General features: G+C 34.5%; 15 protein-coding genes, 2 long non-coding RNA genes and 3 pseudogenes across 21 annotated transcripts; 8 read left to right on the forward strand and 12 right to left on the reverse strand.

Moving 5' to 3' along the window:
* Window positions 1-9,343: 9,343 nt before the first annotated feature.
* On the reverse strand, window positions 9,344-14,703 carry LOC108196575 (uncharacterized). The gene is made up of 18 exons (XM_064081545.1): window positions 14,414-14,703; window positions 14,270-14,323; window positions 14,147-14,191; window positions 13,962-14,066; window positions 13,737-13,877; window positions 12,875-12,985; window positions 12,677-12,787; window positions 12,475-12,597; window positions 12,254-12,343; window positions 12,077-12,181; window positions 11,937-11,993; window positions 11,565-11,726; window positions 11,334-11,450; window positions 10,500-11,255; window positions 10,331-10,427; window positions 10,127-10,248; window positions 9,965-10,046; window positions 9,344-9,858 (listed from the first exon to the last, which is right to left on the reverse strand). The coding sequence occupies exons 1-18, from the start codon at window positions 14,424-14,426 to the stop codon at window positions 9,816-9,818; spliced, it is 2,334 nt and encodes a 777-aa protein (XP_063937615.1). The 5' UTR covers window positions 14,427-14,703; the 3' UTR covers window positions 9,344-9,815.
* Window positions 14,704-14,842: 139 nt separating this feature from the next.
* On the forward strand, window positions 14,843-26,743 carry LOC108204707 (glutathione reductase, cytosolic). Its single transcript, XM_017374271.2, has 17 exons — window positions 14,843-15,088; window positions 15,748-15,889; window positions 16,883-16,950; window positions 17,564-17,633; window positions 18,681-18,752; window positions 19,579-19,782; window positions 20,102-20,175; window positions 20,264-20,347; window positions 20,932-21,019; window positions 22,211-22,292; window positions 23,284-23,357; window positions 24,316-24,423; window positions 24,582-24,646; window positions 25,508-25,621; window positions 25,856-25,955; window positions 26,103-26,156; window positions 26,359-26,743. Exons 2-17 carry the CDS (start codon window positions 15,752-15,754, stop codon window positions 26,449-26,451), a joined length of 1,488 nt encoding a protein of 495 aa, XP_017229760.1. The 5' UTR covers window positions 14,843-15,088; window positions 15,748-15,751; the 3' UTR covers window positions 26,452-26,743.
* A 1,722-nt stretch (window positions 26,744-28,465) lies between these two features.
* LOC108218905 (pre-rRNA-processing protein ESF2) lies at window positions 28,466-29,206 on the reverse strand. Its single transcript, XM_017392070.2, has 3 exons — window positions 28,968-29,206; window positions 28,786-28,849; window positions 28,466-28,654 (listed from the first exon to the last, which is right to left on the reverse strand). Exons 1-3 carry the CDS (start codon window positions 29,191-29,193, stop codon window positions 28,534-28,536), a joined length of 411 nt encoding a protein of 136 aa, XP_017247559.1. The 5' UTR covers window positions 29,194-29,206; the 3' UTR covers window positions 28,466-28,533.
* An 835-nt stretch (window positions 29,207-30,041) lies between these two features.
* LOC108205094 (pentatricopeptide repeat-containing protein At4g19191, mitochondrial) lies at window positions 30,042-32,285 on the forward strand. The gene has a single exon (XM_017374885.2). It carries the CDS (start codon window positions 30,357-30,359, stop codon window positions 32,283-32,285), a length of 1,929 nt encoding a protein of 642 aa, XP_017230374.1. The 5' UTR covers window positions 30,042-30,356.
* A 259-nt stretch (window positions 32,286-32,544) lies between these two features.
* LOC108205093 (U-box domain-containing protein 35) lies at window positions 32,545-37,542 on the forward strand. 4 transcript variants are annotated; one of them, XM_017374881.2, is made up of 8 exons: window positions 32,976-33,171; window positions 33,780-33,898; window positions 34,581-34,702; window positions 35,016-35,287; window positions 35,383-35,440; window positions 35,660-35,966; window positions 36,056-36,157; window positions 36,268-37,542. In XM_017374881.2, exons 1-8 carry the CDS (start codon window positions 32,979-32,981, stop codon window positions 37,330-37,332), a joined length of 2,238 nt encoding a protein of 745 aa, XP_017230370.1. In that variant the 5' UTR covers window positions 32,976-32,978; the 3' UTR covers window positions 37,333-37,542. The 4 variants fall into 4 exon arrangements, with proteins under 4 accessions (XP_017230373.1, XP_017230370.1, XP_017230371.1 ...); XM_017374882.2 differs by having other exon boundaries at window positions 35,666-35,966; XM_017374884.2 differs by lacking the exons at window positions 32,976-33,171; window positions 34,581-34,702 and adding an exon at window positions 32,545-32,659.
* Window positions 35,610-36,403, reverse strand: LOC135152554 (uncharacterized). The gene is made up of 2 exons (XR_010291758.1): window positions 36,264-36,403; window positions 35,610-36,126 (listed from the first exon to the last, which is right to left on the reverse strand). It is a non-coding gene; the product is annotated as an uncharacterized LOC135152554 (long non-coding RNA).
* Window positions 37,543-43,131: 5,589 nt separating the features above from the next.
* On the forward strand, window positions 43,132-45,889 carry LOC108214904 (cytochrome P450 71A9). The gene is made up of 3 exons (XM_064092810.1): window positions 43,132-43,466; window positions 44,125-44,719; window positions 45,116-45,889. Exons 1-3 carry the CDS (start codon window positions 43,147-43,149, stop codon window positions 45,740-45,742), a joined length of 1,542 nt encoding a protein of 513 aa, XP_063948880.1. The 5' UTR covers window positions 43,132-43,146; the 3' UTR covers window positions 45,743-45,889.
* A 672-nt stretch (window positions 45,890-46,561) lies between these two features.
* On the reverse strand, window positions 46,562-50,694 carry LOC108212039 (cellulose synthase A catalytic subunit 5 [UDP-forming]). Its single transcript, XM_017383773.2, has 11 exons — window positions 50,609-50,694; window positions 50,349-50,523; window positions 49,825-50,091; window positions 49,383-49,728; window positions 49,134-49,271; window positions 48,783-48,908; window positions 48,459-48,671; window positions 48,120-48,378; window positions 47,748-47,944; window positions 47,317-47,667; window positions 46,562-47,134 (listed from the first exon to the last, which is right to left on the reverse strand). The coding sequence occupies exons 1-11, from the start codon at window positions 50,658-50,660 to the stop codon at window positions 46,562-46,564; spliced, it is 2,697 nt and encodes an 898-aa protein (XP_017239262.2). The 5' UTR covers window positions 50,661-50,694.
* Window positions 50,695-55,367: 4,673 nt separating this feature from the next.
* On the forward strand, window positions 55,368-55,993 carry LOC108199155 (egg cell-secreted protein 1.1). The gene has a single exon (XM_017366893.2). The coding sequence runs from the start codon at window positions 55,448-55,450 to the stop codon at window positions 55,835-55,837; it is 390 nt and encodes a 129-aa protein (XP_017222382.1). The 5' UTR covers window positions 55,368-55,447; the 3' UTR covers window positions 55,838-55,993.
* A 434-nt stretch (window positions 55,994-56,427) lies between these two features.
* Window positions 56,428-58,466, reverse strand: LOC108218912 (cellulose synthase A catalytic subunit 5 [UDP-forming]-like; annotated as a pseudogene).
* Window positions 58,467-60,590: 2,124 nt separating this feature from the next.
* On the forward strand, window positions 60,591-61,022 carry LOC108218921 (egg cell-secreted protein 1.2). Its single transcript, XM_017392092.1, has one exon. It carries the CDS (start codon window positions 60,591-60,593, stop codon window positions 61,020-61,022), a length of 432 nt encoding a protein of 143 aa, XP_017247581.1.
* Window positions 61,023-69,328: 8,306 nt separating this feature from the next.
* On the forward strand, window positions 69,329-74,154 carry LOC108198193 (linoleate 13S-lipoxygenase 2-1, chloroplastic). Its single transcript, XM_017365985.2, has 9 exons — window positions 69,329-69,730; window positions 70,070-70,332; window positions 70,921-71,179; window positions 71,319-71,639; window positions 71,729-71,814; window positions 71,974-72,084; window positions 72,190-72,491; window positions 72,880-73,146; window positions 73,249-74,154. Exons 1-9 carry the CDS (start codon window positions 69,361-69,363, stop codon window positions 74,006-74,008), a joined length of 2,739 nt encoding a protein of 912 aa, XP_017221474.1. The 5' UTR covers window positions 69,329-69,360; the 3' UTR covers window positions 74,009-74,154.
* A 2,237-nt stretch (window positions 74,155-76,391) lies between these two features.
* On the reverse strand, window positions 76,392-78,777 carry LOC108209564 (uncharacterized). Of its 2 annotated transcripts, none has more exons than XR_010291763.1 (4): window positions 78,339-78,777; window positions 77,595-77,714; window positions 76,933-77,009; window positions 76,392-76,796 (listed from the first exon to the last, which is right to left on the reverse strand). It is a non-coding gene; the product is annotated as an uncharacterized LOC108209564 (long non-coding RNA). The 2 variants fall into 2 exon arrangements; XR_010291762.1 differs by having other exon boundaries at window positions 77,595-77,721; window positions 78,339-78,742.
* Window positions 78,778-85,738: 6,961 nt separating this feature from the next.
* On the forward strand, window positions 85,739-92,359 carry LOC108218928 (linoleate 13S-lipoxygenase 2-1, chloroplastic-like; annotated as a pseudogene).
* A 1,171-nt stretch (window positions 92,360-93,530) lies between these two features.
* Window positions 93,531-94,407, reverse strand: LOC108218933 (fasciclin-like arabinogalactan protein 21). The gene has a single exon (XM_017392118.1). It carries the CDS (start codon window positions 94,401-94,403, stop codon window positions 93,531-93,533), a length of 873 nt encoding a protein of 290 aa, XP_017247607.1. The 5' UTR covers window positions 94,404-94,407.
* A 4,324-nt stretch (window positions 94,408-98,731) lies between these two features.
* Window positions 98,732-99,694, reverse strand: LOC108218942 (citrate-binding protein-like; annotated as a pseudogene).
* Window positions 99,695-102,988: 3,294 nt separating this feature from the next.
* Window positions 102,989-103,978, reverse strand: LOC108218949 (citrate-binding protein). The gene is made up of 2 exons (XM_017392142.2): window positions 103,686-103,978; window positions 102,989-103,471 (listed from the first exon to the last, which is right to left on the reverse strand). Exons 1-2 carry the CDS (start codon window positions 103,944-103,946, stop codon window positions 103,088-103,090), a joined length of 645 nt encoding a protein of 214 aa, XP_017247631.1. The 5' UTR covers window positions 103,947-103,978; the 3' UTR covers window positions 102,989-103,087.
* A 2,018-nt stretch (window positions 103,979-105,996) lies between these two features.
* On the reverse strand, window positions 105,997-107,414 carry LOC108218959 (citrate-binding protein). The gene is made up of 2 exons (XM_017392156.2): window positions 106,928-107,414; window positions 105,997-106,701 (listed from the first exon to the last, which is right to left on the reverse strand). Exons 1-2 carry the CDS (start codon window positions 107,186-107,188, stop codon window positions 106,315-106,317), a joined length of 648 nt encoding a protein of 215 aa, XP_017247645.1. The 5' UTR covers window positions 107,189-107,414; the 3' UTR covers window positions 105,997-106,314.
* Window positions 107,415-108,229: 815 nt separating this feature from the next.
* Window positions 108,230-109,105, reverse strand: LOC108218966 (citrate-binding protein). Its single transcript, XM_017392167.2, has 2 exons — window positions 108,789-109,105; window positions 108,230-108,692 (listed from the first exon to the last, which is right to left on the reverse strand). The coding sequence occupies exons 1-2, from the start codon at window positions 109,047-109,049 to the stop codon at window positions 108,306-108,308; spliced, it is 648 nt and encodes a 215-aa protein (XP_017247656.1). The 5' UTR covers window positions 109,050-109,105; the 3' UTR covers window positions 108,230-108,305.
* Window positions 109,106-111,614: 2,509 nt separating this feature from the next.
* LOC108214468 (monooxygenase 2) lies at window positions 111,615-113,633 on the reverse strand. Its single transcript, XM_017386481.2, has 5 exons — window positions 113,299-113,633; window positions 113,143-113,205; window positions 112,783-112,963; window positions 112,403-112,634; window positions 111,615-112,330 (listed from the first exon to the last, which is right to left on the reverse strand). The coding sequence occupies exons 1-5, from the start codon at window positions 113,517-113,519 to the stop codon at window positions 111,765-111,767; spliced, it is 1,263 nt and encodes a 420-aa protein (XP_017241970.1). The 5' UTR covers window positions 113,520-113,633; the 3' UTR covers window positions 111,615-111,764.
* Between the last annotated feature and the right edge of the window lie 30,022 nt (window positions 113,634-143,655).

The following is a 143,655-nucleotide window of genomic DNA, read 5'->3' on the forward strand; positions in this document are numbered from 1 at the left end:
CATTTTTCAAACCTCGAACAATCATTGAGGAGAATTCGGCCATTAATGAAGTCACTCCATCTAGTGCACACCTGGAAAGGACAGGCAGAGAGAACAGTGCTGGAATAAGGACAATCACTAAAAATATGAGAGTGAGACTCAGCCGCATTCACGCACAAAACACAAACAGGATCAGTACTCATGCCAAATCTAAGCATCCGGTCTTTAGTCAAAAGTCTTTGTTGGAGAATAAGCCACGCTGTAACCGCAAACTTGGGGACGGAGAAAGCATTCCAGATTAAATCCAGCCAGGGAGGAGGAGATTTATGCGCAGCAATGTCATTATAAATGACAGAGATAGAAACCTTCGGATGTCGAAAGTCATTCCAAAGAATTTTATCAGGACCATTAGCAGATATGGAAGCACACCTTTCTCGTAGCTCTCTAGCACGACGCTCTCGGAGCCCTCTAGCAGAAGAGTGGCTAGTAGTGCCAATATTCCACTGGCCATTCTCTTGAATAACATTCACCAGGTCATGTGTTGAAGATGCAAGCGCAGATAGAAGTCCTCTATCTAACTGCTCAATCAAAGGCTTCTTGTTGCACCACGGATCATGCCAAAGCGAGAAACTCGAGTGCCTCCCGACCTTATAAGTAATTTTTTGGAGAGCAAGCGAGCGGAGAGAAAGTAATTTCTTCCATCCCCAAGAACATTTGTTAGGAAGAGAAGCAGTCCAGAAGTGCTTATGCTTGAGTTCGTAGGAGTATATCCACTTGACCCAAATTGAATCAACCTTAGTTATGACACGCCAAAGCTGGTAGATAACCGCAGCATCATTCCATTTCTGTAGATTTTTGAAACCCAGCCCTCCTTCAGATTTAGCAAAACAGCATTTATTCCAAGCAATTTTATGCAAGCAATGGCAAGAATTAGACCCTTTCCACAAGAACTTAGCGAGCATCTTTTGAATTTTCTTTAGAACAGCCGGAGGCAGAAAGATATACATAGCCCAGTAGCCTTGAATACCGAATAAAACCGAGCGAATCAGTTGCATTCGCCCAGCCTGACTAATGAATTTACAGGTCCAGAGGTTGATACGCTTCGTAATTTTTGAGATAAGCAAGTTGCAGTGCCTGGCTTTCAAAGCACCAGAGATGAGAGGTAATCCCAGAAAGCTCATAGGAAGAGATCCCTCCGAAAATTGGGTAAGGTGCAGAGCATACAGTTTAGTGAAGCTGTCCACATTTCCAAAATAGCAAGTGCACTTAGATGGGTTGGCCTTCATACCAGATAATTCAGAAAAGAGATGGACACCATCAAACAGCAACTTAATAGACTCACATTCTCCTTTACAGAAGAGGAGGAGATCATCGGCAAACACAAGATGCGAGAGGTTAATATCTTTGGTTCGCCAGTGATGCTGGAAGTCACCACAAGCTATAGCAGAAGATATACAAGAGTTGAGAACTTCCATGGCAAGAACAAATAAATAAGGAGACAAAGGACAACCTTGCCTCAAGCCAGAACCCGCACGAAAATAACCTTCAAGAGAGCCATTAATTTTAACCGAGTGCATAGATTGACAAATGCACATACGGATCCAGAAGATGAAATCCTGAGGAAAATTCATTGCTCTGAGAGTATTTAAAATAAAGTCCCAATTGACAGAGTCGAAAGCTTTCATAAGATCGAGCTTACAAGCAAACTTCGGAGGTCCAACTTTAAGATGATAATCTTTGCACAGAGATTGAGCAAGCAGTACATTGTCTCCAATCGACCTGCCAGGAACAAAGGCTCCTTGATTGTGGGATGTGAGAACAGCCATCACAGATTTCATACGAAAGGCAAGCATCTTGGCAATACATTTGTAAATCGTGTTACAACAGGAGATGGGCCGAAAATGATGCAAAGAAGAGGCATTATCCTGCTTTGCAACCAAGGAAATAGCAGAAGAATTAATAGACTTCGGCAATATACCAGTTCTGAAGAAATATAGCACAACATTAGTAACGTCCGGCCCAACAACCGGCCAAGCTTTGATGTAGAATTCTGGGGTAAATCCACTGGGTCCAGGACTCTTGTTTTTGCCCAAAGACTTCATGGCATTCAACACATCCGCCTCATTAAATTGCAAAACTAAACCCTGGCTGAGATCCTCAGAAAGCCTGTTAAGTTGCAGATTAGAAGGGAAGGCCTGGACAGGATGCTTCGACCCAATGAGGTCCTTGAAGTAACGAATAGCAACATTGGCAATACCACGGTGAGAAGTGTGTTCAGTACCTTCATTATCAACCAGTTTAACAATCTTGTTGGAGTTCCAGCGACCACGGCAAGAGTGAAAAAAGAACTTATTGTTCCCATCCCCATTTTTAATCCAATTGATTCTTGATTTCTGCTTCAACAATCTTTCTTCAGCACTAAGAGCTTTAGTAAGAGAGTCGCTGAGAATACTCTCACGGAGACATTGGGAGCGGGAAGGAGAGGCTGGTAGACTCTTTTGAAAAGCCAGCAACTCATCTCTAGCAGCAGCAACTTTAGAATGAAGGTCACCATTAGTCAGATTAAGCTGCTTTAAAGCATTCTTCGAAGCTTTGAGTTTAATAAGGAGGGACTGCCACGGGTCAGAAGGGCAAGGCTGGTCCCAGGCCTCAGAAACCACATCAAAGAACCTGTCATGATCAATAAGATGGTTGAATATTTGAAAGGGCTTGGACAACTTATCATGCTTCACACCGAAAGACACAGCAACTGGATTATGGTCCGACAAGCCTCGAGGAAGAACTTCAGCATAAGAGTCGTTAAAAGTGCAGAGCCAAGTGCTGTTAACAAGAGCACGGTCCAGCTTCCTCATTAAAGGAGAATCAACATTTTTATCCCACCAAGTGAAGGTCGGTCCAAAGCAATTCAAGTCAGTAAGGCCAGTAACGGATATGCAGTCACTAAACTCAAGCAAAGCATTAGTGCTACGTGGAAGACCTTTATTAGATTCATATGGGCGCAAAAAAGTATTAAAATCACCGATAACACACCAAGGTGTATTCACAATAACAGGGTCAGAACTGAGAGCCATTAAATCATTCCAAAGATCTCTTCTGCCTTCCACCGAATTAAAAGCATATATTATAGTAAGAATAAAAGCAACAGAGCCATCAAAATTTTGTACTTTACAAGTAATATGCTGGGCAGAAGAGCATAGAGTTTGAATACTCCAAACCAAAGAGTTCCAACCAAGCCATATCCTTCCGTTATAGTGGGACTCATAGTTAAAAACCCAATTGAATTTAGGCGCTACTGCTTTAGACAAAAAATCAGCGTTTTCCTTTTTGACATGAGTTTCAAGGAGGGCTACTAGCGAAATATTATTCACGCTGAGAAAATCTTTAACAAAAGATACCTTATTATGTAGCCCTCTAACATTGTAGGAACAAAAATCAATCTGCATAATCAAGAGCGAGCAGATGGCGGGGAGCCCTTCCCCTGAGACTTCTTCAATTTCTTAAGTTGGTGCTTCGAGAGAGGGTTTTTCGCCTTCTGCTCAACTTCATCCACAGTTTTAAGGCCTTTGAAAGTTGGGAGGGGGCTGGGGGATTCCTCATCGCTATAAGCAAACGAGCGACCTTTCCTTTTAACCTCAGTCCAGGGCTCAGAATCAGCAACAGGGGGACCACAAGGAGCAGGAGGAATGGGACTCAGCGGAGGAGGGGGAGGTGGGTCTTTCAAAACCGGGGGATCAGAAGGTTTCGAAACCTCAGGTTTATCTTTGACCACCCACATGCGTTTAGTGACGGGACAAGCACCAGTAATGTGACCCAAGGACTTGCATCTATTGCAAAAAAGAAGTTTTGACGGATAAGAGACATTGACCTCGACCTGAATTTTTTCCTCAGTCAAGGGATCGAGAGTCACAGCTGTAATGGAGGAAGGAAGAGGCTTCCCAGCATCGTAGAGAACACAAACTTTGGCAAAAGGGAGAGTTTCAAACTTTGAAGTTAGTTTGTCCGCAAACAAAGGCTTGCCAACAACACTAGCTAATCGACTAATACCCTCCATAGTCCAGTAGCAATCTGGGACATTAGAGAGCTTGACCCAAATGGGCAGGCTCTGCTGAGTATTAGGCTCAACAGATTTACCCTAAGGAGTAACCACCATAGGCTTACGATCAAAGTACCATGTTCCATGAGCTAGCACAGAGTGCATAGCAGCAGCCGAGTTGAATTTGAAGATAAATTTCCTTCCCTCTTTTTGCATAACATTCACCAACCCTTTGGAACCCCAGAGTTTTACAGCCATGGCATTCACCGAGCTTAGGGGCATCGTGCCTTTTGTAAAATGGCCAACAAGGCACCATTTAAACTTCTCGAGACCCTTTCTCAATTCATCGTCAGGAGGGCAAACCACAGATGCACCATCAGGAAGAGGACAATAGTTAAGAGTAACCTCTGTTGCTTGAGCAACTTGCGACCAAGATTTAGGCTGTGAAGCCTCATTCTTATTGTCCTTGTCCTCAAAGCACTCATCAACTTTCTGCTTCATTTTATCCACCATGGGGTTCTGTTTAGGCATTTTGTCAGTTATCTGTGGGCCATCAGCTAAATCAGATCCCTTGGGCATTTTGTCAACCACAGAGTCAGCAGAATTAGAAGCAAACTTCTTGCTGAGATTGGGAAGACCATTAGCATCTCGAGACACGAAGCAAGAGCCAAATCCATCTTTGTTCATGCCATCAAAGATCATTTCTTCAGAAAATCCTTTAGATCTGAGAAAAGTGAGAGCGCTCATCAGCTTGCCTCGCATCTTAATGAGCTCCTCGCGCTCATGCTTCGTAGTTCTCAAAATCGCTTGCACAGTAGCACTGGTGGAGCTAAATCCACGCCCATTTGCAGCTCTAGGAGATAAATCACCATCACTAGACTGGTAGTCCTCAACAAGCACCTTTTCAGCAAGAGGGATACCCCCCGAGCAGCTAATAAACCCAGCATCCCCCTCCAGAGGAGCACCTTCCAGGTGTTCACTTTCATCATTTCTCCCAGATCCAGAGAAGATTTCTTGAAAAACATCCGTGCGAATGGCAAAGGGAGCTGAAGGGGGAACAAAATCCACCAACCTCTGTCCATCATGGTCCACCGGAACACCCTCACTATCGACGTTTTTCTCTGAATAATGGTTTTTAATAATATGAAACAGTACTACACTCACTACTTTATTCCACTATCACCATTCTATAATAATATAAACACTATTACACCTGCTACTTTTCTCCTATATCTCAAATCTATTATTAAATATAAATAGGTCCCGCCATTTTACCTACTTGTTTTGCCAGAAAAGAAAAATACTTTCATTAATCATAATAAAATACAGTCAGGACAAATCCTTAACTGTCCATACAACCAGGTTGGAAAATAAAAAAAAAACATACTAAAAATAATTATTATTTAATACATGGAATTTATAAATTTTTAAAGCTAAAAATGAACTCAAAAATATTACAAGCGATCCAAATTGCACCAGTATCCCGAACAGTCGCAACATCATAGTTGTCCTTATCACATAAGAGCCAATATTAGATCGGTGTTCAGAAGCCCTAATCGCATGAGATGAGATCGGGGAAGCAACATCCCACCTATTTACATGCCCAGATACCAACTATAGACATGCCTAAAATATAAAGTCCTACGAATGAACAATCTTTGGTTGTGAAAGGTGAGTTCTTTCAATAATTACTACCGGCTCAGATTTGACATGGGTTTTCCAGATTTCCAAAAACATCAATAGAATCATTTTCAACATATCCAGTATCCAACATAGAACAAATCCCAACATAACTAGACAAAAACATAACAAAACACTCTAAAAAGAGGGGAAAAAAAACCACTCCAAAAGGAGAGACACACGAACACCCAAGAAATTGGGTTTTATTGAAAGAAAATCAAAAAGAAAACAAAGGGGTCAGGGCTTTCCACCACTTTTCATTTAATTGTACTCATTTTTTACATTTTTTCTTGATCTAATGTCCACAATGTATATAATTGGGTGGGATGAGGAGTGTACCATACTAGGTTAGCATCTCCAACTAGGGCTGAGCATTCGGTCGGTTCGGTTCAAAACCGAACCGAACCGAAAAAACCGAAAACCGAATTAAGATTTTTTTCGAAACCGAACCGAACCGAATTATCATTCTAAACCGAACCGAACCAACCGAATTATTTCGGTTCGGTTTCGGTTTCGGTTTAAAAAAACCGAAATTTCTAAAAACCCTATATTGTTTGCAAATTACAATTTGTAATAAAAATCTGGATCAACCAAACTTCAATTGATTCATGCACCACTAAAATAGCAAATTAAAGTCTGAACCTGGAGACTAGAGTTAGAGTTTGAGTTGCTGATGAACAGACTGGTGTTATCGATTAGAGATTTCAGATTCAACGAGGGAGGGGATGACTGATGAATTTGAATATAAACTGAAGGTTTTGGAGAGTGGAGTCTAGCTCGTTTGCTTGCTGGTGGATGCTAGTCCGAATAGATTAGTGATTCAGAGAGGCCAGAGGTGAGCGGCGCTTGCATTAGATCTAGGGTTATCTTTTAAGTAATGTATATATAATATATTTATTTTATATTTAATAAAAACTTCGGTTATTTCGGTTCAAACCGAAATATTAGATGAAAAACCGAACCAAACCGAAATTCTTTTCGGTTCAAACCGAAAAACCGAATTAACCGAAATTTTTAAAAATATGAAACCGAACCGAACCGAAATTATACATTTCGGTTCGGTTTTACGGTTTCGGTTCGGTTTTGCTCACCCCTATCTCCAACATAAAGAGCCCTTAATTAGCTAAAAACTCAGTTCGCATATCAAAGATAAAAAAAGATAGCTGATCTTTTCACAAAAAAAAAACACATTTCGACTATACTCACTCTTATCTATAATGTCGATCAATCTCCTGTGAATGGTTATATCTGTCACGCCTTTACTATGCTTATAAGAAATCTGTACGAAGATTACACATCATTTATTGTAATATTAAACCGATATGTTTTATTTATAACAATTCATATATTAATAACATACTATTTTAAGATTATATCCGACCACTATCATCGAAGCACAAAGTCTCACAGGTTCAGCAAAATTCTCATAACATCTCACATTAGATTATGATTATAGCCCACCTCAATATAAATGCTCTTGTATTATTAATATTATTAATTCTGGCTCGATTAAACTCGATTTCGAATATATTTAATCAAGTATTTATATTTTATTATGATAAATTTAAATCCGACTATAGTTATAATTCGAGCACGATGTAATATTATAATCTATTATAATTTGAAGATAACCTCTATGTTGGCCCTAATTTTCTCTTGCACCAGCTGTTTAAATTAATCAATCTCTCTAGTTTTACAAATTTTTTCGAAACTTAAAAGTAGAGTTTTCTTATAACATTATTATAATCAAGAGTCAAATTAATACATCATTGTACAAAGTATAATATTTAAATTTTGCAACGAAATAACACACTTGATATATATTTTTGAAATGTGTTGCTAAAATATATTAAAATTATATTTTGTACTTTCGAACAATTATTCTTGAATATAAACATCTTACATTCGGGAAAAAGATACTTGAACAAGAAAAATATCAGGATGAATCAATCTTCTCTCGTATGACATGCATATTTATTAAAAAATGATTAAGCTGTATAGCAATAAAAATTATTAATAATAGTTACTCGTATTCATAATATATATATATATATATTTAAATAAGATGCATAATTTATTTTTTTAAATATATACATACATGCTTATATTATTAAAGGATTCAAATTAATAAAATTGATCGATAATTGTGCTCAAAGTATGCTATATATGAATTCAAAAAAAAAAAAAGTATTACACAAATGATTTTTACGTAAGTGATGACGTTCCATTATTTTGCTTTTGAAGAAACTAAAGTCATGAACTAATTTATAATTGCCTGATTGTATCCTTTTATAGCTGACTTTGTTTTACTCAGAACCCAGTATGCCCTTCGTGTGCCTCTGCCCTATTGGGTCTCGAGAAGAACTGTATCACGGTGGATCACAGAAATCTTTGTTTCGTTGAGGTTTTCAAAAATATATATTACTAACAATTAAAAAAATAAGATTTATAGAATAAAATTAAATTTATATTGTAAATATTAGTTTAAAACTAATATTAACATAAAAATTGAAAAATTAGACTATAATTTATGATTAAAAAATATTAAAAAAATATTTTTATTCAATTTTAAATCTTAACAGATTGTTTGAGTTCATAATATGCATGAAAATTTATATTATAATAAAATATTATGTTTATAAAATATAGAATTTATATTATAATAAAACATCATGTTTACAACATATATAATAGCGCCATGCGAAATTTAATTCATTACTTCTATTCTCTCCTGCTTTTTTTTTTTTCATCTTATTTTTGTTTCACAGATATCTGTATTCTATATTCGACAAAGTTATCAATTATGTGTAATATAATGCTTCTTATCTCTTGGAATAATATAATGATCTGTTAAACAATCAAAATATATTCATGAACAAAATATTTGTATGATAAAATATTATATTACACTTATAATTAAAGAAATGAATTTATATATACACTAATTATAATAGATCATAATATATTTTTGTTGGTTGCTTGAGTTCATACTCTTGTTTTAAAATTTCTTCCCCTCACTTCTCCTTTATTCTGGGGTTGATTGTATAACATGGAAGAAACCGTGATTGTATATATAGCATGGAAGAAACCGTTTCAATGGTATTCACCTGCGTCATTCTCCTTGACTAGGGAATTATGCCCGCGCTTCGCGAGCTCCCTTTAAAATAATTAACAATTCATAAAATTGCTGTATTATGGATTTATTTTGTAAAACTGGAAGCATATGGGAATTTATACTAATACTGAAAATAATTACATCAACAAATGACGACCACGATAAAACATCAGTAGAGTCCATGGGTAAGACGGAGTATAAGGCAATATATTTGCCTGATACTAAATTGCTTTTTGACAAAAATATTCTCTTACGTGAACACAGCAGAGCAATACATATCAAATAGCCTCTCTGATAATTTTCTTGACAAACACAAAGACGTGGCTCCAGTTCTTAACAGAAAATACTTGGCTTTAGCACAATCAGTTTAGTTTTCAATGTAGCATGGTGGAAAAAAATTTGGTTCTATTTTCTTGGTTCTGTCTAGTAATTGTGTTTTTTGTAATTTGACAGTACATACACATTCTGGGTAAGGACAGACAAAGGTGAATGGACATTTGGGACATATCAATGGATCTTGATTGAACTAAAGTAATACTCTATTCAATGATGTATATTCATTCTCAACCACGTTTACTAAGTCATATGTTTGTTCTCTTGTACAATAAGACTATACACCACTTTTAGATATACATATGTACATGATTATACCCCAGAAACATGAATAAAATCTAAGTGAAATTCAACTCACATTGTCAAAATCATCTTGCTTTATAAAAAATCCTTCAGACTATACATCTCAAATAAAAAATGCAATCATGCTCTTTGAAAATTATAAAGCAGACATAGTCTAATGAAATAATAAAGCAAATGAGGTCATCTGATAAAAAGAAACTTATGAAATCAAAGCCTAACTGGATGAATAGAATTCATTTTTAACAGAAAGAAAATCCTAGGATGAAACCCAAAACAATAATCTGAATCAAGGAATGATGCGGCACAAATCTGCCTCACAGCAACCCAGTTCTTATTAGCTCCCATGTCGTACTTAGCATCTAGTTCTTCAGATCAAATGATAGGCCAAAACTCCATGAACCCATCATTGATCAACCTACATATAGAATATAATATGGGAAAAATAACACAAATTTGATCCATCACATTAAATAATAGATTTGTTTCATAATATAAAAAGACAAAACTTGGTATAATTTTACCATTGTCTGAACGTTGTCACTTCCGGGCATTCAAGGTTCACATAAATCTTGGTGGACGAAAGATTAGTTATCTTAATAGTCCCTGTAGAAGATATAGATGATTTAGCACAAAAGGTAAAGACTTTAAAGCTTAATTTTTTGCAACGTAGCAACTTCTCTTACCTCTAAACTCAGAAATTCTTGTGCTTGCCATTATGACAATCTTGGGATTTGCAAATTGATCGTCATACAACGATAACGCGTCAGGGTTGAAGGGTCCCGATATATGCACTTTGTGTCTAACACTGATTTCATATTTATAAAGATGTTACAGTAAGAAGTTATAAGTTATGCACTTATACAGTAGTAAATAGGCCAAAATTATACCTTCCATCATATATTGTGAATTTTATAATTTCTACTGGACCATGGTTTGTCTGGAATTCCTGGATTGGTTCAAGATCTTCCACGATTCCCATTACATCTATTACAACATAGTACATAGATTAATGATACAGAATGGAAATGATTAAAAGATTTATGGTAGCATACCGACCTATGGAGAATTCATTTAGCCAATTTGGATTTCCTTCAACAACATGTTCCTGCAAGTCTTCCAGTGGAATAATTTCAAACCTGTGCATTTGAATTGTAAATTCCTCTTCCGGAATAACATTGATTAGGGCTGACATAAGTACCAGTTTGAAGTCTTCTTGTTCATTACTTTTGAATCTCCTCTGGGCAGTGCGAAAATAACTAACCAGCTTATTATTTTCGTCAAGCATCCGTGTGAGACTGTCAACTATGTCTAGATCAACATCATCGACCTTTGCTCCAACAGCACCAATCCTGTTAGATTGCTCATTATCAGTGTCATAAATGTATAGCTGACAAAACTTTGGTTTTTCCCCTTCATCAGGAATGAGGCTTCCAATAAAATGAAGATTCTGTCCTCTGATCTTGAAACAGAACGGCGCTCCACCTCTATTTATGTTATGGTCTATTTTCCCACCACTTGAACACATTGCAAACATACAATTATACACCCGGATGTTCTTACGAAAATGAGTTGATTTGGGACCTCCATAGAGTAAAGAAGCTAGAGGCTCTGGAGCATGCTTCTCAGGGGGGAGAACAACTTGGCCACTCTTACAACACAAAGAGAAAGTTGGAGCTGCATTTCGACTTTTTTTGTTGTTACGTTCAACATCCCACATTATCGCACCGCAGTCACTACACAAAGCATTTGGAGGACCAATGCTGGAATAACCTTTCCACATGTCTGATGTTGGCTCATCGGACGCGGGGTCACCTGCACAAAATAAGTGTTTTTGTGACATAATAGGTCTCATTTTATGCATCTATATAATATGAAAAGGAAACATAATACCATCATCAAACTCGTTGAGATGCTCTGTATCGTCTATTGCTTTCTCCAAATCTTCAGATAAATTCTTCACCCCAGACGTTGACGTGCCAAAACTTGGACGGAAAGGCCTACGTGCCTCTGCAATATGATAGTTAAACAGCATAAATGGTCTAGTATGGCAATGTTAAAATTCGAGGAAGGTAAGATTGCAACAGGATGGATGCACATCAGTACTGATGTTTTCAATTATACCTGAGTCGGGAAGCCGTGTCAGAACAGAAGAAGATGTAAAATTAGTCTCAGCACTACCAGACATGTTGTGAGGTGTGTTGCTGATAATATTATGCAGAGGAGAGCCATTCATCCTCAGCATTGATCCCTGGAAGGTTATAGTGCTACTTGGAGATCTACATTCTGAATTTAATATTACAATTAAAATCATTCTCCATTCTCCATATACTAAAACTGAAAGTATAATTAACTACTAACCGGTATTGTAATATTAAAAAATGAAAGTATAATAGGAATAAAATAACCGGTATTTTAATATAATGAAAGTATATTAAAAAATGAAAGTATAATAAAATAAATATAATAAAAATGAAAGTATAATTAACTACTAACCGGTATTGTTTAGAGAAATGTGTGTGCCACGCATAGAATATGAAGATATATCAGAAGCTGCACATTACAGGGGAAAAATAAATATGATAGGAAAAAGGTAATGCTTAAGTTATAAAAAATACTCACAATGTAAAGAATACCATTTTTCAAAGGAGTCTTGTCATTGTTTAAATTACCATCTTCATGACCAAACCTCTGTCGATACATTTTATCTACTCCTGGACCTCTACATCTACGTTTTGGAGCTGATAATGACATAACCTATTAGAATTTTGGAAATACTAAATATTGGAAAAATAGCCTGCCAAAAAATATACCAGCTGGTGGCTCTTTGTTAGGGCTGTTCAAAGTTTCTCGAGAATTTATCAAATTGTTGACACCAGGACCACGACCTCGTTGCCTTGGAGCTGCAATTTCGTACTCATAATTGTCGATTATAAAATACAATGCACATAGGCTGCTAAATGTGTATCATATTAGGCATCCTAATATATATTATATTTATGATAATCCAGGATGTTTTGATAGGGAGTGATACCTCGATTTATTAACGTGTGCTGGCCTGATATATTCTGAGAATCATTGGCAAGTTTTTTTTTAAAAATATTTTCTATTCCGGGGCCTCTTCCTCTGCGTCTGGGAACTGCGGGTGAACTAATAACTGTGTGCAAGGGCTGAAGTCTCATTTATCTGCGCAGAGAAAATAACATTAAAGTAAAACTATATATTTCATAGCTCACCCTCTGAATTAGCAACTCCATCCGCAAATGAAGGATTGTTCTCCTTGTCACTGCTTGTCCTCACGTTGAATGCTTTGTCCTGAACATGAGGATGAACAACGCGGCTACCACCTGAAACCATGGAATGTTAGTGCATAATACCATGATGGTATAAGAAATTAGTAAAAACGAAAATGAGTTTTTTCAATTTTTCCCTACACGGCTGGTTGTTAGTTTCTTTACTGATATATCCATGCACATAAGCTTGTTCCTGCTGTCCACGTGCGTTGATGTTAATATTTCCGAGTGGCTGCCTTTGTGAGTCAGAACCTGGAAAAACCCAAGAATAATAATAATAAAAACCCAAGAATAATAATAATAAAAATAATAATAATAATAATAATAATAATAATAATAATAATAATAATAATAATAATAATAATAATAATAATAATAAAGACCTTTTTATTTGCACTACTCTTTGGCACTACTCTTTTTAGTTAGTTGTACTCTCTCTTATATAAGTAGGGACCTTAATCTGTAGAGTTGTTAGTTATTTGCAAAAATTGATTCTTGTAACTGTGACTTTCTCCATCAAATAATTAGCTTTACATATTTGATTGATCCATATTTTCAGATTTGAGAAGGCTGTAAAAGAGGATATAACGCACTACCTTGTTACATCTGCTCTAAAACTTTCAGCTTATGGAAAGGTTGGTTTTTCATATGTTATATTTCACCTCCAGCTCTCTGTTATAGTGGAGTAACTGTAAATTTTCGCTGCTGTTGAATATATTCTTATTGTTGTCATCCAGCTGTGGTGGCGCAGCACAGTTAGAGGGGATACAATTCCAAGTTGGTTATTGTTTTTGTTTTGTGCAGCTAATGCTTCTAACACATTTTGAAACATAAAAATGCCTAAGTTCTTAAGATTAAAATGCAAGTATATATGCTTACTATTTGTTATATTGTATATGCAAAATATGTATAAGAAATCAAAAAATTAACACGAAGAACTTAGGAGTTAAATCAGCCTGGATGAAGGTATTTTTCGATATTAATAATAGTCATACACGGTTACCTCCTGTTGTAAAGTTTTGAGTGATACACGGCTGCCTGTGAGTTCCCTCCTGGACACATTCATGCATAGATACTTGTCGTTGAACACCACGTGAGTTGCTGTCAATATTTCCGAGTGGTTGCCTAAGAGTGAACTCAGAATCTGCGGATGACATAAGAGAGGCACATGATCATACACCCTCACACCTTTCATTAGTTAACTTGAAAGGTGAGAGTATGCCATTACCTGAATTAGACTCCGTCCTTGTCTTGTCCTTCGAAGAAGCCATTGAAAGCATCCTTTTTTGCAAGAAATCATGAAGAGCTGTCCCACCGCCACGTCGTTTGGCACCTAACGTAAATTAGCATGTTTTAATCAACAAAATTCTAAATGTCTAAATGCCAAACATCAGGTGTGCAACTGGTGCGTACCAGACTCATTTTCATCATCACTTGTTCTAATGAAGCGTTTGCGTCCTGTTGCATCACCATGGTTAAATACCTTCTTGAATAATATCTTAAACTCGTGTCCTGGCTGACGAAACAAAAACATACCTGTAGACTCATCTCCAGAATCGCGTGCACTGTGTTCTTCGCTATTGACATTACCTACAAATATACACAGATGGAATCATGCTACGCAGCCCTGGTAGATATATAGTAGAAGACAATGATGATCATCATCGTTGACAATCTTACCTGGCCTCTCCATGGAATATTGGCCTTGCAGTTTATAACATCATAGATGATCTAGCGAAGCCTTACTTGTGTGGTGAGTGATCTGATTTGTCCCGGCGGTTTTTACTGATTTTGAAAAGAAAGCAGAGAGGGAATATAAGTAACAGAAAGCGTGTATGTAGGCAGAGTGGAATTTTTGACTTCAGAAACAGGGCTATTCAAAAACAGGGATATCGGGTCGGAGGTGGTTACTTTGTAACGGGTAAAAAAAATGGGTAAAAATAGGAGGCTTTGGCAGCGTGCATTAAGAATAATATAGATTGAAAAGAAATACAAAATAAAGTTAAAAACAGTAATTTATTTTCAAGAAATAAATTATTTCTAAACAATATTCAATCGGACAAAATATTTTTGTAAACGAGGCAAATGTTTTTTTCCGAAGAAGGAGCCTTAAATTAGTAAGTGGGCTTGCTCATAAATCATAAATCAATCATTTTCGAAATTCATTTAATTTTGGACAGACCTGTTTATATATATTGACAAAAGCTGCTCAGTGGCCAAAGCAAGCAAGTAATCAATTCGTGGCTTCTCTCTCGCCTACGTACGATTGCTCTACTTTTCAAAACCCTAGACACCTATACATACAGATTCGGATAGATACTTGCACAAATTCACTTTTTGATCTGTGGTTGCTAGGTAATCTATTCATCTTTCTCTCTGTGATTGTTGCATTTTGTTGTTTTATGCTTGTGAGTTGAATTGTTGTTCATACTTATTGGATTGGAATAACTGATTTTGTGTGTTGATGTGTGTATGTGTGATTAGTTTGTTTACATATGTGCTGTTGATTAGAGGAATTGTCGGTTTGTGAAATTGTGTGTGTGTGTGAGAGAGAGAGTATGCGTGTATGTGCGAGAGAGAGGGAGAGAGTGTATTTGTGTGTGTGAGAGAGAGGTCTATGTGGGAAGGAGGGGGAGAGAGAGGTGTGTTTGAGAGAGGTACGGAGAGATTGAAAAAAGAGAGTGTATGTGTGTGCGAGAGGGAGAGAGATGTGTGTGAGAGATGGAGGGAGGGAGGGAGAGAGAGAACAAGAGAGAGTGTATGTGTGTGTGCGAGAGAGGGAGAGAGAGACGAGTTCGTGTGAGAGAGAGAGAGAGGGAGGGAGGGAGAGATGTGTGTCTGTGTGTGTGTGAGAGAGAGAGGAATTTCAAGCTGCGATAGTAAATCTCTGTGTGTGTTGGGGTGGGGGTGGGGGGGAATATTAAGCTGCGATAGTAAATTTATGTGTGTCTGTTGAGTTGGTGATTACAGTTGTTGGATGTTTCATGATGTTTGAAATGTATGATTATGTGTAGAATAATGGCGAGGAAGATGTTGATTGATGGAGAGGCGAATAAAGCAACTAATGACGAGCGATATGATTTTGATTTGTTTGTTATTGGTGCCGGAAGTGGAGGTGTCAGAGCTTCCAGGTTTTCTACTCAGTTCGGAGCAAAGGTAATCAATCAAAATGTTTTCAAATATTACTTGTACAATATTTTGAGTTGCACGTGTTCACGTGTTGTGTGTAGAATATGTGTAATCGGAATGAGTTGGTAATAATTGTCTCTATTCTGTTATTGATAACTATATTGAGGATATGTATGTAAACTAGTTGCAGCATAATTTGACTATAATGTATAAGTAGATATTTCCTATAGAGCAGCCTTTACCAGTAGGACAATAACCAGGGGGCGTGTGGTTTAATATTAATGTCCGTTAGTTGGATTTGGGACCACAATCTTACCAACCTGGTTGATTGAAATGGGAATCTTAATCCTATTCAGTAGGTAATTCATTTCTACATACCCCTTGGGATTTTATATAATTCACTTTAACCTTATTGCAATACCCTTCACTCCCAATCCCGGCTCGTATCAACCATTAAAAATTCCCCCTAAATCTTAATATAAAGTGTTAGACATATGGGATTGAACAGGGAAAAAAGGTCTGAATGTAAGAGATAAGAAGGTTGAACAATTGCTTTAATTTTCAATTTGTTTGGATCTGGATTTTAATAATGTTTTACTTGTCTGGTGGCAATAAATGAACTATGGGTTCACATTATTTAGTAGTTTACAATTGTATATAAATGGAAAATTTTGAACATTTTGAAAGAGGAAATTGTTTTATGCTAAAGCACTATTACTGAGATACTATTCATGAAAGCCATGAAGTGTGTAGATTTAAGTTGCAGTAAGCTAAATTGATATAAGATAGATTGTCATTTTCAATATGCAACAACAACGGTTACCATTTTCACAGATGTAACTTGTAAGAAACTTTTGATTTAGAGTTCTTAAAGTTTTTGTCTGCGTATACATTGATTAACTATTTCGACTTCCAGATCTCTTATCTGGCAGTTGGTTTATTGATTTTTTTCTCTAATATAATATTACATATTATACACAAAATATCTTTTCTTCTTACAGTAGTTTTTACTTTATTTAGAAGGTTGGTATGTGTGAGCTTCCATTTCATCCAGTTAGTTCTGAAGTCCTTGGAGGCGTTGGCGGAACGTAAGTTTATTTGCCTAAATAGTCAGGTTCTGTTTACTCGTTTCATTCATCTTATATCCTTACACTTTTACATAATTTCATGCTTAATAAATCAACCTCCAATATTATTCATCAATGTTTTATTCTCTGTACATTAAATTTAAAATTTAAGCTCTTATACTGACCAAGGCTAGGTATTAATTAATTCTTTCCATCAAGTTATATCTTAAAAAGATTATAATCCTCTCACTCTAATCCCATGTAAACAAACATGAGACTAGAAAATTTAAAGGATTATAATCTAATTTTAAAACTAATGACTTAAAACAAGCAAGTGATAGGATAATTTAAAGGATTATAATACTTAGGGGATAATAGGGAAGAGATCCATGGATTCTAATACCCAGATTATAATCCCTTGAAACAAACAGGGCCTAAAAGTATTACACCTTTATGTACAAGACCTAATAGAACCAAAAGATATACTTTTTAGGCTGCTTCTAGTCTTCAGCATCTTTGTTATAAAGAGTACTTTTTTTAAGCTACTAGTTATCCCTAAATATTGTATGTAGTACTTGGGCTTTGTTGCAACTTCGTCATTATGTTGTGTGACCTTGTTTCTTATGTGGTGCAGGTGTGTCCTTCGTGGTTGTGTCCCAAAAAAGATTTGTGTTTATGGAGCATCCTTTGGACCAGAACTCGAGGTGAGGTTCATGATTTCTGTAATGCTCGTATATAGTTTAATAAAGTTGCAATTACTTATTATGTACATGGTATTTCCTTGACATGTTTCATTAGCACTTATGTATTGTTATATGCAACATGTGGTTTTGTACACCTTGTGCCTGGGTTTTGATGCTATATGAGCCAAGATATTTCCATAAAACAGAGATTCTGATTAGAAATAGATTTAACCGTGGGTATTTTGAGAGACAGAAAAGCAGTTATAGAGAGTTTTTTTTTTTTTTTAATAGAGATGAAGTATAAGTATTCTTGGCCTTTAGCTGACGGCAGATTCTTCTAGTTATCGCAACCACCATTATCCTAGCTATCCTGATTCCTAGTACTAGACATGTCAAGCTTATATGCTTCTGGTAAGATCAGTTGTAAGTGGAAGCCTCCTGGCAGCACACAGTGACGACTTCGCAGCTTCATTGTTTACTAGTTGCCTGCCACCTTTCTGTTAAATAACATAAATAACAGAACTATTGGGACAAATAAATTATTTGTAGTGCTAAAAAATTGCTCCACACTCCACTGTTTGTGCACAGCATTATACATGTTAGTATGTTAACCTTTCACACTATATTGAGATTCTGAGAAGATATCTGTCTGGCCTTAGTATGAACACATAGTGGTCTATATGTTTGCTTGTTGCTTGTTGCATTCACAGAACTACAAATGTCAAGCAAATAAATGGTGTAGAAGATTATAATTTAAGTTGGGAGAAGACTTACAATAATATTAGTTGCATATATTCATCTACATATAGTTGTGTTCTCTTCTCTATATTACTAAATTTGGGGCTAAATGTCCATTATTTCGCTGTGGTGCTTTTTATTTGATTTTTTGGTGTATGCTCTATTAATGAAGAACTTTGCGTACAATAATATTGTATGTATAATTTCACTTCTATTGGCCTGTAACTTCAAACAATGCTTATTTACTTTTCTACTTGTTGCTTTTTATAGGTTATCTTCTTAATGTGTTTTGTTTAACGTAAAATGTTATTATCATTCATTGTGTTGCAGGATGCAAGGAGTTTTGGGTGGGAACTAAATGAAAATGTTGATTTTAACTGGAAAAAATTATTGCAGAAAAAGGTTAGTCTTGACGGTTGTACAGTTTTTTGCACTTAACCCCCCACCTAAAAAGTTTAGCTGAAAGGCCACCGCTTGTGTAATACAGAGACATTATTGAAAAAAAAGTATAATGTTCCCCTTCACAATTACCAGTTGTCCAAGTGGAGCTTTAACAATCCATTTTTCACCATAAAATTTTAACGTACTGCAGAAGTGGTGACATGTGCTTTGGTATGAACTGAGAAACCTAGACTTTGTTTAGCATGCTTGAAGGCTTGAATTCTGGCAATTGTTAGATTGGTTCTACATGTTAATAAATATTGGTCTGACGATTGTGTCAACCTCTTTTTCTGGTTTATACTTTTGAAAAAAATCGTGTTATGTAGTGATATATAAAGAAATTATTGCATTTACATTTGAAAGCTTATTAGTAAATTTATGAACATAATCAACACCTTATTATCGGTAAAGGGTCAATGTCTTTTAGTGAATTGTTGACAGATTTTGGTCTGCTAGCTCCAATTCTTGATATTAACATGTTTCTGTTATCAAGATGCCAATAAAAATTTGCACTTTGGCCACCCTGAAATGGCATTATTAATTTCTTTTTATATCTTATCAAAAAATGAATTGGAGGCAGTTTTTTCCTTGATATTGCTGCAAATAAAGATGCTTTTTATTTAAATCTCATTACGTGTTGCTGATGGTGAAGACATTCTGGTTATCATTCATCTTTGGATGAGTCAAATATTTACAGTGATCTTCACTTTCCTGTATCTGCAATTTGATATCAAAATTGGTGAGGGACTAGCATTTCTTGTTATCTCATGATACTTTTAAACTGCAGACGGAGGAAATTGTCAGGTTAAATGGAATCTACAAGCGCATGCTTGCCAATGCGGGAGTTAAACTGTTTGAAGGTGAAGGAAAGGTGGTTGGTCCGAATGAGGTAGAGGTAACACAACTAGACGGCACTAAACTTAGTTACTCGACGAAGCACATTCTGATTGCAACTGGTAGTAGAGCTCAGCGTCCACCAATTCCTGGGCAGGTATTTATGTTTCTAAAGTTATATGTATACGAATGGATATTGTAATTTTATCGAGAGTATACTTGTTGAACACACATGATACACCTAAGTCTTTAGTTCAGATTTTAGTCTGAACTCTGATCTTTGGGTGTCTATGATTTGAGGTGAAGACAATTTCTTAGCTGGATTTGATTTGCAATATAGTCATATTAGGGTATCTGTATTGTATCTATACCTTGCTCGATGTATTGTCAATTTCTTCATCTTTTTATCTCTTTCTATGAATGTACAATAATTTTCCACTCCTTATTGTAATTTTCACTATTGGATTGCAATTTAGGAGCTGGGCATAACTTCTGATGAGGCTTTGAGCTTGGAAGAGTTACCTAAGAGCGTTGTTATACTTGGTGGAGGGTAAGCTTTTCTCGTCATATCTTATCTCTGCTAATTATTTAAATCATGCTACAAAACCTTAAGACTGATGCCTTTTGTTGCTTTTTAGGTATATTGCTGTTGAGTTTGCTTCAATATGGCGTGGGATGGGAGCCACTGTAAATTTGTGCTTTAGAAAAGAACTTCCCCTAAGGTTGATTACAAATGATGTCTTATGACGTTTTCCTCATTTTGCATTTTAGTTTGTTGCAAATTTCCATACACAAGTTAATCTATTCTCTCTGTGGCTTAGGAACTTGTAAATTCTCGTTTGCCGTCACATGAACCGGGCCTTATTGGTACAAAAACAATGTAAACTGCTAACATTTAGATTGGTGTTAGAATAAACCTTTTGCTTGTAGCCTCTATGGACGAGGTTGACTTTCTGTTCATGCTACCCTCATTGTATATAGAATAGTAGCTATTATGAGCTCTAGGCAGGTTAATGATTTGTTATCAGCCAGCATATACAATAACGTGGTGATAGATATACTTTTCTTAATGTTTACGCATCAGCCACTATTTAATCTGACTGGCGCGTTAAGCACCTAGGAGGCTGTTCTGATAATATCTGAGCCTTGCTTTATCTGGTGTGTTACATGCTTTGAATATGCATAATTTCTTGTCTGATACTTGAGGGTCTCTAATCAGTTTTACCTTGAGAAGAAGATGCTCTTAATTTTGTGTTAAACTGCAGTTCTATTTCGAATGTTTTTTTAATATGTTGTAGTTTTGCAGAGGGTTCGATGATGAAATGAGAGCTGTAGTTGCAAGAAATCTGGAAGGAAGAGGAATTCATGTACATGCACAGACAACATTGTCGGAGGTACTCCATATTTGTTATAATTATATGGTTTTCAAGTTTGTCGCCTATTTTCTTTGGAGTTTGAATCCCTATCTTCTGCTTGTCTTTTCTTTTGTCTTTATGTTCTGCTGGCTATCTTTCCCGCAACCAGAATCCTACGCAGTTTTACCCACTGCTATTGTCAATGTTGTATTTATTCTGTACAGTGTTCTATTTGTATTTTTTAAATTAGAGACATTCTCTATGGTACCACTGTACAATTGGCCTGTCCAAATGGTACCATCACATTTTTTGTTTCCATCTGTGATAACTTTTGTACATGTGGTTTTCTACATATGATATACTTCTGTTAAGTAGCAAATTAAGTAAAATGTCACAGAATTAATTGCCGATTGTAAAACTTATTCTTATATTTGAAATCTTCGCGAAAAGATAGATGTAATAGACCTTTAAATCATGTAAAATGGAGTAGAAGTGAATGAGATACTAATGTCAAAGTTTGATATGAACTTGAATATATCTTACTCATTTTTAGGCTGTTTTTACATGATTTAAAGGTCTTCTTCATGTATTTTTTCGTAAGAATTTCAAATATAAAATTTATTTTGCAGTCCGAAATCAATTATATTACCTTTTTCTTAACATAAGGGGTATTATACATCGAATACCAAATGTACAATGTTACCACATACAAAAGTTGAATGTGTGATGGTACTACTGGGAAAAGCCAATAATACAGTGGTACCATAGAGAATATCTCCTTAAATTATGATTGCTACTTTTTTTATGGGATTATGAACAAATCCTGTACAAAGTTATAATTGAATGCATTGCTAAAATGTGGAAATTGATTTACTAATTATGAATTGATTTCTATATATAAACTGAAGTTTTTTTTGTTAAATATTCTTAAAGCTAAAGTTTGCCATAAGCATAACCATCCTCGCCACATCAATTTCAACTAGAAAAAAGGAGGAAAATATCTTTGGTACATGAGTTTTAACTTAATATAATAATGTTCATAGCATTCTAGCATTAACATAGGAGTATAATTTCTGTTTTAGCACTAAAAACTAATTTTGGTGCCAAAATATAAATAACTACAGCCATTTGAGTATTAGCATCAGACTTGCCCTTATATATAACCGGGCACAAGTAATTTTTAATAAAATGCTTTGTTATAGTTTACCATGTTTATCAACTTTATTGCAGCTAGTTAAGACGGACAACGGCATAAAAGTTCGCACGGACCATGGTGAAGAAATAATGGCAGATGCTGTACTCTTTGCTACCGGTAATGCCATTATATTCGTACATGACGCGAGTGTGCATGTGTTTGGTTTAAATTCAAATATTTATTGAAGCTGGTATCAGGGCCGGCTCAACCAAATTTGGGGCCCTAAGCAAAACTTAAAAATGAGGCTCTTCCATATTTATATATAATTTTTTTTTGATATAATATAAATTTATTAATACAAGACCCTTATCTTAATATTGGATGTTGAACGATGAAGATGGGAAAGATACCAAAAAAAAATTATAATAGTTCAGTAGCGAGTCGTTGAGGAAGAGTTATAAATAGATGTACACACAACAGTGAAAACTGAAAAGACAAACTCAAACACTAATTTCATCATAATTATTCATGATATATATATATATATATATATATATATATTTGTTTTTGAACAAATATTCATATAAATATGATAAATATTATTAATGGAAACATAATAAAAATAATTTATATTTCAAGAATTTTTCAAAAAAAATGATACTTTACTTAATTATTCTCATTTTTAAATAATAAATCAAATTTTTTATATTAATTAAATATATTAAAAAAATTAAAATTATTTGGTAAAAGTTTGTTTTCAACAAATTTTTGATGAAACAAATATTAATATTTATGTATGCAGATATATATAAAAGGGTTTTAAAAATTTGGGGGCCCTTTTTTTGTTTGGGGGCCCTAAGCCCCTGCTTAGTTTGCCTTATTGTAGAGCCGGCCCTGGCTGGTATTATATCCATTAGATTACAGTGCATATGTGTTCTTCTCTTCACTAATTCTGCCCTTGCTGAACTTTATTTTTGAGTCATCTATAGAATTTTTACTCTGAAGTCAAAGTTATATATATTTTTGATTAGCTGATTGTTATGTACAATATTAGCATGGGATATGCAAAAAGCACCAGATTTGTCCCATCTTACTCTCATGAGTCATGGCTCATTTATCTGGCTATCACCAGATTGGTACTTACATAGTCCTCTTCTATCTATTGCAGGTCGGGCCCCCAACACAAAGAGGCTGAATTTGGATGCTGTTGGTGTTGAGATTGATGAAGTGGGAGCCATAAAGGTTACTAAATATCTCTTTTTCATATAAACTTGGTACTTGCTTAATGGTAATTAATGTTTGAAATACTTTGAGGATTCTCTGACAGCCTTAGGCCAAAGGCTCCTTTCGCTCTCCCCCATGACCAAGATCGTGCATGCAAAGCCTCATTCCTCCCCAAGTACTTAAATTGATTTAGTGAAAAATAAACCATATGCCCTAAACAATGTTTGAGATAACTTTGAAGTTTGAATTATTAAAAGACGTCATTGAAATTCTACACATTACTAGATTTATACAACTTCAATTTGTTTTTGGTAGATACATTCCAATTCACATAGATACAGGAATACTTTATTTCTGTTGCCACCTCTATTTGCACGAAGCTATCAGATTTTGAATTCAGATATCTCGACTTTTGCTATGTCTTTAAGATTTTCACGGCTTTGGATCTTGTGTTATTTTATATTCTCAAGTGCAGTGTGAATGAATTATTTGAACACAATTGAAACTATTTGTAATTAGTAATTTTTGTTTTAACTTTAAACATGTTTTCTGAAAATCATTCTATACGTAATCCATCTACTACGAATACATGTTGACAGTGATAATTTAATTTTTGCAAAATTTAGGATGTAGTGTAATTATATATTCTATCATAACTAGTGGTTTGCATATGGTTTGATTTGTTGTCAATTGTATCAGATAAACTCTGTTTGAGTTTAATTATGAATTGTCTTGAGAAAGTCCTTTGGTCATATATATTGGACATAATTTTTTTTACATACCTTCAATTTCACCTTCTTGCCTTTATGCAAGTCCATGTTATTATGCTGTTGTTTGGAGGTTAAATGTATATAGTATTATATTTAATAGCGACAGTTCTGACTTCTGATTCAAGAGTGTCAAAGCAGCCTACTTGCATAATTGCGTCATTATATGATATGATAGTTTTAACATAGATTTCCCTTTGTTTTCTTAGGTAGATGAATATTCTCGGACCACAATCCCTAGCATATGGGCCATTGGTGATGTTACAAATCGGATGAATCTCACTCCAGTGGCTTTAATGGAAGGAAGCCTATTTGCAGTAAGTGGTTAAGACCTTCATTATCAACTCGTATTAGGTTAATCTTATCTAAACATTTAATTTTAGAGGAGACTATCTATTTAGGATTTATGGTGTGATATTGATTTTGAAAGTTAACTGAAGATGTCTCGCAATCCTCCCTGTTGCAATTTATGCAGAAAACTGTTTTTGGTGGGGAACCTAGCAAACCTGACTACAACAACATACCTTATGCTGTGTTCTGGTACTGTCCTTTCTTTTAAAATTTTTGCATTATCATTTACAATTTACTATGGTAAAAGTGGATGCTTTTCCCTGCTCTCCCACATTGAGAAAGCATTTTGATTACGAAACCTCACAGGACCTAGATTCTCGTAAATATTTTCGAGTTTTTTAAGGGAAAACTCCTGCAGAACTCTGCTAACAGTACTGATCCCATTCTTGCTATGTTATATTGTTTTATATTTACAACATTATTGACGTCAAGATTTTCCAATTTCAAATAATTCTAGTACAAGTTATACCCACCCAAATGTTGTTAATTTTACTTCTGTAACTTAAGTAGTCAGAATCAGTGGTATATCTGTTAACCCCAAGCCTTCTACATGTATTTTCTAAATATTGTCCCATTATTTACCAAAAAGTATGAATGTTGATTAATGAATCAATAAGATACTGATAGGTTGATAGTCATGTTTTGCTTATCTGAATGATTAATGACTGTAAAGGTGAATTTTTTTAATATATTCATACTGTAGTTTTCACATGTTTATATATATTCCCCCAGTCATTTAAGGGTGAATATATATTCTACTCATAATGCAGTGTTTAGTTATGTTCTAATATTATGCATCTCATAAAGCTTCTCATCTGCTGGTTACAAGCCAGCATCTTCTACCTGCCCACTAAGTTCTTTTTACGTGAATTGACATAGATAATGTCGGTATAAAGTTATTGTATTTTATAATCGAAAAAGTTTTATCGAGTAATGGCATCTGAAAGTAGTGGACATTCACTATTCGTTATATCTGGTCGGTGTGGAATTTTTTGTTTCTATATTAAATCGATTTCTTTTTCCTCTTCCTTTTTTTTTTGGGGAAAACAGCATTCCACCTCTTTCAGTTGTTGGACTCAGCGAAGAGCAGGCTGTAGAGCAAGCAAAGGGTGATATACATGTTTACACTTCATCATTTAATCCAATGAAGAATACAATTTCTGGGTATGTTAGTATCTGTTACAAATTTTTGTCAAGAGTACTATTATTGATGTATGTCAAGCAGTAGCAGCTCGATGATGTATTAAAACTAATAACTCATGACTAGGTGGTACTTTCTTTGTCATGTTATAAAATTAAGTGGTCCTTCATTGCAATTTACATAAATAATTTACCTCTATAATATCTATAAAAATTCTGTGTTTAAATGAACTAGTTTAATTTGTATTATGTCCACAGGCGGCAGGAGAAGACAGTTATGAAGCTTGTTGTTGATGGTGCCACAGATAAAGTTCTTGGAGCATCCATGTGCGGCCCAGACGCGCCTGAAATTATTCAGGTATATTCGTTGTACTATATATGGGCTTGGAAAATTCAACACTAGCTCATTTTAGTCTCAACACACTTGATCTGATTATGGAGCAAGGTGTTTCGTGTTTTCGTATTGTGTTGATATGTGACATTTAATGTTTCTGCTTTTATACAGGGCATTGCAGTGGCACTCAAGTGTGGAGCAACCAAGGCACAATTTGACAGCACGGTAAATTAAATTAAGATTCAAATATTGGAAATCACAAAACCTGCATGAGTCCACATTGTTAGATTATATGGACAACTTCAATGATAGAGTGAACTACATGCTTAGCTATATGTAACATCTGTCGGGGTATAATTTGACTTGCTGTGCTCATTCTAATGCTTATTGCATCTCCTCAATTAACTATTGCAACTCTTTTTTCCAGGTGGGAATACATCCTTCAGCTGCTGAAGAATTTGTTACCATGCGGTCAGTGACAAGAACAATTTCTTGTGGTAAACCAAGAACAAACCTTTGAAATGGGAAACTCGTCAATGATACTATGTCCAAGCCACGACAAACACGTGATCATGCAAGATTTTGATACATGTGATACTGAAGACTTTTGTTTTATTTATCAATACTCAGTACGATATATTGTAATTAATATTGTCACTGTTTATAAAATTCATTGTCCAAATTCCAAATCCTCTAGGAAGATGAAGACGGAAATGTTTTCATGCGGTTGTGGATTACCCTGCACTAAAAATAAATGAAACATTGTATACTTGAGTTTGTAATGGAATACATTTTGTTTCGAGTTTGGTAAATGAAGTTTGCTGGCCCTTCTTTTTGCTGAATATGTGTTGACAACTTCGTTTATAGGAATCTAAATTATAATATAAAGCTGAAATATGCTCCGATCTTTTGATGTCTGTTTTAGCTTGTATGGGAAGATTTTTACTGATCATACTAAATCTGTTTAGTTTAGGGGTAAGATATTATGTTAGGTAAAATCCTTATTCAGAATGTTACTCGAAGAAAGACAATTATATTTGTGATTATTTCCTATGGACGATTTTAACCAGATAAAAGGAAGACAAATATATTTGCGATTTTAACTAAATAAAGGAATGCAAGTATATTTGCGATTATTTCTTAGGGATGATTTCAATTGGATAATATATGTATGCGGGATTCTAGATCGGTTAATATTTGGTGGTCAATTTGATCAAATTTAATTATTAGTGTTGAATCAGGAATTTGGTAATCAACAATGATGAGGTTCATGGCCGGAATCAAGATCTACGACGGTGGTTTTAGCTTCCGGAATGCGGTGGTTGTGCGTATTAGGGGGTGGCTGAGATTAGGGTTTTGAGTTGGTATCATGTGCTCGCAACTCATCATCCCCCAATATGCCTATGTACCCCTATATTTATAGAGGATCAAGCCGTACGTAATTCTATTCAACCAAGACTCCTAGTTTGATCAGGACTAGGACTCTTGGGGATAAGACCAACCCTGAGGTGCCGACTTATCTCTTAGACTTCTAACGTCTTTAGAATCCTACTCTAGTTAGAATTAAGCCTTGAGGCTAACTACCTCAGACTCCTAGTCCAAGTACATCATGGATACGGCATTATCTCCACTACGAAAGGTAACACTAACCGCTACTTTTCGTAGCATGGAGGAGACGTCTGGTAGAGCCGTGACCAATTTCTTGAGATGTAGGGACGCGCCCTTTCCCCTTCGTGAAGGTTCTCACTAAGAGGTAAGACAAGTAAGGAGCCAAGTTACACGATCGTCTCAATCCCCCAATGAGGGCTAACTCACCAGAATACAGGATTCAGACATATGATCGGCCTTCATGTTACCCCTGAGGGCCTTCAAGAATCATGATCACCTGAAGCCCCCACACGAGGGTAACTCGGCAGATAGCAAAATTGAGGATCGTAGGTCATGCCCGGATGTAGCCCGGGAACTATCAGATGAGCCTGACACTAGTCTTCATGTCCCTCGGAAGGGTCGTCATATCCCCTGGAGGGGTAGGTCTTCATATCCGCCGGAGGGGTGGTCTTCGTCTCCCTCAGAAAGGTAAGTCTTCGTATCCCTCGGAAGGGTCGTCACTGAGACTCACTCATCCTCTCACTCAATATATTTACATGTGGGCGCGACCCCTGAGGGCGCGCCCTTGCCTTCGCCGTCTTGTCCCATCGACCACTCCAGCAACACATCACACAGGTCCTTCTTTAACATATTATGTTGTACTAAACAAATCTTTATTCCTTTGAATAAAGATTTGTTTAGTACAACATGATATACATCGGAGGAGTACAAATTACAGAAAAGCCATTAATACCAAATATATGAAATGTCATGAACATAGTACTATAGTAGTTAGATTAATATTATTGTAGTACTATATCCACACACACACACATACTTGCAGCCACAATCCACAGGGAAAAATCACAGTGGATATGAAGCATAATTAACACAACCAATCACGTAACAGAAAAAAAAAACTGATAAATATTATATCCAGTAAATAATCGATTTTTGCAGTCCCTCATGTCACAAGGTGTTGAATCCTTATGATAGCCTTGTAGCATCTGAATATCTATAATTCTACGCAAGATACCCAACTAAAGAAAAAGAAACTCGTGTTTTTACCCATTTGTTCACCATTCAACGTCTCGGCCACATCCTTGGCGACCCTTTTGTCTGTAAATTCAACCCACCTGCATTTACCCGTATTTCACATTACTAATATGCTAGTATACAGAATATAGCAAGTAGACAACACAACTAGTACTTGTAACCTAAATTATGCAAAAATTATAGTAAAATAGTTCCCCTAAGTGACACATACCCTTCTGAGAACTTTTGTCCTCGAAACCCACCAGCCTTTTCACCATTCAATCGAGCATCAGGATCTGCCACACGTATCAGTCAAGAATACCACAATAAAAAAAAAATCAGCCCTCAACATAAATTACAAAACTAGCAAAATCCCCTGAAAAATAAAAACTATTCGAAACACAGAAAGATTACTTTCGGGGGTGACATAAATTCTTTGTATCTCCCCATACTGAAAAAGAAGCTGCCTGAGCTTAACATGATCCATTTTAGGAGGAATGTGACTCAAATAACACACTCCACGCTTCTCAGCTTTCTCGACTTCTTGTAAAAATTGTTTCTTTTCATTATTTTTGCTTTTTTCAGAGCTCAATTTAGTTTTATCTTTTATTTGTTCGTGTTGTTGCTCTTCTTCAGACATTCTTGAAAAACGAAGAGCTGCACAAACAGAAAATATAAATAAGTATATATAATAAAGATCACAAGAACTTATATATGCGATAATTAAAGAATGGTATGCTTAAAATACCTTAAAAGAAGATTTGGGCGAGTAAGTGATGCTGCAGAGCAGCGTGGGGCTATAAAAACAAATTGAAAATTGATAAACCCTAATTATTTAGGAGTTTAAATCAGATAATATCCAACCCTGACCTGCTAACTGGGTCATTGATTCTAGTACTTTCGGTGTTACAGATTTTCTTAATGTCAAATTTAAAGAAAATGCCCCATATATCAAAATTTCCTTAAATCTACTTCTACTTCTATATATTAAATTGCAACTAAGGGCAAAATGAGCCAAAAAAATTGGCGGTGAAACAAACAAGATTAACCAATTAACAAATAAATTTATTCTAAAAGGATGATGGATTTCTGAGTACAGAAGTTCTCAGAAGGGTATGTGTCACTTAAAGGAAACAAACAGTGACGACAAACAATCAAACAAAACAAAAAAAAAATACTACCTCCATCCCAAATTAGATAACCCCGTTGACTTTGGGCACGTAACTTTAGATACATTGACCGTCTACTTCTGAAATTTATTTTTTTATTTTTTCTTTTATAAATAAAAATTTCATATTTAAATATTTATTTGCAAAAATAAAATTTTAAAAATAAGTTATGTAGCTATGCGGTCAATGAACCTTAAACTGTGTGCCCAAAGTCAACGGACGGTCAATGAACCTTAAACTGTGTGCCCAAAGTTAACAGAGTCATCTAATTTGGGATGGAGGGAGTAACTAACATTCACATACAACGAAATTTATCACGTTTAATTGAAAGAAGTATGAAAGTTATACACACAAGCAGAGGCAGTGATTGCAAATTCAACAGCTATTTACAGCAGTGATTGCAAATTCAACAGCTATTTACAGCAAAGCTTTTAATCAGATCATATATACATACATATACAAACGCGGAGAAGCGAGAGATGAAGATTCAAGATTTCAAGGGTTTCGCCTTTGAGAGACAAAGAGATTTTTGTTTTGCTCCTAGCTAGAAATTTACTTCTTTTCCTTATAATTTAGGTCTTGGTTTTTGTCTTTTTTAAAGTAGGAACTATTTTTTAATCTCTAATTTACGTACATGGCGCGTATTTCAAATTACTCAACTGTCACTCTATGGAACACCAAAATAAAACAAGCTCTAAAACAGAACCAACTTCACAAACCCCTCATTTTATTCTCACAAATGAAGCAACTTGGCATTCAACCCGATAATCTAACCTTCCCATTCGTAGCCAAAGCATGTGGGGAGCTCAGGAATCTAAATAACTCAGAAATCATTCATACCCATGTTGTCAAATCACCATATCGTTCAGACAAATATGTGCAAACATCTTTACTAGATATGTATGTGAAATGTTGTAGTATCGATTGTGCTTACAAGCTGTTTGATGAAATGTCTGAGAGAGATGTTGCTTCTTGGAATGTCATGCTTTCGGGGTTTTGTCAAATGGGGTTTTGGAGTAGAGTTGTGGGTTTGTTTAGTGAGATGAGATTGGGGGGTGTTGAGGCGGATTCGATTACGATTATTGGGTTGGTGCAGTTGGGGTGTTTGGTGAGGGATGTGAGGTTTGTGAGTAGTGTGCATTGTTTGGGGATGGTAGTGGGGGTTGAGGTGGATGTTAAGATTGGTAATACTTTGATTGCTTCGTATGCAAAGTGTGGTGATTGGGATTCTGCGGAGAAGGTTTTTGATGGAATTGGATTTGATTGTTTGACTGTTGTGTCGTGGAATTCTTTGATTGCGGGGTGTGCTTATGTTGGGAAATCAGTTGAGTCGATTGGATTGTATAGGATGATGCTTAGTCATGGATATCGGCCTGATGGTGGTACTATCCTTAATCTGCTTACGTTGTGTGATCAAGATGGAGCACTAAATTGTGGCAAGAGTATACATTCACACGGGATCAAAGTGGGTTGTAATAAAGACATGTCTGTGCTTAATACTCTAATATCTATGTATTCAAAGACCGGAGATGTTCGTTCTGCTAGAAATATATTTGATGCAATTAAAGAAAAAACACGTGTTTCGTGGAATGCAATAATTGGTTGTTATGCGGAGAGAGGTGACTTAGATGAGGCCATGGCATTGTTTCGGTCTATGGAAGCGTCTGGTCATAAGCCTGACTTGGTTACTGCTCTTTATATAATCTCTGGTAGTGGAAAAATAGGAGCACTTGAAACTGGAAGATGGATTCACAGTTATGTTGTTTTAAATAAGTTTCATAGTAATCTGGTGGTGTCTAATGCATTGATAGGCATGTATGCAAAATGTGGTTGCATGACCCTCGCTAGAGAAATCTTTAACACCATGCACGAGAAAAGCATCGTGTCATGGACAACCATTATTAGTGGGTATGCTTTGCATGGAGAATTAAAAGAAGCACTGGATCATTTTGAACTGATGTTGGAGCTTGGACTAACACCAAATCATGTGACGTTCCTTTCTGTCCTTCAAGCTTGCAATCATGCAGGTAACCTTAACAAAGGCTGGGAGTATTTTTACTTAATGGCTATTGTATATAATTTGAGCCCGGAGATAGAACATTATTCTTGCATGGCTGATCTTCTGGGCCGTAGAGGTAAGCTAAAAGAAGCAGTAGAGTTTGTTCAGAATATGCGTATTAGACCTGATGCGGGAATATGGGGAGCCTTGCTCAGTGCTTGCAAGATCCACCGTAACATAGAGATTGGTCTATATGCGGCTGAACGTCTTCTTGCAATTGAACCCCAAGTTGGAGCACCGTATGTCGAAATGGCTAACATTTATGCTTCAGTAGGAAGGTGGGATGGAGTGTCGAAAATGAGAACAATGATGAAAAACAATCAAGTGACGAAATATCCTGGTCAAAGTGTTGTTCAAGTGAATGGTAAGACTCATACGTTTACGGTGGAAGGAAGATGTCATACTGCAGATGTGCTTATATATGAAACATTAGATGGTTTGAATTTACAGTTGCAAGAGAAATTTGACTCTGCATTCATTGAAGAGATGGTCTTTTTACCGTAAGCGAGTAATGTTTCATGAGTGGTTTAAAGTGCAGAATAGAAGTATCTAGCTAGCTTGCTTCCTAAGCCCGTTCAGTCAAACATTCATGCTCTTCAGATGATACCAGGTCTCCATGTCAGATCTTGCAAGTGGAAGTAACCTTACTGAGTTGATTGATAAGTCTCCTAAGACTGTACATGATTGATCAACAAAAGATATCAACTATAAAAAGAAAGTGATGCTTGGTCCCAATTTTTAGATACTAGCATCTATTAATGCATTTGGGAGATGATTTTGGCAGGAGAGGTTGGTATAAAATGCTATATTCTTGGATTCCACAGATGGAGGATGTGGTGGATGGAATATCACTGGTGACTAACTTCTGAAGAAAGCAGGTCAAAAGTAGTAAGCTGATTCTGATTATAGAAGCAACACATCTATATATAGAAAATAACTGTAGTGTCTGTGTTTGTGTGTGATAACAACGTTATAAATGTAATAACCATGTTATAGGGAGAAAGAAAGTATGAAAAAATATGGCCATTGAACAAATATGGAAAAACATCAGCCAACCCATACAAATGCAAAACTATATATATCATTACATACCTAAGCAATACATGCAGATGCCTAGAATCAACTACGTTTTTTTCTCTATTTTTCCCTCGAGTATTATTGAAATTCAGGGGAAATTATTACAAAATAAGAAGAGGGATGTGGCGGTCAGGGGGAGGTCATGTTGGAGGAGACAAAAAGGGATTGGTGGCGGTGGCGATAGACAAAGATAAAGGGAGTCAGTTTGCTCTTAGATGGGCTGTTGATAACCTTCTCTCCCGTGGCCAAACTGTCGTCCTCATCCACGTTTTGCACAAACAACCAAATCCTATCAATGATTCACCTGCTTCATGTAAATATGCATATAGCATCATTACCTTCTTTATATATATATGCTTCTTTTTTTTTTCTGCTAAATTCTTTGTATATATATGTTTGATTGAGTGTGGATATCATGTGTGTATATGATTAGATATTTATTAATTTTGTAAGGGATTTTGTGTGTGTGTGGGAATTATATAAAAATAAAACTATTTCTTCTATAGCGTTTTCTGTTAACCAGACACATGCATAGAATAATTTACTTTTTATTCTTTGTTATTCTAATCTCTTTCTGCACATCCTGCCTGAGTTTTAATGTCCTGAGCATAAGTTAATCTTTAATTTTTCTCTCAGGTTTTTTCTAAATTTTTTAAAATTGAAGCCTTGTAATTGATATTGTTGCACCATATTTCTTAACAAAAAGGTGGTAAATGTGAATTATCTTAGAATCTCGCCAATTTGCCAACGTTTATTATATACTCCTTGATAAATTGTGAGACACTATAACCCAGTGCACAATGTATAGTTTTGTTGTTTCATCTGACTGGATTGGACAATTGAAGTAATGTAGTATGAAATGCTGAAATTACATGCAGTTTTAGCTCTAATAGTACTGTATTGGTTACTTTGGGAATGCAGGGATAAACAATTCTATCGTTGCTGATATTAATGGTGATGCATCTGCAAACAAGCAGCAACTTGAGAAGCAAACTAAAGATTTATTCCTTACCTTCCATTGCTTTTGTACACGCAAAGATGTAGGTTTTTTTTTACTCGTTTCTTGTTTGATTCATAATGTCTATACCTGAACTTAAAATTCATACGTTCTGTCATATGTATGGTTATATTAATAATATTAGAGCAAGTCCATTAGTGTGCTATATCTTATTCTATAATCTAATTATAGAACAAAAACTGAAATTCACCACTTCAATGGTGTGCCAAGCTTTGTGCTAAAATAGCACAATGCTATAATTTGTTCTATATATAGAACAAAATAAAGAGGTACTTGAAAGTGTGGGGTACTTAGAAGTTAGTTAAGTTGTATTAAAAAATGTGTATTCGGAAGTTAGTTATATTTGGAACAAGATTTAGAACAATGTTTTGGAGACATGGTGCTATTTTAGCACCAAAAACCACTTTCTGGTGCTAAATTATAACAATAACATATCCATTTCTTAGATTTGTGTGTTCGCACTTCTTGTGCGTCTTATTAATGATTGTGCTTAAAGTGGAGTGTACCATAGATGAGTAACTATATACCTGCACATAAGTGACCCTGCCGATAAACAATTTGTTGGATTGTGCTCTCTGTTTGGTTGGGTACCACTGTTTTCTACTAATTAGCCAAGGGGTGTAATTTATCCTTTTGAAGTGTGTATAAAAAGATATTGTAAGAATTGTATTGCAATAAAACTAACTTGTGCATAAATGCAACAGATTCAATGCATTGATGTGATACTCGAAGATACAGATATAGCAAAATCATTAACAGAATATGTTAATTATACTGCAATAGAGAACTTAGTTCTTGGAGCCCCATCTCGCCATGGCTTTATCAGGTATTCACAGTCCTCTTAATCTCCCATGTAATGGGAAATCGACAGTGGTATATCTGTAACTTTAAAGGTAACTGAATTCAAACAGCTAAGATATTAGGGGCGAATGCATCCTTTTTTCTCTCGAATGATTAAGTTTGTCTAAGTAGAGATATTGGGACTATCAACATCAATGGATATTGTGCATCATTCTCGGTACTACAATAAGAGAGAGGAAAAATAAAAATGCCATCAAATAAAGTGGTAGACTATCCTCATAGATTTTCTTTATTTTGATTAGTGTGTCGACTGAGTTCTCCATTAATGTTTTCTCCAGGAGATTTAAAGTTTCTGATATTCCTGCCAATGTCTCTAAAGGTTCGCCTGATTTTTGCACCGTCTATGTGATCCACAAAGGAAAGATCTCATCTGTGAGAAATGCTTCTCGTTCAGCTCCATTCAATTCCCCTCTTTTAGCTCAAATTCAAGGACAAACTAATAATAATAGCTTCCAATCGGCTGCACGGTCTGGTCATAGCTTCCAATCTGCTGCACGATCTGGGCAGAGCTTCCAATCTCATGCACGGGGCAGAAGCTTGAGTATGAAAGGTTTGTTTCTGACGGTTCGAAGAGATGAATGTGCATCCACCTGTTATTTCTCCCGTTTATATTTCAACTAAGATGTTGCCTAATATCTGTTGCAGGAGCAGAAATGATACGACAGATGCCTCGTAACTTGCAAGATGACCAGGAACCAACCAAGTAAGTCATAATTAAATACAAATTATCAGACGCATACACTTGTAGTGTGAGATAAATCCTGTAGATCCTAATATTGTGAAACATATAGCAAGTTATAAAAAGTTTGTAGCAGACCAATTATCACATCTTTGGTTAGTAATGTAATGGAAATATTGTATGTAGTTGCCCATTTATGGATTTAATATTTATTCCAGATGAATTTGATTCTGTCAATAACAGTAACAGGTCGTCTGCATACAGTAGGGGAAGAGATTTGAGTTCGAGGATTGGAGAGGTTTGTGACAATGATACTGATATATCATTTGTAAGCTCCGGCAGACCTAGTACTGATCGAATGCCAGCCTATGATAGCATGGATTCAGGAAGAACTCCACGCATGTCCACCAGCTCAGACCAAAGTGGTCGTTCGTCATTTCGATATGGCGGCAGGGATTCTGACATTAGTTCCCTTAATGATTTATCTTCCCAATCCTCATTTGAAAGTGAAAGAACATCAATATCATCATCCTATAGCACCAACACCACGGTAAATGAAGCAATAGACTTGGCACCAACTCAAAGCATCAATGTATTGATAAATTGTTCTGGCTTATTGGTGCGTGCATAAAATTGCAGGACGATGCTGAAGCTGAAATGAGGAGGCTAAAGCTTGAGCTACAGAAAACGATGGAAATGTATAGCACGGCCTGCAAAGAAGCATTGACAGCAAAGCAAAAGGTTAACAGTCATATTCTAGAGATATATTTTAGTACAAATATGCTTTATTATCTGTAATGGATAAATTTTGTATTAGCATATATATATATTGATGATATCTATGTACCCAGGCAGTGGAGCTGCAGCGTTGGCGGATGGAGGAGGAGGCTCGAATTGCTGAGGAATCAGCGATGGACTCTCCGGATAGTGAGAAAACTAAGTCCATGGAAGCCGTGGAGAGTTCGGAAGAAGCTCAAAAAAGCAAAATGCATTCTCAAAAAGAACTGGAGAAAAAGGAAGGGGAACCACAATACGAATTCCGTTACAGGAGATACACCATTGATGAAATTGAAGCGGCAACAGAGCATTTTTCCAGATCTCGGAAGATAGGGGAAGGTGGTTATGGCCCCGTATTTAAGTGCCGTCTTGATCACACACCAGTTGCAGTTAAGGTTCTGCGTCCTGATGCAACTGAGGGTCGATCACAATTTCAACGAGAGGTAGAAGTTTTAAGCTGCATGAGACATCCTAATATGGTACTACTGATGGGCGCCTGCCCCGAGTATGGATGCCTGGTTTATGAGTACATGGCTAATGGTAGCTTAGATGATCGCCTTGCTCTGCAGGGAAACACACCACCATTATCCTGGCGACATCGTTTTAGAATTGCAGCAGAGATAGCCACTGGGCTTCTTTTCCTCCACCAGACCAAGCCCGAGCCTCTGGTGCATCGTGATCTCAAACCTGCCAACATTCTTCTTGACCAGAACTATGTAAGCAAGATTAGTGACGTTGGACTGGCGAGGCTGGTTCCTGCATCTGTTGCAAATGAAGTTACACAGTACCGAATGACATCAACAGCCGGGACTTTCTGCTACATTGATCCAGAATATCAACAGACTGGGATGCTTGGGGTTAAGTCTGATGTCTATTCCTTTGGGATTGTGCTTTTACAAATATTAACAGCCAAACCGGCAATGGGATTGACAAGTCATGCTGGACGGGCTATTGACAATGGGACTTTTGAGGATATGCTGGATCGTTCTATTCCTGACTGGCCCGTGGAAGAAGCATTATGCATAGCCAAATTAGCACTCCGATGTACAGAGCTCAGACGGAAAGACCGCCCAGATCTCGGAAAGGAAGTTCTGCCAGAACTTGACAGATTGAGAGACCTTGCGGATGAAAACATGTAGTATACATAACTAGAAAAACGTTTTGCACCTCATATATGCTCCCTGCTTCCCTCTACTTTAGTTAGCTCATGTGCTCTTTGAGAGCAACTAACAAAGATGAATACATGTAAGTATGCTTTTTGTAGTGCTTTTCTTTCCTTACAATTACTGCAACTTTATTTGCTGCGATTTTTAAGGTAAATATAGGAAATTCAATTCATTAGTCTGTTATTTTATGATTTTTTCGTATATACATAGACAGCCCGGACTTTATTGATTTTAACTAGCTCAATAACTTAACATTCTAACACTTTCTTACAAAATATCATCTGTCAACTCCGAACTGGCTTGGTTGACATGTAGAGATGAAGAATTGATCGATACTTTCTCCGTTTCTTAATGACCAGCCTCCTCAAACCCCCCAAAACCTGATGATTTCTAGAGCTTCGACCATCATCACCAACGTGGCTCTGAGCAACAACCGCATTACTGTAATTCTTCCTCTCGTCAGCATTTCCGGTATCAGAACAAGTCACTGTGTTGTCATTTTCTTCGTCTCCGCTCAGTTGCATCAGCTGCTCAGCTGCAGCAGCCATGTCCATATCTTTCAGCTCTTCCTTCGCTACCAATGCCATCTTGTTTCCTCCTTTGCTTCTGCTCTCCGAGATTTTTTTATACATGCTGTTTGCTTCGTCTCTGGCGTTACTTTGTTTACGTGTTGGAGCCTTTGCAAGAGAAGTTACGAGGAAGATGTCAGGAAATTGTTCATAAGCTTGTGTATAATAGAGCTTGCTTACTTTATTGCACCCGGTCTTATTTTATTTTATTTTTTATGACAAACTTTTTAAAGCTATTAAATTATTGACGCTTTTACACCCAATGCGCGTATCGGGGTGTCTACGCGAAAGAACAAGTGTGTAACGTACTAATAAAAAAGAAACACATATGTCTAACAAAATAATAACTAGCATGATAACTCGTTTACCGTTTTAAAATGATATATTAGTCATATGTTTGTTATTAGTAAAACTAGAATGCTTTTAACACATAATAATTAATATGATGTGATGTAGAGATGGCAATTTGTACCGAACCGATGGATACCCGATCCGTACCGATCTGATTGGGTTTTACCGAACCCGAATATTTCGGGTTTCGGTTCGGGTTCGGGTTTAATTTTTAAACCCGAACTATTTTCGGGTCGGGTTCGGGTTTATGGCATACCGTTTCGAACCCGACCCGAAAACCCGAAAACCGTTTAAACCGAACCCGAATCCGACCCGAAACCCGTGTATGTGTGTGTGTATATATATCTGATTAGCTCGCTTCATTACACTCTTTAGTTTCCAGACCTATATTACAATACAAAGCCTAGATCAGAGGCAGCAACGTGACTTTGTTCTTCAATCATCTACGAAGTAAACTACATTGTTGCTGGTTCTGCAGATAGGTGATGTTACTGCCTTGCAAAATATTGGGCCATATGATTTTATAGTGATTATATATCATGATTTGCTTTGAAATATTCAAAATTTGTAATATTTTTATTTTAAACTAATGAATCTTGAATTTTTATTTTTTTAAATAATTATATTTTCGGGTTTCGGGTTAACCCTAACCCGAACCTGAATAAAACCCGATGGGTTCGGGTTCGGGTTTACATAGTTCGGGTTTTTCGGGTTCGGGTTTATAATATAAAATCGGGTTCGGGTTTGGTTTTTACAAAACCCGTTTCGACCGACCCGTTTGCCATCCCTATGATGCTAAAATTCACTTTCAAAGTTCCTAAACAATCACCATAATACAACGCAAAAATATTGCGTCACAATGTCCTATTTTATTTATAAAAGAAGAGACTATGGAATATAGAACTTGCAAATATAAGAGAAGGGTTATATATTCCTATACATCTTTATCATTATAAATAATGTTAAGTTGTCAACACTCCAAGAAAACACGGAAATTCCAACCAAATTTACCAACAAAATCTTTTCGGGTTGCAGTTTCCCAACGGAATGGTGACTAATTTCCCATTGATAATTTTGTTGGCACTTCATTTTAGCAACGGGAATTTGAATTTACCAACGGAAAATTTCGTTGGAGATATCAGTTTAGTTTTCTTGTAGTGCAAAAGTTTCAAAAACGCTTCTGTTTTTCTCTATATCAGTGGAATTATAACCACCCTGGTTTATTATCATTGGTACTAAGTATATTAATGGATAAAATGGTTTAGCGTGCATCAGAATGTATAGAAATGTATTGATATTGATTAACAAATTAATTTGTTATAATCAAAAAAATATTTAAATAATGAAAAGAGGAATAACACATGAATAAATTCAACTGAAAAATAGTTGTCGAATTATAATTTTTCAAAGTATAACATATTTAATAATATATTAATACCTTATTCTTTTATTAATCGTATGAAAATACATTAACTATATTTTAATTTTAAATATTGTAAGAAAATGCGAATAGCAGTTTAAGAGATAAATCAGTTTTTCAGTTATTGAATTTTGAATGCAACATCGTGCAAAAAATTTTCGAGAGTGCTTAGAAAGTATTTTCATGTTTAATTCGAAAGAGATAATAAGTTAATAATTAAAATTAAAAATAGAAAAGTTACGGTTATATACATGTAAAATATAAAATAAATTAAATGAATCAGGATAAAAAAATTATTGTTTAAAAATATTTTAAATTCTAATTAATTTTTACATTACATACATAATTATATTTAAAAATACTAAATTCTGAATATAAAAGAATAAATTAAAATAGATGAAACACAAATAATTACTAAATTATGAATTTTAAATCAAAAAAGAATTATATGTTCGCCCTTGGCTGGGGCGAGCAGATTAATGGATCAAATCAATATGTTCGCCCCTGCCAGATATTTTAATATTAAATATTTTAATAAAAGATGATAATCCGTTTAAGAGATAAAGTTTTTAGTATTTGTGTTTTAAAATTGCAACACAGTACAATAAAATCTAATCTTCAGGGAGTCTTTTTATGTTTAATAAAAAAAATATAAAATAATCAATAATTACAATTTAAAAATAACCATGTGCAGGAATAGTGCCTGAATGATCATTCAAACAGGCATTCTGTGTATATAGTAAACAGAAAAAAAACAAATAATAAGCATTCCCCGTATGTGTATATTGTATTGATTGAGCACATTCACGCGTTTTTCATATGCGTATGCCACCACCCGGCTCCCACAATTATGACAATCATCAAGGTTGCACAGTGATATTATCTTTCTGGCAATCTCTAGCAAGTAACAACATGGCCAAATATGTACACATGTGCAAACTGGATCATATTGACGATCACGTGCCAAATGACCTGTCTTCTCATAGTTCTAGCATGTCTTATCATTGGTCATTTGTATATGTCCTTGCTTAAAACAATTACTTCCTCCGTCCCATTGAATTGTATACCGTTTGTTTTTTGGGACGTCCCATCAATTGTATACTGTATACATACCAAAAACAGTAAGTTTTTATAATATAAAAACTTAACTACACCACTACTTTCTTCCACTGCACCCACTTTATACATTAAATATTAGTAGGTCCCACCACTTTAGTCACACTACACTCATTTTATACATTAAATATTGACGGGTCCCACCACTTCACCCACTTTTCTTACATTTCTTTACTAAATTACACTTTTTCTTAATCTCCGCGCCACTCCTCATATGTATACTAATCAATGGGACGGAGGGAGTATTGCATAGCCTCAGCTAAGATCACTGTTACAGGAATACGCAAGGTATATATGCGTATTCTTTATAATTTTTAAAATAAGTACATACGCATACATGAGATGCGTATTTGAGTGGGTAAAATGGACATCTTTTCTGGATATGGTCATTTTGGCATATGACCACTGAAAAAGAGTTATTCTTGACATTTTCTCACCATTATGCGCATATATACATATAAAATCGATTAAATGAAACAAAAACTAAAATAATATTAATATAATTAGTACTCACTGACGACACGAAATAAACTTTTCGTATAAGATATACTAATTAATCAATTAACATGAAATTTGAAACCACAACTGTATAAAACAGAATCAAGTTTAATGATCATAATAACAACCGGTTCCAGAATATGTAAGCGATTTTTTTTTTCCTGACTAAATAGATTTTGACCTGATTTTTTCTGTGAGACGATAGGAATTTAAGACCGGTGGGTACTTGAAACGAGCCAGAACTAATATCTTGATGACTTAAAAAATATTTATTTATTGATTATCGTTTAGCGGGGTTCAAATAAAAAATGACTTAATTGCACTTTACATACTTCAACTATTTTTGTTTTGCACGAAAATATCTAAATTATTATTCATGCCAGTGTGATGACTAATATATTTTTTTTAGCTGGAGAAGGAGCTCCACCTAACTTCCGTTACAACATGTTTAACACGATGATTAGATTTTAGGTTATATTACAGATTGGAATAAAATCGTAAATCAACTACCCTGAGATATCACCCCATAGTTTCCCCAACATTTTCTCTTCACCTGCTCTCATAGTTTCCCAATTTCCCACTGACACCTAGTTGTTTGATTGTGGAAACCTTACTTGCTGAAAGCGAAGAGTTGGTTCAAACTTGAAGGAAAATTGAAGGAAGATCACGATTTTTACAAATCACGCGAAGGGCCTTCTTATATATGTTTGAATGAGTTTAAAATGCATGTTAATTATAACTAAAATCTTAATGTGTTGTTAATATAGTGTAAACGTTGGGGATTTTCTTGTTAATGACGTTAAAGTTAACATGGTGCTTGTATATATATCGTTGAAGTGCTTTTTTAGGTTGAAAAATTCTGGGACTGTAGTTGTTGGTTATTAAATTTTCATGATTTTTATACTTGATTTATTGCTAGTGACAGATTAATTTGTTTTGAATTCGAAAACTGAGTTTGGTTTGAGTTTGGAAAGACGGAGATCTGTGTATATAATATAGATATGTAGTTGTTAGAAAATAAAGTGTATCGATCTAGTCTCGTCCTGTCAAAGAGCCGTTAAGTATTTAACGGAAGTTGGACGGAGCCTCTTCATTGGTCGATAAAAAATAAACTAGTCATCACACTGGCATGAATAATAGTTTAATCATTTCTGTGCAAAATGAACATAATTAAGGTATGTAAAGTATAATTAAATCTAAAAAATAATATCGATTTTAGCAGAAAATATATGAATAAAAATAAGAAAAAGCTTATTATTTTCTTGATTGAATCGTGACTTTGGCGTGGATCACCCCATGCATTCCATATTTTTATGGATTGATATTTTGAGTAGACAACAAGAAATTACACAAGAAAGCTACTATTCTCCCTTTAACTTCAGAAAAGGACTATTCTATGCTGTGTAAAAATGTTATGATAAAATATACTTTGTATTTATGAGTTATGACACCTTCAACGAAAACCTTTTAATAGAATATTTCTTTTTGTTTCAAATAATTAATATTTGATTTCGACACATAATTTTAAGTATTTCGGAATCATAATTAGAATTATTAATTTTTAGGTTTTTTTTTCCAAAACTGAAATATTAGTTTAATATATTTATTCAGAAAATGAAAATTTTTAAGTTGAATTATGTGCCAAAAAATTAGGCAGTATCTAACAACCTTTCTTTAAGCTAGTGGATGTGGTTTGGATGTAAAAAGTGGATTGTTGCTGTAGTGGCGCTGTTGACATAAAACTAGTGAAATGTGTAATCCACAGTATGGATCACAGCCAGACAGGGCTTATATATGTGATGCACAAACTCAGACTCAAACTCATCAATAAAAATGGAACTACTACTTGTCCTTGTTGCAATCACTCTTCCTCTGTTTTTGCTCCTACTTAAAAATTACAATGCCAGCAAGTCGAATCGGCACGCACCAGGTCCCCATGGCCTCCCGTTGATCGGAAACATGCACCAGTTCGACAGCTTAAACACTCACCTCTACTTGCACCAGCTCTCCAAAGAGTATGGTCCTCTCATTTCTTTGAAGTTAGGCTCAGTTAAAATCCTAGTGGTTGCCTCTGTGAGCGCCGCGAAAGAGGTCTTCAAATTCCATGATCTTTGTTTTTCGAATAGGCCCTCCTCAGTTGCCATCCAGAAGCTGTCTTACACAGGGCCGGCTCTACAATAAGGCAAACTAAGCAGGGGCTTAGGGCCCCCAAACAAAAAAAGGGCCCCCAAATTTTTAAAACCCTTTTATATATATCTGCATACATAAATATTAATATTTGTTTCATCAAAAATTTGTTGAAAACAAACTTTTACCAAATAATTTTAATTTTTTTAATATATTTAATTAATATAAAAAATTTGATTTATTATTTAAAAATGAGAATAATTAAGTAAAGTATCATTTTTTTTGAAAAATTCTTGAAATATAAATTATTTTTATTATGTTTCCATTAATAATATTTATCATATTTATATGAATATTTGTTCAAAAACAAATATATATATATATATATATATATATATATATATATATATATATATCATGAATAATTATGATGAAATTAGTGTTTGAGTTTGTCTTTTCAGTTTTCACTGTTGTGTGTACATCTATTTATAACTCTTCCTCAACGACTCGCTACTGAACTATTATAATTTTTTTTTGGTATCTTTCCCATCTTCATCGTTCAACATCCAATATTAAGATAAGGGTCTTGTATTAATAAATTTATATTATATCAAAAAAAAATTATATATAAATATGGAAGAGCCTCATTTTTAAGTTTTGCTTAGGGCCCCAAATTTGGTTGAGCCGGCCCTGGTCTTACAACAAGCTAGGCTTTAGTTTCGCGCCATATGATGAGTACTGGAGGAGCATGAGGAAATTCTCTGCTCTGCATCTCTTTAGTGCTAAGAGGTTGAGGTCATTTCAACCTATTCGCGATGAAGAAATTGCACGAATGGTCAGAACGATAGGTGATGCAGCTGCAGCTGATTCCGGGGTAGTAGATTTGAGCAAAACTTTTATGACTTTGACAAGCTCGATTATATTTAGAATCACTTTTGGGAAAAGATATGATGATCAAGAAGATTGTCCAGAGGATGGGAATAATATGAGGAGTCAATTTCATTGGCTACTTGCTGAAACTCAGGCCAACGTTGTAAGTTTCTTTCTTACAGATTATTTTCCTCTAATGGGTCGATTTCTTGATAGAGTAAGCGGTGCATGGGCTCGGTTGGAAGAGAGTTTTAGCCAAACAGATGCTTTTTATCAACAACTCATCGATGAACATCTTCATGCATCCACTGTATCTACTACTGGAGACTGCAGCATCCTTGACATCTTGCTTGAGATGAAAAAGGATTCCCCTGTTTACACGTTTGATCACGTCAAAGCAATATTAATGGTAATCGAAATTTGTAGTTTCTGTATCAGTATTGATGATAATTATAAACTTCTGCTACTTAACAAAAAACAGAAGAAGAGATATGCGCATGTTTGTTTCACAGAAGCAGCTTCTGCTTCTGGCTTCTCCTTTTCTTGACCCGTTTGTGTAAATAAGTGGAAGCACTTTTAAGAAGTTGAGAATGTTAGTTTCTCTCTCAGAGCTTCTACTTCTTTTCCAAACACTTTATTAACCTATTTATTTCTCACTACTAATCCACTTCTTTAAAGCAAAAAATCACTTTTTTTAAGCTTGCCCTTCAGTTCATGTGGTTAGTATTCGGAAAGATAAGATTGATGAAATCTGGTTTAAGCGAATTTGTGCTAATTGCTATAGTTTTCTCTCCTCTATGTACAGAATATTATAGTTGCCGCAACAGATACAACTGCAGCAGCTATAACTTGGGCCATGACTTTGTTAATCAAGAATCCCGCATCCATGAAAAAAGTGCAACAAGAGGTTAGAGATCTAGCCCGACAGAAAGGATTTGTCGATGAAGACGACATCCAAAAACTTGTTTATCTCAAAGCAGTCGTGAAGGAGGCGATGCGATTGCACCCCCCTGCTCCAATTCTGCATCGAGAAACCACTGAAAAATGTGTGGTAAGTGGCTATGACATCGAAGCTAAAACATGTGTTTACGTGAACACGTATGCTATCGGAAGGGATCCTGAATGTTGGGACAATCCAGACGAGTTCTTGCCCGAAAGATTTATTGAAAGCAGTATTGATTTTAGAGGGCATGATTTTGAGCTGATACCATTCGGAGCAGGGCGGAGAATATGTCCAGGAATATCAATGGGAGCTGCTACCACAGAGCTGGTTCTTGCTAATCTTCTCTACTCTTTTGACTGGGAACTGCCTGCGGGTAAAAATAGGGAAGATATTGACATGGCCACGAAGCCTGGCTTAACCGTGCACAAGAAGAACCATCTCTGTCTTGTACCTAAAATTAGTGATCAAGTATCACGCATGCTTATCTAAAGCTGTGATGCATTGTCATGGGTTGGGCCATGCAATGATGCTAGTTCCACTCATGTAATATATGGCATACAGGACTTGATTGTATCCAGAAATAATTTGCGATAACTTCCTTAAATAATTACTTAAATAAAAATAATTTCAGCAATGTTTAACAAATATGAAATCCAGAATTTATTGGGAAAAAGCAATATGGCAACCAGAATAGACGTATTGAGGTTTAAGTCTTTACTTGGATGCTTTGCTTACCCAAATTTTTAATATTTCTTCTATGTTATTTTTCGTTTGCTGGCCTTTTTTGTATTCTGTGATTTTTTTTTTGTTTAACTACATTTTGGGTTGAGCCGGTTGTATAGCTAAAGTGGTTAATAGTTTTGATTATCCTGAAAATTTCTTAGAACATATACTCCTTTATAAGGTATCGGATATTCTAATATCTTAACATGTTACGAGATAATATTATATTTGAATATCCCACGAAATGCTTGCTAATCTTCTCTACTCTTTTAACTGGGAATTGCCTCCTGGTATAAATAGCCAAGACTTGGACATGGACACATTGCCCGGCTTAACAGTGCACAAGAAGAATCATCTTTGTCTTGTCCCTATAATTATTGATTAACTATTGCGATCTTAAATCAATGTGTTATGCATCACCAAGTAACACTAGTGTATTCATCTTTGTTTATTTGGATTTTTATATCATCAGTATGTTTTGAGTTGCATCCTCCAATTTTCACACAAAATGGATCAACTTGCAAGCTGGAAGTCTGTAACAGAAACCATAACAAACATTTCATACATTATAGCATTTCATAAAAATCAGTCACAATCCAGTCCACACACTTCAAGCACTGGACCATCTTTAGCAGCAAATGGATTGACTCGAGCCCACATAAGGGTCAATATAGAAGCTAGCAGAATCGACCAGACCATCACTATTGTAGGCATTCTATCTTGTTTACCAAGCAATCCTTTGAGGAAGGGGTAGAGATGAGCAATGACCCAAAAGGCGAAGAATAATCTAGCAAACAAGGGACCCCAAGAAGCATAGCCATTATTTATGGCATCTGATATTCCTATGACAACTCCGATTGTGTTCAAGACCAACAGGGTTGTGGGAGGGATTAATAAAGATGTCCATTTGAATACGTAATGTTCTCCATTAGCTCCACCTCTGGATGTCAAGGTCAAGTTGGTATTGACACCAGCTAATACTCTTAGGAGACACTGAAAAAGAGCAAAGAGGTGTGATGACACGCCTCCGATCACCCAGAATTGTTCATTCCTCCACCAATCATCTAGCCCAACACCACCCCATCGCATCTCAAGGACACTTGTCGTTGCAATGGAGATGAAGAGCGCCAAGAAAACAATGTTGGCGTAGTTGCTGATCTGTAATGTTTATGTAACATTCACGTATTAAAAATTATAATTAGCCAGTGAATGAATATTACAGAGTGTACAAGAGTCTAAAGGCCACCCTTTTTGTGTCAATGTACTTCTCTTATTTAGTAAAATTAGACTGGCGAGGTAAATGGGAATAAATAATGCAAATTGTTGGTAAATTATAGTACCTCTGGGATGATAAATTTTCCGGTTAGAAGGCATATTGCTGGCAAAGTACAATACACTGTCAAGGGTATTGATGTCCAAGGATACACAACTGAGTTAATATATGAAAGACGTTGCAAGCACTTCAACCGGCCTCCATACCCATACCAGATTGGACATTGTCTGCTCAGAAAGATTTCAACAGACCCCATAGCCTGCTGAAGAACCTGATTGAGGCGATCAGACAAATTAATTGGTGCAGAACCTTTGATAGCAGGCCGTTTAAGCATACAGTATACAGACCGCCAACCATGATAGTGCATCCTGAATCCTGTCAAAATGTCCTTGGTTGTAGAGCCATATATCCAGCCAACCTGGTAAGCATAAGATTAGAATATACAGAATAACATATTATCAAAAAGCTGATCAAAATTTTTATTTCTAACTCAACTACCTCTTTCCCCCAATCTGTCTTGTCTTCATAACCACCGCTGACTACATAAAGGGCTTTTCTCAATGATAACGGAGAACTGAAGTTGTGCAGAATTCCACCATCTTCCAGTTGAGTAGACTCAACAAACGTGGAAGATTGCCCAAACTTCTTCTCAAGTTCTTCTTGGGAAGTAGAGGTTAATTCCTCAGTTAGAAGTCCTGCCACAGAGTCACATAAAATTTCTTTTCAGATCACAATACTCAGATTTCATTGATAGCCTTGTAGCGAAACTCTTACCCCCTCCCCCTTGACCACAGGTCATTTACCTAATACAACGAAAAATACGTTCTACACCAAAACAAATGACAAGTATGCCTTGACAGGGATGCTTACCCTCATTTTCTTCTTCTTCTTCTCTTTCTTCTATAGTTTCCAGGGAATGTATCTGCTTTTTAGCCTCAGTGTGCATCGGCCTCTTGTTCTTCCTGGACCTAAAACACAGAAAACGCCATTCTGGAAAACAGTTGCATGTCATTGTTGAAGTCTTCTTCTCAACAGGAGCATCACACCCATAAAGTGCCTGTCTTCTGAAGACACACCCTGTTCCTACGTATATCGGCCCTTGTAAACCATCTAAACCTTTCATAATAACCTGTAGGTAGCTAGGAACTTGGGTTATTTATCACGAGATAAAAAGAAAACAAATCAAAACAAAGAGAAGAATGCACATACTTCAAAAAATACAACATTCCTATTTGAATATCTATCCTGGCAATCAATGCCATTGTATCTTTGAGGAAACTGTACATAGCAAATTTTCTTTCCTGCAGCTGGTTCCATCATGAAACACATGGCTTCTTTAAGTGCCTTGCTGTTATTAATATAGTGATCACAGTCTACATCCAAAATATACGGAGCATTCGAGAGAATTGCTGAAACACGCACCTGCCAGATGAAACTAATATCACATAGTGAATCTAATTTTTTAAAGCAAGTTGAGAAGAAACTCATTGCAAAAAACAGAATAGATTAAACAAGAAATGAACTTGCTATTACCAGTGAATTCATGGCTCCTGCCTTTTGGTGGTGATCGTATCCTGGTCTCTTCTCACGGGATACATAAACCAATTTAGGCAGCTTGTTTCCCTCAATATCATTAATACCATTGTCGCCAACCATAACCTAGAAAAAGGCCACTAATCAGATATCAATATGTGATTTCATCACATATTCCTATGGTGCATGTAAAGAGCATACATGAAGTGTATGGCTCCATATTTAGAAAGTTTTTATCAGATTGAATACTAAATCTTCAGTATTTATACTTTTCCAACAATATAGAAACTCCTAAGGCAGTGCTATGTAACTTAAAAGACAAAGTTTTGTTATAATATAACAAATTATCACCTGGATCATTGCAGGATGGTCATGGATATTGTTTCCAGGCCATGGACTTCCATCCTGCATTGTCCAACCCTCCTCGGGAGCCTTCTCTGCTGTGGAAACCAAACCATTTATTCGCACTTTAAATTCTTCATACTCCCTCTGCACCCAAATATGTTTAAATAGTATGTCATAAATGTGACAAATGACATGAAAGAACATGCTGAACCTTGTAAGTACATAAGTAGTAATAACAATGAAGATAAGGCGAACCTTCATGGCACGCCTTTCCCTTGAAAAATCAGGATGGATTCTGTTCTTCAGATAATCATTTTTCTGAGAAAAGTACCACTCTGGAGCTCGCGGCTCAATATTATACTTTTTGCAAAAAGGGACCCACTTAGTTGCAAACTGAGAAGTCTCAGAGAGTGCTTCAAAAGTAAGCATGGCTGCACCATCATCTGAGAGGTAGCATGCAACCTTATCAGCCGGATAGTCCACCGCAAGAATAGACAAAATGGTGTTTGCTGTTACCAGAGGTGGTTCTTTCAATGGGTCAACAGTGCTCACAAACACATCTATGCTAGGTAGCTGAGATGATTTCTTATCGTTTTCGTACCTGCAGAGTACATAAAACAATCAAGATTCTCACCTTGAACGCTCCGAATAAATAAATAGAAACTTATAAATGTTGATATATAGGACTCTCACATACCTAAGCGATAGACGTTCAAGGTATGTCTCTCGTTCAACTGGACACCATTTCGGGAACTGATCAAGTATCCAGGAAACAGAGAACCAGACTTCACACATCACTGCCGTCAGCCACAGAGCATAGGCATCAAGCACAGGATGTAGAAATCTATAATGAAAAAAGAGAGCCAAGATTATAATACGTAGCACAATCATTATTCTGTATGGGTTTATCTTGCTCGAAGCAATGGGTAATTCCCTTGAAAGTTGCTGTCTGCCTTCATCCACCCTAACACAGTAAACCAATGAGCTTGTACTTAGTATAATGTACTCTGTTCCAGCACAAGATAACATAACCTGATTTTAATTTTAAATATTTACAGAATTGCTTGATTTTCTTCCACATTTTCAATTACAGATAATAGTTGTTTCTTATAAAAAGGTCGTAAACAGACAGTGCACAAGACTCCTGCATCATCAGCTTCACCTAAATCTTCAGTTTCAGAGTTATATAAGGAAACATTATATATGTTAGCAGCAACTTACAGGGAAATGGAAGGATTATTTCGAACGTTGTCAATAATATCTTTTCCATTGTCATAACCTAACTGCTTGATCTGACTTTGTTTTTCTTTCCAGTCTTCCATCCTATTCTTCCGGGCCACGCTTCCATAGCCATAAATCCTAGTGTGTTTCTTGGGAGCCAATGGTCTAGGTTGCACTACAACATGGAAACAAGTGAAGTTATTGTTTAAGAGATGAATATTGGTAAGAGCACAGAGATAATAGCAGATGGAGTGACTCACAAGCTACTGATGAAGTAGCACAAGGCAGTCGAGGATCATGATCTTGAACCATAAAAGGCGACAGTATCACCTGAGTAGAGATTGTCTCTTCATCCTAAAATGACCAAACAGAAGGAAAAAGATTAATCAACAGCCCGTGCTGCAGATGATTTAGAGAATGGAATCACCTCTTGTTGGCAGGCTAAGCGAGGAATATGAGGTTTTTGATAGAGATCACGTCTGGAGTATTTTGGTGAAGTATGCTCGCCTTGATAAGCAGCGTAATTATCTTGGGGAATGAGGAATGAAGCATGATCCTCCAAGTCATCTAGTGCTTCCTCTTCTTCGTCGTCGCCCACCGCCCAGGGACAACCTATAAAGCATTTAATTGCCATGCATTTTTTTTTTTATAAGATTTTCGTGTCAGTGAATTGTACCAAAATACAATACCGAAAGAATCAGACGAGCTTCTTTCACACATGAAAAACTTTCATAGGAAATGTCAAAATGTCCCACAAAAAATTAGATATCCAAAAAAAACTCGAAAGAAAAGCAAAATCTGCGGAACTAATTAAGAAGAAACAAAACTTTCATTCAAAAAAGTCCGCCGACTAACAGCCATGCATATTGCAGCAACAATTTGCATGAAAAAAGGTGTTAGGCAAGAAGTCTTCTAAGTTCTTACCTTTGATCCGTCTGTATCTGGTTTTACACCGAGGACAGACTTGATTTCCCTCCCGTCTTTCATACTCATAGCACTCTCTACACACAGGAAAACCACAATCCTCACAAGCCACAAAAACCTCCATCTCTTGACTCATCTCAATCATATCCCCACAGATTTCACATACATCTTCATTCAACTCTTTCTCCATACTTACTGCATCATCAACATTGATATAAACGAGCTCCTTCCGACTATGAGACCCAGCGATTAACTTCTTTCCCATATCCATCACCACTTCTAATAAAGAAAATTATATATTCTTGTGTGTGCTGCAAGTAATAGAGCAGGGGTGTATATATATATATATATCAATCTGTTGAAGAAGCTTAGGAATTTAATCATCTACGTGGCATGTTGCCAGTGACACGAGTATTGAAATGATAACACGTAAAGAAAGGAGGGTGAAGCATGCAAATATATGTATTTACGTAATTTAAATTTTCTGGATAAAAATATGCTGCCAACAAAGATGATGATATAAAGGGCCACAATTTTCAAACAAAGTTGGTATAGCCGTAACAGTGATCAAGTTGAGATTGTATTTGCTAAACTAAGGTAAAGCCAAAAGGGAGTAGTAGCTCAAAAGCAGCCATTCATCATCTGTAAAACTATCACTGCGACCTTTACATTAAATGTAGAGATAGACATGAAACTCTCTGGCTAAAACTATGAACATCCTGAGGAAATTCGAGTAGGAGTCATCAGATGTGAGCGGATGTTATTTCACATTATTTTAATTTCACACTTTCCTTTTTCACTTGAAATATTGAATAAGATTATAGTTGTTGATCATTATTTTTAAAAATTAATAATTAAGTTGGTAGGTTATGGTTATATATATATAATTGGTTAGTCACACAAGTTTATAAACTTAATTCCATTTGTAAAATTTATATAAACATCTATATTTTTAAATTTATTTTGATAATTACGGTCGAAATTGTAAGTGAGGTTATAATATACCGGTTGACTTTTAGGTTGCAAATGACCGCGCTTTCTGAAATAATTTCTGCAATTTTGATATTTTGAAAAAATCTATCAATTTCATATAGAATATATGAATGTGTTTCACTTTAACAATTAATTTAAGCTTTAAACATCGTAAAACACGATTTCAATAACTTTTTAAAATTTTATTACAAAACAAGTGTATGTGTAACACTTGCCCACTGATCAATATCTTAAATAAACACACTGACTTACATAAACACAATGAAAAATAATATAGCCGGATGATACTTTGAATAATGTAGCTAACTCTATCACAAAGTATTAAAATTAATCTTGTAAATACCAAAATTTATTTATCAAATGCATGTCTACAAAATAATAGTCTGAAAAGAATATTAAACTATCAGATCTAAATTGAGGTTTAATTTTGGTCTTTGATTCAGAAATATTCGAAAGTCGAGGAACATATTATAATTTTTTAAAACTTTTTCATTAACGCAAGACCTTTGCATAGAAGAGACAAAATTACTATTGAGTTACCAAAGACGGAGAATGTTCTGATTTTGAGGTACACACCGTACCACCTACAATCGCAGGATATTCTGATGTCGAAGTACTTATTACATCAGACTAAATACGACAATTTTGTAACCCAATCATTTTATGACAGTGTCCACCTGATCTGAGTTGCTATTCCAAGACAATGGTGGTGTTTGGCTACGACTTTTAAGCCGACTTCTGGGCTTATAAGTTAGAAGCACTTATTTTGTACTGTTTGTGTAATAAGTCAAGAAGCACTTATAAAAAGTTAGGAATGCTAGCTTTTGTTTCAGGACTTCTGCTTATTTGCCAAACACTTTAATCATTTATAAGTCTTGTCTGACTTCTAACTTCTACTCCACTTATTTATTTTAAGCAAGAAGCATTTATTTTAAACTCAGCCAAACCGCCCCAATGTAAGTCATTCTGGTAATATTCGTGTTATCTGATGATAATTAACATCACAATGATAACATAAGTCTGTCACTGCTTGCTAGTCCACCAAATATTTAGAAGCTTTAAGCTGAATGTGACAAATTTTAACAATATTTTTATGAATATGTTTTAAGATTTTTTTATTAATTATTAATAATTATATGATTATGGCTAGACTTACAAGTTTTTTCAACTAAGATAGTATTAAAAATATTTTTGTTATTAGTTTTTACAAGTGACTATATATAACATTGAATTCATTACATTTCAAAATTTGAGGATCTCAAACTACTACTTAATTAGTTTAATGCTTGAGTATTCTCTCGATATTTTATAAACTTACATATAATTTAAAACATAAAAAGTTAACTAAAAGTTAAATGCACAATGGAACATTTGATTACTATCTATTTATTTTCATTTTCATATTTCATAATATTGATTCTATATATAAGTTTCAAGGCTCTTTTACTAATAAATGACTTTGATGATTCTAAAGTTACAAAATATTGAAACTTATTAAAATTCTATTTCCAAATTAATAAGTAGAGCCGGCCAAACGGGCGGTTTGGCTCGGCACGAACCGGCCCGAACCGTTACGTAACCCGTATTTTAACGTGTCGGGTACGAACCGGCACGAACCGGCACAAACCGTAATTACCTGCGTGCCGGTTACGGTTCTCGTTTGTTAGATTCGAAACCGCTTTACGTGAATATGAAGAAGATCGACATTTTAGTAACATTATTTATGATATGAAAGTGAAATGGATTGAATATTTTACAGATTTCCCATATATTTATGGTATTGCATGCCTACTTGATCCCGGTGTTAGACAAGAAGGTTTAGAAAACATGTTAGAACATTATTATAAGGTGTTAGGAGTTTCATATGATCATGTTTTATATGTTACTAATTGTCTCAATTTATTGCATCGTCTTATAGACATGTACCTTCCAAGTACTGAAACCGCTATACCACCAAAGACAAGTTCTTCAAATAGATTTAATAGTAAAATGTTAGGAATAATAACTAAAAAACAAAAGGTTAGAATTTCTACTACGTCTGCTCCTGTAGCTTCGGCTTCTACTACTATGCTTAGAGAATTTTTTTCTTATAACTATGAATTAGACGAAGATTTTGAAATATTAACATGGTGGAGAAGTCATGAGATACAATTTCCAGTTTTAGCTAAAATTGCAAGGGACGTATTAGTAGTCCCTGCCTCTACAATTGCATCGGAGTCGGCTTTTAGTGCAGGTAGAAGAGTTTTGGATGAGAAAAGATCAAGTCTCGCGCCAGATGCGGTAAAGATTTGCGTTTGTAAAAAAGATTGGGACCAAGCTGCTAAAAGACAACAAGGACTTCAAGAAGATGACTCGGACGGTGAAGAAGATCCTTGGATGTTGATGGATACTTCGTCGTCCGAAGGCGGCAATTCGGCAAATGAACAAGAATAAATAAAAAATTTCTTTCTTTATGTATTTTTTTAATTTAGTCTGTACAAGCGGTTTGTTCCGTTAAATTTTTTAGAGAGGAGTCCTCTCACATTATTTGTAATTTTTTTTTCTAATTTATAAAATTTACAAGAGGTACCGCCCTCTTTTTACAATTTATTTATTGTTTTATAATAAATAAATTGTACAAAGTTTATAATAAATTTATTATTCATTAAATTAAACTATTAAATTCCATTGCAAAAGTTTAGTAGATCCGTTGCACACTTAAATTTCACAAACCACTTGCACTAAAAAACAAAAAAAAAACACAATCATTAAGTCAAGTCACTATGTGTACTGCCTAGTGCCTAGTCACAAACCACTGTCTGCTTCTGTCTGCTTAAACCGTAACCCTGAACCGCCTGAACCGCGACCGCCTGGAACCGTGTAACCCGCCTAACCGCCAAACCCGTACAATCCGTATAAGCCGGTTCCGGTTTCCAATTTCTCCAGCCCGGCCCGGCACGGACCGGACCGCCAACCTAGACGGGCCGGTTACGGTTCCGCCAGTGACGGTTCGGAAACTGTCTGAACCGGCCCGAACCGCCCCGGCCCGCCCGAATGGCCGGCTCTAAATAAGTCTCAACTCTTCATTTACCTACTTAATTAAGTTCTTACACCTCCCATCAGTTATAAACTACCCTATATATGCCTGTAGCTGCAATAATCTCACACACATAACACTCCCCCTTTTTTTCTTTCTTTATACAATGGGCAGCTCTTACAAATTTCTTTTAAGCATCTTCCTTGCATCATGTTTTATATCCACCATTGCCATGGCTCGGCCAATTTCCTACACAAACTCCACATTAGTAGTCCGATTAAAACTCGATGATGAAGAGAGCTCAACTGCTTGTTGGGATTCCTTGTTTCAACTCCACTCCTGCACCAGTGAAGTCATTCTTTTCTTTCTCAATGGTGAAACCTACCTCGGCCAAAGCTGTTGTCGTGCCATCAGAATTATCGAACATGATTGCTGGCCTTCTATGCTTGGTTCACTCGGATTCACTTCCGAAGAAGGTGATATTCTACGTGGCTACTGTGATGCCTCCAATTCTACTGTCAGCCCTCCTCCACACAACACGAATGCCATGGAATGAGATCTAAAATTTTTGATAAAATGTTTTGAATATTACTGTTTTTGCATTTCACGAATTTTGAAAACTGCAAATGAATCGATAATGGAATGGATGTTTATATGCAATCCTGCTAATCAGGCCTAAAGGTTTGTTATTATGTGCAAATGTGGGGGTATGATTTCTTATGCCTTTGATTTTAGGTTTGATTTTGTGTACATTATGATATATACGTCTTAATGATTATATGTGTGCATATGTGCTAGAATGAATATATTGATGAATATGGTAGCCTCACAGTGAAATGAACTGAGAGTCGTTTATGAATTAGTGATAGGATCGTACATGGTTGGAGGTGGTAGAGATAAATGGTTGAAGGATGTATCAGTATTAATAAAGTTTACCTACTAAATTATAGTTAGCCGGTGACTGAATCTTACAGAGTGATAATGTTTTATGTAACATTTACATGGTGAAAAATTATAACTAGTCAGTGAATGAATCCTACAGAGTGTACAAGAGTCTAAACATGACATTTCAGTCCCGGAAAGACATCCTTTTTTTGCCACTGTACTTCTCTTATTTAGTAAAATCAGACTGGCGAGGTAAATGGGAATAAATAATGCAAATTGTTGGTAAATTATACCTCTGGGATGACAAATTTCCGGGTGACAAGGCTTACTACAGGCAAAGTACAGTACACTTTCAGGGGTTTCGATATTCCAAGGATACATAACTGAGTTAATTCATGAAAGACGTTGCAAACACTTCAACCACCCTCGATACCCATACCAGATTGGACATTGTTTGCTCAGAAAGATTTCAACAGAGCCCGAAGCCTGCTGAAGAACCTGACAGAGGCGACCAGACAAATTAGTTTGTGCAGAACCTTTGAATGCCAGGCCGTTTAGGCATACAGTACAGACCGCTAACCAAGACAGTGCATCCTTAATCCTGTCAAAATGTCCTCGCTTATAGAGCCATCATCCAGCCAACCTGGTAAGAACAAGATTAGAAAACTCAGAAATAACATATTATCAAAAGTTGATCAAAATTAATTTTTCTAACTCAAGTACCTCTTCCCCCAATCTGTCTTGTCTTCATAACCACTGCTGACTACATAAAGGGCTTCTTTCAAAATTAACGAAGAACTGGACTTGTGTGGATTTCCACCATCTTCCCCTTGAGTAGATTCTACAAATGTGGAATATTGCCAAACTTCTTCTCAGGTTCTTGGAAAGTAGATGTTAAATACTCAGTTAGAAGTCCTGCCACAGAGTCACGTAAAATTTCTGTTGAGATCACGATACTATGCCCATAATTATGGCAAGTTTCTCAGAGTTCATTGACAGCCTAGTAGCAAAAATCTTACCCCCTCCCCCATGACAAAGGTCATTTACCTAATACACAGAAATATACGTGCTACACCAGAACGAACGACAAGTCTGCTTCAACAGGGATGTTTACCCTCCTTAAGTCCTTTTCTTCTTCTTCTATAGTTTCGGAGGAATGTATCTGCTTTTTAGCATCTGTGTGCATTGGCTTCTTTTCTTCCTGGACCCACAACAGAGAAAGCACCATTGCGGCCAACAGTTGCCTGTCTTTGTAGGAGTCTTCTCAACAGGAGCATCACACCCATGAAGTGCCTGTCTTCTGAAGACACACCCTGTTCCTACGTATACCAGCCCTTGAAAACCATCTAAACCTTTCATAATAATCTGTCAGAGAGCTAAGAACTTGAGTTATTTATTATGAGATTTAAAAAAAACAAATCAAAACAAAAGAAGAATGCACATATATCAAAGAATACAACATTCCGACTTGAATATCTATCTTGGCAATCAATGCCGTTGTATCTTTGAGGAAACTGTACATAGCAAATTTCCTTCCCTGCAGTTGTGTCCATTATGAAACACATGGCTTCTTTAAGTGCCTTGCTGTTATCATATAGTGATCACAGTCTACATTGAAAACATACGGAGTATTTGAGAGAATCGCAGAAACGTGCACCTACAAGATGAACAAAATGGTACATCACATGGTAAATTAATTCTTACGGCACGTTGAGAAGAAATTCATAGCAAAAAAAGGTTAACCAAGAAATGAACTTGCCTTTTGGTGGTGAGGGTATCCTGGTCACTCCTCAGGAGATACATAAACCAATTTAGGCCATTTATCAGATATCTATATGTAATTTTATCTAACACATTCTGATGTTCCCGTGGTGTATGTAAAGAGCAAACATGAAACATGCTTGTGTATGGCTCAAGATTTAAAAAGTTATCTGAAAATTGCAAGTATTGATCATCACGAATATCGGATTGAACAGAAAATCTTCAGAATATAGATTAAGCGAACAACATACAAACTCAAAAGGCAGAGCTATGCAACTTAAAAAACCAAACCATTTTTATTCACAGATGTGAAAAACCTCAAATAGCATAGGATAGACGCAGAGGAAGCATCATAACTAGAAATAGCTTAATTAAATATGTTAGTATAAGTGTATAACCATGTATCATACGAACTGAAAGTACATGCTAAACCTTATATTACATTTAGTAATAACAATGAAGATGAGGCAAACCTTTATGTTCTTCATAAAGTTGTTCCCTTGAAAAACCAGGATGGATTGTGTTCTTCGTATAGTCATTCTTTTGAGAAAAATACCACCCTGGGCTCACGGCTCTGTATTATAGTATTTTTTTTAGAAGGGGACCCATTTAGTCATGACATGGATAATGGATTCTTCCATAAATTGGAGGCAAATTTTATAAAAAATAGAAAATAGTTTAGAAAAATTGATTTTGAGAAATTTTCAAAAGTACAAATGGGAAGAAATGTTAATTTCAAAAAATATTAATTATGAAGATTCTTTAAAAATTTTAAATATACAAAATAAAAAAAAGTTAATAAAAATGTTATCCTCGTCTGATCAGTATTTTTTATTTTGTATGTTTTATATTATATTTAGTAACAACTGTGACACAATTTTTTATATTATATTTAGCACATGTGTTACTAACTTCAACTCCAACAATACGCCTTATTCTCACTTTATATGTAATATTTTATTATTAAAATTTTCTTTCATCATTAAAATATAATACGAAGTACAGACGGAAAGAATGTGTTCGTAAGAATTTAATATAGAATATAAGATAGGACAAGAAAAGAGGCCTAAAAAATAATACTTGAAGGCATCATTAGGATATTGTTGGATCAAATTTTTTCATGAAATACCTTAAATTATAACTTGTTACATGATAAAATAAATCTCTTGGACTTGGTCTAGTTTTCTTTTATAAGTATTGATACTTAAATGATCAATTTATATAATTTATAGGTTCTTGTTTTTTTTACAACAATTGATTTTATTAACATAAAACGCTTAAGAAAACAAGTATCAAAACCTAGTCGAGATAAATTCTCGAACTGTCAACTACAACTTGATTATGAAATAAAAAACGGGCTAAACAAATACCCGTTTTGTTTTCAGATTACTTAGCGCATAAAATATTGAAATTTTTGATCTAAAAAGTATTACAATAACATCTTGAGCATCACAATTGACCTTCACAGAAGCACCGTTGGTAACTCAACATTCATAATTATCAATTACATCAACTAATATTGGAGTAAAAAATATCTCAAAAATATGACAAATTTTGTTGTGAAAAGCGAACTCTTGCGGTATACAACACCGTCTCAGAATCGACGCGGGTCTTATAAATCATCTAAGATATCATTTAAAATTTTTAAATTTTTACGGAGAAACAAACAATACCGATAAGAAGACACACAAAAGTTTTAAAACATAACATAACATTTCAAAAAATATGCATGAGTAACAACCTTGATAATAAGTTACTCACCAAAATAGATGAGATCTTGTTATTATTGAAAAACTGCAACACAAAAGAGAGGAAAGGAGATTGAGAATGGTTTAATAGAGGGATGAAGATCTACAAGATACAGTTATTTCGCAACACGAAGTATGTTATATGCCCGACGTACCGATTAAAAAGCCTAGGTTCTCAAATCTCATTTACCAGACTATAATTCAGAAAACAATTTAGAAATCATCCTATGAGGCTATGAGTATTATGTTAAAAATTGGATGCTTCCTTTGTTTCAAAGTATAAGCGACTTTTTCCTTGTCAAACTAATTAAATTTTGACTGAAATTTGTAAAACAAAAAATTAAAATAATATTATTAGAAATATACATAATATATTTTTTAATATATATTTTCATATTCTTAAAATTATATAACAATAATTTACAAAATTCAAAAAAAATAAAATTAATTATCAATAAAAAGGGTCATTGTAATCGGAATATCGTATAGGAGTTTCAAATCTTTCCCACGCATAAAGGGTTAGAAGTGAGATTACCTCTTTTCGAAGGTGATGTTTTTTTTTTTTTGATAATTTTTCGAAGGTGATGTTGATTATATAGAGTAGTGGTTTTCTCTATTGAAAAATATATACGCCTCGCAAATAGCAAAAAGAACCGGTATGTATTAGTATCATCTTTCTGTAACTGGCCTTTGTTAATGAAGACAAAAAGTCCTTACACAATAACTGAAACTAAAGTGTAAATGAAAATTAAAACAGATGTCTTTTGGTTTTCTCAAGCAATTAAACCATGCACCAATAGTATTCTAATCATCATATTATCGTCACTAATTAACTCTATAAATTCAGTCCCATGCTTCCTCACTTCTCAGTTTCCACTAATTCTTTTCTTTAACTCTCAAGGCCTCACTCTCATCATGACTTCTAAATTTGTGACAATCCTCTTGCTTGCAACATTTACTTGTTCGATAGCATACTCTGGTGCAACAAGGGAGTTGCCTAAGCCAGATGAACAACAATACTTCAATCTCGAATTGGTGGCAGCACAAGATGAGGCCAGTAATAGTACTAATGGAACACTAGCCAATTGCTGGAATGCGATCGCGGAGATAAAATCTTGTGGAAATGAAATTACTGCATACTTTAACAATGGTACTATTGATATCGGAGTGCCTTGTTGCCAAGCCATCAAAATGATCACTCTGCACTGCTGGCCTTCTATGTTGTCTGTCCTCGGAATTACGCCTGACCAGTGCAACATCCTTGTAGGATATTGTGATGCATCTGCAGCAGCTGCTCCGGCCCCGAGTTCCTCCATACCAGTTATCAACAAGATTATAATTCATTAGTTCGAAAACAATGTTATATCTACATTTGTGTTTTTAGCATGGTCTGAAGGAAAATTTAAATAAAGAAAATATAGTTTTTGATGTGTTGCAAGTTAATTTGTCACCTTCAGTATTATATCTACTTGTTTCAAGTTATGTTTTGATAGGGAATAATATGTGACATATCACTAGAATAAAAGCAGCTAATTTAGACCGTTAGAATCTGGTCGAGAAAATAGCTATTTCGAGTCCGACCGCGAAAAAACGATCGGATATAAGCTAGTCAAAATTAAGAAACCTGTCGAAGATAATTATTTTTGACCGCATTTTCATATTTTTGACAGGACAATTTCGACTAAAAACGGTCGCAAATAACCTAATGATTCCGACTTTGAAATTAGCTGTTTTTCTCGTCGTGTATTCGGAACTTGGGATTTGCAGATTTAGTTACAAGGTTTTTGCATCTAGAAAACATGATTAAAACATGGAATCCACCTTATTATGCTCTTTCGCCATTTTTAACAGAATAACATTCACTTTGTGACATCCATGAGGTGTCAGAGAAAAAGAAAAAGGAGAACACACAAGTTACAATTAACATGATTAGATGACCAATACCATAATAAAAATACCAAAAATTTATTTTGAAACAAACACAGCGATCAAAGCCTGAATTTCGCTATTCAAACTCTAGCCGACTGTGTTATATATTTAGTTGTCTGCAGACTGCAGTCTCGACATCGAATTATTCTCATTTTCTGTATCATGGCTCTGAAATATGTACTTCTTTTTCTTACATTCACTTGTTTCGCGGTGTACACAAGTGCTACTAACGAATATCCTCAACCGACAGGCGAATTAAACCAGACATCAAGAGCTAGCGCGGCGACAACGTATAACTGCTGGCACACAATTACTAACATAGGATCGTGTGCTGATGAAATTATTGGTTTTTTTGCAAAAGGTAGTGTCGATCATATTAGTAAGCCTTGTCGAAAAGAAATTAATTTGATTACTCGACAATGCTGGCCTGCCCTGTTCACTGCCCTCGGAATTACACCCGAGGAATGCAGCGTTATAGTAGGATTTTGCCAGCCATCCTCGGGTTCTTCTACCCCAGGACCTCCTGTCTGGTATCCAACCCCTCCAGCTACGATGAAGAACGCAACTCGAGCCGTGACAAAGGCGCCTTAACGTCCAGAAGATGCAGGGATTTGTGCTGCAACATTTGCAGAATTTAGTGTTTGAGTAGTGAAATTGTACGTTGCACTTTTTCTTGCTTTAGTGTAGCTGTTATCTTGCCAACCATGCTCTGGTAGTCTGCTTCATCTACCTCTTGGTCCTCCTGTCTCATATCCAATCTGTTCGGATAAGATGAACGGAAAAGGCGCTCAGAATTCCTGAAGTTGTGATGCAGAATTTATATTTAGGAAAATGTTATTTCCAGAGCAACTTTTTAAGTTTCCCAATTGATTTAGGAAAATGTTATTTCCCTATATTTATTTAGTGTTTGTTTGAACATTTCGTGTTGCAGTTTCTGTTGTTTCAGTAAAGCTGTATTTTTTTTTTTTTTTGTGGTCACAAGTAAAGCTGTTTTTTTTAATGTTTAGTAAGATAGGATATATTCTGCTTGAGTTCGGAGGGCATGTTTCATTTGTTTAATTTTACTGATTTAGGTGCCGAACACCGGCTTCAATAAATGTTTTAATTTTATTATTTATTTAAAATATAATGTCTTAATATTTAATTACTTTATCATCATGTTAATGTAATAAGGCCATGAGCTATGGTATGTTTCGGTAAGTCTCATGTGAATAAGGCCATGAGCTAAGGTATTGTAATAATATTGTATCACACACCTTTTTAATTATTGTGCACTAAGCCGGGGGTCTTCACGGAAACAGCCTCTCTACTTTAAAGGTAGGGGCAGGGCTGCGTACATTTTACCCTCCTCAGACCCTGCTCTAAGCGGGAATACTGAGTACGTATGGTATGGTATCATGTTAATGTATTTATTTAGACTCCCTCCGTCACATTTTAACTGCTTTTGATTTTTTTTACACGTATTTTAAAATACGATAATTTTTTTATAAAATTTTGTGTAGATGAAATTTTTTGAATTTTAAAATTAAAATAAATAATTTTGTTGCGAGATAATTCTATTTTTACAAAATCTTAGCTTATAAAAGTCTAACAGCATTTTCAAGTTTAACAGCTTCAATTTAATATCAATGATATTTTTTTTGACAATATCTCGTGTTTTGGTCCTTTTACTAGGTGTTGTAACATGGACAATAGTTGTGACCATAGTAGTGGCATGTAGCAGTGACAGTGGTTTCATTGTCATAGAGTTTGTGTAACATGGTAGTGTTACCACCAATTTCGTTGTCTTTATCGAAACAATAAATCTTGGCGTACATACTAATTCACTACTAACTCACTACCTAATTTTTAGGATAAACACGTGACCCACTTTCTCACTTGTTTCACTTTTTAGAATTAGTATGTACGCCAAGATTTATTGCTGTTAAAATATAAGAAGAACGTAATAAAAAATATGGGACAATTGTAACTCATCTTGTATTTGATCCTCAAGAGAAAGAAAGAGAGGACATTTTATCTTACATTTTCAATTAAAATTGCCTTAGTGATACAAGAGGGTTATGTACCCTCTATACTGGAGTTCAAACTATCACATATTATTCTGGAAAAAACAACCAAGATAGGTTAGGTTTTTTCGATTTATCAAGGAGCAAGTTCATTGGACCGTGTAAGCGACAATTAAGAAGCACGTGTCTTGCATGGTCCAAGCACAAATGACTAGAGAGACTAACATGATAGGTTAGAGAACGGATAACGATCTAGCAACTAAGTGGAGGTAGAGACCTCGAGAGATACACTCCTACGACCCAAGTCGGGATTGACCATGAACTTTCATGTCTTTTTCATCCTGTAGAAAGGTGAGGGAATCTGAGATAGAAGGAGTAGCCCTAAAGAGAGACCAAGAGAGACTTAGTGTATAAAACAAGTGATCCCTCAGTTATAGTCATCTTGAAGTAGAAAGATCAGGCCTAAAAGCCTTTATGGAGAATTTGTAGCGACCGCAGGGGTCACTATCTTGCTTGTAGTGACCATCCCTTATGGGAAGACCTGATCATCTTCATGGGCTAGTGGCCCAACTGTGGAGTGACCTAGCAGAATCATGAGCTCATAGTATGTCAGGTTTGAGAGTTAACAATTTTTACCAAATAAGTTGAATGAGATCATCTTGGGGGTTCATTCTCAAACATGGGTATGTCAAGGTCGATGTCAATTTTGGGCATAACACCTACCTCAGAGTAATTTCATGGATAGTGCAAAATTCTGAAGATTTAGTTGCAAAACTAAGTTTAGAGGCCTCATGTTATGAACATATATTTGTTTTGTGAGAGGTGAGCACATGTGATTTTCACTTCCATTCTAGACGCACCCCAGCTATCTACCCGTCGGATACCAGCTATAGACCTGCTGAAAGTGTTGTTGGTGCGAGATTTTAGATCTCCCAGTACACTGTAAAATTCATTTTCAACATATCGCATAAAGTGAGACACATCGCACAAAGTAAGACAGTCAAACACACAAACAATAATTCACACCGAAGGAAACGAAAAAACTCAAATGGGTTTTTCGAGTTTTGCGAAACAAAACTCCATTTTATTGAAGAAAAAACAAACAAAATGAGATGTTTAATGATAAAATAAAAAACAAGAAAGTGGTGTTGTGTGGATGAAGAAAGGATGGCTAAGAATTGAGATTGACATAAGAGAGAGAATTGAGATGGAAAGAAAAGGTATAGCGATAAAAATTATCATACTACTAAAAAAGACCTCCATAAATTGGTCAAGATTTTATAATGTAACGATTATATACTTAACAAAATTACATCGCCAACAAAATTAATTGCTTTAATTTTTAAATCTCAAAATATTCAATTTACGAAACAACTTTATAAAATTTCTATGATGTTTCATAATTCAAATAAATAAAGATTCTATATATATTATAAGATAAAATTCATATTAATACAAAATTTAATGCAAACTCCTTTCCTTTGTAATATTTCGATAACAATAAATCTTGGCGTACATACTAATTCACTACTAACTCACTACCTAATTTTTAGGATAAACACGTGACCCACTTTCTCACTTGTTTCACATCCATTCTCACTTTTTCACATTCAGTTATCATTTTTCATCTATTTTAATAACTTCTTATTTTTAGTGTCAGCCAAATTTTCACTTTCAACTTTATCTTAAAAAATTCTCCTATAAATTTTTGACTTTACATCATATTTATCGACGGTAATATAATTATATTTTAATAAAAATATATAATTTATGTAAAATTATATTTTGCCTTTCATGATTAAATATTAAATTTATCTTGTATCGTGTGTCAAAAATTATTTACAAAATTTAATATTATTTAACTAGAAAAATATATGTACGCTTTTATTAATAAAAAAATCTAATAAATAAATTACTTAAATAGTGAAAGAAGGAAAAATCAGCTATAGGCCTACAGCTCTGCTTTCCTATGCTTTTATGTGTATCATTCTGTATTCTTTTCCCTGTACAACTATGCAGTGAAGAACAATCATCTTAATTATTATATATTTTAAATCAGATGTTATATATCATATTTTTATATACGATGATAAATTTTTTGTGTTTTAATTATTTTTTATTTTCTTATTATTTAAGTAATTTATTTATCAGATTTTTTTTATTAATAAAAACGTACATATACTTTCAAAAAAAAACGTACATATATTTTTCTAGTTAAATAATGTTAAATTTTAAGAATAATTTTTGACACATGATACAAGATAAATTTAATATGTAATCATGAAAGACAAAATATTTTATATAAGTATATATTATATACTGAAATATAATTATATTATGGTCGATAAATATCTTGTAAACTTAAAATTTAGGTAATTTTTTTAGATGAAGTTGAAAGTGAAAATTTGGCTGAAACTGAAAACAGGGAGTTATTAAAATACAGCAAAAAAATGATAACTGTGAAACAAATCAGAAAGTGGGCCATGTGTTTACCCTAAAAACTAGGTAGTGAGTTAGTAGTGAATTAGTATGTACGCCAAGATTTATTGATTTTAACAGGCTTTTATATCTATTTTTAACCTTTTTACTGTTAACGATTAGTTTTCATTACCTCATTATATTATATGTATCTCCAGTAAATCGACTCTATTTTTTTTGTTTTGATGTAACAATAGCGCTGCTAATCTATTTATCATGTTTAAGTTTTGTTCAATACTAGTTCATAAGGCGAACGTTGTGACGGCCTATAAAAATTATATTAATGATTCAATATTAATATTTGTAGAATAAAATAATTCTGTGGCTGTCTATAAAAACTATATTAACGTTTCAAAATTAATATTTGTAGGATAAAATAAATTTTGTATTATAAAAATCTTTTTTAATACCAATACTAATATATAAAATTACAAAATTAGACTATAATTCATGGTGAAAAAATGAAAATAAATTTATACAGGCTATTAACAATTTAAAGCACGTCGAATCTTAATTTTATTTGTGTTTTTTTTCAAAAGTAATCATGTTCTTACATTGTCACCTTCCGCCAATTTTTTTGGATTGATTGTGCACAAAAACATCTAACTTAAACCCGTGAGGTTGTAGTATTGACAGAGAGGAGGTTGTGTTTAGATGATCCAAAACCTTACGATTATAGGGGTATTTATAGGTGCAGAGAGATTTGTGTGCTACTCTTTCCCATAATTAAATAATCAAAAAAAATTAGATTAAAACTTTCAAGCTACTATATTCCGTAAATAATCTGAAACAAAATCAGATTCTGAAATTTGCTTCTAATATACCGGAAACTAAAAAAGGTAGTTCTAATTTTTAATATTTTTCATCCAAAAATTCCATAAAATTAGAAAAATAAAACGGAGCGATGTGAGAGGCGCCACATACACGCCCCTCGCTTCTCCACCATATTTTCCTGTATACAAAGTAAATCATATAAAAATTAACAATAACAAACATGTCCAATGAACAAAACAAATATTATAAAAAAATAACCAACAAGCATACATCACTAATAGTTAATTTATTGATATCATCCATCAATATCATGTCAAGACTATATTCTTTTCCTATGTTTCAATTTGTCGATTCCCACGTAGCGATCTATAACTATCTTTGCTTGCAACAACCTTAATTTTTTTAATACTATATAAACAGCCTTCACTTATCATTGCAGAAGAACGGCACCACTGAGTTAGAAATCAAGCAATAGAACTATCACCAAAGAGAGGTAGAGTTGTGGTATTGACAGAGAGGAGGTCGTATTTAGATGATCCAAAACCCTACAATCTATGGAGGTATTTATAGGTGCAGAGAAAATTGTGTGCTACTCTTTCCCATAATTAAATAATCTGAAACAAAATCAGATTAAAACTTTCAAACTACTATATTCCATAAATAATTTGAAACAAAATCAGATTCTGAAATTTACTTCTAATATACCCGAAACTAAAAAAAGTTATTCTAATTTTTGATATTTTTCATTCAAAAATCCATAAAATTAGAAAATAGAACGTAGCGATGTGAGATGCGCCACATATACGCCCTCGCTTCTCCTTTATATAAGTATATTAATGATTGATTGATTGATGATTGATTGATGATTAGGCTTGAGTGTATATTGTTAAAAGTTAAAATCAATAAATTTTAGAATAATACAAATAACATCGTCCGGCCAATAAGAAACTACTACCATTTAGGTACATGCGTCAAAATATTTAGCTGTTTGGTATTGAAAAAAATCTTGTTCAATTTTCTGACATATATTCACTGTGGTCATCACCGGTCGATTTTCAACTTTTGTGCGTGTTTCACGAATTATTTTTTAATACGTGTTTCACGACTTGTTCCGTCTCTTTCATTAATAAAATTTTGTCACCTTTTACGTATAACCCAAACTATAGTGCAGTTCAAAATGATGTGTAAAGTTGAAAAATTAGATTTGATTCAATCGCTTTGTGTTTCAAGCGCGTGTTCGATACATAAATTTGAAGCTGGAAGTGAATTGTATTGACAGTTTAAGCTGGAAGTGAATGGATTTCAAACAATCTCAATCGAATATACTCGGATTTCATGAATGAAAAAAATACTTTAAAATCTCAATCTAATACAGCTTTCTAAATGTTTGAATACCGATTTGAAATCGATAAACTGCAATAACTTGATTCGATAGAAATTCTAGATGAAAAGTGCTTCGGTATCTAAAAAAAATGTGTCCAGCTTTTTTCCCAAATCTAATTAGTAATATGTTAGTATGAGGCGGCAAAATATGGTTTTGGTTTGGTTTTGGTTCTTACAAAATGGATTTGGTTTAGATAAATGAACCAAAACCATTTTCAAACCATATATTAATACATGTGGTTATGGTTTTAGTTTAAATTATGGGTAACTAGTTTAGTAAGTAAAAATAAGTATTATATAATGAGCAAAAATTAATACACTCGAGTGACAATATAATGAATACTAAATATAACAATAGTGTATTTGAGTGTGTGAGTTGGTGTAGTGGTTTAATCTTTTGGCTTAGCAAAACAAAAGAAAGAAAAGCAAAAGAACATAATAGTGTGTGGAGAGTTATAAAAAATCTTAAAAGTGAGACAAAATGTGATTAGAACCATATTTTGTGAGAAATGTGAGACTGAAAACCAAAACAAATCCATTTTTCTAAGTGTGATTTCAAATGGATCATCAATCTCCGAGTTAAAATTAGTTGTCTATCATTTAGAAGAAAAAAAATGAAAACATATTGAAAAACAAGATATTAGCCAAGATTAAGTTATAAGAAAAGATCATCTATAATATATTTGTTAGTGAATGTTACTAAGATTCAACTCAAATTCAAGCATGTTCAGTTGAAATATAATTCCTTGTTTGCCTTATTTTAAATTCCCGAAATAATTCAGTTATGTATATTAGAAAATATATATTTGAATAATTTATCTTTATAAATAAGTAATTTTAAATATTTCTAAAATATTCAATATTAAAATGTGAAGCTTTTTTCCAAAAAAGGTTTTCTCTTACATAAAAAGACCGGTTAAACATGTCCAATATAAAAATTTAAATTTTTTTATTCAATATACGAAGTGCATGTGCTTTTTGTATTTGTATGAAAAGTCAGATGGAGCATTCATATTTTCACCGTCTTTGTTCTCATTATATATCAGTATCACATTTCTTCTATAAATAGGAGCTCGATTTTCCCCATTCTTATCAGCTTATTCAAAATATTCACAATGCTCATTAAGCCACAGCTACTGCTTTATCAGCAGACTAATCTCTTCACAGCCAAAAGCACACTATCTCCGCTGCACACAACTTTTGCCTATAACAACCTCATTGATCGAAAAAGAGAAATTTGTAACGCAAAAAAGAAAACACACAGCACTGCTGAGTGTTGCGTTCGCGGAGAAAGTAGTAAACTAAATGCTGTTGCAAGCCCCGGTGTTCCCGCTCCTCTTGCTGCCAACGCTCCTAGGAAGACAATTAAGATCACGACGACGGTGATTGTTCAAATAAAGGATGACGGATTGTTGGATTATATCGATAATATTATGGGCAGAAAAATCCTAGTCCAGCTTGTTGCTGCAGAGGATAATTACAACAGTGAGTATACTACCTCTGTCCCAACATTTTTTTACACTTTTATTTTTGGGTGGTCCGTTCAATTTTTTACGTTTCAAAACTTACCAAAAATAGTTAACAGGACCCGCTACCTCCCCACTTTTTTACTTTTTCGCACTACTTTTACTTCATTACTATCTGTCTTTTATATATCAGAAATCAATAGACTTTTTTTTTTCTTTTCCACTACTTTATGCATATTTTATAACCTCTATGATCAAACCATACATAAACAAATGGGTGGACGGAGAGAGTACATTTTTTTTAATTGTGTTTTATCTTAATGCAATACGTGTTAATGTTTTGTTAATGGATGGATAGACGACAAAATAATCGAAGGAAAAGCTTACAAGGAAGGGATGGAAGATGACAATGACATAGAGTACAAGTGTGAGTTTGATGTGCCAGAAGGGTTCGGGGATATTGGCGGGGTGCTTGTCGAAAATAAACACGGCAAGGAAGTGTATGTGAGAAGGATATATCTTGATGGCTTTCCTGGTGGGAGAATTGTGGTGAGCTGCAAGTCATTTGTTCAGCCCTCTACAAAGGAAGAGACCATCAAGAGAATCTTCTTCTCTAACAAGGTCAGTCACTTGACTTAAACTTTGTTTTAATCATTTTGTTGCGGAACTCGGATTCTGAAAGAAATGAGACAGAAAATATAGGGGCACTTATGTCAAGTGCTTTCGGACTTCTTTTAACACTTTAAGTTGCTTCTATATTTTATATATTGTTATATATTGTTTGGCAAAAGGAGCTTAAATGCTTGTTTTGGGTATTTTAAGTCAGAAGTTGAAAGTCAGAAATACTAACTTTTTTTGGACTTTTTACCGACTTATAAAGTAAAGTTAATTATCCAAAAACTTTTAATAACTTATAAGTCAAGCTCACTTATCACTTATAATCTTCTTCTTTACCTTAACCAACAAGTCACTTATTTTAAACTAATCCAAACGGTCCCATAATAACAAAAGGTGGACTGCTTTTTAAAGATCAGTTGTTTAAAGTTATTGTTCAAATATAAATGAGAGTGAGAGTTTATGTTTCACCAGAAAACTTTAGCAGTAACTTGTCTGTGAATTGTGAAAGCAGTTTTCTTAAAATTAGGCTGATTGATGAATGCATGTAAAAACACAAAGAGTAATAATTGTTTGCGATAATTTGAATGACAGTCATACCTGCCAACCAATACCCCAAGTGGATTAATTGACTATAGGGCAGAAGACTTGCGTGCTCTCAGAGGTGATGGCAACGGGGAGCGAAAGTATGGCGAAAGAATCTATGACTATGATGTCTACAACGATCTTGGTAATCCTGATAAATATGAAGATCCTGAAAAGAACCATGGTCTGAAGAGAAAAGTGCTTGGAGGCAGTCCAGAACTCCCTTATCCAAGGCGTGGTAGAACTGGCCGCCCACGCTGCAAGAACGGTATAAATATATGCATTGATCAACAGTACTAAAGTAAATCTAGTCCGATAGTAGTGAAGAAATTTATCAAGTTCAAGTAACACATGTGTAATTAATTTATTACCATATTATTGATCTTTTGCTGTGTGTGTGAATTTAGATAAGACTGCAGAATCACTTACCACAGACAACATCTATGTTCCAAGGGACGAATATTTCTCCGAGGTGAAGATGGAGAACCACACAGACACTACAAAAGGAGGAAAGACACAGGCATTTGTGCCCGGAATGGAAAATTTTATTATTGGCAAAGAACTAGGATTTCCATATTTCACAGCCATAGATGAGCTTTTCAATGAAGATGATGATCTGTCAGAAAAATTTCAAGAAAAACTTAAAAATGTTTTCCTTGCAATCATAAATTTTCTTCCTTCCTGGGGAAAAAAGGTTTTGCGGTTTAGAACTCCCTCAGTGCTTGACAGTAAGATTTTAACTATATTTACTTATTTTGCAGAACATATTAAATTCATACTTATGATAGGTTATGTCATTTGCCCTATTGGGATGCAGGAGATAAATTCATCTGGATAAAAGATGAAGAGTTTGGTCGTCAAACGCTTGCTGGAATCAACCCTTGTAGCATACAATTGGTTAAGGTATATATATGTCACGCTTAAACATTAGTTCTGTATTCCAAGAAAAATGGAATTAGTTCCATACTGAGGTACAGTAAATAGTTATACCTTGAGGTAGGTGCCAACACTAGGATCATCTGCCTGTGTGTAGGCACTTGAAATATTCTTAAATATGTGCAGGAATGGCCATTAAAAAGTAATCTTGATCCTGCTATTTATGGACCGCCAGAATCAGCAATCACTACGGAAGTGGTGGAAATGGTGATGCTAGGGCGCATTACTGTTGATGAGGTAAAATGAATCATATGAACTATTGATTATTCTAGTTTTGAAGAAAACTCAAAGCATGCAATCACTTCACTGTTCTGTACCTGGATTTCGATTTTTCGTGTGCAGGCTATTAAAGAGAAGAGGCTTTTTGTTATAGATTACCATGATCTTTTTTTGCCATATGTTCATAAAGTAAGAGACTTGGAAGGAACAAATCTTTATGGAGCAAGGGCATTGTTTTTTAGAACTCCTTTGGAGACTTTAAAACCGATAGCCATTGAGTTGGTTCGGCCAAAGGGAAGAGGAAAAGACCAATGGAAGCAGGTATATTTACCAGGTTGGGATTCTACATCGGGCTGGCTATGGAAGCTAGCTAAAGCTCAATTCCTGGCGCTGGACTCCGGTTATCACCAGCTAATTAGCCATTGGTATGTAGCTTACTTATAACTAGCAGTTGCATGATTGTAACCTTGCCATGTTTTGTTTATGCTAACTTGAATTGATGTAACCAGACCGAAGCCTCTGAAACAATTTCCTTCAAATAATGAATATGAGCTTTTTTACTACACATACATGTATTTAGAAGTGAAACTAGGACTTCGAAATAGCCAAGCTAAAATAATAAACAGTTAATTCATATAGGATAGCGGGGCTCAAAATCAAGTTTTTACCCACGTTTATCTTAATGTTATAGAATATATTCTCCATTAAGTTTAGAAAGCCAGAGCTCAATACCCTTGTTACTCATATTAAAGCAACATAGTTACAGAACTTAATCAGTTTGATATCTATATTGAATCTAGTTTGCTGCTGCAGGATAAGAACTCATTGTTCGGTAGAGCCATATGTACTTGCAACAAATCGGCAACTTAGTGCAATGCACCCAATATATAGACTGCTAAAACCTCATCTCAGATACACAATGAATATAAATTCTCTGGCGCGCCAAGATCTAATTAATGCAGATGGAATTATCGAGTCATCATTTTCACCAGGTAAGTACTGTATGGAAATAAGCTCTGGTGCTTACAGAGAATTGTGGCGTTTTGATCAAGAAGGATTGCCAGCAGATCTCATTAAAAGGTATGTTGTCTCATGTCTGTTCACTAAAAATAGTAAAGATAATTTTGCATATGCTAGACATAAGCGATTTACAAGTGAAATCACAATTATAATGTCTATTAGGGGAATGGCCGAGAAAGATCCAAACTCAGACACTGGAGTAAAATTAACAATAGAAGACTATCCTTATGCCAGCGATGGTCTAATTCTCTGGAAGATCATTAAGGAATGGGTCAGTGCATATGTCAATCGTTACTACCCGAATGAAAGCTACATAAAATCCGACAACGAAATCAATGGCTGGTGGACAGAAATTCGTACTGTAGGCCACGGGGACAAAAAGGATGAACCATGGTGGCCCAAGTTGGAAAACCAGGATGACTTAACTGAAATCTTGGTAACCATCATATGGGTAGCATCAGGACACCATGCAGCTGTCAACTTTGGACAATACGATTTTGCTGCTTATTTTCCGAATAGGCCTACAATTTCTAGGACTAAGATGCCTAATGAAGATAAAACAGACGAGTCTTGGAAGTCATTTCTGTCCAGGCCTGAGGACGAGATTTTATCATGCTATCCTACTCCAATACAAGTTGGAAAGGTGTTGGCAACTTTGACAGCATTGTCGAATCATTCGCCAGATGAAGAATATATTGGTCAGGAACCAGAGCCGTCTTGGACTGAAGACGAAGTTATAAACCTGGCATATGAACTGTTTTATAATAGGCTGCTAGAGCTTGATGGTATTATTGATGCAAGAAACAAAAATCACAAATTGAGAAACAGGACTGGAGCTGGGGTGGTGCCATATGAGTTTCTAAAGCCTAAATCAGAACCTGGAATTACTTCCAAGGGAGTTCCTAACAGTGTTTCCATCTAATTTGATGATTTAGGCAATACACGTGAGTGTGATTCTCACAACAGAGTGTCTTACAGAGCTTGGTTTTCTTAAATTTTTCCAGTAGCACTGCTTGCAAAATTAAAATGCTTCCTCCAATGATCAATAATATTACGTACTTATTTATAGCTCTCAAGTGCACTTTGTATACACTACCGTACCATTTCACTTCTAAAATTATAAACATAATATACCATATGTTAAGTGCGACCACCACTTCACTTCTAAAATTATAACTTCGTATACTGGATGTCAAATATAATTAGTACGCACTTTTGAGTGTAGACCACTTCAAATATTAGACTTCTAGAACTATAACTTCATCTGCCGGACTTGTAACTTCATTATAGTGTGTACTTTTGTCAAGTCTTACTAATCTTGTTAACTCTTAGAGAACATTTTAGTCTTGTTGTCATCATATTCTTCCTCAAACTCATTTCCATTTGTTAAAACCTTTCGGGAATTAAAATTTGAATATTTCATTCATTTATTTACGAAAACAAATCATTTAAATTGTAAAATAACCATATTTTCTCCTCTACAAATTAATATTGATTTCCAAATTCAATATCTTAATTTAATGACAGTAGTATAAACAGATATAATTAAAAAAGTCATTCATAATTGAAATGTGTTAAATATGCGAATTGATATCCTATTATAGGACAAAGAGATGATTTAATGCAATTTAAATGAGTATTTCATTATTAAAAAATGATATATATGAGTTTCAAGTTCTCACAAAGATTGTTAATGGTGGAAATGAACTTGTAAGAAGATACGTGTAAAAAGAGCTGATACACTCGTCAACAGCTCGACGCTGGACTTGAAAAAAGCTCGATTTGGCTTTGATTCGTTTCATTAATGAGTCGATCTTGAACACAATATTATAGATCGATTAAGAGACGAGCTAAACATGATCACAATGTAGTTCGACTCCATTGTTCACAAATAATTTTGTTAATGTGTTCGTGAAAATTATTCACGAGTATAGTTCATGAATCGGCTCACGAAGAAGTTCGTGAAGACGTTGGATTAGTAAGTTTGTTATCTTTATTAAAAAAAATAAGTTCAAGATCATCACTTTATTGATTTATTAGTAGTCGGTCAATAAATTGAAAAATAATTGAGCTTGTTTATAAGTATGCAATCCAGTTATCTTATAAAAATATAATTACTGTCAATATTGATTGTATTACAGTATTCAATAATATATATATTCAATGTTATTCATAGAGCATTTATTGTAAACAATTATAATATATATATATATACACACACATCTACATACATATATATATATAATCTTATTCCATTACAAACTCCCTTACTCTACAACTAAAAACAACCTCCAACATCACTAACTTCTAAAGCAAGTATCACTAATTTCTACAACAACCTCACCTCCACCTCCACCAACCCCCACTATCACGTCTACCTCCATCTCCTTCAGCTCCGCCTCTACCGCTACCTACATCACTCCACTGCACGTCCATGCCCCTTGTTCCCCAACGACCATCACCTCCACCTTCACTATATCTATCACCACAAATCCACCTCCACCTCCACATCCGCCTCACCTTCACCATCTTCAAAACCCCACAAAATAATAAATCGCAGCTGCTTGGATTTATCTTGCTAGAATCTCACAAGTTTAATCTATATGCAAAGAATCACAAAATTTCCCTACAAATCACTAATTTCTAAAACAAATATCACTATGTTATACTGATTTTTAATGTTTAACTAAGGGTTGGTTTGTATTTGATAACTAGCCTATGTATATTTCTAGTTATATCTATTATGTTCAAATTTGTTTGTAATTCTTTTGTCATTTTTAGGATAATTTTTTTAATTTTTTGGAGTAAACTTCTTTTTTTTGACAAGAATGCACTAGCTCGCAACGAGATACTCCGAGAAATTTCCTTCATTCAAAAAGCTTATTATCTAATTGGAAGATATGAAAATGTCACTACGCCATATATGGCCTACAACAACATCCAAAAAATGATGCCATAACCCCAAAATATGTTGCAATAGCCCATAAATGGGCTATTGCAACATAAAATTTAAGTTGCTTTTTTCCATGTTGCCCTAGGCTTCTATTGCAACATAATGATCATCTACTGCAACATAGGGTTTTCTGTTACAATAGACATGCTACTGCAACAACCAACTACCCTATTGCAACTGAAATTTTATGTTACGTTAAACCTTTTGATTTCAAAAAAAATGGGACCCACGTGTGGGTCAGACACGTGTCAGTCCCATGTAGAGGTCAAAGTGTGGGGCCCACAAGGGCTACTTTCTACAACATATATTTGTACTAAATATCTGATATATATGTGTTAATGCAACATTAAACTACTATGCAAAAGTTTACTATATCAACTGCAAAATTAACTAATCATTCATACAAACCAAAGTTCAAAACAAATCCAACCAAACTAAACTACCTAACAAATCCAACTCATCCTTTAGGTCTTCTTCACACAATCAATGTTGCGAGAGCCACCTGTTATAGTGACATGAGTGTTCCTTAGCTTTGCGAGCTGAATTGCGTAGTGACCAACACCGCCTCAAGCTGCAACAGTTAGTATGTTCATAGGTTGGCGTCTTTTCATAGAACAACTCCCGCTGTGATGTGGCATTGGTAAGTGGTTAACCCTTGAGTGCCTAATGCGGCACATTCACCAGCTGATAGTTCAAGTGGCCTTAGAACTGTTACTTCTTACTTTGCTACTGCATACTCAACTAATCCACCTCCAGTCTGTTTCAATATCATAATGAGCAAAAATTAATGAGCAAACATAACAGTACCAACTGAAATGTTTCTCGCATAATCCATTCCGCAATATATGAAGTACTTGGTCGAACCAAAACGGAGATATAAGAGTATTCTATACCGTTGTTCCAAGCATGGCCATAACTTTTTCGCCTTTCTTGAATTTTCTAACTGCAAATCCAACATCCACAACCTAACCTGAGATATCAGAACCATGCATTAATGTTTTATTTTCCAAAAATCAAATGCATGACAAAGCAAATTAGAAGAGCGGTGGTGACTGGATACATGTTAACGTTTCCACAAATAAGCAAAAGTAGATGAAATCGAACAAAATTTTAAAGAAAAATAAGTAACCACAACTATAAGAAAAAAAAAGTGAACACTCCACAAGACAAAGAAAAAGCAGGTGACAATGTATTAGACTAAAACTTCTGGAACACTAAACAAGATAGATAGAACATAACATAATTCAGTGAATCATAGTTCACTCCATGAAGTTAAAAAAAAAAAAACAAAAACGAACAATAAAATTTAAACTACTAGTTCCCATTACCCATTTTTCACTATATATTATATAAAAAGCTCGACTATCTGAGAATACATGTAGCACTGGAACAGTAAGCCGCAAAAGAAAAAAAAAGTGCTAGTACAGCTATTAGTAAAACATGCTTTGATAAAATTAGGGAAGAAGATTAGAAAGCAAAACATCACATTTAATTCATTCCTCTTGGCGTGCTATAAAGATTAATAGTACAGATATTAGTAAAACATTTTATTTACCTTAATAATCGGTCTCTTTGACTGATATCTAGCATACTTCAGTTGATAATAATCAAACCAATTTTGTTTCTTTTTCTTCTCATTGACAAGTCCTAATAATTTGTTAGCATTGCTTACAACCTGCGCGCTAGTTGCCAAGTCAAGAAAAGTAATGAACATAAATATGAGATGTGTCCTGCTATTCAGGTCAGGTTGTAGAAATTATCAAATACGATCTCGCGTATGCCAGATTTTGGACCCTGAACACAACTATCACTGGTTTTACCTTCTTTGTGCAGCCCCAGGAGAGGTATATTTAGTAACTTAATTCTTTTTACTTCAATTGTTTCTTTAATATTCCATATTATTAACATGTATTTCTTATCAGGAAGTTAAGAAATATAAGCTAGGAGATCCTAAATCGTTTCACTGTCTTAATGACATACTAAGATTCTCTGCTCTTCATTTTATTTAGTTCAAGCTTTTAGTCAAGTACAAAATCAACTAGTTTTACCCCATATTATACACATCATTGAAACAGTTCATTGACATGTTCACGCAACTAATTAAAACATCAATTCATTAATGAATAATCAGACTACCAGATACATAATAAAAGCTGGTCAAGCTACAAAGACAAACTTTTCAACCTAAAACCAGAGTACCAGAAACAAGCACATATACAAAAGCTTACATCATAAAATTACATACGTATAGATATACATATTCGTCTGTTTTCAAAATCCAAGAACAAAATCGGAGTACCTTAAGCTGAAGAAGCGCACATCAAAGATTTAAATCAGTCAATCCCTAAGGAACCCAAAGCCAGCCTAAAACAGAACAAAGATATAAAACAAATTAGAGACAGAGTTAAAGATCTAAGAGAAAAAACAATATAACCAAAAAACCCCTGAATCAAAGGCATGAAAACCCCCAATTTTGATCCAAGAACAAATCAATTGAATAAACCCTAAATTTAATTCAAAATCCAGGTGATTTGTGAGAGCTTGCTCCAATTCCACGAGAACGAGTGAAATCGACCTCATTTTTATCTAAAGAGATGAAGAGAGAGACAGACGGAGAGAGTGAGAGAGAACGGAGAGATTGAGAAGAGAGACGAGGCGAGGGAGAGAACGAGTCAATAAAGCGTGTTTGATACTCTGAATGTTCAAAAATCTGGACTTGTGTGGATACTGGTTTATGTCCTCAAAAAATTTGCCTCTTCAAATTTTGTCCAAATATTTGGAGCCCGCCGTGCTGCAAATGAAAAAGCCATTTCACTTGTTTTAAATTTTTTAACATATTATTTATTAAAACATTCTATTAAAATCCTTGTCTTTTTCAAAAAATTAAATTATAATTTATTTATACTTTGTATAATTTAAAAAAGGATCCTTACTTTTATCAAAACAATTTAGGGTCATAGATATATTATATAATTATTTAAAATTTAAAAATATTATGTTAAAAACTAGAATTTGTTTTTTAAAAACTTAAATTACCTTTATATTTTTAAAAATAAAATTGTTCATTTATTTGAGTGACATTTTATTTTACGATATGTCTAATTATTTATCAAATTTAATAAATTTCAAGATTAAATTATTCAATTTCATAATAATTTAAAAACATAATCATTTAATATAGTTTTTTATTTTGAAAAATATAATTCAATTTCAGTATTATTATCTTATTCATAATTAAATCGTTCAAATTTATTATTTTTATTACAATTATTTATTTTAAAGAGATATAAAAATTAATGTTGTATTCAAACATTTAGTCTTTTCCTATTTAATATATTATATTTTATCTATTAATTATTTAAAATTATTTTAACTTTGTTTTATGTAAATTTTATTGTCATATTATAAATTATTAGTTTACTAATACTCTATGCAACACATGTATTCGGCTATTGCAACATCAAATGCACATTGATGGTTATCGTTGCGGTAGGTATGAATTAGTGCATCTAATGCAACATAATTTTGCAACACTCACGTTCATACCATTGCGGTAGGCCATATATGGCGTAGTGTGTCTCTGGAAGTTTAGACAATAAAACTTAATGTCCGAAAAAAAAAAACGTCCCAACTTATAAGACAACGCTACCTTAAACAGATACGATCCGTTAATATAAAAGTGAAAAGAAATGCTAAATATTCCAAAAAAAATTCCCAAAATACTGAGTTGTATACATAAACGATAACTTTCTCAATAATAATATAGAACCCCAGATGCATACATAACCTTCCCAAATTAAAATTTATATATCAAGTGTTGTCCTATATGATTTGATAAATAATTTCGAAAATTTATTTGGCTGTTTAGCACTGCTCAAATACAAATACAGTTCAACTCCTAATTAATTTTGAAAAAATTTATAATTAGTGTCTAACAGATGATAAGTTTCTGACCATAAAGTCTAACAATTAAATCCAATATTGATCAAAGTAACAGGTTGTGATCAAAGTGAGAGAAGAAAAAGCAAACATATGCATCTTGTTTTGTTTTTATATTAAACTGCATGTGGGTCGCAATGTGTATCACGATTCCTCCCCCTGGAGACTGGAGTGGCCCAGGAGGCTGAGGTGTCACTTTTATTATAAAGCATCAAGAACAGTAGAGAGCAAGCTAGCTAATGAGCTCGTCTGTACATAATAGAGAATGTTATATACTAGTTCCAGAATATTCTTTCTAACAAACTACTTTCACACTTGTGCACTGTGTGCTGAGCTCTGTCTTGCTAATGTGGCTCTTTTGTAACTTCATCAGTGTCAATATTCTTTTGCATTCCACTTAATTATATCTGTAACATCAGGAGGTGCTAAATGTACCTTTGAGTCCCAGCAGGAGCAGCACCTATGCATGTCATCAGTACTTGACCTCAACCTCAAATGTTTCCCATTTTATTTATTTCTCGGACACAAACAGTATGCTCCGAATTCTTGCCTACTGTTAAATGTGCCAGTCATGCAATTTCCCTATTTATCGCTGCCCATCTCCGTATTTGATTACTGATTGTAAAACAATATGAATGACTAAATCTGATCAAGCTAAATCAACGAATTTATATTACTAGTCATCATTAAAAATATTGGACATAAGATTTGTCCGATACTGTATTAAATATAACGGGTTGCATCAAAATTAGAAATTTCACCAGATTTAATCTAGAGAGTATATGAGTTATGAGATGATGTCATCAATTTTGACTAACATCAAACTCATTAACGTCTCCTTATTCAGAGTCTATGAAATCAGATATAAGTTTCGTATATTTCAAACATCGTGTTCGGCTAGAAAAAGAATAAAATCTCAAACCCACATCTTAGAACATTTTGAACCTCTCAAATCTTTTAGCTAAAATATAAGTTGACATATCAAAATTGAAAAATATAGCCACTCTTTTTTTTTTTTTTTTGAAAGAATATAGCCAACTCTTTTAAAACTCACACTCCAACCACATCGACCCTTTTGTCTATAATTTTAGCCAACCTCCTATAATTTATCGAACCTTACATGTCTGTAAGAAATATATAGCAAGATTGTACATCATTTATTATCATATTGAACTGATATATTCTATTTTAACAATCTAAAATATTAATAACATACTATTTTTAAATTATAACCAACCAATATTATAGCCAATACCATGGAAACAAATTATATTAATGATGCAAAAATATATAACAACAATAATTTTATTAATATTTTTAGTTAATATAAATTAATAACTTGTTTTTTTACAAAAGTTGTATATATATATTGATTCTAAAACTTAACCAAACACATGATATCAGATATGATACCTCAAAAGTCAAACCCATAACAGGATTCTTCCACTCCTCGAACTAAACCACCCCTTAACTTTTTTGTGCTTGAAATTTCCTAAATGAGAAGATAATAAAAATTGTTTAAATATGACAAATTCCACCATCAATCCTTGAATATATAAATTTGACCGGCCAAATAAATTGTATATACTACTCCCTCCGTCCCACAATAGTAGTCTTTTTGAAAGAATTTTTTCTTCATAATACTTGTCTATTTTTAATTTTCAATACAAATATATTAAAATTATTCCAAATTTACCCTTCTTGAAAGTTGTATAACAAACTAATGAGGGTTGAATAAGAGTCTACATTCATGCATTTATTAGGGGTACAAGTGAGAAAAAATTATCTGATTAATATTTTCTTAAGATGTGTAATTTTTTTCACAAAAGACTTGTATTGTTGGATGGAGGGAGTAAAATTTTCAATATAAAAATATACACTTAAATATTTTCTAAGTTATAAAAATTTTGTGCTATACCCCAATAATAATCACATGTAAAGATTACCGTATGTTGAAATTTACTTTCGTAAAAGATCAAAAAAATTCAATTTATATCTGTCTTGTAAAGTGTACAAAAAGTACATACTTCTAAATCCATGTGTATAGTATGTTTTTATTTTGTTATATACTTATATCGTGCTACATGTCATGCTCTGGTACTGCTACTTGGGTATCATATTTCAGTGACATGTTTGGTCCTTTCTATACCATGCATATTATTTTTATTTTTATCATAGTTTTCACAAATATTAAATCGAGGTGCATTCATATTTTGATTCTCATATTTGATCTTTTCATACGTATACATAGCTCTTATCATGTGAGAGAATTCATTTATATTTATTTATATTAACTGGCATATAACTGTGCGAAGCACGAACGGGTATATAATTCATAATTTATTATTTAAATATTAACATCATTTTATTAATATTTTAATATTAATGAGTTGAATTTTAATTAAATTATATTAATCAACTGATTATACGTTCTCATGTATTTTTCGGTTATTAATATGTGATGATTATTATTCAATTAATTTTATATCAGATTTTTCATATTTTGTATACCTTCGTATGTATAAAAAAAGATATTTAATTTGTAATAGATTAGAGTTAGTAAGGGTTACGTAATGATTATTGTTTGTATTGAAATAGAATACATTAGAGTTAAAAAAAAAAGTTATTGAAGGTTTTGTAAAAAAAAGATATTCAAAATTGAATATTTATAATTTTTTTTTAACATCATTATAAATTTTTTTATAAGATATTATATGAGAATGTATTGTCATGAGTGTTTTTAGTATTTAAAACTATTTAACAATGTAAGAGTAATAGACCTCTATATGTTGTAGACTTCTGATTTTAGGGGGAGAGTACCAAATCAAAAAATATAACTAAAAAGTTGGACTACAAATTATACTCATGTTGATTTATTATAATGTAGTATAGATGTGTCTATTTGTTTATTTAACTTATACATGCATTTAGTTGTAAGATTTTTATTAATATGTAAATGTATGTTTACTTCTTAATAACAATGACTCATGTATGAATGTGTTTCCTTGATTATGCGTGGTTCTTTTCATGAATTATTATTCATATAAATTTTGTTTTTATAATAAAATAAATGTCAAATCTCACGAAACTTGAATTTAACACTCTTAATATCACCGACAACAACTATTTGACATGGATCCTTGATGTTGAAATTTATCTTAATATTATGGGTCTTGGAGACATCATAAAGAATAGAAATGTGAAAAATGGACAAGAAAAAGTAAAGGCTATTCTTTCGTCATCACCTTCATAAAGGCTTGAAAATGCAGACTTGACTGTTTATGGTCCATCAAATTTTGGAAAGATCTAAAAGAGAGTTGCGATCACTAGAAAACTATGATACTTCTTAAAGCTTGCTACGATTGGCTACACTTGTGCTTGCAAGATTATAAAATTGTAACCGAGCACAATTCAGCAATGTTTAAAATCAGTCATCAACTTTCTTATCTGAGGGGTTTTCATCAGCTTTCATTTGTGAAAAACCCCAAACTCTTTTACTTGTTTTATTTTAATTATTTTTTTTAATAGTCTTCCTTTTTGGGAAGGACTTCAATCTTTTGATTAAGTGTGGTTTTTTTTCTAGATCTACATCATTGGAGCATCTGATTTACCTTTTTCTTCGATTCTACCAGATTCCACCAGAGTTTATCGGATTCAAGAGTTATTCGCATATCTTGTGGTTTTGACTATCATATCTAATTTATTTTTTTATTTGTTTTCAGTTTGCATTAATTTCGATTTTCAATTTGTATTTTCAAGTTGTTTTCTCTCTTTGGTGAGAGATTTGTTTTCACTTATTGATTGTACGAGGTCTTAATTTGATGATGAAATTTTGTAAAATTGTAGTTTTAGTTAATAACTCAAATGATAGCTCCATAAAGATATGCATGATGAAGTGGAAATACCCGTATCCAACGAGAATGAATGAAATGAGTATTTGTATTTGTATTTGTATATATATTATTTTGAAAATATCGTTTAACCGTGTTTTTATGAGAACAAACAATTGCAGCTTACTATTTATTGGACTCGATCATTGGTATATAAGTCGTATGACTTCTTATTATTAGATTACACCGTTTAAAAAAAAATCATATATACCATAAAATAACTTGTCGATTTTGTAAACACTTGGGCCATGCGTTCCACGACTAGACGTGAGCTCGGACAAAATAAGGTACATATATTTCCCCATTATTGAGGAAAGAAGGTCCCCATTTTCTTAGCTACATTTGCTCATACACTAGTCGGAGAAGGTCCACAAATTTGGAGCATTCTGAATGCAGGTGCTATAGCAGTCTGGGACCAATAGAAACCTGACAAGTTATACGAGGATTATGCATTCGTGGTTCATGGACTGACGATTTTAAGCCAATTAAATCTCGATTATTCTAGGATCTCCATCTCACAGTTATTCTTCTATATATAGAAAGTATAGAACCTCGGACTTGAACACATGCATTCATAGGATTTTTACTTTAAATATCAGCAGAATCATAAAGAAACACAAATATATATAGAAATGTTAAAGCCTCAATCAGTTCTTAATCAGCACTACTCTTCTTGCTTCTCCAACAAAGACCAGCTTCCATGGCACAATGCACCTTTTTCATCTCGCTCATTACCTCTAGTGACTAATCAACTTAACCGAAAAGATTATTACCCGAGCAACAAAAGTGAATGTTATGTTTGTGCAGCCGTAGCAAAACCTAGTAACTGTAATGACCCGGCATTGAATAACATTCAACTTACGGCCACAATTATTGTGGAAGCTGGTGCTACTGGTGTCCTGAGTTACTTATCAAAATTGGGTCGGGTTAAATCCGGAAGAGTGGGGGTCGAGCTTGTGGCTGCAAACAAATGCTCCGGTAAGTCTTTTTTGATCAAGTAACAGTACTGCTTTCATATGCGCTTGCTAACATGATGGACCAGTTACGTACCACTCATAGCTCCAACTGCATGCATTTTTACTGAAACCTCTAACAAACTCAATACGATTAAGTTTGCTAAAATATATTTGACACTTTGATCCATCCATGTTTTTATATCTTTAGTCATTCTCTACATATATTTAAAATTTCACAGAGAGAGACGAGAGTTAAGTATTTATGGATGGACATCTGAACATGGCAAAAGTGGGGTGCTCCCTGAATAATAAACCCTTGAAATGTTTTATATTTTATTCCAATGTGGGACCATTTTTCATTTGCTAATTTTCCATTTCTAAGGTTCTAATGGTGAATCATGTACTATCATTCATATTTAATTATTTGAAAAATAAGAAAATGATAAGTGATGAGTAAACTTGACTTATAATTTATTTAAAATTTTTAACAATTTTAGTTATAAGTTAATTGAGTGTTTGGTAATTTAGATTTATAAATGAAAAAAATATTAACATACAAGATAAATTTTATTAATAAATAAAATTTATTACATATTAAAGTTTTAAAAACTTCATAATAAAATACAAATCATTAAATAGAATAATTTCGATCTTCTGACTTCAAAAACACAAGAAAAACGAAAATGATGAAAATATAACTTACTTTATTTGCCAAACAGGCCCATTGTTTCCAGCTAAAGATATAGTCCTTCCTAATACAAGATGCATCTCTGGAGCCGGGGTCCTATGAAAAAATCCTTAAATATTACATCACTCCCTTTCAGTTTTTTTTATTACTTTTTATATTATTTGAAATTTATTTTAAGATATATATAAAATATAATTTATAATTTATTTTAAAAAATTTTTTTTATAAATATTATTATTTTATTCATAAAAATATTAAAATAGTTTATAAAATTGCATTTGTATATCAGTCTTATCAAGCATGTCATACAACCTAGGAGGATTAGAACAACTGGTATTCTGGTTGCATCTTTATTATTACTATAATTATAAAAATTTCTATTCATTTAACACATTATATTATAGGACCAACAGTGAAAAAAATAGTGTAAATAAGAAGGAAGTGATATTTACTCGAATAAATAAATATACGATTCTTAAAAATAAGACTTAAAAAGCGGGTCTCTAATATTATAGGGAAGGGTTAACATACTGTTGAAGCAGTTTTTTAATAAGTTGTCTTAAATTTTAGCTTAAGACCATAAATAAAAGCTAACTTGTTGGTTGGAGTTGCTCATCTTGATCACTGTGTCATTTTCCTGGGGACAAGTGATAATCATATTAATAGGGCTGTAAATGAGTTGATACGCTCGATAACCGCTCATTGTTCGGTTCAAAAAAAGCTCGGTTCGATTCATAAATGAGTCGATCTTGAGCACAATTTTAAGGTTCGTTTTATAAACGAGTTGAACTTGAGCACAGTAGAGTTTGACTCGATAGTTCGCAAACAAGTTCGAATTACGAGTTCGTGAACATGGTTCGTGAACTTGGCTCGTGAGCGTAGTTCGTGAACTAGCTCGTGAACATGGTTCATGAACTCGGCCCGTGAACATGGTTCGTGAACCTGACTCCTGAACATGGCTCGTGAGCGTGCCTCGTGAACATGGCTCGTGGGCGTAGTTATTATAAATTTATGATTCCTTAGAGCATAAATTAAAATATTGTTAGAATTTTAATTTATTTTTTTAATTAATTTAAATAACAAACAAGCTCGTAGCTAGCTCGTTAGCCAAGTTTATTAAACAAGCTCGTGAACAAAATTAATGAGCGGTTGGTGAACAAAAATTCGTGAGACATGTTCGTGGGCGTAAGTTAATGAGCGGTTCGTAAGCAAAAACTCGTGAGACTGCTCGTGAGACACGTTCGTGAGCGGTTCACGAGCTGTTCGTGAACAGAGTTATTCCTTAATGAGTCGATCCTCAAACAATATTTTTGGCTCGATCCGAGCTCGAGTTCGAGTTCTCTAAGTTTTTAAAAAATGATACACGAGCACTCTAGAGTTCGGCTCGGCTCATTTACACTCCTGAATTCATATATGGAAGTGTGGTCTGGCGTTTTTTTTCCTTGAAAATGGTTTTTTCTATAAAAATTGTTTTTAGGTGTTTGTTGAACATAGTGTGTTGAACTTGCTATATATTTACGGTTATTTAAAACTTGCATCTCTGGCATTAATATCTTCTATGTGAAGCGGTGTTGATTATAAAGAAAAAAGGATACTAAACCATCATGTGGTATTTTTATGGACAAAGAAGATGGTGAAAAGAGAAAAAGTATCCAGCAAGATGCTGAAGAAGGAAAAGGAGGATACACATGTACATTTAACGTGGAACACAGATTTGGGGATGTTGGCGCCGTCATTCTCAGAAATCAGAACAGTTAGGAGATTTTTGTCAAGGAGATCTATTTTGATGGTTATCCCGGTGGTAGGATTATTTTCAGCTGTGAATCATGGCTTCAACCAGATTCCAACAGAATTTTCTTCACAAACAAGGTCAGCTTATTCTCTAACGGTTTTTCTGGTGTCTACTCACGTTAACAACCAATTTTTAATTAGGTGAGGAATTTTCGCGAGCTCCAATGTCATTAACAATGATGGCGCTTTGTATGCAAAAAAGATAAACAATAAAAACTGTCACCTAAATAAAAATAATTGTTATTGTGTGCTCATTGACACACGCTAAAAAGACCTTCTTTTAATAGGATCCTTCTTTTAGCAGGAAGCTCTGTAGCTTGTAAGCTAGCCTTTATGTCATGAGTTATAAACTTGTTATCGGAAATGTGAAAATATGACTTGCAATTCTGTAACTTGCGGTATTGATTTAGTCTCTTTTGGGTCTGGAAAACAGTTTTTCAGTTATGTTGTTGCCTTGCCTGGTTTAGTTATTGTTAAAATTATCAGACAATTAATGTGAAATGCCCTGTACAGTCATACATACCATCCCAAACACCAAGTGGACTGTTAGATTACAGAAAAGATGAGTTGTCTGCTCTCAGAGGCAACCATGATGATGGGGAGCGAAAGTATGGTGAATCTATGACTATGATGTCTATAATGATCTCGGTGACCCTGATAAGAGTGAAGATTTGAAGAGAAAAGTTCTTGGTGGAAATCCAACATACCCTTATCCAAGGAGGTGTAGAACTGGCAGTCCAAGCTCCAAGAAAGGTATGTATGCATTTATCTGAAATTTAACATATTAAAGCTTCATTTAGAGGTGAGACCAGTGTTATCGAAAGCATTAAGCGCACCGAGGCGCAAAGCTCTCTGGAGCCTAGGCGCAAAGCGCAAAAGCGAGGCGCGCGCTTCTTTGAAGCTAGGCGCATGTTTTACAAATTTTTTTATTTATTATTTAGGATATATGTATATAGGTTTATAACATAATTTATACTTCATAATATATTAAATCACACTTTAAGCCAAAAATAACTTAATTTATCCTTTATAATATATTAAATGATACTTTTAGAGGGAAAAACAATCCTAAAATGAAATATTAAAATTCAAAATTTATGTTTCATAGGCAGAATTCAAGGCTTCCAGTTCCCAACTGGTAGATATTTTATCAATCATCTTCACCAAAATCATCTTCATCGAAGTCTTCATCTTTAAAATCCTGATCTGACTCTTCTTCATGTATTAAAGTGTTCTCTTCAAATTCAAACTCCTGTACTTCTTCTTCTTCGTCCTCATCTATTAAACGTCAAGGCCTCTTACCTTTGCTCTGTTTTGAACTTGAAGGATTGGGGTTATTTTGAACCCTATTAGACTTAGAGGCTGATTTTGATTGCGACCTGGAGTTATATGCAGGCTCTGTAGCACCTGAAGCTTTTTCAACTATTGACCAATTTAGTCCATCACCATCGGAGAAGATGAAAGCTGAGAGCCTGATATAGCTTTTTTATTTGGGCCTAAAATTCTTTTTTTTTTGTTATGGGTTAGTACTTTTAGGCCTTAAAAGTGTCCCAAAATTCTTTTTTTTTGTTATGGGTTAGTACTTTTGGGCCTTAAAAGTGGCCCAATAACATTAAATATCTTATTATGCGCTTAGCTTCGCTAAAGCGTGCTTTTCTACCGCTTCGTGCTTAAGCGCGCTTTTTGCTTCAAGGCTAAAAGCGTGCGCTTCATTGAAGTTGCTTTGCCTCGACATATATGAGGCGCTAAGGGTGTGGTTTGCTTCGCTTTGTGCCTAGGCGCTCGCCTAGGCTCGCTTTTCACAACACTGGGTGAGACATATTAAAAAAGTTCAAATATCTCTGTCATTGATTATAACCAACTATTTTGAGTACTTTCACATCTTTATGTGGTTAGGTAAAGACAACTTATTTCGCCAAATAGTGATGTGAAACTATGTGTTTCTGATCTTCGAGTAGATCATGTAGCACAGAAGTACAAAGTTTAATGTAATCTACTGTAAGTAGCTGATTCTAATGGATTTAATTCCTACTGAATGTGTTTGTGTGTGCAATGTACAGAAATTTTTTCAAATCCAAGGATAAAAGACAAAATATATGTTCCGAGGGATGAAAATTTCTCAGAGATGAAGCTATCAAGCTTCAATTCTGCCAAGCGGCATGCATTTATACCTGCGATAGAGAATATCCTTTTGAAAGAAGATGAACGAAGATTTTCAAGCTTTGCAGAGATAGACCAGCTTTTTGATGAAAATGATAATCTCTCTACAGAATGTAAAGAGACACCTTCCAAAATTTTGCCTGATCTAGGATCCTTTCTGCGTTTCAGGACTCCTGAATTACTTAACAGTACGATTTTAACCTTATCAAATAATTTAAAATATATGAAAGTGTGTATACTCAAATGTATACTACCTAGAGAACTCACCCTTTGAATATTGCAGAAGACAAATTTGCTTGGATGAAGGATGAAGAATTTGGTCGTCAAACACTTGCAGGAGTCAACCCTTGTACTATACAGTTAGTTAGGGTATACAAATCCTGCTGAAACATCATATCTTACCTATAATTAAACATGTGGACTTGGTGTATATGAAATTTGTATGTGTACTAATACCTCAAGTATTCTCTTGGTGATCATCTGAGAGGTGCATACAAGAATGAGAAAGTATTTGGAGTCTAAATTAATTATAAGATTTCTACATAATAAGTATGCATATGTAAACGTTAAGCCACTTGCAATATTTACAAAGAATTCGTGCAGGAATGGCCATTAAAAAGTAATCTTGCTCAAGAATACTATGGAGAACCAGAATCAGCAATCACCAAGGAATTACTGGAATCCATGATGGCTGAGTGCATGACGGTTGAGAAGGTAACTAACCTAAATAAGAGGCCACGCATGGTTAATAATCTAGTAATTCTTATGTGCCTTCAAAAAGAATCAACCAAGCATCACGTGTTCTATAAGTAGGCTTCTTTTTCTGGTGTTTACTGCATTCAGGCCATAGAAGAAAAAAGGCTTTTTGTTATAGATTACCATGATCTTATGTTGCCATTTGTGGAGAAAGTACGAAAGACAGGAGGGAGAAATCTCTATGGATCTAGGGCATTGTTCTTCCGAACTACTTCAGACACATTAAAACCGATGGCAATTGAGTTAGTTTGTCCACCATCCAGAGGAAAAGCCTAGTGGAAGGAGGCCTATACTCCGAGTACGCATGGTACAGCAGGCTGGCTATGGATGCTAGCCAAAGCTCAATTCCTGGCACTTGACTCTTGTTATCACCAGCTAATTAGCCATTGGTATGTAGGTCAATTCTACCAAACAGTTGCTCGTAGTATCTCGATGTTGTATTTGAGCATTTCTTTCTCTCGCTCTTAATTTTATACAGTCCAACTCATTTTTCTATCTAAATTATTTTGCTGATGCAGGCTAAGAACTCACTGTGTGGTAGAGCCTTATGTAATTGCAACAAATCGGCAACTTAGTTCAATGCATCCAATATATAGACTGCTAAAGCCTCACTTTAAAGACACAATGGCGATCAATGCTTTGGCTCGTGAAAGTCTTGTGAATGCAGGTGGGATAATCGAGTCAGCATTCTCACCAGGCAAGTATTCTTTGGAGATGAGCTCTGTTGCTTACAGGGACCTTTGGCGCTTTGATCAGGAAGGATTGCCAGCAGACCTTATTCGAAGGTACATGGCTTGAGCCCTGAATTTTCACTAGAGGGGTGAAAATTAAAAACTCTAGAATAAGATTTAGAAACTTAATTTGAAGAATTATCTCAAGTTAAGTTACTGAATAAAGTACCATGGCTTGAGCTTGAGCATATTGTTTTTATATATTTAGGGGAATGGCCGAGGAAGATCCGACCTCAGACACTGGTGTGAAGTTAACTATAGAAGATTATCCTTATGCCAGTGATGGTATAGTTATGTGGACGATCATTGGACAATGGGTGAATGCGTATGTCAATCACTATTATCCTGATGAAACTGACATCGAGTTTGACTATGAAATCAAAAACTGGTGGACAGAAATTCGAACTGTAGGCCACAGGGACAAAAAGGATGAAACATGGTGGCCTAAGCTAGATACTTCAGAGGACCTCACAGGAATCTTGACAACCATGATATGGATAGCATCAGGCCACCATGCTGCTGTAAACTTTGGACAATATGACTATGCAGCTTATTTTCCCAGTAGACCAACAATTGCTAGGGCCAAGATGCCCACAGAAGATCAAACAGATGAATCTTGGGAGGATTTTATATCGAGGCCAGAGGACATGATTTTGTCATGCTTCCCTACTTGTGATCAAGCTTGCATGGTGGTGGCGACTTTAAATGTGTTGTCTAAACATTCAGAAGATGAACAATATATAGGTGACAAACCAGAGGCATCCTGGGCTGAGAATGCAGTCATCAAGGCAGAATTTGAATTGTTCCGTGAAAGACTGATGGACCTTAACAAGATCATTGATGAAAGAAACAAGAAACTGAAGAACAGAAGCGGAGCTGGTGTAATTCCATATACCCTTTTGAAGACCACTTGTCAGGATAAATTGAAAGGGATGGGAGTTCCCAACAGTATCTCTATATGATTTTATACTATTTGAAGTCTATGCAATGTCTGTGAACTGAAAGAGCTTAGATATGAATCTTGGAATGCATTCATTCATATTGAGGCCCGGGGACGAGATTTTGGCATGCTTTCCAACGTACGTAGCAGAGTGGTTGCAACTTGGTATGTTGTCAAATCATTTGGAGGATGAAGAATGTATAGTAAGAAGCCAGAAGCCATCTTGGTTGAGTTTCAACTGGTCTGCAAGCTTCATGGAGCTGAAAATTTCATTCATGACAGAAAAGAGACAGAGCAATAAAATTGGAGGTGGGGGTAGTGGTCGTAAATGAAACTTTCTGATGGAGATATGGTAATTGTCGAGACTTGGCTAGAATTACAGTGTTAGTGTTCCAGTACATGATATATTATAGTGAAGACCAGTTTTACACGTGTTCTTTAAATAAGAGTTACAAGATGTACATACAGGATATTCCATGCTTCATAATTTTATAAAATTGTTTCCAATAAATAAATCTTTGGTATTAATATCTATTAGACATTAATAAAGTCTGAACTCTTTGTTTTCCCACTTCAATTCCTTTAATTCTGCCCTTTCACCTCCCATCAGTTATACTACCCCCTATATAATCAGGACTTGCAGCTGCAATACTCTCACTTGCATCCCTCCTCATTTTTCTTTGTACAATGGCCAACTCTTACAAGTTTCTTTTGAGGATCTTCCTTGCATCATATTTCATATCCACCATTGTGATGGCTCGGCCAATTCCTTACACAAACTCCACATTAGTAGCCCGACTAAAGCTTGACAATGAAGAGAGCTCAACCGCTTGCTGGGACTCCTTGTTTCAACTCCAATCGTGCACTAGCGAAGTCATCCTTTTCTTCCTCAATGGTGAAACCTACCTCGGCCAAAGCTGTTGTCGTGCCATCAGAATTATCGAACATGATTGCTGGCCTTCTATGCTTGGTTCACTTGGATTCACTTCCGAAGAAGGTGACATTCTACGTGGCTACTGTGATGCCTCAAACTCTACTGTCACCCCTCCACACAATACCAATGCCACTACAAATGTTTCCCATCATATTCTCCCTAAAGTTTTTCAGATTCCGTAATCTGTAACCATCTTATGGTCAATTATAATAAACTACAATTTTCCTTTTGTTATCTTACTGTAACTTGAGTTTATTGTCTATCATTGTTCTGTTTCTGAGGCTTTCCTTCGATTTTGTACTGATTATGCAACGGAATGAGATCCACAGCTTCTGATAAAATGTTTTGATTTTTTACTGTGATCGCGTTTTACAAATCCAAAAACTGCAAATGAATCCAAAAAGATTAAGCAAAAACCAAAACAAGCAACAAGCACTGGCCGATATATCAAATACCGATCGTTTTGCAGAACTATGAATTCACATTTCATCGAAATCGAAACAAGGACATTTCCCTCATCACTAACAACGCAGAGTAAACAATCTACAATCAGGACCTATCTTTCAACTCCAAGCAAGAAAACTACCAAGACATTGATCACATTCTATCGAATTTGAAAGAAGCGCAATTTCCACAATGAACAATTCGAAATCGTAAAGGAGTTGAACAATCAGGAAATTTTGTTTTACATACAAATTTTCGAGGCCTAAAAATCAGAACCGTGACGATCGATAAACTTTGAGAACCTTTCATGACGATCATGTACATTCCGTGCACGACGATGACGCCTGCCTTTGCTTCTCCCGACTTTACCGCGATTCTTCCTTTTCGAGCTCTTACTCCTACTCTCTGATCCGGACGGTGACGATATCGGTGGAGTAACTGATTCAGGTTCTGACCTCGGAGACATCATCTCCGGCGCCGGAGATGTCGCCGTAGAATCAAAATCAGCCGGCGTCTCAAAACTCATCGGAGACATCGCCGGAGAATTAAAACTGACCGGAGAAAACGACGGAGAAACAAATTCAGAACGAATCGACGCCTGAGGAGATAATTCACGGTGAAACTCAGGATCGCGAACCGGATCGTCAAGACCTAACTCGCCGGGAACAAGAATTCCGTCAAGTCCGTGAACAACGATCCTCGGTCCAACAAACAAATCCGGCAACGCGATCGCCACGCCGTCGACGACCGTATCGTTCACCGCATTCTGATTAACCAGCACGCTGTAATGCGTCAAGAGCGTATCGAGATAGCACACTCTCTGCAGATCCTCTATGGTGTGGCGGCCGTTGACGACGTGGTAGTAGAGCGTCTGAGTGTAGGCGGCGGCGGGAGAGATCATGTCGAGAGAGTAGAGAGTGGAGTCGAGCGGAGCGAAGAGAGTGAAGGAGGCGTTGGAGGCGGAGGAGGAGGAGAGGAGACGGTAGCGGAGATCGGAGGTGGAGATGGCGTTCCCGAAGAGATTGTAGTTGGAGATGCGGAGAGAGGTCTCGGTTGCGGCGAGCTGTTGTTCGAAGGAGAGAGAGATTGTGGGAGAGATGAGGGAGAGAACGAGGAGGAGAGAGAGAGGTGACATTGTGTTTTCACAGAGAGGAAGGGAGGGAGGGAGAGAGAGATAGTTTGTTAGAGGCTTTGTAGTTTTTGGATCTTGAAGTGGCGGGAAGGGAGTGGTGGTTTGGCCGTTGATTTCTGTTTTGATCCGACGGTTAGTGGGCTGTGTGCCAAAATACGGAGTGACATGATTCTGTTAGCTCGGATCACAACGATTATTTAAGTTGGGTCCGTTCCGACCTGCTTATAAATTTACCGACTATCGATGATTATCGATGTGTGACGAATCGAGTTTGAATATTTATACTATTATTTAAGTTAAAAAATATCAAATATCAAAATATTTATTTGACTATTATCACATAATTATTTATTAAATTTTTTTGTTATTTATATTAATATGGAAAAACTTATATATCATTATCTAATTAATAGAATTAAATTGCTAACAAAATTATTTATATTAATTTTTAAAACTCAAACAACTTGATTTATGAAGCAACTGTATAAAGTTTCTATCACATTGAAAATCTTTTCTATAAAACATCTTCACAAATAGTGAATATCAAAATATCAAAATTTGGTTATCATCACATAATTTTATTATTATTATTATCATATAGTTTTATTTTCATATATGTCAGGATTTTGTAATGTGACAGTTATTCTACCAATAAAAAAAATGGGCAAAAAATTATTCATTTTAATATTAAAATTCTAATAATTTAATGGGTTTGTCTGGTATGTGCGCATGATTACATGATAAGCGCAGAATTTTATATGTTTGGTAAATATTGATTGGTGTGGTGGTTGTATATACGCAGGGGGAGTCCATCATTATTAAGATATGAGAGCCAATAAAAACCGCGCTTACCATGTGTACATGGGCATGTACTAGAAAAATCGTAATTTAATATAGAAACAACTCTGGTATATATAATCAGGTTTTAGAAGTCAAATAAATAAGGTGTCTATATTAATACTATTAGCCATTCATATTATCTAAACTCTTTATTAATAAGTGAAATTCTTTTCCATGTAAAATCAGAATTACTAATGTGGAATTAAAATTCGGTCATCGAATACATTATTTTTATTTAATAATTATTATTGCACTCATAAAAAACCTACAGACTGGTCAAGATTTTGTATTCAAAACAATGATCCCACAAACAAAATTATATCGCAACAAAATTATACGTGTTGATTTTATAAATCAAACAATTTAATTCACAAAATAATTAATAAATCTAGGGCTTTTTTCATAAATAACCAAGTTTAAAAGAATTTTTGCAAAAATACTGTCACTTTTTAATACGAATTGCAAAAATACTATGTTCAAAAAAATATTTGCAAAAGTACTGTGGTTGCATTTGCAACCATATTTGTAACTGCTAGCAACACTATATGCAACCACAAATGCAACTTTGAAAAAATATGCTGAAAATTATATTTAATTGCAATATAAGGTGCAAGTAGTTGCATATGACGAAAAATGAATGCTAGTATTAGTATCACAAAATAACCACATAGCATGCAACTACTATGTATTAGTATTTTTTATTTTTTTTTACCGGATAGTTTATGATCCATCAAATATGAGTCGGATATGATCCACTAACATCAAATATCATTATTATTTCAGTTGTTTAAATAATTATCATTTAGTCTAAGTAAACATAATATTATAAAGTATAATAAGTTTAAATTAAAACTTATAGTTATACGTTGGTATATATCATTTATTAAATATATATATGAAGATAATAAGTATGATCACATTAAATAAACCATATTTTATGAAGATATATAAACTTAAATAAGATATTACAATTTTATAAAATGATGACTATTTACTTTCAAATATAATGGTGTTAAAATATAATATGTATATGATTTTGAATCGAATATGAACCGTGGATCATATTCGGTTATTCGGATAGGATCATATTATGAAAAATTATATGAGACCGAATCTGAGCGGGTATAGGTGTGCTCGTATCCGAGATCATATATTATACGAGCTTAATTTTTCCGTCAAGTTTGGATCGTTTTCAAGACGGATATAAGACACGTATCATATTTTCGAGCCGGATATATATATGAGCCGACACACCGGATAGTCCGTATCGATTTACAGCCCCAGATCTAAAGCACTATTTCCTTTATTGCGTCTTGCATCCAACTATAAGAACTCCAACTAATATTACGCATAATATTTATGTACTAAATATGTAAAATAATTAAAAATTTTAAATTTTTAATAAATAATTATAAATTTTTAATTTTTTTAAAAATTAAATATTCTACTGGCGGTCGATTTTTTTTGTTGATCTATGTTGAATAGATTCTTCATTTCTTATTTGAAAATCATCAGCGATACCTTGTTCTTTTTTTTATTAAATTATCATCGGCGATATCTTCCCATCTACATTAACTCTTAACAATTATTCCCTCTGTTCTATCAGGTTTTTTGCGCTACTTTTTGACACGCATATTGAGACTCCTTTAAAGTATACTTGCATAATATTTATATATTTTAAAAATTTCTGAAAAAAAGTTTGACGTTTAAACTTTTATTTAAGAAAAGAAAAAATTAAAAAAAACGTTATAAAATTATACTTTACAGGAGTCTCAAAATGCATGTAAACAGTGTACATAAACAGGACGGAGGGGGTATTTGATATCGAATATATTTTGTTAGTGCTGAGTATTTCAAAATATTTAGATATTATTGATCAATAATAATTTCATGAGGATAGCCTTTAACCTAAATTAATTATAACAATTTTTGCAACTTTCTTATTTAAAAAAATTAAAAATTATCTTTTATAACATGCTTGTCACACAATCATGAGCTAAATATTCATTATTTAAAACCTCACGACAGATTTAAACGAGTACGACCCCTACAAAACCTCAAATCAATTGAGATGTACGTGGTTAGTATGTCCAGACACAAGTGTGTAGTTCCACACATATTCAAACATAAGTGTAATGTCTCTTTCAATTTTATCAGATCTGGTCTTCTGAATTAGCCGAAGTATTCTAACTAGCCTTATATATATATATACCTATAACCTATTAAACCGGAAATCATCGATAAGTCCTTATCACTAGAGTAACTTATTACCCAAAATTATGTATTTGAAAAAAACATGACAATACAAATAATTAAAGAAAGGGAAAATAAAATTTTTTGCCACTCAACTTATTGTACTTTTGGAAACTTACCACCCAATTAATTTTTTTTTCCTTTTACTCACTGATGTTAGGTTTGGTTTTATTTTTATCCACCAACTTAGGTTCGGATTTGATTACTAGAATTATGATAATTTTTTTTGTTACTAAACTTATTGCGTCTTTTGAAACTAACAACTCAACTATAATTTTTTTAATTTTACTCACTAATGTTAGGTTTAGCTTTTTTTTTTTTTTGTCACTGAAGTTAAGTTCTGATTTGATTATTAGCATTACATTTTATGTGTAGCATAATTAAAATATATTGGTAGTCTGTAATGTTTTGATGATTTGATATATGTTTGTATCTTTATATGTAATACTTTTTATGTCTTCAATGACGTTTACCTTGGGTGATAAGAATTTTACACGCATTTTTTTGGCGTTTAAAAAATGTAGTTTCATAAATAATTATTTTCCTTCCAAATGAAAATTCAGCATTTAACTTTTTACACACAAAAAATCACGAAAATAAGTTATGAAACTATGTTTATAAGAGTCTTAAATACGTGCTAAGCAGTAGAAAAAACTGTAAACTAATGAGATGAACGGAGGGAGTAATAATAACATAAAGTAATATTGCATTATAGAGGACAATCATCGAAAATTAAGTTTTCCTCTCTATTTATTTATCTTGAAAATTGTAATAAGATTTATTAAAATTTTTGAAGATAGATTTAGAAGAGATCTTAGACTGAGTTAGTCGATTGAAACTTTAATAGCGAAAGATGATGCATCATATCACTCAAATACACTTTATCTTATGAGAGATGGTGAATCGTTTGAAGTCATTAATTTATCTTCATGATTTATTGAATTTTTAGAATTCTAATTACGATTTTTCCTGATTTTAATTTTTCATCGACTCATTTTATATTACTGTTGCTATATATAAAGATATAAACATGCGACACAACATCAAAATATACGTACATACTATCACTATTTATAAATGATGCTACAAAAAAAAATTATTATAATGCTAGTAATCAAATCCGAACCTAAGTTGGTGGCTAAAAATAAAACCAAACCTAACATTAGTGAGTAAAAGGAAAAACAAATTAGTTGGGTGGTAAGTTTCTAAAAACACGATAAGTTGAGTGGCAAAAAAATCTATTTTCCCTTAAAGAAATTAAGTACATTGTCTGAAAACTCTGATATCCAACGAGACTCCATGCGAGCTAAATCACGGTCTTGAGCATAAGCACCAAACTTGAAGTAATGCGATGTCCCACCACGGCCCTCCACCTCCAACTTGAGTTCTCTGTCTATGTATACCTTAGGCTATCCGGATTGACGCTGTGTATAACATTTAACCGGAACCATCTGTTGTAGATATTTGGAACCACCACACTGTAGTTATAATGCATGAGCAAACCATTGTAAACTCTGAGCATTAGAGAGGTGGCAAAAGGTGAGCTACCTCCAAACACTTGCATTATGCCCACTCCTGATGTTCCTTTAGGAACGTACGCATCTCCTTGAAATTGCCACACTCCTGACGTGTAATTGTATCCCAGCCGTAACATTAAAAAAAGCAATTGTTATGCGTGTTGATTATGTTGTATAACATAATTTTTAGCTTGTTGGATGTTTAAAAATATTGTAGATCGAACAAAAAAAATTAAAAATGAAATCGTTAGATTATATTTTGTCCAATTTTGAAGATGAGAACTTGAAGAGTAATTCACTGAAATGAGTACTCCGAGGAACTTTATTTTAATTGCACATACTTAAAGAGCAATGATCTCTTTGTGACTTTGTCAGATGGTATCGTACCTATCAATGACAGTTTAGGATTTGGTACGTACCTGTATAGCGATTTCAGTCCTGGGACTGGTTGTGCTAGTTATAAAATGAGGTTTATCGTTGGCAAAAACCCATAACTTGTGCACTCCATTGACGAAGCTGTACCTTTGATTGATTGGCTGTGTTGTATGGTTTCTGAATGTGGTAAAACGACGTGTTAAATGGCAAAGAAATGAATCCTTTGGTGGGGGGATAGCCATCATTCCCAGTGGCTAAGAGCACTAGAAGCTGAGACAGAACAATGTAGATGATAGCTAAACATTTCATTTTCTTATTTCTTTACAATGGTTATTTGGTTCCAATAGCTGAGCCATAGAGAGTATATAGAAAGATATAAAAGAGGTGTTTAACATTTGGAAAATGCTTGGTGCACATAATTGTGTACAAAAACATGTACATAATGACAAGTGGCAGATTTTAATTGGATGGCCCCCCTGCATTTACACCAACCACCCCAATTAAAATCCACCACATCACTTGCCACATCATTATGTACAAATTTTCTGTACACAATTATGTGCACCTAGCACTACTCTTAACATTTTGCAGTGGAGAATATTGGGTAATGCTACGTCCACAGAAAACGCTACAGAAAAGAATTACAGAATGATCTGGCAGCATGAGTTGGACGGAACATTCAATACTTTGTCTGCCACTTACCTAATTATCACTTTTGTTCCTTTCATTTTGATACACTTTATGTTTATGGTATCTTTTATTTTTGTTGTCTTCTAATATTTTATTTTTTAAGTAATTGCTAATTTCATATATTAAATTTTCAAATTTATACATATCATTTTAAATTTCCTATTTGAATAACCCATATTTACACAAACATATGTATTTGTATAATATAATTAATGAAAATGGAGAGTCTAACTTAAACATTTCGCATGTGATTTTTTAAAATAACTGAAATAATTTTTAAAAAATTTAATTTATGCATTTCACTTTCTAATTTTATAGCTTTTTCTTTTTAATTACTTATGTCACTTCTTTTTAGTTGTATTACATTTTTTTTTCTAATGTATTTCTGTCACTTATATTTTCAACTCGCTATTTTCATCATATTTTTCAACTAATTTTTCAACTAATTTTTCAATTGGCCCATTTCATAATATTTTCTAACTGATTTTATGAATTTGATATATTTAAATTAGTAATTTCAATCAAAACATAAATATTATAAATAATTGAAAATATAAGTGGCAGCATTGAAAAATAGAGTAACAAAAACTATAAAGGTGATTACATATAAAAAGTAAAAGAAATAATTAAAAAACCCTCACATATTATATATATAAAGTTATCAATTCTACATCAAAATATTATACAGTTAAAATAACTGACTAATGATTAAAAAAAGATAATAAAAGTTAAAAGGTGAAATACATAAAGAAGAAAATAAAATAGAAAATGAGTATATAATTCACATAAATTAAATTCTTTTGAAATTGTTTTAGTTTTTGAAAAAATATATTTATACACTCTGCATTTTCATTAGTTATATTATACAAATACATATGTTTATGTAAATATGGGTTATTCAAATAAGAAATTTAAAATGATATGTATAAATTTGAAAATTTAATATATGAAATTAGTAATTACTCAAAAAATAATTATTGCTCCCTCCCTTCTTAAATATTTGTTTTTCTAGAGTTTTTTTCTTGTTCCAAAATATTTGCACTTTTAGAATATGTGTTGACTTCATCACATGTGCATTTAATATAATTAGATTTCCAATACAATCTAAACACATTGATACCTCAAAAATCTTATCACTTGTCATGTTAAACGTGAAATTATCATTAATACAATAAAAAAACATTGGAATTTCATTAATATGTGTATTGACTTGCTTGATTACAATGCATTTAACATGATAATTATGTGTTATTTAGAGTAGTAATTGTTGATATTGATCTGTGTGCTATTTTTTAGAAAAACAAATATTTAAGAACGGAGGGAGTAGAAGATAGCACAAATAAAAGATACTCCCTATTTTTCATGTACATTTTCAAAATATTTTTTTCCTTATTTTACATGTCCATTTTCAAAATATTTTTTTCCCTATTTACATGTCCATTTATACTTTCAAAACTAATTCAATGATAGTTTTTCAAATATATCCCCATAATTTCAATTTTCAAGATTTGACTTATTAAAAACTTGGTTAAATTCATGTTTTCAAGACATAAAGTAGAAGCATTGCACCATTTACAAGATATTAATTAGAGGTATTTAATGGAAAAGTTTATACAATCAATTATTCCTTTGGTATGTGTTTTTTCTCCAAAATGGACATGTAAAAGGGGGGACGGAGGGAGTAACATAAAGTGTATGAAAATAAAAGATAATAGAATGATATTTAGGTTGGTGGCCGACAAGGTATTGAATGACTCCTTCTGACTCATACTGCCAGGTCATTCCGTAACTTTTTTCTGTGGATGTAGCATTACTCGAGAATATTATGGTGTTCTCACGACCGTTTTAGATGGAATTGTTTGTACTATTGTTTAACTTTGTGTTTAGTTAGAAGTGGTAGTTAAATTGAAATATTTTATAAAATTTGTTTAATTTATAAGTCATTTTATTATAATGATTTTAGTTATGTGTGGATTGATTATATTTTAAAAATGATATTATTATTCTAATTTGTTATAAATGCGAAAATCAGAAGACCGAATAAATTATAAATAATTCTTGTCAGATTTTTTTTACACAAGCTTTACAATTTTTATTAAGAATATGTCTTAATTTATTTATTTTTTGAAAAGAATATGTTTTAATTATTTTAAACTAAGAATTTTAGCCCGTAGAGGATGCTCTAAAGCAATATTCGTCCTACGAGAATCCTCACCATATTCAGTTTACCATATCTTCAGCTAGATACAAACCGCTCCCTCCACAAATATTAATCAATTTTAAACTTTTCTGAATTCTAATTAAAAATCAAATATATTATGTATATTAATTCAAGTTCTAGGGTCCATAAAATATTAGAGTATAATGATTGAAGACTATAATATTATTTTTAATTGAATTGAAAAATTATTATTGTTCCATCTTATACTTGGATTTCATAAAAAAATTCAATCAAATGATGATGTATATGACAACAATATGTGACAAGAAGAGAAGTCGCCGATTGTGTTTTCTTGTAATCTTTTCTCAAAAAAAAAAAAAGAAGTAGTGGTCGTGTACAGAATTGTGTATAAAAGATTGTACATAATGACATGGTAATTGATTTAAGATATTTTAATTGAGATTGTTGATGTGAATACAGGATTTATTTTAATTAAAACTCAATACTTGTCATTATGTACAAAATTTTGTAAATAATTCTGTACTTCAAGCATTTTCCAAAAAATTAATTATCCATAATTGGCATTTTCCAAAAAATTAATTATCCATAATTGGTATTTTTGGTATTACTCAACTTAAAGGTGACAATGATATCTAGTTTTGCTTGTAAGTTGGTTTTTTTTTTTAACTAGGTTTCATGGAAGTTTAAAATTATTTGAGCAATTACCGAATGAGTGAAACAAAGAGGCCTAGGATGAAGATCCCATCTGAGACATTCGAATAACAGAACAAAATGCATTACACAATACACAGATGGCTACATATATAAGTATAACGCAACAATTTGAGCATTCAGATGTGCTTTAAAACTTGGATATTCTTCCACCGGGACTCCATGCGAAATGAATCACTATTTTGTGCATAAACGCCGCATTTGAAAGCATGAGAGTGTCCCCCGCGACCATCTGCTGTCAACTTGAGCTTTCCATCTATGTACACCATTACTTTAGCCGCCTCGACGTGGTGCACAACATTTAGATGGAACCATCGATTGTAGATGTTGCCAACCAAGACAGTGTGTTGATAGTACATGAGCGCGCCATCGTAAACTCTGAGCATGAGGGTTGTGGCATGAGGTGCAGCCCCGAATACTTGCATTATGCACACTCCTGTGGTTCCTTTTGGAATGTACGCGTCTGCTGCAAATTCCCATACTCCTGAGGAGTAACCATACCCCTGATATCAAATTTTTACAAACAATAAGGCTGTGTTCACTTGGATGGAATGGAATAACATATATGTGAAGTACTAGAATTGACTTTGGAAATATAATTTTGCGTTGAAGTTGAAGTGGACAACTAAATTGAAACAGATTTTATTCTTAAAAGTGGACATGTAAATTGAAACGGGGGAGTACCTAATATGACTCGTGTTAGTAAAGACCACTTACTTGGATAGCAATCTCAGTCCTCGGCTTTGTGTGGCTAGTTGTGGTGTGAGGTTTATCATTGGCAAAAACCCATAATTTGTGGACTCCGTTCTTGAAGCTGTACCGCTGATTCTCTTGCTTGTCGTATGGCTTTTGAATGTGGTAAACAGATGTATTGAATGGCAAAGAAACGAATCCTTTTGTGGGATCATATGCTGTCAGGACTCGGAACATTAGAAACTGAGATAGTCCAAAGCAGAGCTTAGCTAGAAAAGATGTCATCTCTTGATTCTTGTTTATTAATGAGAAACTGGTCGAGCTCTCAAGTACCTCTACAAATCAGCTCATGCCGATTGCAGAATTTATAGAGATTTTCTGAATCAGTCGGATTAACTGCACACCATACCTTCTGTATTTTAAAGTAAAACGACGTCGTACCCCTACCGTGACGCGTATATTTTATTCATTTTCCAAATAAATAAACATTTTTAAAAGAAAAAATAGGGTTAAAACCGACCGTAAGCCAGTCGATTTTGTCTTCAGAAAGAAAACGACACGGTTTGTGTCTAACAAATTATTAAAAAAACACAAACACTAAACCGACCGATAGGTTGGTCAGTGATGACTAGGGCACGTCAACTCTAAAACCAACCACTTGTAGTTCAGTCGGTTAAAATAAGGGAACGACGTCGTTCTGGTTAAAATCGACCGATTGTTGACGGTCAATTTTATCCCGACACTTTTTATATGCCGGTCAGTTTTAGACGATCGGTTTCGCCCTATTTTTTTTAATGAAAGCGAAGATGAAAAAAATAAAGAGGTTAGAGTTTTCCATCGGAGAAGACAAAGGACAAGACAAAAGAGGAGTCAGCTTTTCAAATCCTAGTTTTTTCTTATAAAAATGTTAAGTATAATAATATAATTTTTCATTTCATTTCCGGATTACAACCAAACAAATAATACAATTCATTATTATTCATTTCATTTTTTTTCATTTCCCTTTTTAGAGCAAGTCCAACACTATGCTAAGAGGTTCCCTAAAAATATTATAAAATAATATGTCTTAGTGATTTAGCACAAGATTTAGCACATGAGCTCCAATACTACTCCCTATATCCATTCCCTATTATTATAATAATATTAAATAGTGGAGGAGAGAGGGAAAAAAGAGAGAGGGAAATGATGTGGAGAAGAGAGGGAAATGAATATTTTAATGATAAAAATAGTTTAGAAGTGGCTAGCATATTCTAAAAATAGGGAAGGGGAGGCTTGTGCTAGTGATTTAGCACATCACTAGCATAGTGTTGGAGTGCAATTTTATCCCATATTCCCTATTTTTGGATTTAAGACTTGATTTAGCACACCTATTGGACTTGCTCTTAAATCTCATTTCGTTTTCTGAGTCAAACTAAACGGTCTCTAAGTCTGTTTGGATATATTTTGATAGAGTTAATGCTTTCCAGAAACCAGTCCAACTGTGTCTGAAGGTCCGAAGAAGGTGTAATTTTACTGTTTTGCATACGGTATCATTTGTAGTTTATATATTTTGATAACTGATTATTTTTGTCGGTAGATCAGTACAAGTCGTTGTAGATTGTTACGTTTTTACTATTCTGACAAAAAAATGATTATTATTACTTTTGTCTAAAACTCGTTGGTAGCTACTGAAACTTGATTTACTTATGCACTATCACTTATTTCCTATTAATCCAACTTTTTTTTCATAATTATTTTGTCTAAAATGATAATTTTATTTTGAATAGCCTCAATATTACATTGAACATCTCATAGCGTTTTATCTAATAATAATAACAAAAGAAAATAATTCTTACACGTTATTGTCATTTCATCGTTACCGCATGCATACTAATAAATAATTAAATAAGATTTTTAAATAACATTTCCGTTACTTCAACTCAAATCAAATAATAATAATAATTTAGTAGTCTATTTAATTGTCACTTGCATTTGTCTATAAATAATAAAATTTACTTAACTTATTTAATATTATTAAATAATAAATATGTATACAAATCGACTTTATTGATTACGGGAGAGGGAGGGAGATTTAATAATGTAAATGACAACAACAACATGTGACAAGAAGAGACGCGGGCCATTGTCTTTTCTTGTAATCTTTTCTCATAAAAAAAAAAATATTATCCAAAATTTGTATTTTAGGTAACTTTTGCAACTTAAAGGTGACAACGATATCTAGTTGTCCTTCTAAGTTGGTTTTTTAAACTAGGTTTCATGCAAGTTTGAAATTATTTGAGCAATTACCGAATGAGTCAAAAAAAAGAGGACTACGATGAAGATCCCATCTAAGACATTCAAACAACAGAACAAAATGCATTACACAATACACAGATGGCTATATATACAAGTAGGGTTTTGGTTCCAGACAACCATTTGGCAGGGGTCTAATCTAACACACAGTTCTATTATCATCAGATCTGTATTTCAAGGGTCGCGGAAAAAAAAAGTTCACATCTGTATTTCAAGGGTCGCGGAAAAGAAAAGTTCCGATCCGAGAAAGATTACAGCAGATAGTTAAAAAAAAAAAGTTTCAATCCAAACCCTTGAAATACAGATATGATATTGTCCTGACAAATGGACCCGTACAAGTATAACACAACAATTTGAGTAATCAGATGTGCTTTAGAACTTGGATATTCTTCCACCGGGACTCCATGCGAAATGAATCACCGGTTTGTGCATAAACGCCGCATTTGAAAGCATGAGAGTGTCCCCCGCGACCATCTGCTGTCAACTTGAGCAGTCCATCTATGTACACCATTACTTTAGCCGCCTCGACGTAATGCACAACATTTAGATGGAACCATCGATTGTAGATGTTGCCAACCAAGACAGTGTCTTGATAGTACATGAGCGCGCCATCGTAAACTCTGAGCATGAGAGTTGAGGCATGTGGTGCAGTTGCCCCGAATACTTGCATTATGCACACTCCTGTGGTTCCTTTTGGAACGTACGCGTCTGCTGCAAATTCCCATACTCCTGAGGAGTAACCGTACCCCTGATATCAAATTTTTACAAACAATATTAAGGTTGTGTTCACGTGGATGGAATGAAATAACATATAAATAAGATATATGTGAAGTAGAATTGACTTTGAAAATATAATTTTGCATTGAAGTTGAAGTGGACAACTAAACTGAAACAAATTTAATTCTTAAAAATGGACATGTAAATTGAAACGGAGGGAGTACCTAATAGGACTCGTGTTAGTAAAGATCACTTACTTGGATAGCAATCTCAGTCCTCGGCTTTGTGTGGCTAGTTGTGGTGTGAGGTTTATCATTGGCAAAAACCCATAATTTGTGGACTCCGTTCTTGAAGCTGTATCGTTGATTTTCTTGCTTGTCGTATGGCTTTTGAATGTGGTAAACAGATGTGTTGAATGGCAAAGAAACGAATCCTTTTGTGGGATCATATGCTGTCAGGACTTGGAACATCAGAAACTGAGATAGTCCAAAGCAGAGCTTAGCTAGAAAAGATGTCATCTCTTGATTCTTGTTTATTAATGAGAAACTAGTCGAGCTCTCAAGTGCCTCTACAAATCAGCTCATGCCGATTGCAGAATTTATAGAGATTTTCTGAATCATTCTGATTAACAGATCGTGTGTACACCATACCTTCTCAACCTATGCAGAATTTCAGAAACAATCGACGGAGGAGTCCCGTGTAGACAATTCAACTTTTGTAGACGGAAGATAACTTCCGTAATTTCTCACAGTCCATCCAGAAGTGTAGTACTAAATTTACATTGGAATAGCAGCCAATGTGAACTTTCTAACACTTCAGTCCGTTTGGAAGACGCCTCATATGATTCATCCGGATCATAAGGTGCCCACATTTTTATCTAAGAATAGAATTTTGTTCTTTGAAACAGGTCCTCAAGTTTAAATATTAACAAAGAGATTATGATTTTATAATGCTGACAAGAAAAGAGTTATGCGTTATTTAGAAGAATATTTCTTCATTAAGTAAAGTACATATTCACAAGGTTCATAATTTACATCAATTTTTACTCACGAAATTGCAAGAGGGTCCAACTGGAGAAAATTGCAGAACAGTTTTTTAGTCATCTTTTTAATGTGAGGCCATCTATATGCATAATTTTAGACAAAAAAATAAAATAAAATTTGATCTGGTGCATTGTGCAATATATAGCCTGTCGACTTCATCAATATAGGGCATTTTTTCAGGAAAAAAATACACTTGATTCTTTCTAGAGTTTCAGCTGTTGTCGATACCAATTTGCCCTTGACATAGAAAGGTGGAGATGACGGAGAATATTCTGAGTTTTACGTATACAAATGGACATCTTTATTCATCCCTCCCACAATCCTCATGGTCTTAAACATAATGGGTCATTGTTCATATATTCCCCTTCCTCAAAGGTTTACACTGACAATTAATCATTATAGTCAACCTCATTGGTGCAAGTTAGTAAATTTTAGTGAAACAAATGAGGCTGCAAGGATCAAGATTGCTTCCAGGGCATACGCTATCAAAGACTAATATAGATTTGAAAACCAACATTTCAAACAATAAAATGCATTACATATATAGATGGCTATAATTAAGTACAACATTACAATTTCAACAGATAATTTATCAATTGTGCCGTAAAACTTGGATATTCTTCCACCGGGACTCCATGCGAAATGAATCACTGGTTTGTGCATAAACACCGCATTTGAAGTAATGAGAATCTCCACCGCGACCATCTGCTGTCAGCTTGAGTTGTCCATCTATGTACACCATTACTTTTGCAGCATCGACATCGTGTACAACATTTACATGGAACCATCGATTGTAGACGTTGCCAACCAAAACATTGTCTTGATAGTACTTGAGAGCGCCATTGTAAACTCTGAGCATGAGAGTTGAGGCATGAGGTGCAGTGGCCCCGAATACTTGCATTATGGTCACACCTGATGTCCCTTTCGGAACATATGCATCTGCTGCAAATTCCCATACTCCCGAGGAGTAAACGTATCCCTGATATCAAAATTTTATAAATAGTAAGTCATAAATTATTTAACATGTAATCTACCATATCTATGTCGTATTATCGTGTTAGTCAAGATCACTTACTTGGACAGCAAGCTCAGTCCTCGGCTTTGTGTGGCTAGTTGTGGTGTGAGGTTTATCATTGGCAAAAACCCAAAATTTGTGAACTCCGTTCTTGAAGCTGTATCGCTGATTTTCTTTCTTATCGTATGGCCTTTGAATGCGGTAAACAGATGTATTGAAGGGTAAGGAAACAAACCCTTTTGTCGGATCAGAGGCAGCCATGAATTGGAACATCAAAAATTGAGACAGGCCAAAGCAGAGAAGAGCTAGGAAAGAAGCCATTTCTTTTTCTTTAATGAGAAACAAGTCGAGCCCTGAAGTGCCTCTACAAATCAGCTCCTGCAGATTGCAAAATTTATAGAGATTAATAAGATCTATCGGTTTAGTGGAATTTCATAAGCAGCTGACAGAAGAGTCTAATTGATCTGTAGAGTAATTTATCTTTTCTAGACGGAAGATAACTTCCGTAATTTCTTACAGTTCATCCAGAAGTGTAATTCTGAATTAACATTGCAATAGCAGTCAATTTGAACTTTGTAACATATTACCTAATCCATCCAGACAATCACATTTTTATCCAAGAATAGAATTTTGTTGCGTAGAAGAACATTTCTTGATTGAGTAAAGCACATATTCACAAAGTATTACAACAATATGACTTGTGAAATTGCAATAGGAATGAACTGTAACAAATTGCATATCATTTTTCTTGTCCACTCTCTAAGTTAAGGAAGACGAATTTGATCACATTCCAGATATACAAGTCAATATTTTCCCAGAAAAATTTTGCTAAAAATATATAGGGCTTTTAACGCAAATTCTGCATCCAGCATGGACACCAATCATTTGTGTCGCTTAAAAAAAGTGCCTCTGTGCATTAGGCGAGGTCTCTTAAGCATTAAGGAAATACGTGAAGTACGTTGTTCATTTGTGTTATAGGTGATACCACTCAATGTGCACTAGAACAATAACAGAACATCTCACTAATAGTTATTTTGATTTCTGATTCACATTGTGTGTGCACCAGAAAAAATTTTGAAGTACCAAGTTCCGCTTTTATTGGCTTATTAGTTGCAGCATATTGAGCCTCTTCATTCCAATTAACTAGCTTTCGAGGTCTGTCATGTTTGTTTGTAAATTGTAAGCTCTTCTGCTGAATTTAAGCTCGACCACCTCTTTTGATTAACCTTGTGATTAGACATTGATATTCCAGATAAATGTAATATAATGTTTCTGTAACAGAGCCGGTATAACTTTATCCAACGATACAAGTTTTTGAGGCCATACAACACATATGCAACTCAGCAAACCTCTGTTCAACCTTATGATATAACAAAGTGAAGAGACCCTACTTTCCGAATATGATATGATTCCCCTCATCAATCTTGCTTTGGGTCTGATTCATCTGAGAAAGAGCTCCTTGTTAAGCTTCCACAATCAAAATTTATTACGTAGGAAGCAATCTTAGGAAGTATCCTGTAAAATATAGCAGTTCTAATGAATCTCTTTAGCCATGAAGAACTATCTTGCACCCAACCTGAGAGAAATGAAGAATAGATGACAGAAAGAACAGTGATGAGTACCCTGTTAAAGGAGAATAAAGAGGGTGGAGCTTGTGTGAAACACCAAGAGCATCAAGAGTTAAAGCAGCACCGGTGGCTCTCAGACTCTCAGCTTTCTCCAGCACCAAGGCCTTGATACCATATCGCATAAGCGCCACGGTTGTTGCCATCCCACATATCCCTCCCCCTACTATCACCACTTCCTCAACTCCTTCCATTCCCATCAAACAATTATTCAATCTCTCCAGTGATTTAGAAGCTATATATAACAACTTAGCAGCATGAATTATTGCATCATGTATTACAACAATGCATGTATCAACTGGAAAGTTCCAAGTTACTGGCAACTTGGCCACCAATTAGCCGAGCTTAGTTTCTTTAAGCAATTGACCAGGACTGAAAACATAATCCACTCACTCTCTGCAATAATTTAGAAGCTAAGCATATGTATTGAACAACAGAGTCAAAATTCCATATTCATATTTATGATTAAAAAAGTTATTTGCCTTTCAGTGAATATTCATATGTCACTAAAGAAATTGAACGGAGAAGTTGTCAGAGTACTGGCAAGACTTGCTTTCGTTTTGTTAATAGCACTCAACTTGGCCAACACTGAGGTCCACTTGTATAAAAGCAAAAATAGACCAGTACTGATAAAAGGCTGATAAACGTCACTGGAGAATTAATCACGTGGTATCAGAGTTTAAACTCGCTAGAAATATTCAACAGCTGGAATGCGCCATTGCTAACATTCATTATGACATACCTAAAAATTAAAAGAAACGAATATAGAACTATCAATATAAACGTTCCCAAAATGAAGATCCGATAAGAGTATAAGAGAAAAAGACCAGAGTAGTACTTTGTTATCTTGGCTATGTCTTCCAAGTACTGCTCTGGTCTTCCTCTCTTGTACTCTTATCGGATCTTGGCTATGTCGTCCAATCACCCTCTGTCTGGTTAATCTTTCAAATGATATAGAAGCTAAACATATATATTGCCTGAGCACAACTAAAGTTCCAAACAATCGGACCTAAATAAATTAAGATTACTCCAATTGCAGATTAAGATAATTTTTCTCCATCTTATATATTGGAGTTTGATAAAGAAAATTCTTATAAGAATCATGCTCAGAATCCTTTTTGTACAATACACCACCAAATTCAGAATCATGCACAGTGACAGGAACTAGAAATTTAAATCAAGTCTGCTTAAATTCTAATATATTTCTCTTTATTGGTGGTTATTCATAATTATTCAGATCTTAATAAAAAACATTCTGATGTATAAGAACAAAATATTATTGAACATAAAAAAATATTCTTACATTTTACGTCTATCATCACGTAAAATCTATAAATTAAGACAAGATGTCTCTGTAACAAATCAAGTACAACTTTTCACAAACATTATAGACAATACAGAACAGCTCTTTTCAGTCTTGTTTTGGATTTGATTCAGCTGAGGTTCTAGGCAAGCTTCCACAATCATAATTTATGACCGTGGAAGCATATTGAGCAAAAAACCTGTAAAATATAGCATCTCTAACAAATCTCTTCAGCCATGAAGAACCATCTTGCACCCAACCTGATATAAATGAGGCTGTTATCACTCCTGCCACACGCCATCTTCGTGCCTCAACATACTCATCGATGGCCTTAGCAACCTCGGATGACACCAGCTTTTGTCCGTTTTTGAGATAAGTGTTGCCAATGCAGCGGCCCAGGACAACAGCATCTTCGAGGGCACAGCAACCACCTTGGCCTAAGTCTGGTGTCATGGGGTGCATGGCATCACCAGCCACGGTGATTGTCCCTTTGCTTAGTTTTCCGAATATGACATTCCATGGGAGTCTTAACTTGAGGGGTGCCCATGTCAATGTGGACACATCTACGTGATTCACAACGTCTAAGTACTCTGGTGGAAAGTCTTTACAGTAATGTTCAATTACATATTTTTGGATCAATTCTGGTGGTGTTTTAGCTGTAATGCCTTCCTCCCCTGAAAATGTCAACTTATTAGCCTTACGAGGTCTGCATTTCATCAACAAATTGTGATAATGTTCTTATTTACCTGAATCTCTAGACTTGAGGGTAGTTAGATACAAATAAAGGTCTGTCTTGGTGAAAGGAACAAAACCACCATTGAAGCCCGTGTGAGTGAAACGGAAAACATCATGATCCAACCCATGGCCTTGAGGATAGACTGATAAAGCTCTTAGGCCAAACCGTCCCGAGTCCACTGGTTCCCCAAGTCCTAGCCAGCGAGCAACCTGTGAGTGCACCCCATCGCACCCTATCAACACCTGCAGTAATCATATGTGATTTAGGCTATATATCTCAAATACATTAGTATTTTTTCACATACGGAGAGGGCAGTAAGGATTTGAACGCGTGACTTCTGGTCATGTCACTAGGCCATCAACGAATCCTCGGTTTTTTGATAACACATACCTTGGCTTTGATATGACTTCCATCTTCCATCAGGAGAAGTGCAATGGAGGAACCTTGGCCATCCAATTCTGTTGATATGGAAGTTATTTTACACGAGAAACGGATGTTTTCCCTGGGTAATTCTTCACCAAGAACCTCCAATAAGGCCTTCCGATGCACCGTCTTTGGTCCAACTCGTCCACTGCATTAATCATAACAATAATTTGTCCATCAAGTTACAAGCCACCACTAGTACAAAAATATCTTTCCTAGTCGCCCCTTTAGCGTCGGTTAAAGACAGAACCGACGCTTTAGGGATTATTTGACCGATGCTAAAAGTCCAGTTGTACTAGTACCCTGAAGCTGAAGCTAGTTTGTTACCTTTGATTTGGAGGGAAAGGCGAAATTTGGACTGCGCCGGTGCTTAAATTAGTGACAACACTCCTAGAAAAGAAGAAAAGAAAGGTGACATGAAAAACAATGTTGAGAAAGGAAAAGTTGATTAGAATTAGGAGAAGAACAAGAACAGAGTCATACTTGTTTAAAGTGGGATAATGAGGATTGAGCTTGTGCGAAACCCCAAGAGCCTCAAGAGCTAGCCATGCATTAGAAGCTAGCGTTATAGAAGCTCCGGTGGTTCTAAGACTCTCAGCTCTCTCCACCACCACGGCCTGGATACCATATCTCCTCAGCGCCACCGCGATTGCCAATCCACATATCCCCGCCCCTACAATCACTACTTCCTCCACTCGTTCCATTCCTATCACCCTTGTTATCGCGGCTGTTTCTGCGTCTTAAATTTAGATATAAAAATATTATTAGATTTTTTTTTTTCCAACACTTGCTCTCTGTTTCTGATCGATCTCTCCGAAGCTATATATAATAACTTAGCTCCATGCATATTTTATCATGTATTACAACAATGCATGAGTTACTGGTAAGACTTGCTTTCTTTCTCTTTGGACTAGTCAACTTGGCCACCTCTTAGCCGCTGTTTATCTTCATCAAGCAACTGACCAACATATAAGCCACAAACTAAACAACAATATTGGTTGACCAGTTCGAATTTTTTCTGAAATTTGAAATTGTTGCAAGTAAAATCAATTTATGAGGTGATTGTAGCACGTGCCGTCATTTTTCGTACAAGAAAAGTCAATTTTGTTCTGTAGAATCTTATTCATTCACGATGTTTCTTCCGCGAATAATCTATCTTGACTGCTAGGGATATGTTTGACTCTTTCTTTTGTTCAGGTCAAATGTATATTTTTTTTATTTTATTTTTTGCCGGAAAAGTCGAATTTTATTAATCACTTAAATCATTCGACAAAACAAACTGGAAATCGGGGTGGACATCTCCCACCCTCCAAATACGATCAGCTATAGAACAACTTTGTTGCGCTAGGAAGTGGGCAACCTTGTTCGCGGACCGTTTAACAAATCTCAACTTAACGTTGTTGGAACCCAAGCTTGCTAGAAGAACTCGACATTCGTTAATCACTCTCCCTAAGTACGAGAAGCACATGAAGGAGCTTCGAATGGCTTGTACCATCTGCAAGCAGTCAGACTCAATCACTACATTACTGTGATCTCCATTCTTTACCCAACTCAAAGCCTCGCGTATGCCCAGGACTTCTGCTAATTCTGGATTTGGACGACCATGCAAGCCTCTTGATCTGGCTTCAACTAATCTGCCCTCATGGTTACGAACTACAAAGGCATGACTATAGCAGTTCAAATCTTCGAAAATGGCGGCATCGGTGTTAACCTTAACACTATTAGGCTGAGGTAGGTGCCAGTGTTCATCACCGTCTTCATGGGACATGTACCCCAAGAAACGATCAAAGGTATGATCTTGAACACTTCTCCATTGGTTAAGGACCGAGTACGCTGATTCCACCACTTCTGAAATATTTAAGCTGCGTTGGTTCCATATCAGTTCATTCCTGTTCTTCCAAATCATCCAACAAACCATAACAGCAGTGTGAATTTCCTTGCTTTGATGTTGCTGAAAAACCATCTGTAGCCAGTGAAGAAAAGAAGGGAATTCGCCAGAGAAATGCACATTAATTTTCTCCCAACATGCAACAGCAAACGGACATGATACTAGAATATGGAGCATTGTCTCTAGATGATCATTGCAAACAGAACATGTACCATTTACCTGGACTCTCCTCCTAAGCAAACATGTCTTTGGTGGGAAGGCTGTTAGTGCAAGCGCGCCATAAAAAATTCTTAACTTTTGGAGGAATTTTCAAGTTCCATAGTTTCCTCCAGAAGCCTGAGTTGGCTGCTATTCCATTCTCGTTTTTGGCTTCCTGTGTGAGTAAATAAGCACTTTTAACTGAATAGTTACCCATCTTCTCCCTTCTCCAGTACCAAGAATCGTTCACCTCGTTGTTCAGAGGGATAGAGAGAATTATATTTGCGTCTCTGCTGTCAAAAATATCCATAACCAGGTCTGTATCCCAACTGTTACTATCCAAGCTGATTAAGGACGTAACAAACTGTCCTTGAAGAGCTGGATTACGAGTGTGAACATGAGCATCAGTCTCTACAGGAAGCCATGGATCTTCTAAAATATTAATGGAGTTACCATTTCCTACCCTGCAACCAATACCTTGCTTAATAATTGCCTGAGATTCTAGCACGCTCCTCCATATGTAGCTGGGATTGTTCCCGATGGTAGCATTCAGAAAGGACCTGTGAGGAAAATATCTTGCTTTATAGACCTTACTCACCAACTTGTCTGGGTATTTCAGCAGACGCCAGCCCTGATTACCGAGTAAAGCTAGGTTGAAATCTCTGATACTTCTGAATCCCATGCCACCGTAGCTTTTCCTCTTGCACATATTGCTCCAACTTTGCCAATGTATGCTTCTCTCTTTCTTGGAGTTTGTCTTCCACCAGAACTTACACATCAACCTTTCAAGCTGTTGACATAAATCTAGAGGCAGAAGGAAAACGCTCATAGCGTAATTTGGTAGAGTTTGAGCAACGGTCTTCAGAAGCACTTCTTTTCCACCTTTTGACAGCGTTTTCTTGTCCCATCCTTGAGTACGATCCTGTAACTTTTCTTTTAAATACCCAAAGATTGCTGATTTGTTCCTGCCTATTATATTAGGCAAGCCTAAATACAGACTTCCATCATTGGCCTCCTTAAATCTGAGTCTGTGGCAGAGTTCGTTTTTCAATCTCGAGGGGGTATTTTTACTAAAAAACACTGAAGACTTGTCAACATTAATTTGCTGGCCTGAAGCTCGCTCGAAAATTTGAAGCAGATGTATTATGTTTTCTGCACTCTCCACATTGGCTTTGCAAAAAATATACGAGTCGTCCGCAAAAAACATGTGAGAAATAGAAGGAGCGGATCTAGCTACCTTTATTCCTTTGAGCATTTTCTTGTTTTCAAAATCATTAAGCAAAGCTGTAAGGCCTTCAATACAGATCAGAAACAAATATGAAGAAAGAGGGTCACCTTGCCTGAGACCACGTTCTGGCGTTATGTTTCCGAAATTTCGACCTGCATGAGTTATTTTGTACCTTACTGAAGAAATGCAGCTCATGAACAACTTAATTACTCTTTGATCAAACCCCATCTTTGATAGGACAGCTTGTAGATAATTCCACTCTACTCGATCATAAGCCTTGGACATGTCTAACTTTAATGCCATCCAACTTTCTTTACCTTTTGTCTTCCTTTTCATGTAGTGCATAACTTCAAAAGCTACCATGATATTGTCCGTAATTAAGCGCCCAGGAATGAAAGCACTCTGGGACTCTGAAATAATAGAGTCAATTATTTGTTTCAATCGGTTGGCCAGCACCTTGGAAATTATTTTATAAACCACATTGCAGAGAGATATGGGACGTAGATCTGTCATGAGAGTATGATGAGGTTTTTTCGGAATCAAGGCAATGTTAGTCCCCTTAAGCTGCTCATCAATTTTTCCTGTCTGAAAGAAACATTGCACTATGGAAACCACATCTTTTTTCACGATATTCCAACACTTTTGATAGAAACCCGGGCTCATTCCATCCGGCCCCGGAGATTTATCTGGATGCATGTTAAAGAGAGCTGCCTTTACTTCTTTTTCATCAACATCAGCTACCATCATTTCGTTCTGTTCTTCAGCTACTCGATTAGACACACAATTTGTTACTTGATCCCATTCAGTATTTATGGCTGAGAATAAACTAACAAAATAGTCCTCCATTGTTTGCTCTAAGCCAGAACCCCACTCCACCTTATTTCCGTTACCATCTTGTAAGGAACTAATGTGGTTCGATTTACGTCTGTTCTTTGTGGCTGAGTGAAAGAATTTGCTATTCTGATCTCCTTCCCGAAGCCAGAGTTGCTTCGACCTTTGACGCCAGAAAACCTCTTGTTGAGCATAGGCTTCTGCTAGCTTCTTTTTTCCTCCTGAAGAACTTTAACTGAGCGATCATCTCTTCTACCTTTTAAAGCCTTTATAACCTTTTTGCTCCGATTGATACGCCCCTTAAAATTGCCTGTGACCTCTTTACCCCAAGCTGACAGAACCTCAGAACAGAGAGAAAGCTTATCATAAAAAGAACTTGAATTGTTACTCCAAACATCCTCAACCAACTGATAACACATGGGCTCCCTTAGCCAAGCATTTTCAAAGCGGAAGGCCTTGATGTGGTTTAGCTCATTACCAACCTCTGGTTCCAACAGCAACGGACAGTGATCAGAGGTGGACACTTCTAAGTTTGTGAGCTTTGCCTCTTTGAACAGATTCAAGAAATCCTGAGTAACAAGCGCTCGATCTAAGCGAACTTCAATATGATGAGTTGTGCCTAAGCCTCTTTCCCATGTATACTGGTATCCACACAAGTGCATGTCAGTTAACTCGCAGTCATTAAGCACGTCTTGGAAACCTTGCAGTAAACGGTGAGGGTAAGGCCTACCTCCCCGCTTATCGTTTTGTGAGAGAACATTGTTCATGTCCCCTATCAGACACCAGGGGAGCGTATTGTCACTGGCCAAGTTTCTTATCAGTGACCATGTTTCTTCACGTTTAGATCGATCAGGCTCGCCATACACCCCAGTAAGTCTGTATTTGATGCCTTCTTTTGTGGAAACTATTACGTCAATGTGATTTTTATTAAAGGAGCTCAAAGAAACTTCATCTTTGTGACGCCATAACAGGGCAATGCCTCCACTATGCCCTCTGGCCTCCACTGTTATCATTCCCTCGAAGCCCAGACTTATTCTCGCTTTTTCAACCGTCTCTTTTTTACATATTGTCTCGCACAGAAATACATAATTGGGTTTCTTTTGGAGTACAATCTCCTTTAGGAATTGGAAAGCCCACGGGGTCCCAAGCCCATGGCAATTCCAACTGATAATACTCATAATACTAGGCGAGCACCTACGTAGGTACTCGCCTCTTGGACATTTTTTGGATCCTGAATATTATGTGGGCTTACTTGTGTTGCTGTCATGTTCACATCTGCATCAGAGTCCGATAGAACTGTTGTATTAGGGCCCATTTGATCACCCGAACCCAATCCACCATCAGTTCTGCGTTTTTTTGACTCAATGATAGTTATAACTCCCTCCTCATCTGTAGGCGAGATTATAGTACTTGGATTCTGAATATTCCTTATCCCATAACTCCCGCTCCATTGACTTTTTTTGAATTCGTTATCTCCAGAAATCCCTCCATTTTCATTAACTGCCTGATTTTGTGGCGAAAAAACAGGATCATGATTGCTGTTCTCCCCCCTGTGCTGAGCCGGAAACTGGGACGGATTGAAACTCCGGTCACCGCTTTCTACCCCATTTCTAAGCCACTTTGCACCTATTGGTTTGATTTGTTTTCTAAAGGGAGCTCTCATCCATGGCCCGTATGGTTTGACAATCTCAGCTTCCGATACTTCGAAAAGGCGACTACAGAATTTCTCACTGTGACCCAATGTGCCACAAATAAAACAAAAAGTTGGAACATTCTCATACTTGAAAGATATCCAGTACCATTCTCCTGAAGCTTTTTTGATTTTCATTCTACGTTTGAGGGGTTTAGTAACATCTATAGCAACACGGACACGAAAGTAATCCCTCCAGACTCCAATGAAGTTGCTAGGACAAGATTCCACAAACTTACCAATATGATTACCAACCTCTGTGATTATTTTCTCCGTCATGAATCCAACTTTAAGATCATAAACTTGAACCCATAAGTTCATATGGTTCAACTCCACTGTACGAGGGTTTTCGCCCTCCTTGAGACGACTCATAACCAGAGCTCTTCTGTTAAAAGACCATGGGCAGCCGTCCATCACCCTCTTGACATCTATCTCATGATAAAACTGAAACAGAAATAGGTTTGCCTCCATTTCTTTCATATATACTCCTTTCCCTGGCTTCCAGAGTGCTGCCATCGTTTGTTGCATGGCAGGGAAATCAACGTATCCTTCTGATAAGAAACGTGCTACTACACACAACCTTGCATCGAAACCGTTTACCAATTGTTCTCCTCCCAGTACTCCTTCCGGTTCCAACATCAAACCTCCTTCATCCTCATCCTCCAGTGAAAAATTACTCATAGCATGAACCAAATCGTTTGAAGAAGACATAATGACAGATTTACGAAAAAGACAGAGAGACAATCAGACCATGTCACAGAGACAAGACTTTTTGATTGAAATTGGTCAAATGTATATTAGTTGTGCGATAATGATTTGGAGTAATATATATTTTTCGTTTTCTGTATTTTACTATATAGTTTTATTATAATATGAACCTATATTAGAATAAAATATCAAAAAGATAAAATATGTATTTCGATTATTAGTATTTTAAAATTTTAATAAACATGTTTGAATTTACATATATTCACAATGCATTACAAATTTATCAAAATAAAAATTTAAAACAAAACAATATCTAAATTAAATCGAAATATAGCGTATGCAACTTGATTGGGAGGCGAAGAAATACATAGATTTCAGGAAAAAAAATATTGACATGAAAAAAAATCAAACTAGAAATGGAGATTATATGAGAACAATGACCTGAAAAAAGTTAAATTAAAGATAAAGATTACATGGAAGCATATGTAGAAGGATATATTTTAATTATGGAGTAAATGACAGTTTGCCACCAGTATGTATTGGGTTTTTTGCAGACTAATCCCCTTCTATTATTTCTTGCAGTTGACATCCCCTATCTTTTTTGGCGCGGCGATTTGCACTTAAAAACTGACTCCCGTCAAAAACCACCGTTAAGTTTAACGGAACCAGGGATATTTATGTAAATTCACATATAGAACAAATGCCCCTTCGTCCCCCCCTTTCTGTGTTACAAGCAGCGCGCAAACAAAATTATCTACTAACCAAACACTCTTTGTAGAACCCTGGCGAACAAAATCAAAAAATGCGAGGTCGATTAAGGAAGCAAGATGGTGATCCAAACCCTAATATTACTTGGGCTGAAGTTCCGGCAGAATATTAGAAGCAAGTCCTTGAAGAAGGAGTGGCACCCCCGATCATTCGTGAACCATCTCTACCAAATGGCTGTGAAATAACAAACTATGCAAGTAATATTATGATCTAAGCGTATTTTTATTGATTCTGTTATATGTGCTACTCTTTGTGGTTGCATGTTGAGTTTAGGGATTTTTTATGTTTATTGGCTTGACCTCATGGATTTTGATGATTTTGGTATATGAGATTTAGGGTTTTGTATTGATTTGCTATATGGGTTTTGTATTGCTTGCTTAATCGTAGTGTTTTTTGAGTTTGCTATATGTTAATAATAATCTGGATTTTGGTTGTATACCTTGCTTAATATTAGTCTTAATTATGGTTTCGTGTTGCTATGTTCCTCCAATTTACAGGCGATTCCATTTACTTTTCACTTGAAGTTCATTATGGTGGTATTTTCATTGATAACTTTGAAGAATATACCGGAAATAATATCGATTATTTTGATATGTGCTCTGTGAATCATTTCTGTATGCTCGATGTATTGTTATGTGACAGGGGGTATCTCATGTCAACAAATACTTAAATGTGTAGTCTGCGTAAATCATATTCATCTACTTTAATGAATTAATTTCTTACAGAATATTGAAGTGAAAATGGGCCAAGATGATACCTCAACCATGCCAAATCCTGAAAATGCTACAGTTCCAAATGATGCTCCAGAGCAGCAGACGGATGGAGGTATCACAGCTCCAACAGAATTGCCAAAGACTACACATGGAGGCATCCGCAAGCCCTACAAGCCGCCCTCTAGAAAGGTTTTAGGTGTTGAATCAGTCCATGGACAGGCATTTACTACTTCAAGAAATTTAGAGGCTGCAAGAAGGAAGATGGAGAAGAACGTTGGTAAGAAGGCTGCCTGATGCTGCAAGGGGGTGCAATGTTTTGTTTGGAGATGGGAGGTAAATGGTGATTTATTTTGTGGTAGTTGCAGACATTGATATTGGTGGTTGTATGGTTGTATTTGCAAAAGTCGCGGGTTTCTATTTTGCACAGACAATTTAGACATGTGCTGCTTTTGTGGCTTTGATTATGATGGTTATGTGGCTTTGAATATTAAACTTTCAGATGCTCTTGTTTATGTGTTGCTTTTGTTTTCAATGTTGTTTTACTATCTCATTAGCATTTGTGCTTGAAATTAGATGAATAGTACATACATATATATATCTGCAGCTGCTATGCATAAGCGATACTGAGATTACATCTCTATCCCTGCCTTCAAGTTTGTTAACGGTGGTATTTGACAGAAGTCGGATTTTAAGTGCAAATCGCCGCACCAACAAAGATAGGGGATGTCAACTGCAAGAAATAATAGAAGGGGACTAGTCTGCAAAAAACCCGAAACATACTGGTGGCAAACTGTCATTTACTCTTAATTATGTGATAACTTATAGACGAAAGCTAGATTAGATTTACCTACTGATTTAGTTCATAATTTTCAACTCAATTTTGTTTTGTATTCAAATAATTACATATATATACCGGATCTAATGTCAGAATTTATAAATACATAGGTCCGCGAGATTTTTAATTAGTTCATGTACACATATGTTAATAATTATAACTAAATAAAATTGATAAAATATATTATAAAATACTAGATTTATAAACCAGCTTAAATACCGATCGACTGTATAGATACCGGCCCATAATTTTAATATCCCGGCTTTAGTTATGTATTATTGGTATAATAGATTGCACTTGCGAATTATCTGCAGAATACTTTTTTTTTTCCAAACACAAAATAAAAAACAGTTTCATCAACCAAAACATAATACGGATAAACTTCCAATTGACGATACAACCAGATTGAAAAATAAATAACATACGAAAAACAATTAGCTGATTTGCTTCCTCATGATCGTTTGACTCATGAAATTTAATATTCTTTTTTTTTTGAATAAATGAAATTTAATATTCTTAAAATTAAAAATGAAATCAAAGATCTTCCGAGCGATCCAAATTGCACCAAACATAGCAGAAAAGCAACAACATCACAATTCACCTTATCACATAAAAGTCATTGTTAGAACAGTGTTCAGAAACTCTAGTCTCGTGAACTGAGATTGGAGGAGCTGCATCCAGGTATGTACATGTCGAATATCAGCTATAGACATTGCCGAAAGTGTAAACCCCAAAATAGATGAACAATCTTTAGTTGTCAAAGATGAGCTCCTACCATAATTATCACCGGCTAATATTTGACGCGATCTCTCCAGATCTCAAAAACATCAAGAAAATCATTCTCAATTGATCCAACATCAAATGAATCCAAACATATCTAAATAAAAATATACCAAAACACTCCAAAATGAGAGACAAACCAGACACAATTCAAAAGCAGAGATACACAAACACCAGAAAAATGAATTTTATTTTAAGAAAATCAGCAAAGAAGAAAGATAATAAAAGGGTTGGGGTTTTTTATCGTAGAAGAAACCAAGACGACTTTCCTCACCTAATTTTTTGAGATCCGCAGAATACTTAATGTTTTATATTTGTATATGAATAATACTCTCTATGTCCCTCTCATTTTTTTACGGTTACTATTTTGGGATGTCCCTCTCATTTCTTTACGTTACTATAAATAGTAAGTTTTTCCCATCATTACACCCACTATCTTCCCTTACTATCTCATATTTAACAATAAAAACTACTATTACACCCACTACTTTCCTCTACTATCTCAAATCTATTATTAAATATTGATAGGTCTCACCACTTTACCCACTTTTCATCTAACTTTACTCATTTTTCATACATTGTCTTGGTATCCGTGTCCCCCTCCAATGTAAACAATTGAGGGAGACGGAGGGAGTAGTTTCTAAATTCTATATTCTGCGAGACACTAAAATATCCTTTCGTACGCATCCTTTAGAGTCACCCTCAAATTGCAGTGTTAGAACTTATAAGCATTAGGTTTTCAAAAAAAAAAAAAAACTTATAAGCATTAGATGACACGACTGAATCTTCTTAATCATTTTTTAGTTGATCTTGTGTTCTTCGAGCAACTAGCCAATTTAAGTTGAATTTGGGTTTGGTTTAACCCGTCGAAATTGATTTTATCTCTGAATATTCCGTTTTTAAGAAAAAAGAGTTATAACGGAGAGCCGTACAACATTTCTATATATATTAGTACACTATTAAAACCGAAACATGAAAAATTTAATTGATGGGTCGGTTGGTCGGTCGGTCGTTTTTGGTGAGCCGGTTAATATAGACCCACGAACCTCCTTGATTTATAATATGTTATAATATATTTTTTTATTAATAATTAAACCAAAATATTAAAAATTAGATTAGTATGATGGTTCAGTATTTGAGCTTACACGTCTCTTTAACTTATAATATGTTTTATATTATATTATTAATTATTAATAATGAAATATTAAAAAGTTGATTGGTTGGTTTATATATGGGCTATAGGTCTTTTTAAACTATACCATGTAAAAAAACATATTTTAACATTCTCATTTAAATATATATATATATATATATATATATATATATATATATATATATATATATATATATATATGTTTGACCAAATTTTTAATTAGTCATTTGACAGAATTAATTATTAAGAATTTATTCAAGTGTTAAATAAAAAAATTATTTAATCACATTATACTATCATAATTTTTATTTACAATAAAATCAGTTAGATTAATTATATATACAATATATAACAAATATTATATAAACGCCCATGCATTGCACGGGTTATAAGTTAGTAGACTGATAAAGAGAGAAACAGATAATCACGACCGCATAATATAAACGAATATATTTTTAATTGTGCATGAGAGTCTTTACTCAAATAAGAATAAAGACTCAGAAATTGATGATATAATATATTTGGATTCTGAACTACACCTAAAATTTATGTAATATTTTCTAGACTATATCATATTTCTCAGTAAATAAGATAATAGATAATAAGGTATTAGTGTTACAAAATATATCTTATTACTTGATATGTCACGATGAGCAATTGACGGAGTGCGGTCGTTGTTCATGTACGATAAAGCATGTGCTACGCTTAGTCATGATGCATGTGAGATAAAACATGTGTTATACTGTGTTCACCTTCTTACTCCAATCTAATTCTAGCGCGTGCGCATCATCTCTGAGCGCATAAAACAAACTCTCGTTCTCCATATACATGATAAGAAACATGCATCGATTGTGCAAGCACAAATCTTAGAGCGTTGCAATATTTTTTTTGTCTTATGTTTGTGTTTGTATTCGATTAGAACACATTATAATTTTTCGTTTATTATTTATATTTTTATAAAAAGATAATTCGTGCGAGACCCGTGCAAAACAAGGACAAATATATAATTCAAATTTTATATTTATAATTTAACTTTTATCATCATTATGAATAATTATATAATAATGTATTAAATTTTGATGAAGTACGATAAAATTAGTTAGAATAATTATATATACGATAGATAACAAATATTATAATTGGACATGCATTGCACGAGTTACAAGCTAGTAGACTGATAAAGAGAGAAACAGATAATTAGGGCCGCATAATATAAACGAATATATTTTAATTGTGCATGCATGAGAGTCTTTATTCGAATAGGAAACCTATTACTGTGAAGACTTGGTAGAATACATAAAATCAACAAACTTCTGCACCTGAAATAGTATATAAAGATTTTGTAGTCAAAGTCCTGGAGTTTGTAAAAATGCTTGAGATAAAGTAAGCATAGGTGGTCGTGATTTGGGATTTGAGCACAAACACGCGAATGCTTTGCTTAAAACAAGAATTATGTCATGTTCTTGCAGTCTTGTAGGAGGTAAGAGGCGTGTGTGCAATAATTCATTCAAAATTTTATTCCTAATACATTTGGAAGATGTGAATAACGACAAAAAGTCTCCGAGATGATTTCCTGTGACTAATTCCGGTGCGACCACTTCAAAACTATACACATCACACTTTTTGGTCACTACCATAACCATAATGTATGCAAGTTATGTATAATTACAAAGCAAAGGAAGAGTTTAGAAAATTCAGTGTGATAATATAAAAAGACTTGTGACTGAATGTTTATAACATCACGAGAGGAGGAGATAACCTGAAGTTATATAACCGTAAGTTCCAGCAACCATAGTTTAATTGGATGAATCAAGGTCTAAAAGTCTTAGTACATCAAAGTCTGCGACAAGTGCCTCCATTTTAGAGTTCAAAAGTGTAACGTCCTCGTCCAAAATAAATGGATATTAATACTTTTGAAGTTATTAAAATAGATTTTTGAATTTTTAGATTTAATAAAGATATTGTGTTTAAGAAATTCTAGTGAAATTGTAATAGTGAAGTGGCATTATAAAGGAGAAAAGGACATGAAGGGGTGAAAATAAAAATCCCACAATAATTTTTAGATATTTTATCAATTACCAAAGAGGGAAAATGGTGAATGGAAATATAGTCGAAATTTTAAGATTTTGCTCCGAACTTTGATTATAAAATCGAGACAGTAGAAAATAAGGAAAAATAGAAAAGACACAAAATGAGACAAGGATCATTCTAGAGCCTCTAAATAAATCGAGGAACTGAAGAGGAGGGTAGTACGTTTATGATCTTTGGAGTCCCTAGAACAATCCTATATTGAGTTTGAAGAAAAATCTCAAGATTAAGGGGTTAATTATCAAGTTAGTCACTGAAGTGGGCTTAATGTATCAAATTGGTCACTGAACTCAAAACGGTATCAAAATGGTCACCGAAATGGCCATAAATATCAAACAGGTAACTTGGAATATAAGTTCAAGCACTAAAAATATTATTTATAAAGTTTTACACATTATTTTTGAATGTTACCTAAACCAAGTAAAAGGTTATGACTTCTAATATTTATGATAATATATTTAGATTTTATCAAGTTTATTTATTATTTATTTTTAATTAAAACAAAGAAAATAACTACATAATAAAATATAAATAATAAATAAATTTGATAAAATATAAATATATTATTTTAAATACTAGAAGTCATAACCTTTTAGTTGGTTGTGGTAACATTTAAAAATAATGTGTAAAATTTTATAAATAATATTTTTACTGCTTGAACTTATATTTCAAGTTACCTGTTTGATATTTATGGCCACTTCAGTGATCATCTTGATACCGTTTTGAGTTCAGTGACCAACTTGATACATTAAGCCCACTTCAGTGACCAACTTGATAATTAACCCCAAGATTAAGAGTGGACAAAGATTAGTGGAAAACTACCAGACGAATACATCTCTAAGAAAAGTGGGAAATCATTCAAACTCTAAATGAACTCATTTTACAGTCAAAAATTTCCAAATAAAGTATAAGGAATTAATATATCATTGGAATTTGTTAAGGAGATCAAGAACCATGAGATCTAAATTAAATATTTTAAGAATTTAAGGACATAGAATGGATAATTATCCAAAAGCATGTTCAGTAGAATATTCCAAAATGGGTGGCATGTTATCATTGGCTAGACAAAAGCAAGCTTATCACTTTCTTTCAAAGAAACTCAGCCATTACAAAAACCTGCCAAAGTGAAGAAGAGAGAGAGAGAGAGAGAGAGAGAGAGAGAGAGAGAGAGAGAGAGAGAGAGAGAGAGAGAGAGAGAGAGAGAGAGAGAGAGAGAGAGAGAGAACAAGACGCTGCTCTTGCGCAGCTTCCTTAGCCGTGTTGCACAGACGGACGATGTGACGGTCCAGGAATCCGGGGGCCTGGATTCTGATGTCACCACACAAAAACCTTTTTAAAACACTTTTGAAAACCTGTATTTTTTTTAAAGATAATGAAAATCAAAGAATTTAAAAACTGAAACTTAAATAGAAGATTTGAAAGAGACCATTTTAACCCCTTAAAAACAGGATCGCATGCAGGTTACAATATTGAAGTTAGAATCCACCACTATTCTTAAATAATGTCTCTTACATAATCAGTTCATCTTCGATGAGAAGAATCACTGTCCATCTGATACAACTATAACAACTGAATCTTCAATACACAAATTCTATCTATAACCAACCTTATCAATCTCCCTGAATACTCCTTGACCACTGGATCCTCAACTCTGACTCCCCGCTTAGCCTTAGCCTTACTCACGGTCTCAATCAGGTAGCTCATCTTTAAGCCTTTCTGAAATGGTTAGAAAGGAAAGCAAGAGTGAGCAACAATGCTCAGCAAGTAGTAATAAACAAGACAATTCCGAATGAGATAACAGAAATTCACAAGCTCAAGATACTATAAGAAGAGATTCGATATGAATTTAAGATCAGGGTATTGTATAAAATGATTCACAATACCTTGTAGCCATGGAAACCAAGTAATTCATTCTTTCAAGAGAATTATTGAATTGGACTATCACATTTTTAGTTAAAACCAAGGTTAGGATGCTGATTAGTCATACCTAACCCCGAGCAGGCCCCGCCATGCTCTATCACTGGATCCAAGGCACTCATTGGCCTAACATGACCACTGATGTGCTCAAAATGATTACCTTTTAAAATCGCAAGCGCACGATCAAACCGTTTTAATATTTATGATTCGATCCACAGAGATTAAAATTATTTTCGGTAAACTTTACTTATTAATCTAAGCAAATTAGAACAATTAAAGTCGTGAAAAAGGAGTTTTTCTAAATTAATTCTAAAATTATGAATGTGAGAAAATTTGTGATTAAGTTTTGAAATCTTAACTTATCCGAATATTACCAACTGGCATTACCAAATCAAATGAATTCATTACATTTACTACGATTAAGACTTAAGCTGATTAACAAAATAAATGCCATCACCAAAAGTCAAAAGAAATGATGCATAAACATATTACAGTAAGGGCTTGGCTAACCTGTGCCCTCAGGGCACAGGTTAAGAGCATTTATTATTATTAAGTTTTTGTATATACTGGAGTACAACCAGACAGGCATTAACTACTACGTAGTCAGTAAATTCAAATGCTCATGTTTATAAAAGTAAATTTCATATTTTGTTTATTTATGTATTTTATTATAATTCTAATCATTTATAATTTTTAATAATATTAAATAATAGAAAGTCATAAAATTATTATTCTCAAAATTGGCTGTTTTTAATTAGAAGGCTTATTTTAGTTTGGAAATTAGTGTGTACATAGGGGGGCCTCATTATTATTTGTGGGATGAAATTAAATTAAAAATTGTTATTTAAAATATGACAAAAATATTATTCTATATTCTCACATTTTTTTGAAATAAAATATTATTTTATTATAAATATAAATTTGAAATATAAATTAACAATAAATGTAGAGTTAATATTCCAATAAATTTTGAATGATTTTATGTGGAATGACATTAATCATGGCTTATCCTGTGCCCTTGGGGCACAGGTTAGCCATTCCGTTACAGTAAACCCAGCCAAGCAAATTACAGGACTCGCAACTCATATAAAGACTTGTACACTCGACGAAAACGAACCAGTTATACTAAACCGAAAATAACAATTAACCAACCTATATTCAACTAGACTAAACGCAGCATAGACACAAGTAAAAACAGCAAAATTAGCGACTCAGAACTCAGACTCGATAACTCGGCATTAACCAAAAACAAGAAACTCAGCAGAGAAATGGACTTAAACAAAAAAAACTCTAGCTCACAACAACTCAGCCAATACTAACAAAATACAGTAGCTAACTCAGTAAATGGTAAACGGTGGTGGAGACTCAGAAACACGAAACAGAGGAAACGAAATAGACAGCAATGACTCGGTAACAGACTCGCTACAAAGACTCGGTGAAACTCAGAAACAACTCGGACAAAAGGACTAAAACTCAGCAAATCAGAACTAATAGCCAACAGAAAACCGAACAAACAAGATACCCAGCTATTCTTAACTAAACAGACTCGGCACTTAAACTCGGAACAGACATATGAAACGGACTGACTCGATTGACATGAACTCAGCAACAAAACTAAATCAGACTCGACGAAAAGCAAACTCAGAAACAGATTGACTCGCAGCTTCTATGACTCAAGACGCAAAGCTGATACAAAACTTAACTACAACACAAAACCCAGCTCAGTGCAGGACAGTAGACTTGACAAAAAGAAATCGACACAAGACAAACTCAAAAACAGAACAAGAAAAACACTCGAAAATCAGCCATGGAATACATTAAAATCACCACCAAACTAATTCAGACGCGACTTGGAGACTCGGAAACAACCCAACACAAAACCCAGCAGACAACAACTCGATAAACTCAGTGACGACAGAGCAAAAACAAAGCAAGAACGCAGAGTTCGAAATCGCAGCAAATCACGGAAAATAAATACAAACAAAATAGATTAGAAAGTGAAAGGGGAGGGGGTCGATGGTTCTGTTTATAAACCAATAAAAACAAGGACTCAGTCAGGGACGAAGCCAGCAAACATCCACAAGGGGGGTCAAAAAAATTTCTTCGGCACATTAAAATTTTTCGTTAACGCAATAAAATATTCAATATAAACTAAATACAAAAGTACTAGTAAAAAAAAATTATAGTAAAACTTTGCGTTCTTTTAAATCAAGATATCAAATATATAATTGTGTCAACTAAAGTATTTAACTATTTATCTTCAAATATATATAAATATAAAATGATCCGGAAACTCATCATAATAACTCTAAGTTATACTGTAATCTTTAATTAGCAATTAATACACATTAAATGAAATTATATTATGAATAGAAGCAAGTAAAATTTTAACAATACCTCAAAAACTACATATTATGCCTATTAACCTTACAAAAACAACATATGATTATTTAGAAGATGACAAGTTATAGTTTAAACAAGTCAAAATGTTACTTGGATGATGAAATTTGAATTGACGATGAGTAAAATCAATATTAATATTAATATTAATTAAAAAACTGATAATACACGAGAACTAAATCTATTTTACGATAATGAGAAGTGAGGTATAAGTTTCTGAGACCTCCGCCAAAGATTCTTGTTTTTTTAAAAGAACCATATTGATATTTAACTTTATCACATATTACATTCTACATTTTTTTAAAAATAGTATAATTGTATGTATATCCATATTTTTGTTTGTTTTTATTTTTAAATTCGGTCTAATACATGAATTAGAGAAATCTAAGAATTAAAATGTTATTTTACAATGTTAAATATTTTTTAGGAGCGAACAGATTTTTTTTTAGGGGGGGCAAATTTTTATATTTATATAAATATGTAGATAAAATATAATTTTTTCAAAATTATATAACACAAATTATAACATTATGGAAACCCTAGGGGGGGCCATGGCCCCTTCTGGCCCCTATGTAGCTTCGTCCCTGGACTCAGTGCTATAAAAAGTTCAATCCCAGCTCACCAAAACAGAGTAAAGCTATTCAATAAGCTAGGCTGTAGGTATAAGATTTTTAACACATTTTTTTTTATATATTTTTTTTACTTACTACTTGCGATTCAAAAGATGAAACTAAAAATATAATGATTTTGGGTGTTAAAATTAAACCCTCACACAAATTAAATTTTGTGTAAGAATTTGCTCACTTCCCAAAAATAAATCTATAATTAATCAACAATTAACTAGGCTCCTTTCAATCCACAAGTAATTTTGAGTCTCATGTGGTTAGAGAAAGATTTTATGGCCTAGGAGTAAAAGTAAAGAGCAAGATTTAAGAACAAAAATGAATACTTGTATTGATATAATAAAAGTGTTTACAAATTTAGAGTGCTACTACTAGATCTACTACATAAAAGAGAGGCTACTAAAAATAGGAAATCCTAGGTAGTTTGAAACATGATGGGGATATGTGTATTTATAGGGGGAAATTAGGGTAGAGGGGGGTGTAGGTGTCCCATCTAGATGCTTGCTTGAGAATATTCCCTTATGATCCTTTTCCTCCCATCTTTTTCTCCTTTTTGCTTTATTCTTTTATTTCTTCAAGCTTTTGCAATTTTCCCAAAAAAAAAAAGACAAATAAACAAATAAATAAGTAAGAACAAGCAATAATTAAGCATTTAAAATATACAAAAATATGCACTTATCAACCACTCATCTGGTCTGACCACTCATCTGGTCCACATAATTTTATAAAAACAACAATCCGATTCTATAATTCAATAACAGGTCAACGTATAACAACAGAACAGAAACACAATCAATATCGGTAACTGAATAATTCCAAATCAAACTTTGATAATCATCTTTTCATATATAAATCACATATTATTCATAATTAATCAATAGTTAATTAACAAACGAATTCTCCAATACCACTTAATCACATAACACATATATTCACATAATAATCATCTAAAATTTTTAAAACAATATATGAAACTCAGTTTTAAAAATATAATCATATATCAATAGCGCAATATCCCGGGGTTTAATAAAATCCGGGTCATTACAATCTACCTTCCTTATATGGATTCCGTCCTCGGAATCAGAGAAAGAAGGAGGACGCATAATCTGTAAAATCCATAGTAATCCACAAAACAAGTATAATCACATAGAACTATTCACAAAATCAATCCACTTTTCAATTAAAGACAACAATAATATCTAGACATATCATATCTATAATAGTCATAATCTAATTTTAACAATCTGGGATATTACATTCTACCCCCCTTACAAGGATTCTGCCCTCGGAATCCGCAAAGAGAACTCAAACATATCACTCATGAGATTCTACTATACGCTTCATAATAACATATCATCATCCACCTTTGATCGATCTTGGCATACCTTTAACTTGAAAGAAATAGGAGAATCAAACTTTCACAATTGCAGAATTCATTTCCCAAGAATCAATCTTTGAGAATTTTGGAGGAACAAGATGTTTTCAAGGTAGATCACATAGGAATACAAGAGTGACTGGGAGATCAATATGATCAAATGAACTTAATGTTGTGTGTCCATATTAGACACCACTAAAGGTTGTTAACCTTCTAGTAATCACAACACACACAAGTGATGGTGTCCCATCCAACTCCTATCACACAGACAGGTATACCTTGTATCCCCCATAAATAGGGTTGTTCATCCCAATCAAATTGAAAAAATGTTAATAAATATCAAAGAATATGAAATAATATCAAGAATATCAAAGAACATAAAGGAATATCAAGGAAAATGAAAGAATATCAAGGAATGTCAAGAAATATAAAAAAAATATCAAGGAACATCACTGTCTCTTCACAACAAACCTTTATCACACATCTTTGCTTTCCAACTCATACCAATAATCAATATCAATGTCATCTTAGAATTTGAGAAATAGAAGATCTCATTTATCGAAACTTTTGTAGAAAAGATATCATGATAATATCTCACTGATGAGAAAACAATCAAAAGAATCTTTAGTTGAATAGAGGTATTGCCAAGGTCTTCTCAGATTCCCGCTCCACTTTAATAGATCGTTGTTCAACATATGTCTTCTTCTCAACATTCTCGATAATCAATCGATGTTAACTCGTAATAGCCTCGTACGATGTCATCTTTTTTAGAAAATATTAAATCTTATTCCTTCTTTTTTAGAAAATCATTTATGATATTAATAAAATATTTTTAATATCCGGGTCATTACAGACGAAGACCTAATGTACGATGATTTAGTATATCTATGATGCCTACAATTCGAATATTCAATTCATGATGAAGGATTGAGATCTACGGAAAGGAGTAAAGAAACATCGAGGCAGCAGAATGAAATAACAGGTGAACAATATCTCCTGACTTTTTTAAACATACAATGAATATGCTTTCCATATATAAGGTGAGGGATTTACAGAAATGATTTAACGATTAGAAGATGGAACAGTGAACAAAAAATATGTTATGGGCATTATGTGTTTATATGCTTTATATGCCTTATATGTTCTTATGTACCTAAAGTGAAAAATTGTTATATTTATGTGATTATATGATTCCATAACTGACTGAAGCCTTTTGATATATTATGATGTGTTATATATGAGATGACAATGGACAAAAATACATGTATATGTGATATGTGTATTGACTTGTGGTTTTCTCAAGTGATGGATGAGCATAGAACTTGCATATAGAACAGGTCATATGCACATCATGCATTCACACGACTGTAATACATTAAAAAGGCAAAGTGACAGTCACTTGTGTAATGGTCATATTTATACATGGAACCTACGGGTAACTACGGAGCAGACTATATGTCAGCCATAAACGGAGCCGACTTTGTGTCAGACATTGACGGAGCCGATTTTCATGGTCGGACATAGACGGAGCTGGCGAGACACACATGAATCCTTTGAGAACATGTGGAATTACAGGCTTTACCAAGTGGATTGATCACAACAGAAAAAAGAAAAAAAAGAAAAGAAAAGAGTTGCATGCATGCAAGTACCAGAAACAGAGGTTCATGCATACATTACATTTATATGTGAAACATGGTTGATGATGATATATAAATGCCTACTTGATGATCATTTGTTATTGAGATAAACAGGGATGATGATAATATTATGGCAAATGAAAACGTATATGCTCATATAAATACGAACAGGAAATATATACTATAATCAATATTTTCTTACAGTTGTTTCAACAAATATTATTATGCATTCTGTTTATGAAAACTTTTACTTGGATGATACAGTTATTTTAAGATAAGCATAAGTACAAACTTTTGAAAGCTAGAAATTTGGAAAAGAGTATATATAGATGTACATACTCATACAGATGAGGAATGTACAAGGGGTAGTTAAAGAAAGGTTCTTGAAAAAGTTCGTACATGATTAAAGGCAGGAATTACTACCTTATAGTGAAGAAATAAATGTCTAATTGAAACCGTTTTCTAATAGTTTAAAAATGCTAGAGATACAAAAACGGGTTGTATATTGTTCATTGAGTTGAGACTCATTAAAATCGCATGTTTTACAGGAAAGTTAGTCTCTAATGAATTCGCAGATTGTTTGAAAGTTTTGGATTCTGAAAGGACATCTTCGATAAAAAGATTATTTTGATATTTGCATAACTTACATAAAATTTAAATTCACGTAGAATCCTCTCCAATAAGACATCTTTATTCCGTCAAAAGTCAAATGGTCAAACTAGCTCAAAAAGAATTTCCAAAATTATATTTATATCATTTAAATATAAATGATACTCCTTGTTTACAAAAAGGATTTTCAATATTTTTCCAAGGAGTATTCAAAGTTTTTACACCGCAATTTATCGGACGAGAAATATCGATAAATGGTATCTTCTTGTTTTACAATTGCAAAAGCGAAATGCAAAAGAAGCTTGAAGAAGGAATATACATCCATTATATTCTTTAGAACACTCTTTTGACATTTATTTGAAAAGACAAAAATCTATTATGCAAGTCTTTTATTTTAAAGTAATTTATTCCCAATTATTCAATTTATCTTCTTACGGAATAAATTATTTTAAACTCCCAAAAATATTTTCTTCAAATTCAAAATATTTTATATTCAAGGAAATATATTTCAAAGTGTTTACTCAAGTCAAAATATTAGCCAAAGTTCTGTTCAAACTCGCAAATGGCTAATCGTATTTTGTTCAAACTCGGAGACTGGTTTTTATCGTTTTAAATCCAAATAAAATATTTCTACTTGCTAGAATGACTTGAAACTTGAGATGGATCATTTTAATAATGTTTTTGGTGCATAGTAAAATTTTCGTAATAATCTAAGAAGTTTGGTCCGGACGCTACTTTTAGGGGTTGATTGGGATCTTTGACTGGATGTTTGACCAAGTCAACATTGACCAAACTTGACCAAAATTTCCAGATCATCATTTTATATTATTCTATGATTTATCATAATTTTTCTGGAATTTATTTAGAATGTTCGAAAAATCTTATTATTTAATATAACGGTTTTTAACCGTAATCTCGTAATGCGTGCCACTCTTCTAGAACATTTGGATGCTGAGATTTTTGTCACATGTTGGTGGTCAACTCTTACACAAAGCTACTCTATGCTTGTAGGGGACAAGGGGACAAAGGTGTAAGGTTTTTACTTTAATTTGAATTTTATTCAAATTTTCCTTTATTTTGTTAATACTTCCACACACCAACTTTGCCTATAAATACAACCCTTCCCCAACCCATTTCCACTAAGCTAAGAGCCATCTAAGTGCTGAGAATTTTCAAGAAGTGTTCAAGTATTCAAGTTTATACTCTCTCTAATATACTTCTACTCCAAAAACCTTCTTACTTAAGATATATAGGCATATACACAAGGTTTTGATACACTAGCTCTCACACACCAACCAAGCTCATCCTCCACCACTTCTAAACCTTAGTAAGGGCTGCCCAAAGTTCATCCGAGTGCCAAAATCCGGCCGAACCTCCGGCGAATTTTTCCGACGAACTTTTCTGGGTATTATCTTAAAGTGGTTGTTTTTAGCTTCTTATTTGTGTCTTACCGACCATAATTGTTTTAGAACTTTGTGCTTAAACTCTCTTGATCTTTTATTAAGTTCGTCTACAAGGTTCTTCGAGCAAGAACGAAAGATCCGGATTTGTTCAAGATATCTACGATATATCTTTCTCTTTAAAAGAGAACAAAGAAACGAACATCCGTGAAAGTACTCGATCTCCTTCTAGAGACGAAAGATTTGAACGAAGATTCAAAGAGTACTCTATTTCTTCAAGAGATTTGTGAGAAAAGAATCGTCGTTCTCCCATCTATCACCTTCGTGTTGTGTGGGAGGTTTATTAACGACTATAAGATCTTTTACTCATTAAAGCTTCAAAAGATAAAGTTTAGCAACACCATTGTTGTTAACTTGGCTAAACTTGGAAGAAGCTAAAGATAAGAAAGACTTACAATCTCCGAGATCTCATTTATATCTCTAAACGGAGTTTTGTAATCCAAGTATTTCCTGATTAAACATTTGAATCAAAGGAAGAAATACTTGTGGAGCCTTAAGCATATTTTGCTTAACTGTAAAGGCTTGTTAATTGCTCCCACTTAACTACTTGGAGTAATTAAACGTATACTTGATCTTACACTATAGATCCAAAGAAAGTATACTAGACTTGACTATAATATTTATAACTTGAATATTATTGTCATTTCCGAACTAGTACAGTAACATACTAGTTCAAAACTCATCTTTTATAACTTGTTTGTTTCGTAGATATTGTATTCTAACTTTTGCAGTGAGGTGAAGTGAAGTGAGGTGATTCTTGTTCTAAGACCCAAGTCTTAGACGAACTAACGGGGAGTTAGTCGTCTTCGCACCGTGAAGAAAAGAAAAGACCCAAGATCTAAGACCTAAGATCCAAGACCCGCAAAAGCTTAGGAATACAAAGACTACACCAAGGTTCTACACCGACTTTGAAGAAGAAACGGGGAGTTACGTTCTAAGATAAGTCAAGTAGAGTTTTTACATTTATTGTGAGGTTGTAACGGGTAGTTACGAATCAAGATAAATATTTGTAAGTTTAGATTGTAAAGGCTTCTCCGCCGGCTATAAGGAGTACATCTTTCTTATAGTGAAAAATCTCGAGTCCGGAGAGGAGCTCGGGGACTGGACTAGGGGTGTGAGAATCTATTAGAGGTTGCTCCATCGCGAACCAGGATAAAATCGACCGTGTGATATTTGCTCTTTACTTCCGCACATATAATTGCTAAACAACACGGTAAAAATATTTAAAACTTGGAAAATATTTTTAAAAGGCATTTATAATTTTTAAATTGGACATTAAGCTATTCAACCCCCCTTCTAGCTTAATTTACGCCTTATTCAGGACCTAACAATTGGTATCAGAGCGGTGCTGCTTAACGTGTTTGTCAAGTGATTTTCAGATCTACAGGCACAACAAGCAGTGATCCTAAATGGCGTATTTGAATACCATTGGCTGCGGTGAAGGTCTATCTAGCTCTCGACCACCTCTATTCGATGGCACCAACTTTGCAACATGGAAAACGAGATTTCGCATCTATGCTAGATCTCAAGGCGTCAAAGTTTGGATGGCTATAGAGGATGGCATTATCATTCCAACCAAAATTATTGATGATGTCATCTACGAGAAGAAAATGAGTGAATATACTCATGAAGAGGAGGATAAAATGAACATCGCCGCCAAAGCTGAAATGGTTCTCACAAGTGCACTTGCTGAAAAAGAATACAAGCGTGTGAATAATTGCAAGTCTGCACAAGAAATGTGGAACAAACTTGTGGTCACCTACGAAGGAACCACCGATATTAAAGATTCTCGAATGGATACTTTAATCATGGAGTACGAGAACTTTAAACTCCAAGAAGGAGAAAATATCATCGACATGGAAACGAGATTCACTCGTATTGTCGATGAGCTTGCTCAACTCGGGAAGAACTACACGCAAAATGAAAAGAATCGACGAGTTCTTAAATCTCTTCCTCCGAGTTGGAAAGTCAAAGTTACAACAATCAAAGAGATGCACAATCTCAATGATTATCACATCGACAACCTCTTTGGAAATCTTCGTGCTTACGAGGAAGATAATGTTCCGGATATCGTCGTTCCTAAAGTGGAAGAAAAGAAGAAAAATATGGCACTCAAGGCCATATTAATCGATGATGATGACAACGACGAAGAGTTGAACGAGGAACTCAAAAATCTTGATGAAGGCGAAATCGTTTTATTGACAAGACAACTTCGTCGTGTGCTTCAAAGCAAAGCTCAAAGATATGGAAAAGGCTTCCTCAAATCAAACAATCAACAAAGAGTTTTCAACTCTAATGGAAGGCCTAATTACTCTCAAAACTACGCTCCTAACTACAAGAGTAATTTTCCTGCTTCGGGCTACAACAAAGGCAAAGGAATTCAAAATTCAAATTCGAATTCCTACAACAATGCAAACAACAACAACATCAACAACAACAACAACTATACTCCTCCTAAGCCTAAAGAACATGTTCCAGAGGAGACACAAGATGTTTGTTTTGAATGCAAACAACCGGGTCACTACAAAAGGGAATGTCCTAAGCTAGCCAAAGGACGTGTTCTCGTAGCAGAAAACGGTTGGGATCTAAGTGAGGATGAAGAAGCCTCTGAAGCAAGCGAAGAAATGGTTAATCTATGCTTAATGGCTTCGGATGATGCATCTACTTCTACGGAAGATTCAACTACGAACCAAGAGGTAAGTGGTCCCTCACGAATATTAGACAATATGCATCTATTTATTGACTCTAGCTTAAATCTGCTTGACATGTCTAAAAGTGATTTAATTGATTTGCTAGTTCATATAAATAGTAAATATTGTGATGTTGACCAACGGTTCCTATCAATATGGTCGGAACATGAAAAGCTCAAAAATTCGAGTAAAGATCAACAAAAGGAGTTGACTCGAATAAAGGAATCAATGATCAAAAGTGAGGACGAGATAAATTCCCTCAACGATCAAAATGATTTCCTAAAGCTTGAAAACAACAAGTACAAGGACAACACCACAAATCTTGAAATAGAGAATGTTTCCTTGCTACTACAAGCTGAAGAATTGGAAAATGAGAAGTTACAATTAAATGATAATAATCGTAAGCTTCATGTTGATGTGTTGAACTTGAAGATTCTAAATGAATCACTGATTCAAGAAAAGTCAACTAAGAGTCATCAAAAGAGCACTCTTGAAAGTGAAAAGGAGATGATCCTAGTCATGAAAGAAAAAGATGAAAAGTTTCAATCGGAAACACAAAGACTAAAGGATGAAAACTTCAAGCTCTTATCTCAAGTTAAGGATCAAGAGATATCTTTAAATCAAAAGATTAATTCTTTAATTAAAGAAAAAGAAAATCTTGAGATTGTGGTTCAAAGATTCACACATGGCAATGAGATACTAAATAAAATGGTATACTCAAAGAATTCCTTTAACTGTGAAGGTTTAGGATATGATATAAACACTCAACGTACACGAGTGAAACCATGTGTGGAACTACCAAAAGTTGCTCCTAAACCACCATCTCTAAAGTGCTCATATTGTAACAAAATTGGACACTCAGTATCGTTTTGTAAATATAAGAGTGGTGAAATTAAGGGGAAGCATGTATGGATTCCAAAAGAATCAAAAACATACACTCGGGTTGACAAAGCTTTACCAAAGAAAAATGGTGCCAATAAAAATCAGAGGCAACCAAAGTTTAGCTATCATCAACAACCAATTGTGTTTCGAAATAGAAACGAAAGAAAGAATACAAACTCTAGAGGCAATATTCCTGGAAGTCATTATGTGCCTAAACAGAGCTTCTATCATCACCCAACTCCTTATCATAGTTATGATAGAAACTACGTGCATCCTAGAAATAATTTAAGGCTAAATGCTTACTATGCTAGAAATCATGCATCTAGATCTTTGTATGTGCCTCAAAGTGTTTATCCTATGCCTAAATTCTATTATGCAAACTCTAGAACTGCTTATGTTGGACTAACCCCTGGACCCTCAAGACAAAAGGGTACCAACAAGTTTTATTGATTGTGTTTATAGGTGTGCCTTGCTGCTAAAACAGACATGTGGTACCTTGATAGTGGTTGTTCGAGGCATATGACTGGAAACAAGTCGCTCTTAAACAACATCAAAAAGGTTGCTGCTGGAGATGTCACATTTGGAGATAGTAGCAAAGGCCGCATCATCGGAATTGGGGACATTGGAAATGATCGAGTCAAAATCTCAAATGTTCAACTAGTCACCGGATTAAAATACAATCTTCTTTCAATTAGTCAACTATGTGACAATGAATACAAAGTGATCTTCTATCCTACTCATTGTTCTATATTGAGCAAAGATGGGAAATTGGTTTTATCATGCCCTCGAAATAAAAATGTCTATACATGTGACATGGGCAAGATCAAGAATGTGTGCCTAATCACTACAAATGATGATCCGTGGCTATGACATCGGAGATTAGGGCATGCAAACATGAAGCTTATCAAGAATCTCTCTACAAAAGATCATGTTCGAGGGATACCAAAACTGAACTATCAAAAAGATCACATATGTGATGCTTGTGAGATAGGAAAGCAAATTCGGGCGACTCACAAAGCAAAATCTATGATATCTACATCAAGGCCTCTCGAGCTTCTACACATGGATCTAGTTGGCCCTGTCCCTGTTCAAAGTCTCGGAGGAAATTCTTATACGTTGGTGATAGTTGATGATTATTCAAGATATACGTGGACGGAATTTCTCAAAGCTAAAAGTGATGCTTTTGAATCTTTTTCCGCTTTATGCAAAAAGATTCAAAATCAACAAAACAATACCATTGTCTATATAAGGACAGACCATGGTAAGGAATTTGAGAATGCTAGCTTCACAAAATTCTGTGATGAAAATGGAATCACTCATAACTTTTCGGCTCCCTACACTCCTCAATCAAATGGAGTTGTCGAAAGGAAGAATCGGACATTGCAAGAAATGGCAAATACGATGCTAAATGAATATCGTAGGCCAAAGTACTTTTGGGCCGAAGCAATGTCAACTGCTTGCCATATTCTAAATCGGGTGTTACTCCGACCAATAAAGCTGCAAACTCCATATGAGCTTTATTTTGGCAAGACTCCGAAGCTGAGTTATTTCAAAGTTTTTGGAAGCAAATGCTATATTCTGAATACCAAGGATTATCTCACAAAGTTTGATCCAAATTCAAGTGAAGGCATTTTTCTTGGCTACTCGAAGAATAGCAAATCCTACCGGGTATTCAATCTCAAGACTCTTGTGGTGGAAGAGTCAATGAATGTGGCATTTGATGAGTCAAAGCCATCTTCTAAATACATTGATCTTGTCGATAAAGAAGATCTTGGACACGATAATGTGGAAGATGTTATTCGTCAATTTGAAAATATGGATTTTGGTACATCTACGCCAATTAATCCATTGGAATTAGCTAATGTTGAAGATGATCTCCCTAAAGAAATTCCTGTTGTTCGAAGTCATCCCCTGGACAATATTTTGGGTGACTTAAGCAAAGGAGTTCAAACGCGTTCACAAGTTCAGAATGTTGTCAATCATCTCAGTTTTCTATCTCAAATTGAGCCCAAAACTGCTAAAGATGCTTTACTAGACGAGGATTGGATTTCTGCAATGCAAGATGAGCTACTCCAATTCACTCGTAGCAAAGTTTGGGAACTTGTTCCAATGCCAGAAAACACTTCGATTATTGGAACAAAGTGGGTATTTCGCAACAAACTTGATGAAAATGGAACGGTGGTTCGAAACAAAGCAAGGTTAGTTGCTCAAGGATATACTCAAATGGAGGGTATTGACTTTGATGAAACTTATGCACCCGTAGCTCGAATTGAATCTATTCGTATGCTATTAGCGTTTGCGTGTCATAAAGATTTCAAAGTATTCCAAATGGATGTGAAATCTGCATTCTTGAACGGGATACTCGAAGAAGAAGTTTATGTGAAACAACCTCCTGGTTTCGAAGATGCAACACATCCCGAGTATGTGTATAAACTGCACAAAGCTCTATATGGATTGAAACAAGCTCCAAGAGCTTGGTATGAAAGGTTGAGCAAGTTCCTGTTCGACAACAACTTCAAAATGGGAACTGCTGATAAAACCTTGTTTACACGACAAGAAAAAGATGATATCCTGCTTGTCCAAATATACGTAGACGATATCATATTCGGCTCTACAAATGGTACTTTGTGTAAAGAATTCTCGGATAGCATGAGCAAAGAATTCGAGATGAGTATGATGGGAGAATTAAATTTCTTCTTGGGATTGCAAATAAGGCAATCTGACGAAGGCATTCACATCTCTCAAGCCAAGTACTGTAAAGAGATGTTAAAGAAATTCGAAATGGATGATGCCAGACCCATTTCTACTCCTATGTCTACATCTGACAAATTGACAGAAGATCCAAAGGGAATTCCTGTAGACACAAAGAAATATCGGGGAATGATTGGAAGCCTGTTGTACATCACTGCAAGTAGGCCCGATATTCAATACAGTGTTTGTAAGTGCGCACGATTTCAAGTGGCACCAAAGGAATCTCACTTATCCGCTGTTAAAAGAATATTGAGATATTTGAAGGGTACCACTGAACTTGGTCTATGGTATCCGAAAGGACTATCTTTTGACATGGTGTGTTTCTCTGATTCTGACTATGCCGGGCACCTAGTTGACAGAAAAAGCACTAGTGGCACTTGTCAGTTTCTGGGTGGATGTCTGGTTTCATGGTTTTCAAAGAAACAAAACTCTGTATCCATATCTACTACGGAAGCTGAATATATAGCAGCTGCAAAGTGTTGCGCTCAAATTCTGTGGATGAAGCAAACGTTGGCTGACTATAATAAAAAGTTCGATGTGGTCTCAATCTTATGTGACAACACGAGTGCTATCGATTTGAGCAAAAACCCCGTGTTGCACTCAAGATCAAAACACATTGATGTGAGACATCATTTTCTACGGGATCATGTCAACAAAGGAGATATCAAAATGACCCACATTGATACTGAAAATAATGTTGCGGACATATTCACCAAGCCACTACATTCCGAAAGATTCGCAAAGCTTCGGTTAGATCTCGGAATGCTGGAATATACTAAATAATTTAGTATACAGGTTTGCATATATTTATATATATACATATATTTTGTATATATTTTGGGTAAAGATAATTTACATAATTTTGAGTTGTCTTACGAGCAAATAAACTTTTCGATCGAACGTCTCTATATCTCAAAAATTCAGATTCATTGACAAAGAAATTTGTCAATCGGATTTTATGAGGTATTCGAGAAATTCGAAGTAATCGATCAAATTGTTTGTTCGAGCGAGTATCATTCAATACTTCTAAGATACTGAAATTATGCACCTTATTTTTCCAAATATTGATTAAATATATCTTAATGTTTTATTTTTATCCAACATATATATATATATATGTTGGATATATATATATATATATATATATATATATATATTCACTCACTAATTCCTGAGAAAATTCTAAAATTCAGATTTATTGATAAAGTAATTTTATCAATCGGATTTTATTAAACTACTCGATAATTTGAGATTATGTGTTTAACCTATTTAATAATATATTTTATATGTATTAATTATATCTTTAGTGATAATTATTTAATTAATTATTTTTATAAGATATTGATAATATATATATACATATTATTTTTGTGTGCATTATCCAGTTCAGCAAAATACCCAAATCAGTTTTATTTTTAAATCCCAGCCATCCATTCTAATTAAAATTTAATCCTGGCCATCTATTCATGAAAATATATATAGATTTTTATTATTTTATCTTTCACATTGTCTGGGCTCATCTTCTTCATCTCTGTCTTTCTCGACTCATCGAGGTCCTCACCGACCGAAAACCCATTCAAATGGGTATTATCGATGAATCTATGGATGAAATTCCC

Source organism: Daucus carota, chromosome 1 (genome assembly GCF_001625215.2).
Source record: "Daucus carota subsp. sativus chromosome 1, DH1 v3.0, whole genome shotgun sequence".
Classification (NCBI taxonomy): Eukaryota; Viridiplantae; Streptophyta; class Magnoliopsida; order Apiales; family Apiaceae; genus Daucus; species Daucus carota.

Excerpts from the sequence above, each read along its gene's own strand:
- LOC108214904 (XM_064092810.1), top strand. The coding sequence starts at position 43,147 with ATGGAACTACTACTTGTCCTTGTTGCAATCACTCTTCCTCTGTTTTTG. Across the intron at positions 43,467-44,124 it reads TCAGTTGCCATCCAGAAGCT|CCGGCCCTGGTCTTACAACA; the intron begins GTCTTACACAGG and ends AATTTGGTTGAG. Across the intron at positions 44,720-45,115 it reads ACGTCAAAGCAATATTAATG|AATATTATAGTTGCCGCAAC; the intron begins GTAATCGAAATT and ends CTCTATGTACAG.
- LOC108218966 (XM_017392167.2), bottom strand. The coding sequence starts at position 109,049 with ATGGCTTCTTTCCTAGCTCTTCTCTGCTTTGGCCTGTCTCAATTTTTG. Across the intron at positions 108,693-108,788 it reads GGACTGAGCTTGCTGTCCAA|GGATACGTTTACTCCTCGGG; the intron begins GTAAGTGATCTT and ends TTTTGATATCAG.
- LOC108198193 (XM_017365985.2), top strand. The coding sequence starts at position 69,361 with ATGCTCATTAAGCCACAGCTACTGCTTTATCAGCAGACTAATCTCTTC. Across the intron at positions 71,815-71,973 it reads GTAGCATACAATTGGTTAAG|GAATGGCCATTAAAAAGTAA; the intron begins GTATATATATGT and ends AAATATGTGCAG. Across the intron at positions 72,492-72,879 it reads CACCAGCTAATTAGCCATTG|GATAAGAACTCATTGTTCGG; the intron begins GTATGTAGCTTA and ends TTGCTGCTGCAG.
- LOC108218959 (XM_017392156.2), bottom strand. The coding sequence starts at position 107,188 with ATGACATCTTTTCTAGCTAAGCTCTGCTTTGGACTATCTCAGTTTCTG. Across the intron at positions 106,702-106,927 it reads GGACTGAGATTGCTATCCAA|GGGTACGGTTACTCCTCAGG; the intron begins GTAAGTGATCTT and ends ATTTGATATCAG.
- LOC108199155 (XM_017366893.2), top strand. The coding sequence starts at position 55,448 with ATGGGCAGCTCTTACAAATTTCTTTTAAGCATCTTCCTTGCATCATGT.
- LOC108196575 (XM_064081545.1), bottom strand. Across the intron at positions 12,598-12,676 it reads TGGAGTTGCTAATTCAGAGG|TTATTAGTTCACCCGCAGTT; the intron begins GTGAGCTATGAA and ends CCTTGCACACAG. Across the intron at positions 11,727-11,936 it reads CATTTCTCTAAACAATACCG|AATGTAGATCTCCAAGTAGC; the intron begins GTTAGTAGTTAA and ends TATTAAATTCAG.
- LOC108218933 (XM_017392118.1), bottom strand. The coding sequence starts at position 94,403 with ATGTCACCTCTCTCTCTCCTCCTCGTTCTCTCCCTCATCTCTCCCACA.
- LOC108205094 (XM_017374885.2), top strand. The coding sequence starts at position 30,357 with ATGGCGCGTATTTCAAATTACTCAACTGTCACTCTATGGAACACCAAA.
- LOC108218949 (XM_017392142.2), bottom strand. The coding sequence starts at position 103,946 with ATGACATCTTTTCTAGCTAAGCTCTGCTTTGGACTATCTCAGTTTCTA. Across the intron at positions 103,472-103,685 it reads GGACTGAGATTGCTATCCAA|GGGTATGGTTACTCCTCAGG; the intron begins GTAAGTGGTCTT and ends ATTTGATATCAG.
- LOC108214468 (XM_017386481.2), bottom strand. The coding sequence starts at position 113,519 with ATGGAACGAGTGGAGGAAGTAGTGATTGTAGGGGCGGGGATATGTGGA. Across the intron at positions 112,635-112,782 it reads GAAGTCATATCAAAGCCAAG|GTGTTGATAGGGTGCGATGG; the intron begins GTATGTGTTATC and ends TGATTACTGCAG. Across the intron at positions 112,331-112,402 it reads CCTCAAGTCTAGAGATTCAG|GGGAGGAAGGCATTACAGCT; the intron begins GTAAATAAGAAC and ends TGACATTTTCAG.
- LOC108218921 (XM_017392092.1), top strand. The coding sequence starts at position 60,591 with ATGACTTCTAAATTTGTGACAATCCTCTTGCTTGCAACATTTACTTGT.
- LOC108204707 (XM_017374271.2), top strand. The coding sequence starts at position 15,752 with ATGGCGAGGAAGATGTTGATTGATGGAGAGGCGAATAAAGCAACTAAT. Across the intron at positions 17,634-18,680 it reads CCTTTGGACCAGAACTCGAG|GATGCAAGGAGTTTTGGGTG; the intron begins GTGAGGTTCATG and ends ATTGTGTTGCAG. Across the intron at positions 19,783-20,101 it reads GTCCACCAATTCCTGGGCAG|GAGCTGGGCATAACTTCTGA; the intron begins GTATTTATGTTT and ends ATTGCAATTTAG.
- LOC108212039 (XM_017383773.2), bottom strand. The coding sequence starts at position 50,660 with ATGGTTCAAGATCATGATCCTCGACTGCCTTGTGCTACTTCATCAGTA. Across the intron at positions 49,272-49,382 it reads GGGAAAGGCGTGCCATGAAG|AGGGAGTATGAAGAATTTAA; the intron begins GTTCGCCTTATC and ends ATTTGGGTGCAG. Across the intron at positions 47,945-48,119 it reads AGAAGAAGAAGAAAATGAGG|GACTTCTAACTGAGGAATTA; the intron begins GTAAGCATCCCT and ends ACTCTGTGGCAG.
- LOC108205093 (XM_017374881.2), top strand. The coding sequence starts at position 32,979 with ATGTGGCGGTCAGGGGGAGGTCATGTTGGAGGAGACAAAAAGGGATTG. Across the intron at positions 33,172-33,779 it reads CAATGATTCACCTGCTTCAT|GGATAAACAATTCTATCGTT; the intron begins GTAAATATGCAT and ends TTGGGAATGCAG. Across the intron at positions 35,967-36,055 it reads CCTATAGCACCAACACCACG|GACGATGCTGAAGCTGAAAT; the intron begins GTAAATGAAGCA and ends ATAAAATTGCAG.
- LOC108218905 (XM_017392070.2), bottom strand. The coding sequence starts at position 29,193 with ATGTCTGAAGAAGAGCAACAACACGAACAAATAAAAGATAAAACTAAA. Across the intron at positions 28,850-28,967 it reads AATTTATGTCACCCCCGAAA|ATCCTGATGCTCGATTGAAT; the intron begins GTAATCTTTCTG and ends TACGTGTGGCAG. Across the intron at positions 28,655-28,785 it reads GGACAAAAGTTCTCAGAAGG|GTGGGTTGAATTTACAGACA; the intron begins GTATGTGTCACT and ends GGGTAAATGCAG.